The 144,179-nt window shown below is 43.7% G+C and overlaps 3 protein-coding genes across 3 annotated transcripts; all 3 read right to left on the bottom strand.

The window, feature by feature from the left end:
* Positions 1 to 45,830: 45,830 nt before the first annotated feature.
* On the bottom strand, positions 45,831 to 50,192 carry RPS15A (ribosomal protein S15a). The gene is made up of 5 exons (XM_036392813.2): positions 50,146 to 50,192; positions 48,925 to 49,062; positions 48,690 to 48,769; positions 47,127 to 47,212; positions 45,831 to 45,966 (listed from the first exon to the last, which is right to left on the bottom strand). Exons 2-5 carry the CDS (start codon positions 49,055 to 49,057, stop codon positions 45,873 to 45,875), a joined length of 393 nt encoding a protein of 130 aa, XP_036248706.1. The 5' UTR covers positions 49,058 to 49,062; positions 50,146 to 50,192; the 3' UTR covers positions 45,831 to 45,872.
* A 541-nt stretch (positions 50,193 to 50,733) lies between these two features.
* Positions 50,734 to 57,227, bottom strand: ARL6IP1 (ADP ribosylation factor like GTPase 6 interacting protein 1). Its single transcript, XM_036392454.1, has 6 exons — positions 57,141 to 57,227; positions 55,460 to 55,593; positions 53,697 to 53,816; positions 52,756 to 52,873; positions 52,029 to 52,113; positions 50,734 to 51,806 (listed from the first exon to the last, which is right to left on the bottom strand). The coding sequence occupies exons 1-6, from the start codon at positions 57,174 to 57,176 to the stop codon at positions 51,688 to 51,690; spliced, it is 612 nt and encodes a 203-aa protein (XP_036248347.1). The 5' UTR covers positions 57,177 to 57,227; the 3' UTR covers positions 50,734 to 51,687.
* Positions 57,228 to 62,354: 5,127 nt separating this feature from the next.
* On the bottom strand, positions 62,355 to 122,230 carry SMG1 (SMG1 nonsense mediated mRNA decay associated PI3K related kinase). Its single transcript, XM_036392142.2, has 63 exons — positions 121,987 to 122,230; positions 112,975 to 113,138; positions 109,857 to 110,012; positions 107,205 to 107,341; positions 104,925 to 104,983; positions 104,019 to 104,232; positions 103,139 to 103,264; positions 102,973 to 103,045; positions 102,189 to 102,286; positions 100,541 to 100,714; positions 99,354 to 99,578; positions 99,141 to 99,242; positions 98,444 to 98,713; positions 97,768 to 97,898; positions 96,922 to 97,083; positions 96,346 to 96,464; positions 95,834 to 95,921; positions 95,650 to 95,751; positions 94,999 to 95,139; positions 94,508 to 94,707; positions 94,069 to 94,265; positions 93,244 to 93,411; positions 92,305 to 92,459; positions 91,693 to 91,838; positions 90,826 to 91,027; positions 89,802 to 89,911; positions 89,258 to 89,405; positions 88,721 to 88,880; positions 88,000 to 88,120; positions 87,118 to 87,366; positions 86,548 to 86,832; positions 85,396 to 85,540; positions 84,985 to 85,123; positions 84,463 to 84,693; positions 84,193 to 84,370; positions 83,410 to 83,571; positions 82,918 to 83,135; positions 82,595 to 82,749; positions 81,463 to 81,685; positions 80,278 to 80,524; positions 79,461 to 79,690; positions 78,659 to 78,907; positions 78,141 to 78,279; positions 77,944 to 78,053; positions 77,133 to 77,351; positions 76,509 to 76,699; positions 75,724 to 75,896; positions 75,100 to 75,379; positions 73,259 to 73,531; positions 72,462 to 72,696; positions 70,769 to 70,995; positions 69,940 to 70,090; positions 69,657 to 69,846; positions 68,958 to 69,427; positions 67,854 to 67,988; positions 66,853 to 67,005; positions 66,342 to 66,521; positions 65,910 to 66,137; positions 65,271 to 65,482; positions 64,961 to 65,067; positions 64,486 to 64,665; positions 64,264 to 64,370; positions 62,355 to 63,598 (listed from the first exon to the last, which is right to left on the bottom strand). The coding sequence occupies exons 1-63, from the start codon at positions 122,073 to 122,075 to the stop codon at positions 63,521 to 63,523; spliced, it is 10,986 nt and encodes a 3,661-aa protein (XP_036248035.1). The 5' UTR covers positions 122,076 to 122,230; the 3' UTR covers positions 62,355 to 63,520.
* Between the last annotated feature and the right edge of the window lie 21,949 nt (positions 122,231 to 144,179).

Below are 144,179 nucleotides of genomic sequence, written 5' to 3'. Positions count from 1 at the left end.
GCTCCCTGGCAGGGCAGGAATGTTTGCAGCTGCCCTTTCTCCCTCCTGCATCTCTGCCCCAGCCACACCTCAGCCCCTCATCCTGGGCACAGCTGAGCCTCACTTGGTGCCAGTGCCACACACAGAGCCAGCCCTGATCCAGCAGTGATTTGTGCCCAGTATTCCCAGCTGTGAGACCACTCAAGGGTGTGACAATACAGTGTCAGCTAAGCAGGATGTCCAGGAGTGCTTGAGCATGGGTTACACAACCCATAGCAAAAGAGAAACACATCCCCTTGCCAGGAAAGCACAAAACATCAATCAAATAGGTCAGTTATGGCCAATGCAGGGGAAAAACAGCTCTCAGTTTGGCCCCACAGGCAGCTGCCTGGTGATTTGACCACATCCTCTGAGATGCCCAGGCACAAATACATCCTCTAAGCACCTTCAGTGCCCTGTTCCCCTCTGCCCTCCCACACCTTTCAGGCTGGCCCCACATCCCTTCAGTCTGGGGACAGTCCTGCTGTCACAGGGTGACCCAGCCCCACCTTCACCCCTAAAGGTGAGGCTTTGTCCTCCCATTTTTTGTCCAAACTGGACAATCACTTTGGCCACTCTGGACAGTCACTTAGGCCACAAAGAGAAAGGAGTTGCATGCAAATTGTTCCTTGCAATTCCTTTTCTTCTAATCCCTTTCTGACTGTTCTGGCCTCCTTCAGACCATTCCCAGGTCCCTGAGTCTGCTCAGACCCTACTCTGGCTGCCACTTCCACAATTTCTTCTCCCACCTCACCTTTACCCCTCTGCATCTCAGAGTGACACACAGCTCACCCAAGGGGTTTGCTGGTTTGGGAGAGAATAACAACAAAAAAAACCCACCCAGCCAGAACTGCAGAGGCAAGGTGGGCATACACAATGAGGAAAAGTGCAGGAAAATGACAGGAATGCTCAAATACTTCTTTAATGCAAAAGCTAAGACATATAAATTCTCACAGCCCAATTTCCAGCAGTGCTCATCACCTATCACTGATGGAACCGCTTCAGGAAGGGCCCAGTCACAGCCAGCAAACACCTGACTTTCAGAGAGAGGCTTTCCATCAGTGGTTTTGCAGACTGTGATTTGGATCCACAGCCTTGTGAAGGCTCAGAGAGCTAAAATCTGCACTGTCAGACAGGTGCAATTAGCCCCATCTGTTCCTGCAACTCATTTACTGGTTTGTGTAATTTCTAGTGCAAAACTGAGCTTGAGGGGGAAAATAAAAAGTTATTTCAGAAAATCATTGTTAGGAGATAGGATTTGCTGTTTCCACAATTTTGAGTGACGGGACAGGGAAATCAAACATCTCTGTGCAGTCAAACCTTACCCAGTGGCAGCTTGGACAGTCCCTACGTGCACTGTTGAACATAAACCTGCCCAAAACCACAAGGCTGAGCCCAAACCCTGCTGCCCACGATGCTGGGGCCAGGCTCACTCTGCATTCTGTCCCCATAGCCCAGGAGCAGCCCCAGACCCTCCCTGACCTCCTGTCTGCTGGCAGCAAGCACTGCACGCTCACCTGTAATTCAGTAATTCAGTGCTGTAAGCTGGGCTAAAGAAAACTGAATTAACAGCAAACTCACGCTTTGTAAATTTGGATTGAATTCAGGCAGCACTTAATCAAAGAAGGAGAACCACTGAAAGCCTGCTGGCCTTACTTTATATTTTCAAGATTCATTACTGATATTGCATTCCACAGAAATTTTGTTCTTTTCTTTTTTGCAGCAAAAGCAAAAGGCTTAGATCATTTGAAAATAAAATTACTTATTCATTGCAAGCTGAATAAAACATCTGGGTTGGAATGATGTTGGGTTTCCTTTTACCTTCATTTCCCCCAGAATTAATTTTTTAAATGTTGTCCTTGTAAGAGGCAATAGCATGGTTATGGCACCCACTGTCTTTCAAGGAACCTCAGGCTGGTGTGTTCAGGGTTTGAAGCCAGGAACCAAAATCTTTTTTACATTTACAAATGGATGCACAAAAGGCTGTTTGTGTACCACAGAAAATGACAGCTACCTCTGCTCTGCTGCTGTGAGCAGTGAAAGGGGACCTGCAGATCCATGTACAGCTTAGATCTACAAATATCCCAATTTGTTTTGGGAACCAAGCCATTTCCACAGATCCTTTCATCAACCTGCAGAGAATGGATCCCACCACATCATCTTACTGGCATTAAAAACAATGGGCTGTATTTCCATTATGACAAAAAATGTTCCCAGCAAGTATCACAGCTGCTATAGGAAGGTTTTTATTCTCCTGCACCAAAGCACATTATTTGAATTGTTATGATTTAGCCTGTCTGGACACAGGTGCCCACACCTTTCTAAGATGGTGGAGTGACTGCAATGTTATAAAGATGAATGGATGATAAAAGCCATCTCTATGATACACAATATTTTTTTGAGGAATTGTGCATAAAAAGTACAACCAATCCCTTCTTTGCAGGCGTATGAAGACACAAAGGAGTGGAGAGGGAGCAGTGCAGGATGGGCGTGGGGAGTGGAAAGCACAGAGACACCTCACACCTCCATTGTAACACCACACAGCTGATTTCTGGGTGGCCCAGGAATGGGACAAGTTCACACACCTTCCTAGCACTGATTCACATCAATTTTAGTGTTAAAAGGGACTAGAATGGTCACTGGTTTCTCCACCCTGCCTGTGACAGGATTTCCCCCAGCAAGTCCTTCACCAGACACCGTCTCAGCAATGATCTTATTTTCAGAAAAAGCACCCAGTTTTTAGGACTACACATGACAATGAATCCAGCACAACCCAATGTAAATTATTCAAATAACTAATTCCCCTGGCAACAAAAACATTCACGCATTTCTAGGCCTGGTACATCCATTCCCTCTTCACTGCTCTCCAGTACCCAGGAGATGCTTGCACACCCAGTTCTGTGGCCTGGCCAGGAGCAGAGACAAACACAAACAATGGGAGGATGCTCAGAGGGCTGGACAACCTCAGACCGTGCCAGAGCACAAACCCAGCCTGTGGTTCTAGATGTGCAAACACAAATGTGCAAACACAAATGCTGCAGGCCAGGAGCCTGAGCCTCTCTCTCCCTGCAGGACCCAGAGGGCAGAGCTCAGCCTGCAGCCTTGCCCTGCTGAGCATGAAAGCTCAAAACTTTTCCATCTTGACAACAGCAGTGATTTACAGCAGCACAAAAGCTCCGTAGAGCAACTTAAAGCAAGGCTCCATTAGTTACCAGACAGAAGATAGGAGTAATCAATTTTGCTCAGTCTGGACTGAAGTTCTGGAACTTTCCTCGGGTTCAGAAGAAGCACAAAGGTGTTTGAGCACCATTTTTTAACCTATTGAAGAGAAGATGGAAAAAAAAAAAACCTCATAGGAAAAAATCCCACAGCTTGCCCTTCTGCTTGGCTCTTCAGCACGTATAAACAAAACTTAAACAAATAGCGGTTGAGATAAGTGAGGATTGAGTTAAGAGTTTTGTGTTTCTCCTGGGGCTACTCTTTGCTATGCTTCCTGCCATTAAGTAGGACCTTGCTCCTAAAACAGTTCATGGTGAACAGCAAGATTATTCAGAGAAAAAACTCTTTGTAGAGGAGGCTACATCAGACTAAAGGAAAAGTCAGGATTTGAATAAGAGGGGGCTTTAGGCACCTGGACTTCAGCTGTGCTGAACTATATCCTTGGACTGCTCAGTGTGTCAGCTGCATATTGTCTCATTTTATCTTCAGTAGGTGAGCCAGAAGCCATGGGAAGAAGCAGAATAAAGAAAACAATGAGTGATGATGAGGGCTTTGAACAGGAAGAGGTTTGTTGTGGTTCTTTAAATCAAATACTTTCACAGAAAGGTTTAACAAAATTTACCTATGTTGTAATACCCTGCTAGATTAAAGGCTTAAGCACATTTGCAAAATGAAAATGAATCCTGTGTTTAATCATTCTATTATAAAATTCATTAATATTGCAACAGCTTTGAATTACACAATTACACAAATATTTTGCATTCTATGATTTGATTCAGTAATCTCATTTATTTTAGATTTTATTAGCTATTTGTTTCAAAATGTTCAGTGAGATGCTCATTTGCTGTGCTTCAGAATGGGAAGGATGATTTCTGCACCCTAATGGGAAGATCAGAACCAGCCCTCATATCTCAGGGCTGCTCTGGAGACCAAGTCTCTTCTCCCTGGAGCATTGTTCCTCTCAGGGAAACAAGCTAATCTCCCACCTTTTCCTAATTTTCTTGAAGTAGAGGAAATGGAATAAACAACTGGTGCTTTTTGCTTGTGGAGCTCTTCCCAGCCCCTCAAGGGCGCTGCCGCTCCTTTCCCTCACTGCTGTGGGACCATTGCTGTCCTGCAGGTGACAATCCCTGTCCCTGGGCATCTCCCCCACTTTTTATGATTTCCCCTCTCCTCCCTGCACAGCACAGATGAGGAGCAGGGGGCTGATGCTGGGATCTGCTCTGGGAGCACAAAGGGGCACAGAACTGCTTGGGCTGCTCTGCTGCTGGTGTGCGGGGTGAGGGAGGACGATGCCTTCAAGTTGGGGGTTTCTCCAAAGCCTCACGAGACTTTGGATTAACTGTGCAAAACTTCAAGACCATTTCCTCCCCATCCTCCCCCACTACACAGGGATTAAACATTTTAGCTGATGATTTTTGGTTAACAGAACAGGTGAACAAAAAATACCAAAATGAAAATCCCCATGGGCAGACCCCCACAAACACAAGTAATCCTCCTGATCTGCAAAGCAATTTGTTTTAACAATCAATTATGTGGAAAATATACCATTTTGAGTGTATTTGCAAAAGCAATGGTTCCATTTCCTCATCTACTGCTGAGGCATCTCCACTTTAGAGATGACTTAAACATTTGGAGCCAAGATCACTGGGTATAATCCTTCCCTGGCCTCAGTGAATCTGTAAACAGATAAGAAATGATCTCTCCAGCAGGTCAGCCTACACAGACATGCACACACACACACTCTCTTCCTCTGTTCTAAAGGTTCAGAGTATTTTGTTAGCTGCAGGTAGGATTAAGGAAGAATTAAGTCCCCCAAAGCCTTTCCCTAAATGTGAACATGTGATAAGACTTTGAGTTGAATCGTCAAAAGCAGTGAAAGTTGGGACTGAGAACAATAACAAAATCAGTACTGCAGATCCACATGAGCAATGATTCACATGATCAGCTCTTTCTAGGGGTTAAAAAATGGATCTAGCAGGATTATTGCAGCCAGCCTTAGGCTTTGAAGGCCCACACAGACACATTTCCAAGGTAGAGGGCTTCATTCCAACTTGAAAGGCAGAGGGAGGAAAGAAGAAAATAACAGGTGTGATGTTCTAGTGCATTGAGAACTGAAAATCTGCTTTCCACATTCATTACAGAAGAATAAACCTGGAGTCACAACATGATATACCCACATAAAATTAATAAGATCTGCAGTTTATACAAGAGCTTAAACCAAATTTTCAAGCTCCTGTAGGTATTTCTAATTCATAGTACTGATATATTTCCTTAAAACAGTTGGGATATATACCTCATCCTCTCTCACACACACAGGTAAGGGGGCATAGATGTTAACCAGAGTGTAAATCTCCCTGTAAACTGCTCTGTCCTGTGAGAGGGGTGAGGGCTGACCCTGTTCTGAGCACCTGCATCACCTGCCTGCTGCAAAGCAACTTCAGGAGCTGCTGGGGGCCAGGGCACCCAAACTGGGCTCCCTTGTTTGCAGACACAGCACCCTGCAGAAAAACCAGCAGCAAATGGACTCAGCCTAATCCCCCTCCTAAGGGAAATGAAAATCTCAGGGAAGGCTTGGAAAGACAGCAGTGCCTGTCAGTGATGTCTCAGTTGTTATTAGTGGAAGGCCAAAGCACTGTGGAATTTTCACCTCCCTTTTTCCTCTTGAGGGTGGTATCCAAACCTGCTCCCAGCACAGGCCTGTGGTGCTACAAAGATGTAGTTCAGACACCAGCAAAGGGCTTGAGAGTTTCCTCACACTGAGAAAGCTGCAGCTGCCTTTGGGGCAGTTCTGTCCATCCCCAGGAAGGAGGCTCACTTGCCCAGCTTGGCAGGCCACAAGAGCCTCTCTCAGGTTCAGAGTGAGGCATTGATGGGAAGAAGAAATTCCCAGTTCCAGATGTTCCCTACTGCTGCCCATCCATGCTGGTGGCCTCCAGGCTAAGGGCAGCACAGGCAGGGTGTGGACACCTCTGCTGCTTAAAATGCCCACTGCCCTTGGGAGGTTCTTCACTCCTCCCTGGGTCTCAGAACTGCAGGAGGGATCAGGTGTGCTGCTTCAAGTGTCATCCCCTGTGAGCAAGCCCTGTCCCTTCAAAGGACAATAATTTATAAATATGTAAGAGTGCAGCATTTATCTGGAACACTGGCAAACACAAACAATTGCTACAAGGTCACTCAGACAAGAATTTATAATACTTCACATCACCTCTTCTCACTGGGTATCAGTAAAGAATGGCTCTTACTGCCTTTGCAGACCACTTTTAAATGGTTCAATTCCACAGTGTTTGTACACAGAGCATTGCATTTTGACTTATAACTTACACCAAGATCTGTAAGCCTCTATTTCTTGAAGTTTCATTTTTTCACCTGAAAAAACACAAAGTCACTTCAAGGCAGGGAACATCTTCATATTGTGTATATGGGAACCCCAGTCCCTGCTTTGAGGGAGGGAACAAGACCCAAATACATCCATGGGCAGCATCTCTGCCATGATGCAGGGCCTTAAGATGGGTCTCTAAATGCACAAGAAGCGGTGGCTGTGGCTGAATCAGAATCAGGCAAAATTTTTGTCACTGAAGCAAAGCTGCAAAGTTGATGATGAATTGAAGTAGATTTGGTATCACTGCCTTGTATCCCCAGCACACATCTGCTGGGTGTTTCCTCTGTCCAAACCCCTTTCCTGGCCCTGCAGCCACAGTGCCTGGAGAGGAGGTGCAGAAAGATTGGTTTGTTCAGAGTCCTGCAGGACAGGTTTGAGCTCCAGACTGCTCCATCAGCCTGGGCAATCCCCCTTCACTGAGCTGGGCTTTATTTAGCACCATCCAGCCATTCTCAGCCTCACAAAGACTCAGAGCCAGGCATGCATGGCAAGGAAATGACTGTGCAGTGCAGGCAGGGGGCTGGCACTAACAGACATTTGAACTACAAAACCAAAACTAAATTAAAATTAAATCTCCCTTATTAAACTTCTAATTGTCGTGTGATGCTGTGTAATCACTTTTAAACCACTGGCACCTTGTTTTTTTTATGTGATGAAAGTAGAGGAAAATATGGGTTGAATCCAAACCTTTGCTTGGCTTTATTATGTCCAATTCCTTTTTTAGCATTCTGAGCATTTAACCTTGAAAAATAGTGTTGTTTTGCTGCTGTGTTTTCTGATTGTTAGTCTCAAGGCATCTCGGTGGCATCTTTATAAATCTGCTGTAGCTGGTAAATATTTCTTGTGGTCCAGAGTGAGGACTGAAAAACCCAGATCACTTTTAGCTGTCAGGCAATTAATGTAATCCAAAGGAAATGAAAGGTATGTGCAAGTGGGACTGCTTTTAATAATACAGGGTTCCTGACTCATGCTTCTAGGGGAACAAGGAAAAACATCAATAAAAGAAAGCATAGACAGGGTGCTGGAAAAGATCCTGAGACTCTGAATGCCATTTCATTGCAGATGATGTGACAATATTGAGAGAGAAAACACTATAAATGTATTTATGGGTATCCTGTTTCAAACAACAGCCATACTAGAGTTACACAGGGCTGCATCACCTCACACCATCCATTTCTAACTCTTCTTCTTTTGGGTCATTCCTTTTTTTTTAAGTAAAGCCAAGCACAGGAAAGAAGTATTTATGTTTAGAGATGCAAAGCCAGTACTGCTGGCTGTTCTTAGCCAAAAGACAAGGGGGCAGAGGGAGCTGAGGTGGTGAGGTACAAAGGTAGCAAGGCACAGGATCAACACAGTTTGTATATGAGCCAGGATCTGAAACAAGCTGCAGGCTCCTTGTGGGCACGGAGCTGCTGCTGCAGCTTCAATCCAGACTGCAGGGGCAGAGGTTTCAGCCTTCACCCAGGTGATGGTGCCATCAACAACCTCCCAGCAGGCACCAAGGGAGGAGGCAAGTGCTTGGCACTTCAAAAGTCAAACCAAAGTTTAGGGATATGGCAATCCAACAGCAATTCAGGGCTTTGGCAATCCAGCAGCCTTTTTATTTGCTCAATAAGCACTGCCAGTGCCACAGAAGACACGCAAAAGGAGTGAGTGCAAAAGCCTGGCTGGGGCAGGGCTGGAGGTGAGTAAAGTCAGGGAGGTTTTTTGAGCTTCTCCAAGGTCCCCTGGCCCAGCTGGGGATGCTCCTGCTTTAGCAAAACAGGGGCAAAACCTGGTGGGACACAGGAGAGAACCTTCTAAGCTCCAGTCCCCCTGAGCAGAGCTGGGACAGCATCAGGGCCTGTGGCTAACAGGACACAGCCCCTCTTCTGGGGATTTTCCATGCCCTTCACCCCCCAGAGCCTGGACAATGTTCCCCTGCCCAGTGCTGCCCTAAGCACTGTACAAGAAACCTCTGGGGCATCTCTGCAAGCCCAGAGCCACAGCATTCCCACCCACATCTCCTGGATAGGTCAGCTTGCATCTAACCCTCCTTTCCTCTCTGGAGTCAGGAGTACTGTCTGTATTAGGGTGGCAGGATCAGGCCCTTTTATGGTACTGCCAATATAGAATAATTAAAGCAAACTAAATGAATAATTCCAGCAGATGAAAATTAACTCAGCCACATAGGCAGATAAAAGCATCTCCTGTTATTTGAAGTGTCTGTGGAGCTGCACCTTTAAACACCATGGCAACCAATACCATTACTGAGTTCTTTTTTAGATCTCATTTAAAATGTAGGAAAATTGATGCTTTATTCACTCTGGGTTTTCTTTTTTTTTTTAATGAAAAAAATATTTGATTTGGGTATGGTCCTGCTTTTAACAGCTAAATCCCTTTTTCTTGTAACAGCTGTCCTCACCCTTCTGCATACAGCTTTTCCTTCTCTAGCTCCCTGCAGGTTGGCCATTTAACCAGCACCAAACATTCCTCCCAAGAACCCCTTATTGATCTGATTTCTGCTCTTACCATATCCTTTCCCAGTTCCAAAGGCTGCACTAAAAGCCAAGTTAGGACATTTTCATCTTGGCACCTGATTCTCTCAACAGCCCACAAATGCTACATGGTTTTAATCAACAAAACAATCCCTCATTAGTCCTGTGTGCTGACTTGGAGCAAGCATTCCCCTGGCTGGGAAAGGAAGTGCTGTGCCCCCTGCTCACCCTGCAGAGTGAGGGGTGCCTTCCTTGGCACAATCCCACACAGCCCATTGGGGGATTTGCTCTGCCTGGTTTGTGTGTGTGAGTTATGGTCAGCCCTTCCCTTTGAAACACCACTGCAGGCAGCAGCAAATGGACAGAAATGAGGATTTTTTTTCCTCCCAGAAGATCTAGCTTTAAGCACAGGAAGGCTGAAAGCAGGAATTGCTGTATGGGATTCACCAGGCCAAGTCAAGCATTTGCTGACCAGTCCCAGACACCTTGGGAAAAGCTGATTATTAACACCCTGTCATGAGAACAAACAAGCTGCCTCTCCATCATACTCTGCTGTCCCTGCCTGCACCATGGCTGCTCTGGAAGGGTGTACAAGGAGTAAAAGGTGCATGAGAGCTGCCAAAAACCAGACCAAGCTTCTGGCTTGCAGAGACCCAGCCACAGGACAGCAGGCAGCTCCAGGACAGGCTGCACAGGACACAGGAGCTCCTGTTCTCATTCCAAAAAAGCTTCACCTGAGCCACCAGTAAAGTTTAATTTACAGCCTGAAGGACAGCATAGGAGGTCCCTTCCATCAGCCTTCAGGATGTTTTTGCTACTGCAATTACAAGTTCAATCCCCTTTTTATTCTTTCTGTGTCTTGGCTGCAGTGCTGCTGCTCCAGAATTTAACCCCACTGTTGCCACTCTGCCTGCTGCCATTATCCAACAGTTCGCATCCTGCTGAAAAGGCCAGAGGGCTGCTGCAGCACTGAAATGTACAGGAGGCACTTTATACCAGAGTAAAATATAAAAAAAGCCCCTTAGGTCCAGCTACAAGCTACAACAGAAGCATCACACTTTTGAGTCAAACTGTTCATTAAATAAATTACTTGTTCAAGAAATTTAGCCCTTCTTCAGCTCATTAACTGTTCCTCCAAAAACAGATTAATTTTTACATGTTTGTTCATTACTAACAGCTGCTTAATATATTCAAGAGTGCAGACAACTCCCAAGGTGGATTTAAAGAGAACCTGAACTGTTGGTGTGTTTGCTGCTCTGAGTTTACCTCTGTGTGCCAGGTGGCTATTGGGGGTCAATTCTCCCAGCTGAATTGAACATTTCTGATTCATCCTAAAATTATTTTTGGTTGTTCTTTATACATATTCTGTTTTGTCAGACCCACAGAAAGAGTTTGTCTGTCCTTGAAAAATTACCTAAATTAAACTCTGGCAATAGAGGTGTCCATGAACAGTAAAATGGAAGATGAACAAGCAAATAAGTTACAGCAGAGCTTATACAGATCTATTTTCTCCTCAAGAAAGTTAAAAAACTGCTGCATACTCTGTTATTTGCACTTTTCTACTCCCTTAACATAAAAGTAATGACATTTTCTACTCAATTCTGCACACTCTGAGTTAAAGCAGCAATGCCAGCTCTGAGCTTTCAGCTCAGGAGAGTAAAGCCACTCTTTGCCACCCCAGACAGAGGGACAGAAGTGTTCAGGGGTGCAGTTTGCACTTGCTGGGTTGCCTGTCCTGCTAGCAGAGAATGCACCACTCTCCCCCAGCTGGGAGTGCTGACACAGGTGGCACTGCCAAGCTCAGGTACTTAGAGAATATTTTCCCACCACTGCAAATATTTTCCAGAAAACACCACACTGGTGCAGTGAATACTTGATCAGCCAGGATCAGAATATTGGGAAGAAAATTCAAATCAACACCACTTAGGAATTTCTCTTGCCTTCAGCTTCCAGGAAATCTGGTTCTACTGCATGGCTGGAAGAGGAGCCCAGCACTTCACACAGCTCCATTGTAAGATCAGGAAAGAGCTGGGTGAGAGCTAAGGGTTTGCTTTGAGCGGTTGAGTTTTTGACATTTCTCACCAGTTACCAACAGGCTGTTGGATTGGTGTGGCTATGCTAAACACAGGGGCAGGAAAAACAACTTTATCTTTGCTGTTGGAGCAGACGCGGCCGGTCAGGCTGGGCTCACCTCAGAGCCACCTCCCTGCTGACGGCGCTGCTGGCACGGAGCTGAACCAACACCCCCAGCTGCCAAAACTCCCCTCCACAGCACCAGTAACATTTTCCACTAACAGCCTGTTTACCAAATGAGCTGTTGCACCCATCTACCAGCAACACTTTACATTTGTTCTTAGCAATATTTTTTTAATGTCGCTTGACTGAGTGACCTAAAACACGACCACAAAATGTGCACATGGATGCATTGTTAGAAAAGATTCTAAAGAATTGAGGAAAATGAAATATTGTGCTATAAGCCAAAATGCAATCTTCACAGAGCTTCTTATTAAAATCTGAGAAGCAGCCTTTTTAGTACTCTTCCTTTTACTGATATATGGAGAAGTGCCCAGGATAGCAAATTAACTCCCCTTGGTTGTTTTTATCAAACAAGACACACGACATTTCTATCTGTGATGTTGTGTGCACTTATGAACACTTGGCCAAATTTAGCCCTGAAATAAATGTGTCATTACAACTAAAAATCATCAATCCTACCTGTCCAGAAAGGAATTTGTCCTTTTGTCCTTAAGGATACATTTTGTTAGAAGGTCACATGCCTTCATGGAGCTGTGCTTGATCCCTACATGGGGGAAATAGGAAAAAACCCCAACTCTTGCTGACTACTGCATACAGCTGGCCAAACACTGAGATGTCTGATAAATCAATACCTGTTTATATTGAAACAAACCATGATATCCCCTAGATTTTTCTTCTTGAAGAGAAAATAATTTTTGACTAAAATATTTTTTCCCCATATTTATTTTTATTTTGTGGAATCAGGAGCAAGGAGTTGCTTGGGCATTTTTAATTTCCAGTCTACAGGAAAGTTCTACCAAATGAATTCCCATTACGAAAGCAGCACAAATGAATAAATAAAAGTCACAAAACATAGTAAGAGAGCCCTCACTTAGCTGATCCAGTGTAGCTTCCTATAAAACCCACATACTATCTTGCATAGGTGAAAGAGATCAGCTTCAGTAAAATCAGCCTCATTACAACTTGCTGACAGCTCTAATGTGCTGTACATATGTTTTGTAGCACAGAAACTCAAACATTGCTGATGCGTCCACACTTCCATGTGCCATAGCGACACACAAGTCAATCATCCAGAGTCACTTCTGCCATCACAAACAAATCAGATGAAGTTTCATGACAAAGATATTTCTATGATAAATAATTGACACCCACAGAACACAAAATATTCCATCCTTTGTGTACAGACTTGAACTCTGCAGGTGCCCTTGATGAATTTCACAACTGCACTTAAACTGAGCAGAAAAGTTCTCATAACCAATGAAGATTTGCATGCCCACAAAATAAATATCAAGTGAGGTAAGACAGTGCTGAGATTTTACAGGGGCACAGTGGGACACATAAAAGGTTCTCTGCTTTCCCCTAGTCCCTGCTAATATCTACTTCCACAGTAACTCCTTAATCTCAATGTTTCACAAAATAAATATGGTTTAAGGAATTTTCAACATATAAATTGTAAGAGGAAGTCTTGGACATGCCATTAAGGTACTGTTTGGCCCTGCTGGCTCCATTATTTCTCCAGAAGAAGCAGATTTATTGATAAAAGACTTCACTATTGCCAAGATGTCTCACCCTTTCTAGGATGCTGGTGGTACAATTACACAGAATGTGACTTGATGGCATCAGCAACAACAGAAAAAAGACATTTACTAATTTCATTTTGGGCTCCAAAACAAGCAGGTCTGGCTGTCAGAAATGCTGCATTTGGCAGCTCCCAGCCTCACAGTCACACACCCAGAGGATGCAAGGAGGCAGAGGGAGGCTTGCAGCTGTAACTGTGAATGAAACAAGACCCCAGCACCTCCCAGGCTGGGCAGAGAAGGAAGGGGCCAGCTCGTGGGGAACCTCTGGAGACAAATCAGCTCCTGTGAGGAGCAGGATGAGGGGCTGAGACACCTTATTCACCTCCTGGAGGGGATAACCTGGTCTGATCTGCCCAGCTCTGCAGCTGTTCCACCGGGGGTTCCAGTGCCCTGGTGCCAGCAGCATGTCAGGTAATTTACCTGCCTGTTTCTTACATTTCCCCATCTTCTGTTCTTTTTTTTTTTCCCCCTTTTAAATCATTCTCTCAGCTTTCTGCTGCACCATCCTCACAAACAGCCCTGAGGAAAAGATCTCTTTGCAATGGGATTTTCTGCCCTGAGAGCTCACTATAAAGTTCCTCATCAGCCTGGCTCCATCGTGCCTGTGCCACTTCACATCACAGCTTAAACAATAGGAATAAATCAAGTAAATGAAAATATGCATCCTGAAGGCCTAATGCAAGTGATTTCATCCATTTTAAGAGTCACCAGCTATGATTTACCTTAGAACCTTGCTTCTGCCTTGAGGGTGCCTCTGAAGTACCCTGTGACTAATGCCCCTATTTTTAGTTTTGTAGCAGAAGCCAAGGAGAAATTAAAGAAATAAAATGGAAAAAATAATGAGAGCTCATTTCAGCTTATAATGGTATTTTCTCAGGTGACTAAACATTCATTTGACTTTTGGTAGTGTTGAATTTGTTCTCCATTAGGGCAAATATGATTTGGAGGCTAGCTTGACCTCTGAAGTGTAGAGCTTTCCTTTATCTTTATTGCTGGCTCCAGTTATTTATCAGGTCAGTGTGCCTGCCCAGGTTCCAGGAAAACAGAGCAAAGAAATGAAATTAGCACCAAAGACAAACACAGTTGGAGAAGCTGGCTGTTGACTCAGATGAGCAATTCCTTTCAGACTGTCACTAGCCTCAATACAAGATGAGATGCCTGTCAGAGTCCAGAATCTGTCATCTAAAGATTCATTTCACTGAATGATGGGAATAAGAAAAAGCTTTTTTTCTTTTTTATAAAAGAATCTAATCTGGAAGCATTTACAATATGCTTCACATATACTTGCTCCTTTTTGCATGGTCCTGCAGCATTCAACTTCCATAGAAGTCTTCATAAAAATCTAACAAATCCTAGGATACATATTTTTAGGAACTAAGACTGCTGTGAAAACCACATTTATTAATAAATTTCATGTAGAAGAAACAAATGTTCTTGAAATGCAAAGTCAACTCATACTCTGAAGGTGGACAGCTTATTCTGTCTGTTCATCTGTGAAAGAGAAAAAGAGGGACCTGTTTCAGATTCTCTGTGAGAAAATGACAGATTTTTCTGATTCAGATCAAAATATTTCTGTATGTGCCCAGCAGGTCTGAGGCCACACGTTGGGCATTGGCTGCATTAAGGTTTAAACACAGCTTTTCTCCCAGCCCTGCTGCAGGCTCCCAGAAGTCTGAACCAGCCATGGGGCAGAAGAGATTTTGCTAAGCAGAGCATTGCTAACTTATTTAGCAAAAAGTCATCCAGGACAAAGACCTTGCTCAAGCCTGTTTTGCTCAGAGTTTGTGCTATGAGGGGAGAGACTGGAGTGGGTTGGAAAGCTATTGGCAATCCTGCCTTGTCCCCTGAGAAACACCAAGCCAGATTCAACAGGACTAAGACGCTCTGTGATACAAACAAAAATGGTTTCCAGTTGTAAGGAAAAGAAAAAAAAAAAAAAAAGGAGCAGAGCCCAAGCTGGCTCTGTCAGTGGGAAGTGCTCCATTTAGCAAATTCAGTTCTTAGAAATGCAAAATGCAAACTATAATGCTCCCTGTTGGATAAACAGCACAACTGAAATTTTTTCCTAGGAATATTTCTTGTAAAATTAAGGATTTTTGGTGGTTGTTTTTTCACAGATCACAACAGGAATTTCTGCACTAGTGAAAGGTGCCAAAAGCAGCTGCGGATAGTCAAATCCAATTTATTCCTCAGCATGAGCAGAGCAGCAGCAATGCAAGCCTCTGCAAACATGCTTTGAAAACGTCCTTGAAAGAGCCATTCCCAGAGGTGGCCAGGGGGTTGCAAGTCCCAGCTCCACAAACATCTGCCTCTCACAGGGCTTTGCCCACAAGAGTGTCAAACACAGCCTCTGCAGGGCACAGATGGGAGGGGATTCCTCACCAGGGAACAGGGAGAGGGTACAGCAGATTTCACCTGAAGGGAAACAAAGAAAAGGTGTTTTTCAGGCTCTATCCATCCAAATCTGCATGAGAAGGTCTCATGCAAGCCAGGCACTGCTGGTGGACCAAGGATCTGAGCTGCCACCAGGGTGACAAGCTGTTCCTCACTCACCTCATGGGGAGGAAGAAAAGAGGGGGCTTTGAGTGTGAAAGGTAGAAAATGAAGAACCATCTCCATTAACTGAGAATAGACTGTGTAAGGAATGATTTCTGGGTAGCCATGCCTCTCTCAGAACACATTATTTACCTGCTGGCCCTGCTGTTCAGCTTAGTGCTTCAATTAGATATAGTGTTTTCCTCAATTTTTTTTTTTGAGACGATTCTTCCCTGTCAAACTTCTAACTCCACTCTGCTCCATCCTCAGCAAATCCCAGATCTGTCCTTTCCTCCAGCCCCACGAGCAGCAAAGGAAGGATGACAGTGACTCTGTGTAGTGTCCCTGTGCCCCAAACAGCCCCAGCTGTGCTGTGATCAATGGCAACACAGCTCCTTGGGCAAAGGGCTGCACAGGGGCACAGGGGGTTGTAATTAATGCTGAAAGGATAAGGGGGATCAGCCTGACTGCTGCACCAAGGGCCAACACATGACAGAGCTCTGCTTGAGGTTCCCAATTAGATAGAAGAGAAATTAATTTTCTCAGAAACATCCTCTTTGGGATGACAGGAATGACCATAATGGCTATTTCAGCCTCTCCAAGCAGCACAGCAGGCCACAGAGCAGTAAATGAGAAGCAGAGGGTAAGATACCCTGCTCCAAGGGCAGACTGCAAGAGATCAGGACCTCAGCAAATCCTGCAACAGCAGTATTCACTTTTTTAATCCCTTTCACAGAACTGAGGATTCCTCCCATCAAGAATTCTTTTCTATGAAAACATTAATTTCTTGTCTTTAAAAAAAAAAAATTAGTCTGTGAAGGCAGCTATCCTGCTTTGGGTAGGATTTCAGCTTTTGATAGCTGCTCCTTCCGCTTATTTAACAATGTAAATTATAGTCACAGTGCCATGTCTTCATTCCACCAGTCAAAGGATTTTGCCTCCCACAATGAATTAGAAAATGCACATTAGGAAAAAGCTGGCAGACAGATTATTGTGATTATCTTAACAGCAGGTATTTAAAGCTCATTGTCACTGAAGCTCCTTGCCAATGCCCAGATTCTTTGCCACAGTGAAAGGTCTGGGATGCTGCCCTGACAGACATCACCTCCACTGGAGCTGCTCCTTGTTTGGGCTCAGTGAGGGCAGCTCAGCAGGGCTGAAGCAGTGCCACGGTGACATGGGCTGCTCACAGGGGGAGATGTGGCCTGCCATCTGCTCATCCTGCACTTTATGGTCTTGAAATTGCACTGTAAGAATTTCCTGGCTGTCATCCTGGAAGGAGATGCAAGCAGTGTGAGTTCAGCCAGCCAGCAAGGCAGAGGTGAGCAGAGCTTTCAGGCATTAAAGAGGAGAATTATTCAAGCATCAGGTGCTGGAAAGATTCTCTCATCTTACACATGGATAAAATGAGAGGAAAGGAAATATTTTCTGGCCTCCAGCTTCCTCCTCAACATTTGTTCACTTTGTACCACGTGAGGTGTTTCTGAAGAGGACACTCAGTGGACAGGGACTGGTCTGGATCCAGCCCAGGAAAAGCACAATGACAGAGTGAAATGACTTGAAAAGGGTTGAAATAAACAGGTTCCCATCACTCAAATATCTGGGGCTTTAAAACTCTGAAGCTGTAAAGCATATAACAAAGTACAAGGTGGTTAAGGACCAGCTTTGATCACAGGAATATCACTTTGCACCTGAGGTTTTGAATAAGAAAGCTGCACCCCAGCACATCTCCAGGGCAGGTGGGACACAGAGGGCCCTCGGGTTGGGCAGGGTGAGCTGGACAATGGCTGAGGCTGCTGAACACAAACACCAGGTCAGAAAGGCAGTGGGAAGGGCAGGACATGCAGGACTAATGCAAAGCAAGAGGCAGAGTTTGACTCCACACTGCACTGGCTGCAGACAGGAGGAGCTCCCAGCAGTGTTTAGCATTCCCAAGGGAGGGGGAATATGTCTGAAAGAGAAAACAGTGCTCAAAGACTGAGCACAGACAGACCAGGTTATGATTTTTGCCTTCTCTATTATTTTTCCTTATTGAACAGATTAACAGCAATTAGGAAAGCTCAAATGCTAAGGGTCAAAATTTTAAAAAGAGGCAAGAATAAAAAATTAGCCAACTTCCAGGGAAACACAGTGTTATTAACAGTACAGACAAAGCAAACATAGGATGCTGGCACAGAGAGTCAGATCATTTGGGTTTCCTTTAGGTTTTGTAATTTCCTCTCTTCTCCAGCAGCAGGCAGGGCTCAGCCTGAGCTTCCTTGGGGGCTGCAGCACCTCACACCAGCCCTGTGCTGTGCTGGGAGGGAGCCAGGTGACAGCAAAGTTGGGTTCTAGGAGGGAGGAAGGGAAGGTGAGAGCTATAAGCCACTGGTGTGCAGTTCTGGGGCTGGATGTCCCCAAGTGCCACCACCCCCTCCTGCAGGTCCCCCAGCCAAGCAGCCACAATGGCAAATGCTGGCACCTGGTTCACTCCTGCCAAGGGAGACTCTCATTGCAGTCAAATTAAGAGAAAAGCACAGGGAGAGCTCCCAGGTTATTGCAGCTGGGACAGCTCTTTACCTTTCCTTGCAGAAATGTCAACACAAACAGGGTGAGCTATGAACTCAGGAGAGTTGCTGGTATTTGCTAGCTGGCTCCATCAAACTTCATGAGATGTGATAACAGACATGCCACACTGCCTCCCATCAGCCAGCTCCTCTCAGCCTCATCACAAGCAAAAATTATTGCTGTTTTTAAAAATTTATGTATTTATCTATTTGTTTCTTCCTTTTTGGGAATCTGTCCAAAGAAACTGAAAGCAATTCTCCCTTTTCCCAAGCCCCAGATTAAGAGAGATCAGAAGCAATTAAGAATGCAGTATGAGAGGGACTCAGACACTACAGCACAGGAATCACTTGTCTTGAGTGTGATACACATTAAAAGTGTGAGGTGAAGGGAGAGTGCCCTGTGAGAGAGACAAGTTAGTCTGTTCTGTGAGATGCAGCAGTGAGAGAGGGTGATCTGCAGTACAGAACCCAGGGCAGCCCTTTTTCAGTCTCCTCAGGGCTGACCACCTCTGGCAGGCTCCAGGCATCAGGCCATACCCTAAGGGACATGCTGCTTTGTTCCAGGTCACCCTCCCCTGCAGTCCTTGTCAGGACAGTTGAGTGTGCTCCCACGTCAATGGCCAAGCAGCTTGTGACAGAACCTATGGTTTGAAATAACCCATTATTCCTGCATTCATTAATTTGGACACTTTAGCAGTAAAGTAAATTTACAGTGGGATGTAGCACAATATGTTTGTGCTTATATTTACAGAACATGCCATGGTGCATTTTTGTCTACCCAATAAATCACACAAACTGCTGCTGTGTCTCATGTACTCCAATATTTTAAATGCAATAGTCTCTTTTATATTCTTCAGCACAGAGGAAGATCTCACACTGGCTATGGAGATTGCTCCTAATGTCATTGAAAGTCAGCAGCCAAAAATCCCTGAAGTGCTGAATGTCACTGGCAATATTATGGTACATGGACAGATGAACATGATGTCAAGCTCCATGTCTGCTCCAGAAGCTGGAAGAAAAGCACTGTGCTGAGAACAGAAGCCTGAGCAGGATGGTGGCTGTGCTGCAGAGGGATTCCTGGAGCTGCTCTCATGATAACTCTTACACCACAAATCCTCATTTCACAGCACTGCTAGATAGCCTCATTTCCTAAGGGATGATTCCTAGAAAACTATCTTATCAGCAGTGCAAAACTGGCTGCTCTGGAAAGCCACATTGCAGTTCTGAAGTCCTGGAGAGCCACAGCCAGTCAGACATGCCAGGCTCACCAAGGAAAGCCAGTGCAGCCCCCCATGGCACAGAGCCTCTGTGCTGGTCCCCTGGAGAGCCACTGCCACCCAGGGCATGCCAGGCTCACCCAGGAAAGCCAGTGCAGCCCCCCATGGCACAGAGCCTCTGTGCTGGTCCCCTGCCCCTTGGAAACACCTGGTGACCGCCAGAGAAACCAGAACTGGAACATCAGCTCTCCCCTCCCAGAGCCCATCAGGGCACTTCCATCATAGGGATGGGGACACCCTTCACTGCCTGGGGAGGTGTCTGGAGCCAGCAGCCCAGGGATGGGGCACTCCTTCGCTCCCTGGGGAGGTGTCCGGGGCCAGCAGCAGCAGCCCCAGCGCTGGGCAGAGGGGACAGCGCTGCGGGACTGGAGCCTTTCCCACGGGATCCCTGTCAAACACGGGCCACGCTGCCCCAGCCTGACCACGGGGCCCTGGCAGCAGAGATTAAGGTGACAAAAGGTCCCCCTGCCATTGACAGCAGATCTGGCCAGGAGAGATGCAAAGGCCGAGCACGGAGCCCTTCCCGGCTGTGCCACACCGCAGGTGTGACAGTGCCACCTGCTGACCCTGCCCCGGGCAGAGGGACGCTGCTCCCCAATTCCAGAGCTTCCCAGCACAGACAGGGCGATGCTCCTCCCTGCACCCAGCCAGGGACAGCTCGGGAGCAGCAATCTTTGGGATTCACTAATTGTTACTCCAGATGCAGCACAAATCAGTCAGCAAGGCTCAGCTGTGGGGACAGGCTGACAGACACAGATATGTCCCCATGCCTTTAAAAGCCACTATAACATGCAATAGTCTTAGCTTATTTAAATGAACAGAGGCAGAATGAACTAATTGTTGATGCCAGTGCAGGTGGCCTGGGAGCTGCACTAACCTAGGACAGGCAAGGCTTTACAAAGCGAGCGCTGTGACACATGCCACCGAGCTGGTCTGAAGGTTTAGACAAAGTGAGCACTGTGACACGTGCCACCGAGCTGGTCTGAAGGTTTAGACAAAGTGAGCGCTGTGACACATGCCACTGAGCTGGTCTGAAGGTTTAGACAAAGTGAGCGCTGTGACACATGCCACTGAGCTGGTCTGAAGGTTTAGACAAAGTGAGCACTGTGACACGTGCCACCGAGCTGGTTTGGATGGGGACAGGGGCAGGAGAGCAGTAAAGCAGCAGCAGCAGTGTGAATGCCAGCACTCCCATCCTCACCAGCAGTGCTGCCTCTGTGTGAACAGCCCATCCTGAGCCCAGCAGGCTGCAGTGGGGCCACATGCAGCTCCTTGTGAGAGGAAGAGTGCTGTGAAACTAAATTTAGAGTACAGCAGAGAAAATGGTCACACCAGCCTTCATACCAAGTTAGGCAACAGAACCTCCACAGGCAGAAAGCAGCACAGTGCAATAAAGGAAAAAGTGGTGTCTCCTCTTTAACATCCTGTGGTGTTTGCAAACCCCAGAGGTGAAGGAATGCAGATGGTGCTCTCTGACAGCTGCCTGCAAGGAGCATGGAGGAGCTGAGGCTGCAGCAGGGGCAGAAAGGGCTGCCAGCATCACAGCTCTGAGCCCAGCCCTTTTCAGCTGCTGGCACAGCTGGTGACATTTGCTGTTAGGCTCCCATTAATTTTTTCAGCTCCTCTAACATTCACTAGCTGGACAGGCTGGGGGGTGTTGGAGTGCTCTGCCACAGCAGCACCACCAGACACAGGCTACGTGGCCAGGCTGTCCTGGCTGCCCATCCTGAGGCTGCCTCTTCCTCAGCTCCCAGCCACACAGCACTTCCCATTTGCTCTTTTCCCCTCCTCCACAAAAGAATAAATGTCCATGTTTTTTTCTCTCCTCTTCTAATACTTTGGAGTTTTAAAATTATCTCTTGCCAGAGGCTAATCCCACCCTGCTAAAACCCCAGTGCATGGGCTCTTTTCACAGGCAGCCACCTGCCCTCTGCAAATACCCACCTGAAGGCAGGTTCTAAACACCACACCCCTCTATTCTTTGGGCTGAGTCCCTCAAGTTAATCAAAACTCAGGTCACAACCCAACATCTCAGTTTTAAAGCACAGATTAAAAGCAAGTTTTGAGTCCTATCCTGTGCTACCTGCACTTCACACTGACTGGGGAACCTTAGTCCATGTATTAGCAACTCAAGAAATTAAGAAATTATGAATTCCACTTGCACATAATGAACTGTTTGTTCTGGTCAGACTGGGAATTACTTAGAGAAGAAACTCGCAATTTGCTGCAATGAATTTTTCGAGAATTTAGCAATCTGCTCACAGGCCATTTTCAGACAGAACAAAGGAGGAACACATCCAACTTAATAATTGCAAATTAATTTCTCATGTGTAACAGAAGGACTTTCCACTGAGCTGTACCTCCTTTGCAGAAGTTTCAGAACACTGCACACAGCAATGCAGAAGCACAACTACACTGTCAGAAAGGAGAATCTTGCTCTGCTATACAAACTGAAAACAATGAACCAAAGCTAGGCACTAAAAGTAGCTAAAATACCCAAAGAAAACAGAAACTGAAAATTGTGACTTTCAGATAATGAGAGCTCAAAAGTTTTGTGGGGGAAACATTTCTCATCCTGCAAGGGAAAAAAAAAAAGAAAAAAGGACAAAAAAAAAAGACATTACCCCTTCCATAGTTAATCAAAAAAGTCAGGTCAAGACTCCAACATTTTCACAGACAAACAAACAACACCAAGAAGCTTTGAGGAGTGTCATCAACTATCCTGAATGCTCTATTGCAGAATCAAACAGATTTGCCAAACATATTTTATTAAGAAATTTTTGAATCCCATTTCTGCAGTTTCAGACAGTCCCCAGCAAAATCTGGTTTGGGAAACTCGCAGGAACCAGTACTTCCCTGTGACCTCCCTTTCTGAAAAACACTAGAGTGCTTTTCACTCTAATGTAAAACATCAGAGCTCCTACTTTAATTCCAGAGAATTAGAACAATCAGAAGCGCCCAGCTAATAAAACTGAGCTGGATGCACAGGGTGAGCATGGCCAGAGCTCTCTGACCCTCTTGGGACAGGGGGGGGACAGCAGCACAGGGGGCCCTGAGGAGCAGAAGAAGCCCAGGTGTGCTCAGAGAGCGGCCAGCCCAGCCCTCCCTGCAGAAGGTGCCCGGCAGGCTCAGGTCACCATGGCCAGGACAGCCCTGCACAGGCAGCACCCAGCCCAAGGCCTCTCAGCTGAGCAGTGAACCCCAGGAAAGGCTTTGCTTTCTGCAGGACACTGAGGTTAAAGAGGAGTAGCTGTGTCTGTGTTCCTGGGCCAGCCCAGGCTGATGGCTGCATGTCCCTGAGATCCAGAGCTCTGTGTCAGAGTGCAGGTGACAGCAGCTGCTGCTTACAGCCACCAACAACAGCCTTACAACTCCAGCAAAGGCTCACACAAAGTGAGGCCTTGGAGCTACAGCTGAATCCCCTTTCCAAGAGATGCAGGTACAGTAACAGCTGTGCTCCCCACTACTGAAACCTGATTTCTCAGCTCTGTGCTGAGCACTCTGCCACTGGCAGTGACACAAACCTGACTCAGTGCATTTTGGTTCCTAGCTTTGATGGACACTTGGATGTGTCTGTTGTCCCTCCTGGAGGAAAGAGGTTTGTTTTCCTCTGTGTCACCAAGGTCTCCTCACCTTCCAGTGTGAGAATGCCAAGGTGGTGCTGAGAGGCTTCACACAGAGAGGTGACAGCACAAGGACACAGCCAGAGGGGTTCCACCCCTTTGAAGTAACACCACCAGACAGCTCAGCTTCACTCAGGCAGCTGGGAGCAGTAGGGCCCAAAATGTGTATCAGTATCCTCTGCTCACACCAGTCAAAATCTGAGACCTCTGGTGTCAGGCATAAAATAGAGCTTGCATGGTAATGTACTGATCTAAAACACACCCTTATATTTAACTTAGCTTTCAAAAATGCTCAGCTAGAATATCCTGTCAAAGGATAAAGCAAAGTTGGAATTTCAGAAGAGGCTGTTCAGTTGTTTTAATCATCTACTCCAGTTCTAAGTTCCTATTGTATAAATAACATGTATTTTAATCATGTCACATAAATTAACTCCACATACAAAAGTGAAATCAAATACTTAATTAAGGTTTGTGTGATAGAAATATCCTCATCTAAATGAGCTCAAAGGAAAGCACTCTCAAGACTCAAAAATCATTTTCATTCTTTATCTCAGCACAGAGAGAACAGATTTGAATTGAGGGAGGTTGGGGATGTGCTGCTCCAGCAGTTCAGGGTGTCCCCAGTGCTTTGCACAGAAGCACTGAACCTTCTGGCCCTGGCTGCCCTCAGTTCCTCTCCTGCTCCTTCTCCAGCCTTCCCCCACGCCCTGCTGTGCTGAAACTGCTGCACCAGGCTCTCCTCCCACCACTGATGATGCCCCAAGCCCTGCTGGAGAACAACTGAGAAACACCTTTAATGTCCCTTATCTCCTTGCTGGGGTCAGGCATGCCAGGGCCCTGCTCACTGAGGTCTGGGCTGTGTCCCCTGGGACACCCTGCACCTTTCCCCACAGCTGCAGCTGCCTGGATCCACACCCAGCTCTGCTCCCCTCCCTGCCACAGGTGTCAGAGACCCCAAAGCACTTGGTGATTAATAACACAGCATTTAATAACACAGCATTTAGTCCTTGTCCCAGCAAAAATCCCACACCATCTGCAGCCCTGAAAATACCTTGCAAAAGCTTTATCATCATCACCTCAGTATTCCCAGCTCAGTGAGAAACCCAGTGTTCTTCCAAAAAGCCAGCACAGGATTTTCTTGGAACAAAAGAACAGGTGACATCAGTAGCTCAAGAACTTCCACAGATTTTTTTTAAAAACCCTCAGATTTCAGAACAGTTCTGGCTCTCAAAACATCTGCCTTACAAAGGTGATTTTTGTGGCTACTTAAAAGCAGAGCAAACGCCAATTGTCACACAATCAGCACAGCCAATTGAATTAGAGAAGCATATTTATGCACCTAACAAGTTGAATCTGAATCTGCACCTAACAAGTTTGAACCTGCTGGGAGCAATTTGAAAAGACTAATGAGACTTTTCCCATCAGCAGATGGGTATATTCTCCTTTAAAGGTTTATGAGCATGTCATTTCATTTCACTACAGCTTTTGCAAAATCATTAATGAACTTGTGAAAACAATTAGAGAGATAAAAGGCCAAGAAATTTATGTGTTAGCCTGAAACCTCTGATAATTCAGAGTAGGCTAGGCAGAGGAGAATGCACTGCTTTGAAAGCATCAGACAGAAGATCCTGGTGCCTTATGCCTTTTAAAATTATCATTCCTAGTTTTGCTCTTGATAATATTTAAGTGGGAAAATATCTTTTTAGAAATTGATCTTGGAGACTCTGTTGCTTATTAGAACAAGAGGGACAGCAGAACAATCTCATTAGGGTGAGCAGAAAGACATGACTGTCAGGCCATATAAAACACACCTCATTAATATCTGCATGAACTGAATGGCAGAGCCATGAATGCTATAAAGACTGCATCTGCCTTTGATCTTTTGAAGCTACCTTTGAATAAGTCCCAACCAACTACAGATTGCAGAAGAAAAGCAAATGTTCAAAGGGAGAAAGGACCCAGAATCACAGACTCAATGCCACAGCAGTCTTTTCTCACTCTGGGCATGCATGGATTACTTTAGCAAATGAGCCCACCAAATGCTGTAACCAGTGAATACACTGAGTACTTTCCCTTGCAAAGGCATTTTCTCTTCTTTGCCAGGCCTACAGGAGCAGACGTGGAGAAAGCCCCATTCTGCTTTAGAACACCACATTCTCCCTGTGAGCCACTCCAGCTCCCCAGCAGCACAAATACCCCCAGGGATGTCTGTGTCTGCCAGGGCTCTGGGCACCAGCACACCTGGGCCAGGGCTAGGGCTGGACAGCCCAGGGTGTGTCACCAGAGCAGCACATGTCACAGCTGAGATGGCCACAATACACAGGACAGAACCATGCAATTTCAGAAGGTTTTAGTATTCCCCCAAACACAGAAACACCTTACCTCATCAGAAGGCCTCAGGCATCTGCCCACACAGAGTAACATCCCTTCAGAAGGCTGCAAGCATCTGCCCTTCCTGTCCTTCAGCCCAACCTTTTATACCCTCCTGTTGATGCCCTGTGCCTGTGTGCCCCTCGTGGCTCATGCCCTGCACCTGTGTGCCCCTCGTGGTTCATGCCCTGCACCTGTGTGCCCCTTATGGCTCATGCCCTGCACCTGTGTGCCCCTCATGGCTCATGCCCTGCACCTGTGTGCCCCTTATGGTTCATGCCCTGCACCTGTGTGCCCCTCCTGTTGATGCCCTGCACCTGTGTGCCCCTCATGGCTCATGCCCTGCACCTGTGTGCCCCTCATGGCTCATGCCCTGCACCTGTGTGCCCTCTGCTCCCTTTGCCCAGTGATTACACACCTGGGCACTCCATGGCTCGTTGCTGCCAATGCTGATCCCCTGCTTCTCACAGCTGTGCCCATTGGGGATGAGGTTTAGCGACAGCCCCACTCCCAACTACTTCAAACTGTGTGCCTGCAGCCACCAGGGCAGGACTGAGCTGCAGACCGGTGTCCCACCTCCCTCCAGCTGTCAAACTGCTCCCCTGCTTCCCCAGTGACCTCCTGGGCAGCCCTCAGCCCATCTGCTGCAGCACAGACAGGACCTGCTCTTCAGCTCGGTGCCCGTGCTCCCCTGATAGCAGAAACCTCTTCTCTGTCTCCATTTGTAAGGAATAACCAATAAATTGTAGAGAGACTGCTCTGGGGACCAAAAAGAAAGCGATGACCAGCTTCCTAAAGTGACAAGCAAGCTACAATTTTTCTCTTCTGTACATAAAGACTGTTGTATTCTCAGCCCTGTGCAACTGAGGCTGTGCCTTGGCATTCACCATCATTCCTGCAAGTGGTTTCTCTTCTTCACTGGCTCCTCTCAGGCATACAATTGCTAATTCAGAAAATGGAGACTGCAAGCTTCACTTCTTCCCCTTTCCCTTGGAATCACCACAAGTTTGGCCAGCTATGTGGCAGAAAATATACCTAAATACAGGTCAAAAACCAACATTGATTCTGGGTGATTTACTGGTTAAGCTTGAAGACAAGCTCCAGTAGAAACTCGCTGTCTCTGGCAAAGTCTGAAAATTTAATCCCTTCCCCTGTGCTCATTAATGACCTGGAACTGGCACATGGGATCCCAGCAGTCTGTCCCATCCCAGCCTCAGGGCTTAGGTAATGTCTGAAAAGCATCTGCTCCACAGGAAGGGGAGTGTTCCCAGTGTGGTTTCAGTGCTTAGGTGACTATGTCACTTGCAGAAATGGAGCTTGGCTGCCTCTGTGATGCCATCATTTATAAGTGGTTTAACCTACGTGCTGGGCTCTCTTTCCCAGTAGCTGTGGACAATTCTAGCCTGGGTCCAGAGTCCCAAAGCTCTGGACAAGCACACTGAGCTCCTGGCTGGGAGTCAATCATCTTGGAGCAAGAGAACGAGTACAAATGGCTCAGAGTCAACACACAGGGATAGAAAAAAGTAGGACATTTTACCATCCCCTACACTCACACAAACTGGACTGCACTAAGCAGGATTGGTCCACAGCCCAGAAAAGTACTGGAAATATTGGCAATGACTCCAGTGATTTTAAATCACTTTGGTGGTGAGTGAGAAACTCTAGCTGGGATCTCCAGCCCCGAGGATCCACCTCTAGGAAGAGCTGCATTATATCTTCTGCTGCATCCTGCACAGACCACCCTTGTGCACACAGCTGACACTGCAGTCCCTGCTGCCATTCTGTAAATCTGCAGGCTCCAATGCTTGCTCCACATATCAGAATCTGGCCCAGCCTCTGTGTCTGGCAGGGAAATTTGCATTCAAAGGTTCTCCACACTAGTCATTTCTTCCTTTCTCAACATGCTCCAGTCTTCTAATTGCCTTGTTTGGATTCTCCTCTCATGCCTCAAATCTTCCTGATGGGAATAAAATACACAGTAGATGACAATTTTCAAGTAATTTTCATGTCATGTCTGATAGTTGTGGTAGGAAGGTTATTGATACTGTTATTAATTCTTTCATTTCAATTTCCCCTATACATTTCTGCCCCCAGCAAACCCTCAGTATAAAATGATTTCCTGAACTGTTTCCAGCCTGTTCCTGATGTTGCTCTCAGAATGATCTGGAGACAGATAATACAGCTGTCATTTCTCAAGGCTCCACTGCCATGCTTTGATAAAACCCAAATTGTGGTTTTGATGGTGCCAGACTTTACTTTTATTAAGCTGTCTCTGCCAAGGATGGTTTTCCCTTTACAAATTCTGGGCTGACACAGGGTTTCCATGCTCTCCACAACATTTAACGTCCCATCTCTGCCCAATTCTCTGCCTTTTTTTTATTATTTTTTCTTAATCTGACTGCCATTATAGCAGCAGACGCAAATGAGAAAATCAGCACAGCCACAAGGAGCAATCACTTTGTTTGTCCTCAAGCAGGGTGTCAAGGACAAATATTTACATTTAAACAGGAAAATATAAGCTTTGTAAAAAAAGAAGATGCCCTGCCTTCTGGTTTGGATTTCTGTACCTTTTCTTCCTGCTGAAAGATCTCACATTCCCTCCTAAATCTCACAAGTCCCTCCTAAATCTGAGAAATCAGAAGCAATGCATATGGCCAAGAACTGCATTGAAATCCCAGCAGCTTTAGTGAGACTCAGACACTGCAGACAGTGGAGGTGTAGAACAGGTGGGAGGAACAAGACCTACATTTCATCCCAGCTCTGTTTGATAACTTCAGACATTTACTATTCTCATCTGCCAACTGGGTCTTGCAGGACATACCTGGCCTTCTCCAGGCCCCCTGGATTTTGCTCATGTGGACTACACTGGAAAGGGGGCAGACACATCAATTTAACCTTTACTTAAACATCAGCTCCTGGGTATGCTACCCACCTGCTGAGAGTTTCCAAGAGGCTCACCAACTCTTGCCATAGGTTGCCAAATAAAAGAGAGTTTTTAGCAAAGGAAAATTATTCACCAAAAGCACAGGTGGCTCCCCTGATCCCAGCACAGCCTGCCCACAGCAGATTTGCTTTGAGCCACACTCTGCAGCTCTTCCCTGGAGGTGCCTGTAAAACCTCTCACACCCAAACCCAACCCCAGCTGTGCCCTCGTGCTCCATGGTGGGTCTCAGACACAGCTTCTCCTCCTCACTCCCATCCCACCTTTCCCCCAAAGCCCGGCCAAAGGACAGAGAGAAGCTCCTGTTCCCCCTTTGCTGAAACCTCTCCAAGCACTAATGAGTGAAGCACGTGACAGATTGCAGGTCCCTCCAGCCATGCCAGCACTCTCTCCTTCCTTGGGACTCTCTCAGTAGGTGCACTCTCTGGAAGTGGCTGTGGTCCCAGGGATGATGGGCTTTGCTGTCTTTCCTCATAAAAGGGTCATCTCCCAAAGGTCATATTCCAGCCAAAAGCCCCCCAGAATGACAGCCCAGCACAGAGAGGCGATGTCCCCTGCCAGCAGCACACAGCCTGTGAGCTGAGCACACCTGCAAGTCTGCCCCAGCTCTGCACTGAAAGCAAAAGGCTGGGACTCTGCCCTGGCACAAGGGAGGACAGACAGACACAGCCATCTGTGCCATGTGTTGCTAGACCACTTAGATCATCCCCAAAATGTGCCTGCATCATGGAACTGGCTCATTTTCCCAAACACTGAGGCAGTGTCTGCACTGGGAAGTGCTTCCCAAGTGCACTGCTAGGGCACCCAGCACAAGTGTGTACTCCAAATAGCAAGACCAGAGTTGCCTTCGATGCAAGGGTCAGGCAACACAGTTCACTTCAAATTCTTCCCTTCCAAGCTCTTTAGACACCTGAAAGAGCCAGAAAAAAGGGGGGACAATATTGCTTGTTCAACTGTTTTTCCATGCATTCCACATACTTAGATCCACGAGACTGCCCCAACTAGATAAGCAGCTGAGCCACATTTACACTTTCTCCTAAATCACTGATTTCCCATTAACTGCTTTAGGATGGCAAGAACATCAGGTTAAGAAGCAGTAATTTTCCATCATGAAGAGATGAGGTCATATCTGCCTATTCTGCTTTAGATTTTCCAGTGCAGGAGTGAGCTGTTGCTTTTTATGCATTGCCTTTCAAGCATACTGTAAGTTGTTTTCTAACGAGCTGGAACATCCTGCTTGATGACATCTCTGTTTAAATTGTTATTTTCCTCCAGCTGGGTCAGGGCTTTCTGACTGACACAATGAGAAAAGCACACACATTTTCCATTATTTATACATTGCAAAGGCTCGAGTGTCCACGCTGGCAGATGCAGCACTCTGGCATCCACCCTTCTTCCAACCAGTTGCTTCCCCTTCCCACCCAACAAGGGGATAGTCCCCTTTCTCCCTTCAGCTTCAGGAGGGCAGAACCAGTCGTGGTCCTTGCACATGATGATGTGGGTCATTTTCCTGTGTGGCCCACTATTGTATTTGCTGGGAAATGCCCTGACAAAGGCAGGAATGATGAATCTGACTCCATGTTTTCAGAAGGCTAATTTATTACTTTATAATGTTATATTATATTAAAGAATACTATACTATATTATACTAAATACAGTATACTATACTATATTTATATAATATAATAGAATAAAGAATTTCTAATTCTAATTCTATTATAAAGAATACAGAAAGGATACTTACTAAAATGCTAAAAAGATAATAATTAAACCTCGTGAGTCTTTCCAGAGTCTTGACACAGCTGGGCCCTGATTGGCCAGAGAGTCAAAACAACTCATACCAGAATCCAATGAAACAATCACCTGTGGGTAAACAATCTCCAAACACATTCCACATGAGCAAAACACAGCAGAAGCAAATGAGATAAGAATTGTTTTCTTTTTCCCTGAGGCTTCTCATCCTCCCAGGAGAAAAATCCTGGGTGAAGGGATTTTTCAGAGAATGTGAATGCCACAGCCCAGCACACAGTGTGACAAAGCAGCCCAGCCTGGCCCTGGGCAGCAGCAGCAGCACGTGCAGCAGGTACCCTGCACAAAAGCGTCTGTGCCAAGCAGCCACCAGCGTGTGACACAGCCAGGCTGCTGCCAGCTGAGCTCACCTGTCACAGCTCTCAGATCCTCAGCCAGCCCTTGGCCAATTTGCAGTTATTTGCTTTCACAGTGTCTCTTGCTTGACAACAAACCTACCCCTGCTGCAGGGTTTCACAAACAGCCATGCAGGGCTTTTACCTTCAAAGGAAATTCCCACTGAGGCCACTGCTTCCACTCCACTGCTCTTCCTCCACTGGCACCAGGTGTCCACCCTCCCCAGCAGGCACAGAGCAGCAGATGTGTGCCAGAGCACATTGCACAATTTGTTAGATCAAGGCTAGAAAAAGCAGTAATAAGCCTGTCTCACGGATAAGCAGACCTGTTTAATTACAGGTGTGCTCTGACAGGGAGGATTTGCCATTCAAGCCCTTCATGGCACACTCCCAAAAATAGATGAGGACCCCAAAAACGTCAACAAATATATCCTCACATCACCCCTGCTGGGTGAAGCAAAATCCATTTTCCAGAGAGGAGCATGAAAAGGGGTGTGTGTGCCTACAGAAATCCATGGCACACAGAATCCACCATCTCTGATGTCACAGCAGCAGAGCCCCTTGTTTGGAAGTGAGGCCTCCCATCGCAGCTGGGCAGCACATTTAACCCATGGGCAACATTCTACCTAAAATGTCACACTGTTTTATTAAGGTGTTGCTGTTGTCATTGATTTATCAGGAGAAAAAACAGAATAGAGGTGATTCCTGCCTTCTTTCCACCCTCCTGGCCTGCCCTCAGATTATTCAGTAGTTTGATGGCAGAATGCAAAATCCTTTCTCAGCCACTCTCCTCAGAGAGACTGGTTCTTGCTTTACACTGGTTATACCAAAGATGGCAAAAAATATCAACTGCATGGTAAAGATGTCTCTGTCAAATTGCACCAAGGGAATTTTAAGGTTCAACATTAGAAAAAATCTCTTCACTGAAAGAGTTGTCAAGCATTGGAACAGGATGCCCACGAAAATGGCGCAGTCACCATCCTGGAGTTATTTAAAAGATGTGTGGGAGATATGGTTTAATGGCAGTGCTGGGTTAATGGCTGGACTCAATTATCTTAAAGATTCTGTCCAATTATCTAGAAGATTCTATTACTCTAAAATTCTGTCCCATCAAACTGCAGGGAAGTTCTGACTTTCAAACCCAGAGACCTGTGAGAAGGCAGTGGAGCCACCATCACTCAAGCAATGCAGATTTTATCTGCTCTGCAATTCCCACTGTCCATCCCAGGCACAGCAGAGCAAAATGTCATCTAGAAATGGGATATCTTGGAAAAGGGATAACAGCACAATTACATTAAACACCCAAAAAATCCTACAGGGAATGTGGAGCCTGAACAGGAGCAAGTACTCCAAGGCTCTGAAGGGTGCACACGGAACAGCAAGGCACAGGTCAGCAAGAATTTGATCTCCTCTCACCCTGACTTTGATGAGGTGCTCAAAAAAATGGCAAAATTGGAATTTGGGTCTAGTTGAAAGTCAAAGGACAGCTATAAGGTAGAGCAGTACTTCAGCTGGTATTTAGGGGCTGGATTGTGCTCCCTCTCTTAAATCAGAGAGCAAAGAGCTCAACAAATGCACTCCTGGACACCCTGCTCATGGCCAGACATTATTTGGTGGCCACTGCCACCTCGTGGCACTGTCACCTGCAGAGGGGCCCGAGTAAAGGCTCCTCCACCCTGTCACTCAGCCATGAACAACACAGCAAAAACAAAGGAGTTCTCTGGACTGCACAGTGGCATAGAAGCAAGAAGAGACCAGACTGTGTAGTTTTCCCCAGCTGGAACATCCTTGCAAAACATCCTCTGCCTAATCCAGGCCAGTTTATTCAGGCCAGGACCTTGATGCCTGCCCCTGTCAAGACATTTTTACCAGTACAACAGAACAAAGCAGGTTCTGCTGCCTTAAAAGCACAATTGTAACTAAGATTTTTTTACATGTGGTACAGTTGCCCTTTAAAAAAGGGAAATCTAACATTTACAAGAAGAATAAGGCCTGGAGAGACACGAAAATTTCAGTCCTGATGCATGCTGAGAAAATGCAACACCTGTACTACTAGAGAACTTGTTCAGGGTGTATTGGGCAGCATCTCCTGCAGATAAGGTGCTGTTGGCATTGTCCCAGCTGTCTCAGAAGCTCACTCAGCACATATCTGGTAGGAGCTGATGCAGAGCACTGTTTTCATGGTCTACACACAGTCCTTTGGGCAAGAGTCACCACAGGTCAATCCAGGCAGCACAACAACACAAAACATTTCCTCTAGGGGCAAATAAAACCTTTTCCAACCTTCCCCTCCACAGCCCAACAACACAGCAAAGTTTTTGTAAAAATGGAGATGAAACATGCAAGTTATATCCTTGAAGATGCAGCAGCCACCCTCGGATGCCCAGCAGAAGCCAGGCTGACCATGTCTTGCTTTTCCCTGCCAGGTTACGTGGGAAGGCACACACACAGAGCAGGCACCCCTGCAATTACCACTCTCATCTGCCCAGCCCCAGCTCCTGGGGAAATGGCAGCAGAAAACCTCCTCTTCCTCCTGCTGCTGTGTGACCCCTGCCCACTGCCTGCAGTGACATTCACTCCTGTGGTCTCCCTCTCACTGTAGGCTGACTCCCAAAGTCTTTTCACTTTGGAATGTGTCAAGTAAATGGAAACACTGACAGGGAGAGTAATTTAAGCATCCAGAATTCAAACTACCATTAAAACACTGGCACACACAGGAGCACATACTGATATCCTAAGGAACTTTAGCCAATCTGGAGAACAATAGGCAATTTTCCTCTGTCTCCTGCTCTTTTTATGGCTCATACTACCTGTCATAAGTAGCTACTAAGAAGCCCATACCACAGCATGGCAGAGAGGAGGGGGAAACCCAAAGCATTCTACAAAACATTCTCCCTCAAATCCTGCCCATCAAAGGGAATTTAATCTCCAGCTGTCTAACATTTTAAAAATATCAAGTAAAATTGTGAGAGTAGACTGCAAAATGCTGGGTTTGCCATTATGCTCACTGCTGAGGGAAACATTTTTGATGTGGTGACCTTTGCATGGAGCTGTGTTCCAACTGAAACACATTCTGCAGACCATGAAAAAAAGCTGCTCCTTTTGACAGCTGAACTCAGTACATAAGAACTATTTAAGAGAAGCTGCTTTACAAGCAGTGGGTGGCAGATGACAATTAGGTTTTTTCTTCTGTTATGGTACTGGGGGGTATGGGAAATTATCACCATTAGTCACAGTGTGCTTGATGCAACAACAAAGAAGGACCAGGCTCTCTCTGTCTCCTTTCCCATGTTTTATTTTCCCTGTGTATCTGCACACATTGCCTTTATTCCTCCCTACATGCACACACACACTCATTATTCAGTCTGCTCCCAATTTTGTCCCCCTTTGCTTTAATTCAATCCTAAATATGTTACATATTTAAATATTTAAATATGCTAAATGCAAATCTGACCAGCTTCCTGAGCTGTTGGAAGCTGTTTTGCTTTGGTCCTTGAAGATCAGGATAAAAAAGTTGAATCCAAGAAAGACAGGGATTAAAAGAGGAGGAGGGGAAAAGAGAAGAGCAGGGAAGAAAGGGGGCACAGCACAGATCCTCCAGCAGCACTCAGTCACAGGGACAGCAGGAATGGGACAGAGAATGGGGAGATGGGAGAGTGGGAATAGGGGAGATGGGACAGAGGGAATGGGGGAGCTCCAGCTGGGCAGGGCTGGGGGGTCCTGCCTACAGCATCTTAAACCTTGTGTGGGCCAGGAGCTGTGCTGGGCCATCAGCCCATCCTCCTCAGGGGCACTGAGGCCTTCCAGAGGTGCCTGGCCCATCTGAGCCCCCAGGCTGGGCTCAGCACCAGGAGAGCAGCCTGGAAAGGCAAAGACCCCAAAATCCCTGGGACAGGGGCCCAGTGTCCCCTCAGCCACAGGCAGAAGTGGCCCAGGAGGGAACAGCAAACCCAGGTGCTTCTTGGCCACAGAAAGGCCATTCTCAAGGTTTTGGAAGCACCATCCCCTGTGGGGATCCTCAGAGCATCACCTGCCTCTGTGAAGAGCTGCCCATGGCTCTCCTGTGCCCCACAGCTGAGCCTGAAAGCACCAGCAAAGCCAGGCTGGGCTCAGGAACACCAGTGAACACCAGTGAACACCAGCAAAGCCAGACTGGGCTCAGGAACACCAGTGAACACCAGTGAACACCAGCAAAGCCAGACTGGGCTCAGGAACACCAGTGAACACCAGTGAACACCAGTAAAGCCAGACTGGGCTCAGGAGCACCAGTGAACACCAGCAAAGCCAGGCTGGGCTCAGGAACACCAGTGAACACCAGTGAACACCAGCAAAGCCAGACTGGGCTCAGGAACACCAGTGAACACCAGTGAACACCAGCAAAGCCAGGCTGGGCTCAGGAACACCAGTGAACACCAGTGAACACCAGCAAAGCCAGGCTGGGCTCAGGAACACCAGTGAACATCAGTAAGGCCCAGCTGGTCTCAGGAACACCAGTGAACACCAGTGAACACCAGTGAACACCAGTAAGGCCCAGCTGAGTCTCCCATCACTCCCTTCACTCCCAGTGACCCCAGCAGCACGGGCCCTGCTCTGAGCTGCAGTTCTCACCAGGAGAAGCTGCAGCCCTCCCTTGCTGTGTTCCCTGTTTGTATCAGCACTCCATGGTGTCCTGCACTGGATTTGGGGACACTTCCTGAGCACCAGACAATGGCCTGGGCTAGGTGGCACCTTTTTGCTTAGAAAAGGACAAATTTCAGCAGACTGTGTGCAGTACAGTGACTTTTTTCCTCAGCTTGGCACACAGCACGTCGGGCTGAGGGGGCAGAGGCCACGAGGGCTGCAGGCCCGAGTTCAGCACAGGCCTGAGGGTGCTGTGGGAGACACACACAAAGACATTTATTGAGCACAATCCCACCAGGCAAGAGAGTACACAAAAGGGCAAGAAAAACTAATAAAAAAATCCCATCAAAAAGTTATTTGGCCATAAATGAACATCAGGGTGGCAGCATCAGATATGATGGCTCTCAAATGCTTTCCTTTCCCCTGAAGGTCAGGCAGCCCTTTAATAAAATTTGAGAATCACAGCTGTAAAGTCTGCTCCTGCCTCTGTTCTTTGCCTGCAGAGAGAATATATATGCATGAGTCTGTATTTCTGATAGCTGGGGCTAAGGAAAACTCAAAAGATCTTCAAAAAAGGATAAAAACATCCTTTGTCATACAGCAGCTCCCAAGCCATGATTTTGGTAGAAAATAGGCAGAGTTGTATGAAAAGCTACACAGAGCATACAAAAGGCAACAAACAAAAGTATGTGAATTCAGGACACGGCTGAATCATTTTAATATCAGCTGAAGCTTTGAAAATGTGATTAGCATATAGTTAGGAGACACATCTCCTTTGCATCTAAAAATACCATGCCAGCTCTGGAAGAGAGCAGCCACCAGCAGAGCAGGAGTTGCATAATCCTCCCTCAGCCATTGTCTGCAGGGAGCAAAAGGGCCCCAGGTGCTTCCTTGGTGTTGTGGAAATAGCAGCTAGTTAATTTAGCAGTTTGATTTTTATGACACTTAGCATAACAAACACATCAAGGTCAGCCTGAAATAGTCAAAAGACATCCATATTCACACCAGACACTGGCATCCTTTGATAAAAGGCTGTGCATCTCCTGTAGCACTTAAAAATGAAGGAGGAAACAGCATGAGGAGCCCAGTTTTGTGGCTCTGATTTGCATAGGTCCCACCTTGCAGGGACAATAAGGAGGCCATGGCTGCTCTGAGGTCAGCCCAGCTGGCAGTGCTGCCTCTCTGGGCCAGCAGAAACCTTCCCTTCCACTGCTGGAGCCCTGGGTGGGGTCTGGCTTGCACAGCCCTAAATGCGGGGGATTTGCTGAGGAAGGGCAGCTCAGCTCAGGGCAGAGCCCCAGGCAGGAGCCAGGATCAGCCCTTGTTCTTCAGACAGAAGAAATGCCTTTATCCTTCACACTGGGAGCCAAAGGCAAGCACCTGGATGTGTCCCAGGCTGCAAGGGAACCCTGGGATCACGATCTTTGTCTGTCCCCCCTCTGTGCCCTCCCAGCTGAGCCTGGCACAGCCCCAGCCCCTGCTGCTCCCCACACCCCCTGTGCCTCCCACAGGATCCAGGGTGCAGCTCTGGGCAGCCAGCTGGTTTCACTCAAGGCAGTTCCATGCTTTCATTGTGTTTTTAATTTTCATTTCACCAAGATTCACTCCCACAACCATGTTTTCTGGCTTCTTCCAGTTTCTGTCCTTTATTTTTACTGCTGGAGTCAGAGATGATTATCTCCAAGAAAGAGATTTCAGCTGTGCTATATTGATGGTAAGTGCTGTTTTTCCTGCTCTGATTTTCCATGCAAGATGCTTTTGGTGTAGCTTTAGCTGCTGCAGATTGTTTGCCACGTCTGGGAGTTTCCCTTTCCCTGCTGTGCAAGGTGCCAGCATTCCTGCAGGGAGGGACTGCAGCCTCTGGAGCCCCAGAGGAGCAATCTGCTCACTTGGAGAGGGGTACAGGAACAAATGCAGGCTGCTCTGAGCAATCTGCTCACTTGGAGAGGAGCACAGAACCCCACAAATGCAGCTGCTCTGGGGCACCGTGCCCTCCCCAGGTGGTTTCCTGGTGTCCCCAGGCACCTCTGTGTGTGCCCCAGGCAGGAGGGACCTTCCTGTGCCAGGCACAGGACAGCCAGGGGATTCCAGCCCCAGCAGGAGCCTGTCCCAGTGCTGGGCTACAGGCTGGGACACCTGCAATCTAATACAAAATACAAATCCTACAGCATTTACATCCAGCTTAGAAGAATCATTACATTACTATATTGTGTTACATTTTAAACCCTAAAAACTACTCTTTAAACCCCTTCTGCTAAGCTAATAAGGTCTGCCCTGATCTTTGGACCTCTCTGCAAGCTGAAGGTATTGTTTCACCAAAAAGAGATTACTTTCAGCTGGCCATGCCATTGTTTTCCAGTTGTTCAGTAGCTAAAGTATCTCAAAGCTTGCTTTCATTTCAATCTCACTTATAGTTTCTATATTCTCAAAATCTTATGCCAAGCAACCATATTTATAAGGCTTTCCTGTTTCATCTTCCCCAACACTCCACCCTACTGGGAAAATGCCCAGGCAGCAAGGACACCCTGCTGAAGGCCAGGACTGAAGGCACTGATGCCACCCAAAGTCACCATGAGCTGGACCTGGCCAAGGCCATCCTCCTAGAGCATCATTTTCTCCACCCCAGGGGGTTTATTGAGCTGCCCCGTGGATCTCCAACTCTGACTAAGCATCTTCCTCTCCTTTCAGACAGAGATGGCCTCCCCACCTCTCCAGCAGCACTCTGTGTTAGCCTTGCCCACCCTTCTTTCCCAGCACCACTGTTGGGTGCTCGTGCTCCAGGGCACTCAGCTGCTCCCCAGGCACCTTTCACAGGTTACAGCTGCTCCCCAGGCACCTTTCAGAGCCCCCAGAGCGTGGAAGTCCCTCCCTGCTCTGTCCCAGCCCTTGCACAGAGCCTGGCAGTGCCAGGAGCTCTCTCACATCCCTGCACTGGCACTCATGGCTTCCCCTGTAAGGGAAGCACGAGCAGGAAAGCAGTGTCCCCACCTTGTCACAGGTCACCAGCAGCCACCAAAGGTCCAGCAAGGCTCCCTCAGCTGTCACAGTGCCCGTGCTCTGCAGGGGACACTCGTGTGACTCCAGCCAAGGCAGCACTGCAACCTTTCCCTCCCTACCAAAGCCAAAGCCAGCAGGACTGTGCCCAGAGCATCCCCCAGGCTTGGGGAATAATCTCTGTCAGGGCAGTGCAACAGACAAAGTGCTACTGAAAGTTGCTGCTGCCTCAGCATTTTTATTTTCAATCAAAGCAGCATTTTTTATTTTTTTGTAATAGTTTTTCCCCCTTTGGCATTTTCAATAAAAGACCAACAGGAAAAAAAATCCTCAACAATCCCAGAGTGGAAGTTATAAGCAGCCTGACACCTGGTAATGTGATATTTCAAGCTCTGGTCTGGCACTTTTATGGTATTTCTGAACCAAGCACTCAATCAAGTGGGCTTAAAACAGAAAGTTTGTTACTCCCAGGTTTTTCATCTCACATTTCAGCAATGGAAGAATACAGTACAATGAGGCAGGGAAACACCTAGCAAGTAAATACTTTTACCACAGTATAATTATTCCCCTCCACAAAAAGGCTTGTGAGATGCTCCTGAGACAGTGCTCAGCACTCACAGCCCCCCTGAGAACACCTTGCCTTCTTCTTTGAAATACCTCATGGCTTTTCTTAAGGAAAGAGGGCTCTAGCAGTCCCTTTGTCTGTCCACCCCGCTGTCTTCCCTTCCCCAAGCAGCTGTGCAGCCCACCAGACACCTTCACTCCAGGCTGGAGCAGGACAGTAGAGGTCCAAGACTGTCCATATCCACACATTCTGACATCAAAATGCAGAAGAGAGGAGAAATTTCTGTTTCAAAGCAACAACACAAAGATGATGCCCACTGAACCACTCACATGCCAGATTTGCCTGGAAGCTCTTGCCAGGAGCTCCAAGAGCTCTTGCAAGCTCTTCCCTGTGCTGGCTGGCAGTGTCTGCCCAGCACAGACTCCCAGCAAAGCTTTCCCTCCCTCCTTGCTCCAGGACCTTGGGGAGGGAGGATATGGCAGCAACAGTGCTGATGTCCTCACTGAACTGCTCAGTGCTTTCCCAATCACTGCAGGGGTCAGAAATGCCAAACCTGTGAAGGAGGAGGGCAGGGCTGCCAGACCTGGCACAGCCAGACCGTGGCACAGGCACCAGGAGCAGAGCAGCAGGACAAGGCTGAGGTGGGCAGGCTCCCAGGAGCAGGAGGGAGAGCAACCTGCACATCCCAGCAGCCAACCTATCCCCACCTGGCTCCTCAGGAGACAAGAAAGCCTTCACCCAGTCACCCTCACACCTGGGGCTGATTCCTGCGAGATAATCAGAATGTTTCCCCTCCCAACGCAGGCACAGTTCCAGCTCAGCCTGCTGGCTGTGCGCAGGAGCCCTGCAGCACCCAAAGGAGAGCAGAGCCACCAGGGGCAGGCACTGAGGGGGGACAGGAGCCAGCTGTGCTGCTCTGCTTTCTGTCCTGGGTCACCACATTTCACAGAGAAAAGCAAGGCACAGTTCTTCCCAAGAATATTTCTGGGTTTCACATTCTCTGAACCTCAGAGAAAGGAAAAACAATTCTTATCATTTGCTGTGCCTGTGTTTGTGCCAAAGTAGAATGCAGTATGGAGACTGTTACCCACAGTGATGGGGTTTTGTTCCTTGGCCTGTCAGGGCCTATCAGTGTGTGTGTGTGTGTCGGGACTGTCACTGACAGTCACGAGATTCTGTGCAGGGTGTGCAGAGTTGAGTGCTTGGCAGATTCAGTTTAGTTGTAATGTAATATAGTACAGAATAATAAAGTATAATAAAGTAATTAATTAGCCTTCTGATAAGATGGAGTCACATGCATCATTTCTCTCCCCCTCATCAGGGCAAAAATATCCACAATGGTCCTGCCTGCCACAGCAAGGGAGGGTTTGCCCAAAGCACAGAAAGGAAAGGTTTGCCCAAAGCTCAGCCATGCCTGGGCCCCTCTCTCAGTGCCACAGCAGCTGGCACCACCCAAACACCAGAGCTAATTGCAGAGACAGCAGAATCATCTGCATTCTGCCCAAAACAAGCCATTGTTATTTTTATGCACGCACACACAGACACAAGTAAAGAACCCTTCTTGTTTCAAGCTGTGCTATTATGCTAACTACAGAGAAATAAATATGCCACACTGTAGCTAATAAGTGTCATTCACATCAGTATTTATTCCAAACATGTTTCCCCCATCACGTCTGTTCTGCCTGGAACTGCTCATCACTAAGGAGGAGACCTTTATTTCTAGTGATTTAAGCAGACAGGAGAGAGTTAGCAATTAAAGCACACTTTTGTACAGTTTAATTCTTTTTATTTCAGCTATCAGGGAGCGTTATGTGCTACCTCTGTATCTATTTCTGGAGCCACCACCTACCAGCACTGGCTTTGTAATTCAGCAGTTTGCAAGATGGGCTCTCTGGCCTGGGGCTGACTCCTGATGTGCCACAGGCTTGTGGCTCTCAGCCCCACATCCTGCTCCATAGGACAGGGTCTCTCTCAGGAAAATGGGCTCAGAATCATTTTTGTTCATGCTCAGATGCCTTCCTGCACTCCAGCACTTCTCTCTCAGCCCATGCCTGGTTAGGTGGTGGCTGTCCCAGGAGCTGTCCCAGGAGCTGTCCCAGCCCTCCCTTCCCACACTGAGCTGCCAGCAGCCCCGCTGATCCAGGCACCTCTGGCTCTTCCCTTCAGGGATTATTTCTCTGCTCGTCAAAGGCTGGCAAGGACTGAATGTCATTCAATAAAAGTATTTCAGAGCTAAAAATAGTCTCCTGATTTTTGCTTCCTTCCCAGAGCAAACACCTGCCTGCAGATGAATCGGTGGTGCTATGCACACCTCTCCTCTTTCCCCTGATGTAACACACACTGCACAAGGCTTCACATAAAACCCCACCTCCTGCTACCTGGCCTGGACTATAAACTGGAAACAGAACCAGAAATCACCACCAGTCATGGAAAACAAGCAAGGCTTTGGCTTCTGCCCAAGAGGGACAGACCCATGAGCCCATCCTGGACAGGACACAGGTCCCAGCAGGAACACCACGAGGTGTGCAGTCAGCTCTGACACCCATAGCCTCCCCAGTGAGGTGAAAATGGCTTCAAATTTGAGGAGGGCAGGTGCTTAACTGAGGGGCTAATGTTGCTGCCCTAAGGAAGGAACCCAGGGACTGAAGGAGGGCCAGAGCTGATTACCTGCCCACACAGACAAGGGGATCACGTGCTCAGGATCCTGTTATGCAAGAATACAGCTGGGCATGCTACTGCAAGTGAGGAGACAAGCACCCATGTTAATTGCAGAGGGGTAGGGAGAAAAGGAAAAAAATAACCTTCAATTTCTCCCATTTTTTTTTCATTATTATGGTTAAAGGCCTGATTTGTAAAGATACTGAAAACCTAAAGCTGTCATTGATGTTCCTGGACTTTGCTTTTTAAACTGGCACAAACAGTAGTGGACCAAACACAAACTGAGCTCCATCCATGGAGCTAATGAGACTCAGACAGTGCCCAGATGTGGGCTGCAGCTGCAGCTTTTCTCTAACCTCATCCATCACCTACTTTTCCCCTAGTCCCAGATACAACCTTGCCCCTTCCTGCCTACAGCCTGGTCCAGCTGAAAGCAGAGTTAACTTGCATCAGGGGAGCACAACAGGAATGGCTGTGCCATGTTTCTTCCCCACAAATGAAGGGGCCAATCCCACTCCAATCTAATGGGGAGGTGAAGATGGAGGAGTGCTGCACATACACACTTCTATCCAGGATCACATACCAAGTATTTCAGTACTTTCGTCTTTTTCTTATTTTCTTACATTAAGGCAAGAGAGACATCTAGGGATGGCAGGTAGGGGATTGCAAGCTCCTGGAGAAAGAGTTTTCTGGAGAATGTGTAGCATGGTTTGTTCACAGAGTGGGAACAATAAATCAAGTGAATTAAATATGAAAAAAATCAACCCCTAGTCATAAATTATAAAAGTCCCAGAGGAAATAGCAATGGATTACAGAGTGGCAGGAATGGTGTCCATTTCCATGGGCCTCACACAGAATTATCCCCAATCTGTTAAAAAAAGCAGTCTGAAAGCTGGAGAGGGAGGGGGTCACATACCCTGCTAGAGCACCTTGTCCAAAAGCAGGCAATGCCACAGGAATGCACACACAAGGATTAAGTGCAGCACCAGCAGATAAAAGCCTCAGTAAAACGTAACTAAACTAGACTAGGAACTTGAATCCTGTCCCAGCACAAATGTACCAACAGCACCACTGCTCCCAGCTCCATCACATGCCTGATCAGATGGGCTGTCCTGAGGATGAGGATAATTACAGCCCATTACTGCATTAATGATACAAGAGCAGCACCTGAGCAGAGAAAACATCAGAGGCATGAACAAGAATGGAGGCCACCAGCCTCTGCACCCCCCCGACTTCACTAGAACAGTTCTCCAGACTAAACTGTGGTTAAATCCACCCAGATATTTACTGAGAGCTGGATACTTACATTAATAGGCAGTAAGACATAGCTTTGTCTTAAATCTAAATTAGCTAAATAACATTAGACAAAAGGATGAGGAGGAAAAGGTGCATTTCCAGTCACACACCAGGTTCCTGAGCCTGCTGAAGTATTTTGCAGATCCACGCTTATTCTCACCTCCAATATTACCTTAAAGTAGGCTCAAAGCATCAAGGACAGAGAAAACTCTCATTGAGGACCAGGGCACAGGAAGCAGGATCCTCCCCTCCATCTCCAGTGACTGAGGTCGGCTGCTGCCCTCTGCTGACACCTTCTCAGGCACCAGTAAATCGCTGTTTGGACCCACGGCAGGCAGCAGTTTCAGCATCCTTCATCCTCTTCTTTAGCCACGGCATGAGGAGCATCCCAAAATACTGATCTGAGACCGGGTGTGCCTCACAGGGGCATCACCAACCCTCTCCCAGCTGTATCCAATTTACTCATTTTCACAACCAACCAAAGTTCTGACCCCATTGTGCCCCTGGGGCTGGACTGTGATGCTGACACGTGGCTGTGAGCAGGGGGGCAGCAGGAAGGGGCTGCAGGCAGGGCAGCTCCAGCACGGGCTCAGGGTGAGCTCTGGGCTGCTCCAGGCATGGACAGAGGGCTCAGATGGGTGTGCAGGCACAGAGGTGACACCACCACCTTCAGTGCTAGACCACAGGGGACCCAGGACAGCCCCAGGGCAAAGCTGGTAACTCAGGGAACTCCTCAGGGATTCCCACCCTGCCCTGTCAGCTGCTCTGTCCCTCAGCTCCTCCATCCATCACTGATGTTCCCTCTGCCCCACAGGTACCAAACCCCTTCTCCGAACTCTCACCTGCCCCTGATCACCTGTTGTAATCCACACTGCACCTTCAGCTTTGTGCCATTTCCCCTCCCATCTCTATCAATCCTTCTCTTACCCAAAATGCTTTTACCTACAGACTGCTTGCCCAAGGCATATAAATGCCCTCAGCCCACGAAACATCACTGAGGTTAAAACAATGACACCACTTTCAGATTTTAAGCATATCAAAACAATGACACCACTTTCAGATTTTAAGCATATCTGGGAGTAAGAATTCCTGCATTCAAGCAACCATTTAAAGCTTGTGTTGTCGTGATCTCTCCTGTCAGCTCCCAAGGCCACCTTCCAAAGTTCATGGCTCTCAGCCAGCAGCAAAGCTCTCACCAGTGAGGTGCAAGCTCAAAGATCATCTCAGGAACCCAAATCAGCCACATCAGCTTCCACGTGTGGTAAGCCTGGATGCAGTCATTTTTGTAGATATCCTGTAGAAAAGGTGCTTCTGCTGCTGCTTCCTTACCTTCAAGTCATTCTTGTTACATCAGAGCTCTAATTTCCATTTAATAAGTCTATAAAAGTTCCTGGGCTGGCTTGTGGAATAAATTTTCAGTTCATTCCCAACTGATCTGTCAACTGAGAACATCAGAAATTGTTACCTCAGGAGTCTCTGTGGGAGTAAAGGACACACAGCTAAGCTAGGTCAGGAAAACTGCCATGTATGTCCTGTGTAAAACTGATTTAAAACAAATGTCAAACTAGCAGGAAACTTGCCATAGTTAATTCATCTAAAGGAAGCTTTGAAACTGTCATTGGCCTTCTTCCACCAGGTATGAGAAACGTGTTCTATTCTAGACTTGATAAAAATCAAGATTTTATAAAAAAGAATAGTGAATCTTGATAAAATCTTCAGGGTTAGTCTGAGCAAGAAGTACAAGATCTCAGCTGTCAGTGCCTGGTACTGCAGAATGAAACCCATTAAGGATAGGAAAAACCCCACCTGTCACTAAATATCTCCATTTGACAAGAAAATGAGGGCTGAAACAGACTTTGTAACTACTCTAATTCAGTGTACAGACCTGCAGCTAAGCAGATTTGTTTCCAGCCAAACTGAGAACCAGTAATGCCATTTTAATGTTTTCTGTCTCCAGTCCATCAGAGCTGTGACCCAGCAGGCAAACCAGCTTTATCCTGTGCCCCTGCTCTTCTCAGCCAGGCCCAGGTCAGGGTGCTGCTGCCACCACATCCCCTGGGAGCACTCTCAGAGCTCTGCTGGCTCTCACCTTCCTCGGGGAGCACCAACCACATCAGGGACACTGCAGTGTCTGCCCAGAGTAAAGACCTTCTGCTTAACAGTATCACCTTCTCCTTTTCTCCATAAAGAGTAACAGACTGCACCAAGAGAGGTTACAGAGTTATTGAGCTCAGACTCGGTGCCTGAAGAGCCCCTTCCACGCTAAGGTTTGTGGTAAGTATCACCTTCAAGGCAGGACACTTCCAGCCCAAGCAACTGTACACGGTGGGCGTGGGGATGTATCACCAAGCAGGAAAACTTGGGTTCCAACTGTTTCTATCAGAATCACAAATTTCACCAGCTGGTTTAGAGTGTGTTGAAACACTTGCTACATCTCCAAAAGTTTCTTCCTGGTAGGACTGACTCCAAATGAAGTGAAGCAAGGCAGGGCAGTTCCAGCTGTTGTTGGACAATGCCATCAGCCCAGCTTGCTGCCCATCCTCTATCAAGCTGTACAGCTCCATGTACTGCCTAGAAACACATCTGATTTCTCTGCATCAAGGACACTGTGCTGTCATGTGCCTGAAGAAAACCAACTCATTCAATACTAAATATTCCCTACCTGTAGGTTCAGACAACCTTATTTCCCCACTCTGAAAATGCAAAGAAATCCCAAACAGTTGTTTCTTTGTGCCAACACACAAAACAGATGCACAGCAACTACTCTACCCAAAATCCTGGAGTTTCAAAACACTTTCAAAGGAGAAATTTGAAGGAAAAGAATAATTCACCTCCTAACCTCAGTAACTCCTTTCACCATATGATGTGAAACAAGTTTTTGATCTGAAATCAAAACTTCAACCATTTTAATTATTCCAGAATCCCAAATCCCAACTTTTTAAACCATAAACAGGAAATACCTTCTGGCAAGGCATCTTCTATTATAGAGGCAAAAGGTGAAACTCTAGAATCACACAGAGGTAACTGCAAACACATGTACTGAACACCTGTGAGGTGAGCCCTAGCAGGACAGCTGGGATGAGCATTGGTTTAGAATTAGAGCTCCCCTGCTGAGGCTCTCCTGTACAGTGACCCCAAAATGCCACTCCAGTGGTAACTTTTAGAAGTACATTATATCATTAAAAGAAATAGAATTGTGACCAGGGATGGTGTGGAACCCAAACATCATCTGAAGTGAAGCTGGACCTCCAGCACTACTGAAGAGCTGTTACAAGCACTGTCACAGGCAGTGTTCAAAGCCATTAAAATACCCACTGGAAACACCTGAGTCCATTTGGACAATTTATTAGTATCCTCTTTTTTTACAAGTTTTAGAAAAAGAATCCCAGGATTTTGCCTCCTGTGTGTTTTCGTCTCGCCTCCTCATGGTCCATGATGCCAGCTGAGGTTGTCAGGACAATGTACCTGCCAAGAGAGAGCAAATGTTCAGGTTATCTCCCTGCTGCAGGCTGCTGCAGAGCTGACAGAACCACCTTCATCTGTGACACAAACAGCAGGGCCTGTTCTGTAACAGGCCCAACACAGTGAGACTGATTATCACCAGTGCAAAGCAGCTCCTCTCAGGAGCACAGCCCTGCAGCACACTCAGGACACTGACAGACTTTGCTCCCCAGCTCTTTGCCTCTTTCCCTGCCTATTCCCACTGGGCACTCCCTGTCCAGCTGCTGGACAGGTTTCTAGCTCAAGTCCACTTCTATCCTCCACAGATGCTGCTCCCAAGTGCAGGCAGAGGTGCCACAGTGCCAGAGCTCCTCAGCTGGGATCTCTGTCTGGTGCAGAGCAGCATCTGCACCTGCAGCAGCTGCCACTGCTAAAGCCAACATCTGCCTTACCAACACAGCTCACCCACACAGCCCCAGGTCTGAGAACCTCCTGTCCCACCACTCTATACTCTTAAAACTCCCAATGACAACACAGAATAGCTACACAGGGCCAGCTGAAGCAGGAGCTACTGCTGGAGCTCTAAGAACAGAAATAACACAGAACTAATAATCAATCCTTCCTTTGATGGGACACACTGGCTGAGGCCCTGGAGACTCTTCCAGCTCTGCCATCCTGGTGCACAGGGAATTACAGCTCTCAATTCCACACACTTTGTGAAGAAAAGGTACATTGCATAATGTAAGATTTCCTGTGTTGTGGAGGTTTGTTTAACAGAGCCTCCAAGTTACTCATCACTTCATATCCAATTAACTTGCACAAAGGACATGTGAATTTAAGTAGCACAATTTACTTTCACTGACCTGGTAACTTACATAACTCCTTCCCCATTTAAGAGCAGCCATTCATAAAACCAAAACAAGTATGAGAAAAGTCCTACTTTCCATTAAACTGTGAAATGGTCAAACAAGGATTTCACCAAAGCCAAACAGAAACAGATCCTTGCTTAGCAGTGCCCCTGTAAAACTGGTTTAAAAAGGGCATTTATATGGAGGATGGATTTTTACACTGGAATTTAACTCCAGGCTGATCAGAGGAAAAGATGCCAGGTGAGTCTAACCCAGGCAGTTTGTGAGTGTAACATTTTTACACAGAACACACATTTGACCCTTCCTCATACTCACCCAAACTGACGGGAAGGCAGCAGGTTGTTCTGCCACTTTTCCAAATCCTTCAGCTGCACATCAAATCTGGGACTGATTACACCACACTGTAAGTAAAAGAGGATTCCATTACAAACTGAAGAACTTTATGGATTTGCAGATGTGTGATCCCAGCTCCCTGCCTGCAGGACCTCACCAAGTGCTGTCACACACACTCCCTTACACCAGGACCTCACACAGCAGCTCCAGCTCCTGCCTCAGCCTCACTCCTCCTCACCTGCACAGCCCTAAACTGCTGCTGAAGCCACACCACCACCCACGTGATGCCCACACCTGGGGGAAGCACTAAAGCATGCTGTAACATCAGCAACATTCCTGGGATTGCTCAGGGATACTCCACCTCTAAACATCATACACAGTTAGCAAAAAAAAAAAAAAAAAAAAAAAAAAAAAAAAAAAAAAAAAACCAAAAAACCAAACTCACACAGATTTTAACTAGGAAGAAATTAACATGTTACTGGAGTTTTCAAGGTAATTGTATCACTGACCAAGACCACCAGCACCATCCACAGTTATCTCACTGGCTCCAATCATCCTAACAACTATCCAGCCCCAAACCAGAAGCACACGTTCCTGCACTATTCACATTTTCTGAACTAAACAACTGTTCCCTTACTGCAATGGTTGAGAGAAACATTATGTCCATTAGCCTGGAGGATCCTTATCATCCTGGAAGAGTTCAAGGAACACTACCCTCAAACCTGACCTACGTCACTTTTATTACAGACACAGCACTGTGTCTATTGTAATTACTGTAACTACTGCAGTAATTTGGGGGTGTCAGCATTATCTGCCTTATACACTCTGCAATTTTCAGATGACATCTTCCTCATGAGGACAGTCTCCAACATATTCTGACCAAGAAATATTTTTTATTTCTTTACTGAAGAGCCAACTCTCACTGGAAGAGCTTAGCTGTAAACAGTGATGCACAGCAAGTCACACAGAACTACACGGCTCAGTAGTTTGAGACATAAGCATTTAAGAATTTCCAAAACACACACAAATGCTTCATATGCCCCAGGAGCTTCACAGGCATCAATTAACGTAACATTCAACTTCTCCTCACTGCAAGCAAAGCCCACCTGGCAGCAGGAGAAAGGTCTGTCTTCACGTCTGCAGCTAGCAAACATCAACTGGAAACCAACTCAGCCCCTATCTCTTAAGACAAGTCTTCCAGACAGCTTAAATATCAAAGAAACTGAGAAAGCACTAGGTAGCCAGAAAGCCTTTGAACAGAGAGAAATACACAGCACTTGCAAGCAGACTTCCCTGAAAGTGTATCTTACATAGTCAGAGTTTAAAAGAAATATAATTAGTGACCCACACCACTTTGAATCCAGGCAAATTAACCACCCTTTTAACTGATAACATCCATGCCACTCTTATTTACACAGATTCAACAAATACCACCTCCTTTACAAGCAGTTCTTTTAGAAATGGAGCAGACAAACATAAAATAAAAGAAAAAAGTCTCATTTAAACACCTCTTTAGAGAACTGAATTCAGGAAGACAAATCCTACCTTGTTGAGTCTGCCTGTGAGGTTGACAACAATCTTCCCAGCTCTGTGATCATCAATTATCTCGAATTCACCAATGTAACCTGCAGGAGACCAGCAGACAGAGACACACACAACACTTAGCTACAATAACACAACTAATTAACTATGTTGCACCAAACTACTTCAAGCACCGGGATTTACATCTTTTACCCCAGCAGCACCCGCAGACACCCGGGGGAGCAGGGCCGGCACTCACCGTGCTTCATCATGACGGTGAGGAAGCGGACGATCACCTTGGAGCACGGCCGGATGAGCACCTGGCGCTTGCCGCGCTTCTCTGCGTTGTTGATGCTTTTGAGAGCATCGGCCAGAACGTTCATCCGCACCATGGTGCCTGCAGGGAGGGCAGCAGTTACTGCACCGGCTCCTCGGCACGGAAACGCCGAGCAGCGCTGCTGTCACGGCTAATTCTACATCGAAAACATCCAACACTGACAGAAAGTTGTACTGAAGCTTGAAAAGCACTTCAAGCCAAAGAAGAGAAGCGATCACACGCTCAGCTGTGATCAAGAAGAGTCACCACTACCATAGCACGTCAGGAAGCCTGACACGGTTAAATTTGGCTCTATCAAAGCACACACACGATTTCAAAAGCACCATCCAGACAGCTGTCAGCAGTGTGACAGCTCCTCAGGTAAATCAGTTTGCCCTTAAAACGCAATTAACACCCAAGTGCACAGTACCAATCCTGTGCAATAACTAGATCCTACGTGGTATTAAATCAACAGATGCTGCTCGGCTCACTGATCTGCAAAAACCCTGCAGGATGCACAAACACAACGCTTCGCAAAGGAAACCCAGCAGCAGCTCTCAGAGGCTCGCCAAAAGGAGCCTTGAGCAGCCCCAGGCCGGCGGGGATGACTTGGCACGACCACCGCTCCGACAGAGCCGGGGCGCTGCCAGCACCGTGCCCAGAGCTGTCCCTGCCCGGGCACCGGGGCAGCTCCTGTGGCACACGAGGACTTTCACCACCGGGACACCAGCACCGCGCAGCCAACTCCCGCCCCCGGCGAGAGCCGCCAGCCCCCCGCGCCAGGGCCGCCTCCTCCCGGGGCCCGACCGCGCCCGCTCCCCGCGCTCCGCTCCCTCTGCCCCGGCCCCTCAGCGCACCGGCTCCGCGGCTGCCCCTCGCCCGGCCCGGCCCAGCTCCCCACAGCTCCGGCCCGGGCCCGGCCGCCGCTGCCGCTTCCCGCCGCGCATCGCTGAAGAGCGCGGGGCCATGGGCGGGAGGAGCCACCCCCCGCCCCGCGCTCCGCGGGCTCTGGACGGCGCCAGCGCCGGTGCCGGCGGCTCAAAGCGGGCCGGGCGGGTGGCGCGGTGCCCGCTGCCCGCGGCGGCGCGGGCGGGGCCGGCGCGGGGCGCGGATGGCGGCGGGACGGGGCGGATGCTGCGCGCCCGCAGCTCCGACCCCACTCACCGAAAACGCGATGGCGGAAAAGGAAGAGCCCGGGCCGCGCGGGCTGATGGGAGGGCCAGCAGCGGGCGGAGATATCGCGAGACTTCGCCTCTCAGACCTGGCCTTCCCCATTGGCCGAAGCCGCGCGCCGCACTTCCGGAGCGACGCCGCCGCCCGGCTGCCATGGGAACGGGGACGCTTCACTCGCGTACGGCGGGGCGCGAGGGACAAAAAGCTGCGCTCCGCCGGGCAGAGTGCGCAGCTGAGCCCCCGGGCCGGGACAGCGCAGCGGGGACACCGCGACAACGGGGACACGGGGCTGCGGTGAGTACAGCCCCCGCCGATGGATGGGCTGTGTCTGTACGGAGGTCGCACTCCGAAGGGGCACTCTGTGACAGCAGACGGGCACCACCCAAGCCGGTGTCAGTACATTCCTCACTCTCGAACACAGCTGGGGACACGGCGCCCTGTCACCACTCGGCTGCACACACCCAGGATCTCCCCCATCCACAGGCTGTGCCCTTCAGCACTCCTCAACCCTTCCCAGACCTCCTGCTACACTGAAAAATGCACTGACACCCTTCTCTGGACATGGACGAGGAGCAAGTGTTCAAGTAGTTTCTCTTTAGTCTGTATTTACCTATTCAACAGTTACAATAGACACTGAAGAGAGTTCATTTAAAACAGTAAACTTTTAAAACATTAACACAGGTTTTAGCTTTTTAAAGAAAAACAGTTCAGTTTTAAAAAAGGAGGGAGAGATCATAGAAAAGCACAAACAATTCAGGCTTATTTACAGAGTCAAACTCAGCATATTCAGAGTGATTTTGTATACAGACAAACATTCATAAAATCAAACGTGCTACAAGGCTCCATGACAACAGCAGTTTCCAGAACAATCAGCTCTTAAGGTTACACACACCCTCACTCATTTTCTACAGTCTCAGTGCAATGAGTTTTCACTACAGTTTACACTAAATAACTGAAGTACAAATTTATATATTCCAGACCCCTACTTCACACATTCTCAGGTACACACAGCCAAACAGGTTCAGTGAGACAATGGAACTTTCTGCCCCCATTTTGGATGTGCACCCTCAGCCATGGCCATTCTCACTCTGCTAATTGTCCTCCTGCCACAAGGATCAGTAGTAACAAGTCTCCAAGGAGCATCAGCCTTCAGAACTGCCTCTCACACTTGCTGTAACCACAATTAATGATCAGCAAATCTAACACAGTCACAGAAATACTATCAGGCATTACAGCTCTGCTGCTGGGGTAGTTATGCCCAGGGTCTGTTGGATGAAGACACTTAACAAGCTCCATACATCAAAGAAGAGGATGTCTCAGACAGATCAGCTCCAGGCTGCAGAGCCCTACTCATACTCAGCACAGCAAGAGACAAACCCACAGCAGCTGCTGGAATGACTTTTTCACCTCATCAGGGAGCCAATTAAAAAAAAAAGTCAGTGAGCAATACAACTTCTATTGTCTTAATTATACATTAATTCTCAAAACTGTTCCCAAGAAAACCTTCTACTAGAGTGAACAGCACTTAAGCCTTCATTCATTTTTCTTTTCCTTGTGCTTGAGAAGTTTGTTGATCTCCCTTTTTGCCATTCCAATGTACTTTGTGATGATCCCATGCTGGTTTAGTCCAGGAAACAGCAACAAGAAGCTTACTAAAGAGGAGAAGGAGAAAAAAAACAATTAATACTCCCTTAACAAGCTTCTGTCACTCTGCAATTCTTTGCTTAAGCCCCATTAATTGCCTGAAAAGAGAAAAACATAACCCTGCAACAAAAACACCCCACCACACTTAACCAAAAATTACTTCTACCAGTCTCAATCCATTTCAGGCAGCTAACAAGAGAGTTCCTTGCGTTTTGCATGCCCACACTTACCAATAAGATAGGTCAGAAAGAGATTGTGAACTTGCTGTCCAATCCAGGCAACCACAGCAAGAGTGAAGACCATGGTCATGAAGTACTGAAAGTGAAAAGCGAGGAGTTACCACAGACCTGTTGGGGATTCTGCCTTCCCTTCAGTATTTGGCACAACTTCAACATTTCAAACTAACATGAAGCTCTCTGGCTCTTCCACCCATGATACCTATGCACAGGCATGTTAAAACTGAGATTACAGGATCTGTAGTTGTCCATTCTCACTTATTTTCAGACCATCAGCTGGACAGGGTACATGTTCTTTTTTGCCCAGGTATTCCTTAGTGCCAGACTGTGCCATCCCCAATGCTGCACCCAGAGCTGGTTTTGGGACAGTGGCTCAGTAGCTCATGTACCAGCTGACACACTACTAAAGATCCAGGTTTTTGGAGTTTGTGCACACTGGAAACAGCTTGTTTCCAAAAATTTACCTATCCAGAGAAATCCAGTCTTCCTTTATCTAATTATCAAGGGTATGCTCCTAAACTACACAGAACTGCAAGTTTTTAAGCTTTGTACCTTACCACTCCAGGTCTGAATAATTGTGTGACCAGTACCCAGTCACAGCCAGAAGTGCCAGCTGCTGGTTTGGAACACCAGTTCATTCAGACCTTGCCAAAATACTTCAGACAAAGCTAAATCACACAAAATCTTAAGACAACACAGATTAATTCCTAGAACTCAGTACCATTTTAGGCTTTTCCTCCTTCAGAGTGAAGAGGCGCTTCCACCAGCCAACGATCCGGCGGCGACATTTCACCAAATTGCCACAAATCTCGTGAAACCTTTGCTGCTGTTCCGTGGTCCTTTTATTAAAGGGAGGGGGAAAAAGCCAGAAATAAGAACTCAAGATTTAATTTTAAATTTTAAAAATCCCCCATGGCATTTTCCCAGCAGTAAAGAAGTACCCAGTGCTTATCCAGGCCTTTGCCTTGCTTGATACCTTATTGAGCACTGCAAGGAAGTGCCCGTGTCATTTTCCTGTATGCTGACTGTTAATTAAACTGACTCCCTGACCTTCATCTGATACCAGTGTGATACACACAAATAATGCTTATCTACGTAAGAACATTTATCCATTAGTCATCCCAAAGCAGATCCACTAAAATTCACATTTAACTCAAAATGTTGTTCAAATTAGGCTCTTCAAGTTACTGCTTTTATACAAGACTTGCTTTTTTCAAATCTGTTTCAATCACAATCACATTCATACTCTCTGCATTGCTCTCTTTCTTTATCACATTTACTACTGCTTTTTTCCAAACATACCATCAGTACTCTTCCACATAATTTTACTTTTCAGTATATATTATCCATTAATTACTAAAAACTAGTCTAGCAGAACTAATTAGCATGCTTAATGGAGAGCAAAGAATGTGCCTCCTTCTTAAAAAAAATCTGATTTTTCCAGATGAAAAAGAACAATAAAGGTATGTAGTAGTAGTAGTTAACCTCAGAAAAAGAATAAAGAACATGTTGCTACTGTCCTCACTTCATGGATTATAGAGATTGCTGATTTCTCTCTACAATGACTCTACAAAGTAACTATTTGATATCCACAAATCAGATATCCATTTTGATAAAGATCATAATTACACTCAATAAACTTTCAATTGAAGCTTTCCTCACCACTTATTAGAGCCAAAGATTCGAGGAGCAAGAGCAGGAACCAGGTAATCAGCCAAACAGAGGAACATGACCAAACAGGAGACACCTGAGAGAACTGATGGGTCCAAATAGTAGATCATCCTGCAGAAAGAAGAGAAATTATTTCTGAGTGCTCCAACTGCTCAGTACTAGACATGCTTGGTCACTTCTTCAGACTGGCTCAGAGCTTCCAACAGCAGAGCTCTCTCTTCCCTAACCTCAAACAAAATTACAAAAAATGCCTTTTTCTCTTAATATACTAGTTAAGAATATACTACAAGCAAATAAGTTATGAAGTTCAGTAGAAGTAAAATTTCATCATTATTATTCTCTCAGAAATTGACCAACAGTGAACTTAACACTGAATGAGGGATGATGATGACTGAACAAATGAAATAACCAGGCAGAGTAAAAGCTCTAATTTTGTTGCTCAAGTCACAGAATTCAAATCCACTAGAGGCTGTCATTTGCTCTGTTTCTCCTGGGAGAGCCAGCCAAACCTGTTCTGGCCATCAATCTCCACTTAAAGCAGTGCTGCACTCTCCATATTCAGTCTGCCATCACTCAAACACAGCAGAAGGGCAACTGGATAACAACCAGCTATCTCCTCAGTATCTGATAACGCCCAGCTGGGCCCTCTGCTATCGAACTGTACTTCACAGAAAACTGAAATAGTAGAAGCAAAGAAATGACCCAGTCCATGGTGGGGCTGTTCTGTACATCTGCAGAGTGCTACTGCAGGGCCATGTGCTCTGTACATCTGCACAGTGACACTGTGCTGAGTGTTCAAGGTCATTGTGGTGAGTTCAGGACCTGAAGTAGTTCTGCATTTCCATAAAGTATTACTCAGCACAAGATCTTCCCTGCTATAATCACAGAATTTATAACAGAATACCCTCAACTTCACACAATTACTTCTTTGAAAAGTTACTTTTCGGTTTCCATTTGATTTCCACCATCATCTCCCCAAAAAGCAAAAAAAATTATATTAGTCAAAAGACCAATTATTCCTGTCTCACCTGGCTGAACATTTATTTTTGTAATTTCTCTCCTTACTGCAGGAACAGATAGAGCTGGCAAACTGCAGAGCTGGCACAAACAGCTGTCTGAGCAAGGCAGTCAGGTCATCTTTACTACCATGTTACATAAAGGCACATCCAAGTACCTCCAGCACCTCCTATCAGACAGGCAACATCTTCCCACCCTGCTGACTGCAGCTACCTGCAGTCTTCCCTTTTCTCCTTTCTCAAAAGACATGACAGAGAATATTTAAAAACCCTAGCTGTGCAAAAAACACTCTGAACTTATCCTGAACCCGCAGCAAAGAGGCAGAGTAGGAACATTGTGCCCTATGGAAACAAGCTTTCTGTAAGGACTCTGCTGCTGCTGTGGGGGGAACCAAAGGAGATCATGAGATCTGACCAAGAAGCAGGGGACAAAGAATGAGGGCAGAACATGAATGCAGCACTGAAGAACATTCAGCTGAGCACAGGAAAAACCCCAGCATCTACTGCTGGCAAACAGCTTTTGCAGAAACCATTCTGAGCAGGATGTGAATCATGTGACTTCCTGCTTTCATTACTTTTGGGTTTAATTTCCAACAAAGTTCACACGTTTTAAGAAAAAGAACCTAGAGTAAAAGCCTTCCTATTAGACTTCTCCAGGTGTCTTACTAATTTTCCTAATAGGCTTGGTCAGAGCCATGAAGATGCAATGATGCTGCAGGCTCCCCAGAAGGTACTCACAGGAAGGAGAAGGAAACAACACTCATCAGTGCCAGAGGAAACCAGGCTCGCTCCCAGCGCAGAACTTTATCTGTCATCAGAATCACTTCTCCCCATCCTTGCAGCTGCTCTTCCAAGCTTGCAGTTTCAGCTGCCTATACAAAAAGAGAAGAAAATTCCTTTAACCAGATTATCAAATTAATTCCCACACTGAAGTAGCTAAAAAAAAATACAGTGTAATAATTAAAGATCCCAGACACAAATCTTTCTGAGTAATTAAATTAGCAATAATATTGTGAGTTTTGTACAAAGTTATGACATTGTAGCTGTGATGCCTTTAAACAGTCAAGATCCTAGCAGCATGGATAGGCCAAACAATACCTCCTCCCAGATTTTGCCAAGGTGTTTTCCCCTAATCTCCCATTTACCATACCCCATCCCCCCCATTAGTAGAACATCAGGTTTTAAAGCCTCTCAAGTTTTCAGTGTCAATGACTGGAAAAGTGCAATATGAGAACTGTTTAAAAATAAATGTATTTTCCAAGACAACTCTACCACATTAAATTGAAGCTTTCTGGCTGCTGTCCAACACCAGTTTATTATAAGGAAGATGGATAAAGACTCAGAATCCACAGTAAAGTTATCCAACTGATCACATCAGGACAGCAAGTTTTCCCACAAGCTGCCCAAAACAGCCTTTCAGCTCCACTTCCTATGTGATTCCGACATTCCTCCCTACACCCCTCCTACAAGGAGGCCCCCACCTGTGCTGCCATCAGCTTGCTAAGCAGTTCACCTGAGGTGTTCCACATTTAACAGAGCTTAACAGTGTCCCCTCAGTGAGTGGGAGATGGCATCTCAAAGATTACAAAACTCAGGTAAACCGTGAACAGAACCGACTGCTGCCCGAGCAGTAAGAGCTGAAAAGCCATGAAGACTCGCACGTCTGCCGTGCAGAGCTAACAGAACAGGTTTCACTCGCAGCTATGTGCTACACTTAATTCCAATGAGAACTCCGACGCCACTAGAATAACAAGCACAACACAGCTCGTGGATTTTCTACAAATTCCGGAGCCTCCCCCCAAGCTCCGAGCTCCCGGAGCTGCTTCCTGTGCCCAGCCTGGGTGTGCAGCACCGCAGCGCTCAAACGCCTCCAGCCTCTGCCCCTTCACGGGTTTTTACTGCCATTTCCCCATTTCCCACGGCAGCCGCTTACCAACTGAGGCATCACTATATATATAGCCTTATGTTTATTTAACTATTCAAGCATATCTTGGCACGTTTAGTTAAGCTGAATCACCCAACGCCTGCCGCTCTCCGGGATCGCTGCGGCGCTCGGTCCCGCAGCGGGAGGCTGCACGCACACAAACAGACACACAGGGACATGGACTGACAGACTGACATAGGCTGTAACCGCCGCAGACCACGTAACGCCAAGTGCTGCTGGGAGCTCCGGCCCGCGAGCAGCAGCGCAGCCGCCGCTCCCGCGCCCCAGGCCCGCAGCCGCAGCGCCCGCCCCACGCGTGGGCCCCGAGCCCACCCCACACCGAACCCCCAGCGCCGAACCGCGTCACACAGCGCGGGGCCGAGCAGCCCCCGCCAGCCACCGCTGCGGGTAGGACAGGACAGAGCAGAGCAGAGCACAGCAGGGCGGGCCTGGCTCCGCCGCCCCCAGCAGGCCCGAGCGGCCGCCCGCCCTCACCAGCTGGTAGACGCTGTTGTTGTCCCCCTCCGCCATCTTGCGCCGCTCCCGCACCACCGGCCACGCCCTCTCTCCGCAGGCCACGCCGCCGCCTTTTATAGCCTCCGCGGGCCGCCTGAGCGCTGTGATTGGCCAGCCCGGGCGCTCCGCCGGCCGCCGGTTGGCTGCTGGGATTCGAACCGCGCGGGGCGTGCGCGCGCCCCCCTGCGCGCCGCAGTGCGGCTGAGGCGGCGCCGGGCCCGCGCGGGGGGCGCTGCTCGGCTCCGGGGAGGGGCGGCACCCCCACTTAAAAAGTCGCGTTGGAAAAGAGTTCTGAGTGCAGCCTGCGAGCGAGCACCGCTTTGTCAACTGCGCCACGGCACTGAGTGATACACATCGGATCTTTCCTTAAAACACCTCTAGGGACGGTGAATCTATCACCTCCCTGTGCCGCCCGTTCCAATATGTAATCACTCTGTGAAGAAATTCTTCCTAATGTCCGACCTAGACCTCCCCTGGCTCAGCTTAAGACTCTGTCCCCTTGTCCTGTCCCTTGTTTCCTGGGAGCAGAGTCCGACGCCGGGCCGCTCCAGCCCCCTTTGACGAGCTCCCTGAGGTCATCCCGAGCCTCCCTGTGTCCCCATGAACACCCTCAGCTCCCTCAGCTGCGCCAGCCCCTTCCCCAGCCCCGTGCCCTGAACTCCCTGTGCCCCCAATGAAGACCCTCAGCTCCCTCATCTGCTCCAGCCCCTTCCCCAGCCCTGAGCTCGCTCCAGCCCCTCAGTGTCCGCTCTGAACTGAGGGACCCTGTACCTGGTCACAGCACCCCAGGTGCGGCCTCAGCAGTGCCCAGCACTGGGCCAATTCTCTTGGTAACATCAAAGCCCAGCAAGGTGTTTTATTTCCTTCAGAACTTGTGGCAGCATAGAAATAAATACAGAGAAAGGCACTGGGATATAAATATTGTTTCTGACTCAGCTCTCTAAATGCTTCAGGCACGTGAGTTAATGAGCGTAATCACCGTGCCCAGGATGCAACGCAAGGCTATAATGAGAGCAAAGAAAACATCTCGGGCACCAAGACTGCTCTGGCACCAGCTTGATGGAGACAAAAAAAAGAGAGGGACTAAGGAAGACAGTGTAAAAGCAAACATATGTCTGTCCTGAATGGTTTGGTCTTTCACAGGGTGCTTCTCACTCACCCTAGAACATATGTAAAGAACAGATGCCATACTGAATAACTTTCAAATTCATTCACATGCCACTAAAAGCTAACAGTATTTTTGTGTAACATTCTACAGCTTAAAAATGGTGGAATTCACTCTCAAAATCTGCAATTTTACCACAGCAAAGCTCACACAAAAGGTGATTTCATAAGTGATGATGCCAGCAATAATTTTATTAGTCTTTTAAAAGAGCATGGAGCCATATAGAGGCATGACCTCATAGTAACCTTCCAGTGTCTGAAGGGGCCTACAAGGAGAGGGATTCTCCATCAGGAACTGTAGTGACAGAACAAGGAATAAAGGGTACAAACTGAAAAAGAGGAAATTTGGGTTAGCTTTTTGGAGGGAATTCTTTACTGAGGATGGTGAGAACAGGTTTGCTCAGGGAGATTCAATGCTGGGAATGTCCCTGCCCATGGCAGGGGTGTTGGGACTAGATGGTGTTTAAGGTCCATTCCCGCCCCTCACCATTGTGTGGGTCTATGATGCATTACAGTTTCCACAGATACTTGCAGTGCCCTGCAGCAACACTGCTCTGGCTATGAGATACCATCAGCCAGCTCCTGGTTTCATCTATTTATGTGATTCTCACTACAAAAACCCAATCACTTACCAATGGAAAAAGGCACTGCCATCATCTCCAGCCAGGCTCTCAAACCCAGCTCCCCAGCCAGCTGCCCTGGCAGCATTTCTCCATCCAGAGGGCCCGTGGAGGCGCCTTTCCCTCCTGTTAGGTGTTGCTGCATACCTCAGAGGGACAGGTGAGCATTGCTGGGTGCCCTCAAGCCCAGAAATGCCAGAGAGGCCATGGAACACAGCACAGGGCAGGCCCTGCCACCTGCCCACCCCTCCCTTGCTGAGCAGCCAGGCCTTGAGAGACACCAGGTCTAATTAAAAAATGTGCCTAAAGTACAGGTATTCACAGATTGCATTGTTAAATCTCAGCCATAGTGCAGGAGGCAGAGATCTGCACCTCCTGCACCCTACCTGAGCTCAGCACCTCCAGCTCAGCACCTCCTGCACCCTACCTGAGCCACACCCAGCTGTTCTGCTTGCCTGGATGCATGGCACAGACCATGCTGCAATGGGACCCATTCTTCCTGCACCAAGATTCTCTCTTAGCAGATGCACAGAAAATTAAATCCCCAAGCTGGCTTCAGAGCACCTTTAAAAGGGACAGTGCAATTGCTCTGTGCACTTAGAACAGGCACACAAAGTTTACATGTCAAGCCTCCACCCTTTCAGCATACCTAATACACATTTATTATGCTATTAATAAAAAATTAGCCTGATGAATGGCAGAATTGCTCTAATCAGTAATGCATTTTGGTACACAGCAGAAGTTTGTAGCTAATATCTGTAATTTCTGTGAAATTCTTTAGCTAAAATGGTTAACAGTATGCTCACAACTTCACTAAAGAAAAAATGCATTTTATAATTTGGGACCACATTAACAAACACACAGATGGCAGACGTCCTCTCAAATATTTTTTCTAGTCAAATTCTTTAATGTATAAAGTGTGTCTGCTAATTTTAGAAAAGCTTGACAAAAAAAAAAGGAAAAAAAAAAAGAAAGCAAAGAAACCATTGAAGTACTTGAGTGTACTAAAACAGAATGGCTAATGTACCAGGCACAGAACAATGATGAATAATTGAAGTAAATTAACCTTAAAGACTACAGCACCTAGAGAAACAGAGCTTCAGCTTGAGGGACTTGAGTCTTTTACAGACATTTGAAAAATTAGACATAACATTATTCTGTTTAAATAGGATAATCCTTGAGGGCAAAAATATTGCTGCAAAACAAAATCAAACCATGAAGTCCCTAAAAAGTACAAAACTAATTTCTGTTAACTGTATAGATCTGCTGCATTTTCCATTTGTTGTATTGACTGTGCCATTATCCTACCAAAATATTCTAGGACACCACTAATAATTCCAGTTTAACACATCCCAGCAACCCATTTGCCAGAGCCATGCTCACATCATGGCTTTCCAAAAGGGGAGAAGGAAGAGAGGCAAAAAACCAACTCCATTTTCAAAGGGCATCTCAACCATGAGCCTACAGAATTGTGAGGGGGTAACAAAACTGCTGAACATATGTGGAATTTGGCTTTGAGAAATCACTTTATAGCATGGTCTCGTGGTTAATATTTACTGCAGGTAAGCAGCAGGCAAAAAATTGCCCTCAGTTGAACTGTTTGACTTCTACAGCTTCATCTGGTTTGTATGTATTTAGAGAGGTGATTCTAGACTTGCATTATTCTAGGTGTGCCTCACTGCAGAGAAAATAAACACCAGTTCTACTGAAAATAAAGGAAGGACCCTTATGTCTTTGTAAGATGCATCTTTTAAGAGACTGGAACTAATGCAGTCTTATTTACTATGCAGGATGTGTGAGCAGAACCTGAATTTTGGGTTTCATAAAGACTGTACCAACCTCCCATACTGTCAACATTTCCAAGAAAAATGTGTCAGCACACATGTGAACAGTGCCAGTCCCACTAACTCCTGCACATCTGAGCTGTCTCCCTTGCATTAGTTATGCAAATTTAAGTCTCTGCAGAATCCTGCTGTAATTTGGGGTTTGGTTTGTTATTTGTTTGTATCAGGCACTTTTATTCTTCCCTGTAATTTTCACAACCACACAGTGTTGCATAGAAGGAAATTAAAAACACGTATTCTTTTTTATTTTTTAAAACTTTATTAAATTAGGCAGTAAGAACCCATCTCCACACAAGTGTTTCATTTCTGGATGGCAGAGGTATAATACATGAGCCACAGGTGAGTGCATTACCCCTCCCTTCCCCCCAGCTTCCAAGAAACAAAACAGCAGGTACAACACACTCCTGTCACTACACTTCTCCAACAGATTGTTCATAAGGTCATTTTGAACTGGAGAAAAATGGAAAGGACCAACAGTGTCAAGTGTCCTGTTGTGCACACGAATGTTCTTCACTGCAACATTCCAACAGCGTCTCCTGCAGCGAGGGTGGCAGAGGGTCAGGAAGCAGCGGCAGTGGAATGCGTTTGCACGGGGACTGTTAGATGCAAAGCCTGTGACTTCCCTAGAGGTAATCAGGCAATCAGAGTGCAAGGAAGGCCATATGACTGTTGAAAACTGTTACACTTCAAAGTGCATGTCCACAAAAAGTTGGCAACAGAGGAGAAAGTGAATTCTACGACCTACTGCGGAGGCAGAGCAGTCAGCATAGTGCAAATACTGAAAGGAACAGAAGTTTGCTGGCATTATCCAAAAATCACCAGCCAAGCTTCCTACTCAGATGAACTGCTGCAAACTGCTTTCAATTAAATTAATTTTATGCCAGTAGTGGGCTTGGCTCAAATATTTTAATACTTGGATTTTGACTGAAAAATGCTGTATTGAAAGTGTGGTTTTACTCTGAAAAGTGACTAAAATGGCATTAAGGATCTTCCCACAATTTTCAGCAACTGTCCATAATGAATTCACCAAGTTTACAAAAGAGAAACTTTTTATACAGAGCTACAATGAATTTATCTGGGTTCAGAATGCCAGGGTGCATTTCTGCTTTAGCTATCAGCACCTTTACAGTTCTGCAGTTGTAGCTGAATTCTGTGGAGTTTGTTTCTCTAAGAAAAGGAAGTTGCCTTTTCCTAAAGGTGTCCTGCTTAAAAAATAAAGCAAGAAGTTTTCAGACAACCAGCAGACAAGCAGGACCTTGATCCAAGGATGATGATGCCATTTTTAGAGAGACTTTTCTGACCATAATCATACTTTGAGAGAACTGATTAAAAAAAACCTTGGTGGAAGATTCCTTATGGATGCATTACTGAACAGCCATCTATAGAAGAAATATGGCAAAGGAAAACTACTTTGCAGAAATCTTTACAGATCTAGTTGAACAAAAATTTAAGAGTCCTTCATTTCTTGGATTATAAGTATACCCCTGTGAAGTGAAGCACTAGAATTTACAAGTGTGAACTAAAAGGATTAGGAAAATGAAGTAAAAAGCATATCACTCTACCTCCACCAGAACATCACTTTATTGTTTATCTGTCATCAACAATGTAAAACTCTACTAGATACTCTATCCTGGTTTTTAAAAAGGTAAAGATTACATTGGATTAGCTACGTCGTACGAAAGAAACTACAGCAATCACAGTAGAATGAGATTGGAGGGACAATTTGAATTACAAAAAAGTGTACACTGCAAGCAGAGGGAAGTGCACATTAAATCAAATGCCTGTAGGAATCATTACTTTTAAATGCACAGTGACAATTTTGAGAAACTGTACATAATAGAATCACAAAAATGACTTTAACCAAAATTACATTTTGCATTTGACCATCCAACTCATAAGTAATCGTTGATGTTCTATATTTTCAGTGCTTTTGGAGAAATTGTTTACCAAACAGAATTTAAGTTGTTAATTTGACTAAACTGTGAAGTAGAAGGATTGAAATAAAAAGTATATTGGAAGTACGCCTAACCTACAAGAATAAGCCAAGAGGGGTGTATGCGAGGAGAGGCTGGGAGGGAGGAGTGAAAGGAAAGAGGAAAGGGAGAAGAGAACAAAGGCTTTTTCTTCTATCTCAGAAGTTCTTCCAATGCAGCGTGTATCTGATGTACAGCTCTTTGCTTTCAGTCCATTTCTGAAGTTTACATTTTGTAGCCTTTTCCCGTACTAACTGGTCAACTCAACCAGCACTGCTGCCACAGAACAAGAGGAACGAGGATCTGAACGCATCAAATCTGCCCTTGCTGTGATTTCTTCATGGCCCCATTTTTCTGTTTTTCTTTGAACAGGGTTCGGTGTTTCCTGAATTGTTCACAGGGTCAGGTGGAATTGAGTTCCAAATCACTCTGCCGTTTGTAGCATCCTGATTTCTTTCTGCAGCTGACCCCCAGACACGTTTGCAGTTCTTCCGTAGCAGAAAGACAAACCGTGTTGCTCAAGCGGTGAGCGTTCACCCTTGACCGTGGGGGTTGCAGACCATTGTGTTTAGCGTATCCCTGAGTGCAGCTATCCTGCAGGATTCACTTCCCAGTGCACCGAGATTTCCTAGGTTTCCTCAGATTAAGCCCCAGTATGCATCACCACCGACTGTGGTGCGGCTACGGATGCCTGAGGCCGAGTTGATTCTGGTGGATGTCTGACCTCGCTGAACCAGACCGAGCTGCTGTCTCCCTACTCATACCCAGGCAGTCCAACCTTCATACAGCTGAGCCAAGTTATCTAGATTAGTTGCTTCCTTAATCACAAAGTCAACCTATTAAAAAGGTCAAACAAGGAATTAAAAATAAGCTGGAATTTTAAAAGTGTTTAAGTGATCTTAGAATTTACTGTCGAATGCCACCTTAAATATTTCACTGAAAAAAATCTGAAGTAACTGTAGACATAACTTTGTGCAGTCCACATAAGAAACAGGAAGCTGTACTGCAAGAATAAAAATCACATTATCATCTCATTCACAGCCCCTATCTTGGCAGTAGCCACACCATTCTCAAATAGACGTGGACAACTGTGTCCCCTGACTCTGTTGCCCAGAGACAGGAGTTGTGTGTTGTGTTAATGAACACAGACAAGTTCTGTCCCTTGGGCAGCTGTACAGATCTCGTGTTCTCCCTGGCTACCAGCAGCTGTGGAATAAATGTTAGCTTAGTGACAGACAAAAGACAATTTTATCTGATTCATGGCTCTACATAAACCTCCCATACAAAAAACAAAAGCATATGACAGTAAAAAAAAAAAAAAAAAAAAAGCAGCAATACAAGGCAGCAGCAACCTTGATTTGCACTGTAATAGCTCCCATCCCCAAAGGAACCCCCATTCACACCAGGATTTCAGCCCTGAAGGCACAATTCAGCATACACACCTGCTAATTAGCATGTATTTAAAGCAAGAACCACTACTGGAACTTTATTTTCAACTCACCTGTTCAGCCACAGACATTCTCCTGTTGGGATCCACATCTCGGCCCTCTAACTTGGCTTTGACCCGCTTCCACACGCTAACTGCGTAGGAATTCCTCTCCTGCACAGCTACAGGTACAAAATAAAGTTAATACAACTTGACACTCCCGCACAGAAACCCTCTGAGCTATTTTTTGTTGTTGTCAGTGCTAGGGCTGTTGGTTTTTTTAAGGTTTGTATTTACCTTTTCCTGTTTTAGGGTCCCTGGCTGTCTTTTTGGGACTACAAGCAACACTTTTGCCAGTTCCTGGGACTGTGTTTGGAGGAGTATCTGCTGATGTTGCAAGATTTTTCTGAATTAGCTTTCTTGCATTCTGTGACATCACCTCTGGCTGAGTTTTCTGCCCTGTATTGCTACGTACAGCTGTAAAGAAAGTTTCAAAGTGCTTAAAGTCTTCAAAATAATAGCATATTACAGATGCAAGAAAAAGCACAATTAAATGCATATCAAATAGACCTATCAATTTTTCAGAAAAAATGCATTTTAAATTTGCATTTTAAATTCTGCACAAATTTTCAATCTTTCCATTTTCTAATTTCTTTAGTTTCATAAACAAGAAGTTTTATTCTACTGCTACGAATTTATTTATATTAAGTAAACTGTCCCTCTCTAATATCAATTCCTGGTGGTTTCATATTTGTACTTGTGCAAGTATTACCTGCAGCAAAGGTTGGCTGATATGTAGCAGCTGAAGTTGGGCTGGAGCATTCATTTGCTGTATCCGTGACTAAGGGTGATGCAAACCCCACCAGGTTATTGTAGACACTGGGAAACATAATGGAGTTGGTAAATACTCATGCAACTACTCGACTTACCGAAAAACAAAGAATTAAATTCATTCAAATTTTACAAGAAGATTTCTGAGTTTTAAGAAAATCATCAAGTATGTGCCCCATGATGTGTTCCTGCTACATGAAAGCAGGTATGCAAAATGCCTTTTGTCACCTGAGAAAAGGTGACTCTCTTACCTTTGGCTCTGTGTTTTCAGTTCTTTCAAGGTGGGAGTTATTTCCTGCAGCATTTCAACATGTTCCTGACTGCGGACTTGACCCATAACCTGAACTAATGTAAACAGAACTGTCTGAATATTATCTTGCCATGATTTATATTCACCCAGGAACTGCCTAACACTGTTCTCATAGGGAACATCTTCACCATCTGCCAGAGCTGCTTCTTCATCCTGTAACCAAGATGTGCAAAAAGGTCAACTGCTACATTTTGGCTAAGAGAATAAAATGGAGATTCCCAAGCCCTTTCAGTCCTTTAGTTTGTCATCTGATTACAAATAACTATAATTTTCAGTAGTTATGTATGAAGAAAAATTTTTAAATTATAAAATTTTTACAGGCTAAGAACCAAAAGGATTTATAAACACAATGTTTCAACTGCCAAGAAAGAGAAAAGGTTCAGTTCAACCAAAGCCTGCTAAGGCTAATGCTAGACAGTTTTATGAATTCTTAAACATGAGCTTTATGTCTTGAACTCCATATGCACAAACATTTTACTGTTTCTAGATACTTTACAAAGCACATAGCTACAACTGTTATATTTCTTAAACTGTACTGACATGGGTTTGAGGAATAAATTTAAGCATGTTTCAGACATACCTTTGCCATAGCTTTCAGTAGATGTTTGACATCTCCAAGCTGTCTGTTATGACCCGTGAGCACAGTTTTAATACTATCCACCAGATTCTGAATTGTTTCACAAACTGTTTCTATTTGCTGTTCTCTTTCTGTTTGTACTGTTCTCTGTGTAGATATCTCCTGGGTCAACTGCTTGTGTGCTGAGTGAAGCCATTCAGAGCTGCCAATAGGATGTTCGAGACCAGTGCCCTAAAAATAACAGAAACATTTCTTTATCTGGGCCCAGAGATGAAACGCACTTGCTGTGTAGCCAGCAGTGCCGAGTGTTTAACTGACAGCATGAACTCTGCAGCCACGCTGCATCTGCAGGTACACATAACCCAGAGAAGGAAGGCAAAGCTGAGAGCTCCCTGCAGTGATTCTGAGAGGTTTCATGCCCTGCCCTGCGCTCACCACCCTCTGCAGCAGGCGGAGCTCCAGGTCGGACACGGAGCTGTTGAACTGGGATGCGAAGGAGCACATCTGCTGACAGCGCTTGAGCAGCTCAAACAGGGCAGCATCCAGGTTCAGGGCTTCCGCTGTTCTGGTACGCAAACTCTCAAAATGAATGATGTTACTGCAAAGGAAAGTGACCTGAAAATCAAAGACACAGGGAGGAAAATTATTTCACTTCAACCGTCTATTAGACAAACACTGTTTTTTTCATGTGCTTTGAAGTGAGGATTTTAAACACACAGAAACTGCTCTGTTACAGTAGCAGTATCATCCCAGGGTCATCCAGCCCTGCAGCAATTCTCACAAAGATTATTCCTATTGCTTTCAAGTGGGATTCCCAGAAGTATTTGATTCTCTATGCTTGCTCTTTAGATGCAGAGCAGAAAAATGTCTTCTACATAAACCTCAAGTAGGAAATGAAGAGTGAATACACTCATGGAATCAAGAGTACTTTACTTATCCATAGTACCTGGCTTGCTCTTTGACTTTCTTTCAGTACAAGGTTTCTTCTTTCAGCAATAGTGGCATCAAAATCTTGCAAGACTGGGGCCAGTGCAGGATTAGCACCTCCTGCCCATTTTAAACGTTGCTCAATACTTGCTTCAAGTGCTGCTAGTTTCTCCTGCATTGGGGAAGAAAAAAGCCCATATAGATAATTCATACTGATATACAGAATTCTAAGCCTGGCTTTAAATAAATTATGCATATAGAACACATGCAGACACTTTCTTACACCATATAAAATACTGTGGCATTCATGATTGACAAATGTTAGTTTATGCTGTTTAAAAGTTTATTTCCAGTTACACATCACAACTGGATTTGATTGTTACATAAAGTCTACCTGTCTAGACTTTAACTCACCAAAAAAAAGCAAAAGTGATTAGATTTCTAGACTAAGAACTATATAACAAAGAGTCACTCCATTATTTTGCAAATAATTCAAGAAATTATTATAAACAGTACCTTCACAACTAAAAAAGGAAATTAAAATTCAGGAAGCTAAGCAGTATTTAACAAACAATTAAACATTTTCTATTACTGGCACCAAAGGAATCTAAAATACTGAGCAAAGCCACAGCATACAAATCTTAACACAGAGAAGAATAAATTTGCCCAATTCTACAAAGGGAACTTCTGACATTTAGCTATGAAAAATGACAGTAAGGATGATCTAAGGCACACAAACTCAAATAAAAGGAGCATTAGTAGCCTTCAGAAAGAAAGGTACTTGCACAGATTTGTATTTTTCTTCAAAGACATTTACTGCTATTCCAAAGAACATTTTGGATGAGACAGCAAAATCAAACAATATAACAGTATCCATCAGAAAGAGATCAATGACTATACCCCCACATTTGTGTGAGACAGCAAGCCAGATAACATAATTTGAATGTAGCAGATGATTTTGCAGTTTGTGTTTGCCAGATTTCAAGGTGCTGATGGACAACCCTCCCCAAGCAGCCATACCTGGACTGTTGCAATGGAAGCTTCAATCTGACTGAGAGTGTGAAGTTTCTTTTTCATGTTGGCCAAAATTGCAGGACGAGGTGGAGTGACAGAAATAGCCTGGGGACGATTGATGAGGAGATCTTCATGCTGCCACTTTAAGAAAGCAACAGCAACACTTGAGTATCAATATTGCTCAGCACAAAATACTTTACATCACAAACAGCAATTCCAGTGCTCTGGTACCCTTTATAAGTAAGGGCACTTAAAAGGGCTGCATGTCAGACAGTACCAGCACAGCTTAAAGTCCTAAATCATTCAGGAGCATTAAATTATACAAGTAGTTGTAAATGATGTTTTGCTGGCTTGGATGCTTATCCCATTAATCAGTCCACTAACTAACTAGATGCGATTTACACACATCTTTTTAATCTAAAGGAAAAGCCATCAATATTCAGAAACAATTCACTTGTGATACCTTAAAACCAAGACAATTTTGCTTACTGGTCTATGAAATGGTTTATTAACTGACCAGGAGAAAGCCTTGTCCCTTATAAAATTAAGATCACAGACAGTACAACACAACTGGATACCTGTGTGAAGGTACATAATAGCATTTTATCTAAAGCCTCAGAAGAGCATTTTTCAGGACTGACACTGCTGCTATTTGTATTTTTAAATGAAGCAAAGAGTGGAGAGGAGACAGTCAGTGAATTAAAACTTTGAAGGAAAGGTACAAAATGACATTCAGCACCTCATATCTTCTGTTCTAAGCCATCTCCTCCCTTAAAATCATAATCTGAGAAAAAGGGGGAGAACGGGACAGCATTGCTGGTAAGAAAGCCAGAGAATGACCTATTTCTAAAAAACCATCTTAATGGCTATTGAAAAAAATTACATGTATTGATTCAAAAAAATGTACATGTTGCAGAATTTGCTTCTTGTAAAGCAGCTAGTTTTCCAGAAAAGCTAGCAGTAACACTGTTCCTTATATATTTACAGCATAATTATAGCCAAAATAACATACAAAGTCCATTAAAAGACCTTAGAACTTGTTCAAGAAAATAGCATGCTGGTTGTAACTCAGGCTCATTTTCCCCAGCCACAGCTGTGCTGGGCTCTCACCTGGAACATGGCAATGTGCAGCTGCACTCTCTGCAGGCTGGTCTTGCACGAGGAGATGCTGGTTTCCAGCCTGCGCACCAGGTCGTGCTTCTTCCAGGCCGTGTCGTAGGAGCTGGCCAGGACTGTGGCCCTGTTCATCACCAGCTGGGAGAACTTGCCAATCTGGATGTTGTGCTCCACGGCTTTCTTGCACAGGTCATCCACAGAAACTTTGCTTTCTGCTCCAAAGTCTTTAGCCTCTACCTGAGCAATGATATCGACACCCAGAGCGCTGATGAAACTGCACAAGGTCAGTCCCAAAGCTTGATTTGGAAGGCCAATTAAAAGCTGCCTCACAAAGTCTGCTGTAAAAGCCTTAATTGGCTTGGCCATTTGATCTTCACTAAAACAAGAGTTCCTGTAAAGGGCTTTCACATTGACAATTTGAACAGGTCCATTTACTGCATTCTGATCTTCAATTGAACTGATTCCTTTTAAAGGGAAAGAAATAGTACTTTTGTTATAAATGAAACATTTGATGCATCCAGAAGAATAACACCCAAATTACAAACACAGCAAAAGCATGGGAATTCATTTTTAGTTTCTGCTTCCTTACCACATATCCAGGTTAAGTTACAGCAAAAGTGGTCACTTTATGTTCTTCTGAACAGGATGAGAAGTGGATAAAGGCATACTGAATATCTGATAACATTTATTTACCTGACAGTGTCTTAGAAAAGGTACCACAGAGCCTGAAAAATTCTTTAATTGTTTGCAGTCTCTTCAGAAAGAAAATCTCCTCCAGGACTTGCCGATTATTGTCATCATCAAAGAAGTTAACCTGGGTGCTGCGGGCTTCCCTAATTATGTCAATCTTACGCCAAGCAAGCGGTATCTCCATCTTGTTTAGCTGAGAAATGTAAAGAAAATTAATTAGTTTGGTTTTTTTTTGAGGTTTCCTAATTCTGACTCAAACAGTACTCCAAAAAGAACAAATCCATACCTTTTCAATCAATAAACCAAATGCAGTTTCCACTTGAGCAAACATTCCATCAAAAGCTACCAAAAGCATCTGACCAGCTGACATTTTGGGAGTTTCATCAACTGAACCATTTCTTGGCTGAATCAGTTCACCATACTGAGCATGAAGTACTCTTAACAGGAAAAAAAGAAAGAAAATTTACCTGGTTTCACTTAGTCCACAATAAACAGAATTTTCTTAAACTGACTGATTCCACAGATTCCCTGTACCACTGATGGACCCACCACAACTGGCTCAAGGGAAACACCACCTGAAGATTTTGAATTGGTTTGTTGTGTACCAAGCACCTACCCAGAAATTTACTGTCCCACATTACAAGATGCACAAGTCTATGTCTGCTTGGTGTTTTGTCTCATTCTGCTTTCTTAATCAAGTCACTGACTCATTAAGCAAAAGCTGCTCATCAAACACTTCTGATGAGGAGTGCCATGGTTACAAGCTCTTCCTTTCACAGGTTCCTCCCACAAACTAATGAACAAGTTCCTATTTTTAGCATCCTTTCACTTCAAATATAAAATCACAGCTACATATTTGGAAGAAGTTGACTACCAAAAGTCAGTTTTAAGCAGATGTAAGTGTAAATTGCCACAGCTCCATATTTCTGTGCAGGCACATGGATAAACACACAAACACAGAGGAGGAAACAAGTGCACAACTTTATCCCCTGCACTCTGCTGAAGGTATTCTTGGGCAAGAAAAGCCTGTACCTCAAACAAAAAATAATTTTAGACAAACTAATGTTCTTCTGTCTTCACTCTCTCACACCTGAACTGAAAAAAAGGTGATTTACCTTGCAACATCAATGTAATGAGTGTGTGTCTCCTCCTCTATACCCATAGCAGCATTTCTTAAGTAGGCTTGAAGAGATTCAACCAGCGTTTGCAAAGGGACTCCATCAGTTGTTTGCTCTATGAGATTATCCAGTTCATGGAGCATGCTTTCTAAAGTGTACTCTCCTTTCATCAAGCACCTCAGTGCTTCAGGGAAAATGATCTGCCGGAAGTTGGAGTTCAATTCCTGTTGGCAAGTAGGTATGAAAAAGTAAGAACTTTTCCCCCTCAAAAAGTATCACATGCAACATCTTTTGTCAGTTTAGTACTACACTACCATGCAGCAGACATTATCTAAAATATAATGCAATGGTGGTCAGCCAAAAGTCTGCTCTTGGATTAACTTTGAAGAAATCAGGATACATTAAACCCTGAACAAAGCCAAAGTGTAGCAATATAGCAACAATCACAGCACCAGCAGCAATACCTGACAGCCATCCTCAGCAGAGGCTGGGGGGCACAGAGTTCATAATTTGTGAATTGGTTTCATCAATGTCAGCTTTTCTTTTCCATTATATAACTATGAGCAAATTAAATTATTTACTGAATTTATGATTTGCTAAACTGATTGGACTGGACAAAGCAAAAGTAGCAGAAACTTGCCAGGTAGTGATAATTTGGCCACAGAAATCAATGTAGGGAAGAAAAACAGCACCTTAAGGGGCACAGAGCAGTTTCCCCAAGCAGAATGCAGCAGAGAGCTAAAGGCAGCTACAGAAAGAACCAACGTGCTCTGTCTCCAAAAGGAGAGGAAACACACCAAAAAGACTGGTTATCTTGACTGCCAAGTGAGCAGGGAGCTCAGTGAGGACATCTTATCTAAGAGCTCACAGGGAGGACAACTATGTGTGGGTGAAAGATCCCCACTGCAATGCAGTGAAACTGCTGCCATGCACATTTCTGAAACAGTTCTGAAATGTTGCAACTTCAAAGAGGGAAAAAAAATAAAGTGATGAAAATCCAAACACACTTATGCAGCTTGAGAGGAAAATATTTCTCAAATCAGTACAATGGAACCAAAAGCCTCAAAAATCTATTTAACCAGCCACAATTTATAAAGCACTTTAGTCTTCAGCAGATATTTCACTCAGACTGCCCTTCATGGGTTTTTTGTGTTTTATTAATGTGGAAACATTGCTGAACCACAAAATTATAAATGCACTTTTCTCCTACCCAAAATTGGAGACAGGGGCCTGTACAACAGGCCCTGTTTCTGAGTTTATTTGAAACTAATTTGATTCAGGTGAAAATAAGTAAAGTTTAGCAGAAGCAGAAAACAGAAAGAACACAGTTTGAAGAGTCTGGAAGTTGATCTGGACTGCCAGCAACAGAACAGAAAAATGAAAAGCAGACGTGAAGCTGGTGTGCCTATAAAGCCTTACCAAGGTCTTCCTCAGGGTTACTTACTTGACAGCAGTTTTTTGCAATTTCTTATGTATAGATCAAAAAGGTTTCTTTTAATCAATAAAAATGTAAATGACAGAAGCAAATGCCTGTTCAGCTCAATCAAATACAGGCAATCAGGAGCAAGACTTATGAAAAAAATCTCAGCAGCATCATAAACAAACACTTAGCCCATTAAGAAAGAATCCATTAAGAATGACTACACTGAAGCCTTGAAGGATGAGGGGAAAAGTAACATAAAAGAATCACCTGAAGTGAGATATATACTCCATTGGCTAAGTGAACAGCTTCTGATGCTTCCATGGGGTTGGGAATGTCTAAGTCCTGGGGTACAAGATGGCACTGCTTCAGCAGCTGCACGAGGCACGTGACATTGCCACTCATGCTGCAAAGCTCCTCCAGGAACCAGGCTCCATCTCTGGATGTCAAATCAACCAGCTGCTCTCCAGCACTGGACGCTGCACCTTCCATCATCAGGTTTCGCCTGGATGAACAGAGACACTTAGGCACGGTGCCTGCTGCCGCTCTCCTCACAGAGTCCATCACTGATCGCTCCTGTGATGTGGCCTCTGTAAGAATCTGTGTCTCTTGAGCTGTTTGAGTCCACCCTGGCTAGCTATGGACCCTGACCCACACGGTCTTACATGGACAAAGCAAAGGACGAGAAACGCTCTTCTCCATGTGGGGACGAGCGTCCCGTTTATGGGCTTGGGAGAAGACACTTCAGGGCTCTGCTGACCTCCCAGGTGGAAAAGAGGGCGTGACCTTCTTGCAGGGGATCTTTATACCCGAGGCAATGGGGGCAGGGGAAGAGGACCTTAGCCAATGAGATACCATTGAGGAGGGGCGAGGGGAGGGGTAACCAGAGCCCAAACCACCAGGGGTACAGCAAAGGGGTGCATGAGGGAAAGACCACGTGATGGGAGAAGAGAAATAATCTACGTGACATAACATACTCAGTACAAATTTCCAACCAGCCAGTGCAAAACAACAACTAAATAAACTATTTAGTGCAATACAACAGGAACTTTCCCGAGGGAGCTCACCTGGTCAGGGCGCACAGAGCGGAGATGATGACGCTGGCCAAGCTGAGCGAGCCCTCCTCGCCGTTCTCGTGCAGGAACACTTTGATGCAGCGCTCGATCTCCTTGAGCTGCTCCTCGCACACGGGCACGGTGACGGCCTCCTGCTTGAGGCGCTCCACCTGCCGGATCAGCCGGCTGTTGATGTCGGCCGCGTAGCGCTGCAGCGTCATCTCCGTGGCCGTGATGAACTGGCACACGCTGGGCGCGGGCTGGGGCGCGTACTGCATCTCGTACCTGTGCAACACAAACACACTGACCACGTTTCCCCTCTCAGGTGGTAACAGATTGCTTTCTGCTCTGCAAGTAGGAAAAACACTCCATGTTCTGTAGCCATGATATTTTCTGAAAAATCCCTTTGTCAGGATTTTTCTCCTGAGAAGCTGAGAGGCCTCAGAGGAAAAGAAAAACAATAATTATCTGCTGCTGCTGTGGACTGCAACAGGTGCATCTTTGATTGGTCTGATGTGGTTGTTTCTAATTGATGGCCAATCACAGTCCAGCTGTCTCGGACTGCCTGGTCACAAGAGTTTCTTATCATTCTATTCCTTTCCTTTCAAGCCTTCTGATGAAATCCTTTCTTCTATTCTTTTAGTATAGTTTTAATACAATAAATATATAATAAAATAATAAATCAGCCTTCTGAAACACAGAGTCAAGATTCTCATCTCTTCCCTTGTCCTGGGACCCCTGTTCCTAAATGACCTACTGTGCCCAGTTCTGGGCCCCTCAGTTTAGGAAGGATGTTGAGATGCTTGAGCACATCAGAGGAGGGCAACAAGGCTGGTGAGGGGCTGGGAACACAAGCTGTATGAGGAACATTTGAAGGAGCTGGGGTTGTTTAGCCTGGAGAAGAGGAGGCTCAGAGGTGACCTTACTGCTCTCTACAACTTCCTGAAGGGAGATGCAGGACAGGTGGGGTTGGTCTCTTCCACCGGGCAGCACTGACAGAACCAGAGGACACAGCCTCAAGCTACGTCAGGGAAGGGACAGGTTGGATATTAGGAAAAAATTTTTCACCGAAAGAATAATAAAGTCCTGGAATGCTCTTCCCAGAGAGGTGGTAGAATCATCATCTCTGGATGTATGTAAAAAAAGACTGGACATGGCACTTGGTGCTATAGTCTAGTTGAGGTGTTAGGGCCTAGGTTGGACTCTGATCTTAGAGGTCTCTTCCAACCTCATTATTCTGTGATTCTGTGATTCTTAACTCTAAATACCACAAGAGGTTGATGACTCTCCTAATAATACTTTTATAAGGTTCTAAAATGCACCATATTCACACCTATTTGCAAGGACATAAGGCAACTGTCCTTGAAGCAAAGAATGAATAGAAGATAAAAAGAAAGGGAAGAGATTTCAGAGGAAATGCTCAAATATAATCTAGATCTCTTAAGCCAAGCCATAATAATGTTGAAACAACTTGATTTAAGAAGAAAAAAAGAACCAGAAACTGCTTGAAAATCTACTAGATTTAAAAAAAACCTTTTCTTATTGATTTTTAAATATTAGAAGTTTCTAAAACTCAAAATATCACTACTCAGAAGCCACAAAGGTGAATGCTCCATTTCATCGTTACAGGACAATGTTACTTGATTTTCTTGTTGAAGTACACAGATTAAATTCTGGAATGGTATTTTTAAAGCAGTTTTTCATATTTACTCCAAATTTCTAGAATTACAACTTAATGTTGGTTTGCTTTATAATTATATAGGTCCTTGTAAAAGTATTTCTTTAAATGATAAAATTAGGGTAGTAGCTTGAAAATTATGTTCTTTGAACAAGCCAATATTCTGTCAACTTACTTCCTAAAGATATCCTGACAACGCTCTATTGTCATGTTACAAATGAGCTCTTCCATCCAGGTTTTCCACTGCTCTATTCGGTGCTTCTGGAACACAGCTTTTGGATACTGCAGAGCTACTGTTGCATAGTTGTGCAATTGTTCCAGGCAGCCACGTAACACAGATCTTCTCTGCTGCAGAAAAGCACCAACCTCTCCTTCCAGCTGCTCACACTGGCTGATTAGATGTGCCTGGCCTGCATTTTGCAGAAATGCTGTTGCTGGGACATAACTTGGAGGACCTTTTAAGAAAGAAGGTTATAAATAAAGATATGTCTGAAAACACATTTTATACCATAAAATATTGAGCATTAACAGCTGTTTCAATTTTTTTTTTAAACTTGTGATAAAGGAAGCATAGAAAATTCTTATTGAGAATTTTGAGCACAAGGTAAGAGAATCTCATGCCCAGGTAGGATAAGACAGACAAGTTAAGTGCTCTCAATCATCCTTTGAAGCCCCTTTCTTTTAACCTACTACATACAGATCATTGCCTTTAAGTTAGAGGATACTCATAATGCCTCCTATATTAAACCCAAGTTATTTTCAAACCACTAAAACCACCCCCAGAAATACTATTTTGTACCTAGGTCCATTTGTGTGCTAATTTCTTGGAGCAGACTTGCAAGTTGTGTTGCCTCTAAATTACTGAAGGCAGTTTGGTAATGGGTTATCCACTGCTCAAACTCATTCAGCTTCACCTGGATGGCTTCCTGGACAGCTCTTTGTTGAGACTGCAACTGTGTATGCTCAGAGTACCTGCATTATTGAAGCCACAGAATCAAGTAAGTACTACAAGAAAGAAAATACTTAACACTATAGAATACAGAACAATATTGAACAATACAACTGTTAACCAGGAAATGAACATGTTCTCATCAATCACATTAAACTAACAGTGTTGCATTATTAATTAATTCTGTTTTCCTACAAAATAATTAATGCCTCTGCCTATTCATGCAATTCTGAAATACTTGACTAATTTCAAATAACCTTCAAAAATAACTTAAAGAATTAGAAACTTAAAAGAAAATATTTTTGTGCTATTAATCAATAGCTCCCTTAAGTGGATTATAATGATGGGACACCACTTTCAGAACATTCCCTCTCTTGCCTTGAGGATCAAGTGTGGAACTTGGACTAGCACAAGTTATATTGATGGAGTATGAGGTGCAGGACATAAACAAGATTATTCAGTAGGAAAAGGTTTCAGAAGTTCTCCTGTACAAGGAGAGACCTGCTTACTGCAATAGTTTTTACCCAGCTATTCACTCATGTACAGATTCTAACATTTAACCCATAAGTACATTGCTAAAACACCATCTGTACTGGACTGTGAGACTTCTGACACAATTCCTGGCTCCTCTGTACCTGTGCTGAAGTGTGTGGGAGGGATGATCCACTCCTTCTGCACCTTCCAGAAATTCGATCTCTTCCAGTAGTTTTCCTTGCAACTTTTCTACATCTGTTAACTGCTCCTGCAGGTTCAGGTACTCTTCTAAACTACTGTCCAGTTTTGGCAGCACAGCAAGCATTTCATCTCTGTTCTTAAACCAGTTAACCTGCAATGAAGACACAGATGTTACTGAACTGCACTAAATCAAACTGGCAGCAGAATGTAAGGACATGGCAGAACTTAACCCTTCAGCAATGCCATTCATCTAGCACTGCTTCCAGTGCTACAGCTGCCAAATCTTAACAGAGATTCTTTATTTAAACTGCCTCTCTAAACCTCTATTGTTATTCTCCTAGCCCAGATTCAGGTAAAGCACTAAAACATGTTTTAGAATTAAGCATGCAGGAATTGAAAATTAAATACTTGGAAGTTCAATGTAAACACCTCCCTTCACATAAACTGAATTTATCACAATAAAATTCATGAACTGTTGCTGATATATGACCCCATCTTCCCCCATTCCCAAAATGCAAATAAACAAAATGAAAGTGCAGAGTCTACTTTGGTTTAAAAATAGAAAATTATTGTAGTAAACTCACCTTTATCTCGGCCACCCTTGAGGAAAAGAGACTCCGTGTAATATCCCTTTCCATTTCCCTTTTGCTCTGTTTGTTTTCAGCCTGCTGGCCACCACCACCATAGACAGCCCCAGCAAATCCTGCCTCTCCTCCAGCTGTCCAGTCCACCAGTGGATCATAAACAAAAGCCTCCAGCAGTGTAAGCAAAGTCTCTCTCCCACGCCGCATTATATGAAGGACCTGCATCGTATTTTAAACAGACTCGTTCTGTGTTATCCTTGCAGAATAGTGGAAACTTAAGAGGCAAAATACTGTACTTGAGTAGGTACAGAAATCCACAATGTATGCCTAACTACTACAGAGACAGGAAGAACACCACAGTGGGAACAAATGCAGCTAAGCCTGTAGGAAGATCTAGCCTTCCACAAACTCTATGCACAAGCCATAGACACTTAAGGAGGAAAAAATCTCCCTTCCTCAGAGCATTTTCTTTTCAAAAACATATCTGTCATGTTTGTACAGGATGAGTCGCAAAGGAAGAGGGCAAGAAAAACATCTCAAAAAAAATTCAGGAAAAACATAACATTTTACTCTACAACTAGGAGTCCCCCTTTCACCCTAAATTTTAGTTGTGCCACTACTTGCATGTGCATTTATCAGACAATCTCATGTTTCTTAAATACCTACCACAGAATATAGCTAAAGTAAGCAAAATTAAAATCACAGCAGAAAGGTGAAGGCTCTATAAACCAGCAGCAGAATGTAAAATAGAAAAGTTCTAAGACAGTATTTGGCCAGTGATGGCCCTCAGTTTTCAAATCTCCAACCATACCTGCTCACAAGAAAGCCTGAACACCCCCTCCACTCCTGTCACTCCCAGGGCTGTTTCAATGTTGTGCGTCATCCGGAACGGAACCTTCTCTGGCACCCTAAGGCTCTTTCCTTTAAGATAAAAAATTAAGTTGCTTCTTTTAATTGCCAAGAAAGAAAACCTTTTATTTGAATAACATAGAGCATTTTTTAAATTACCTTTTTCAAAGCAAACATTATAATCTATGTGGACAACTTCTCCTGTAGTCATATCTATAAGAACATTATCCAGATGTCTGTCTCCAAGACCAATGATGTAGCCAACCATGGACATAACTGCAGTGGATCTTGCATACGACTTAAAAGAGAGTTTCAGGAAAAAATTATTTGTGGGAATCCTCTGCCAACACATTGGACTGACTACCATCTTAAAACATTATTTAAAGTGTAACTGTAAAACAAATCAAGCCCAACTTATTCCAAGCAGTTTTCTATTTGTGTTTGATGGTACCTTACAAGAGTTTTCATTTTTTTGGCTGATAACTCTAGTATATTAACACAGACTTATATGGTCTATACCCATTTTTAAATTCAATGGCACAACTGCCAACATTTCCTCAAACTCATAGCAGCACCAGCTCTCCAAACTCACAAGTACCACACCTCAGGCATTTGGTGCCCCTCATCCCATTAAAACCACAGCCTCTCCTATGTAAAATACAGCTGTTGTAACTCACCTGTGTAACTCTCCACCACTCATCTGGTGTGGTACAGGATGACCAGAGCTCCTTGGCAAGGAGATTCGGGGGAGTTGCTTCCATCAGCTCCTCCAGAACAGCCCTCATGACATTCAAGGGCCAGTCACGACGTGACACGTCGAGACTAAGCCCGACTGCCTTTAAAGCAGGTCCAATTTTACTGTAGTAAAGTTCACTGGGTCTAGGAACTATTCCAGGGTTCTGAGGGGTCTGGTAAGAGTCCTGGGCCTAGAAGAGATGAAAAATGGTAGTTGATGTATTAGCACAGAAAAAAAAAAATCCCAAATTCAGTTTTGGTGAGAATGAAATATGAAATCAATGCTTTAACTGAGCATGACCTCTTCAGCTCAAAGACTGCTTTCAAAATTCAGTAGTTAAGGTCTAAATAGATTGAAAACACATTGTTTTGGCCTAATTCTATTCTCAAAGTAGATCTCATAAATATAACTGCAAAAACTGTATTTAGAATGAAATGAGTAAACAAGATATAGAACTAAAATGATTTCAATCAAGGTTAATTCTATTTGTAAAAAACAGTTCTCTTGAACTAGCGTGCCAGAAGAGCATTTTTATGTTACATACTGTAATTATATCTAAATAACAGACATGCAATTTTATTGACTTCAGCTGAAGTCTCAAGATACATGAATACACAGAACCCTCCTGCATTATTATGAACAAAACAATCCTTGTAAGACCATGTGACTTAGAATCACAAAGCAAATCAAAACAAGCATTTCTCCTCTGCCTTGTTCCACTTGGCACAGAACAGAGCTGTTACCTTTTGTGCCTGCAGAGCAGCTTCCCGCTGCTGCCAGCGCTTGTACAGCCCAAACAGAGGTGTGGCTCCATCCACCCACTGGATGAGGCCTGACCTTGTCCCCAGGGGTGTCACCGAGTAGTGCCTCGCGTGGAACCGCGGCGTCTCTTGCCGGTTGATCGTGGCAAACATGGTGTTCACAATGGATAAGAACTGCATGATCCTCTCATCTAGGTGCAAGTCTTCCAAACCTACAAGAAATTTGTTTAAAAATTAGCTTCTAGATAAAATAAATTCTCCTAAAGCCCAAAATTTAGTATTTTTTTAAACCTACTACATGTCAGACTATGAATGTCTTTATAATATGTAGATTAAGGATGAGTTGTTTGGCCTAAAGCAAAGTGTTTACATGGTATTTACCTACCAGTTTATGCCAGCTTGCTGTGTGAGCAGTACACACAATCCTTACAACATAACAAATAGGCCATTCCCTTGAAGGCAAAACAAGAAGTCTCTAAAGTTGTCTTTTAGGGGCTACGTTAAGCTTCTGGAAAATTGCATCTAGCTAATCCTATCAACATCCAAGCAGAGCATTGCTTCTGATGAAAGACTTGTAAAGAAGGGATTTGACTTACAGTTTCACATGGCAAAATTCCTTGAAAAATATCTGGTGACATGAGAGGTAGGGAAGAGAGAGAGCAAATGCTTCAAACCCCTCTTTCTCTCTACCATTCAGGCAAATAAAACTAGAGTTGCACCACACAATCTTCCTAATTTTAATACAGTCTAATTTATAACAAGAGACAGTACCTGGTATGAGAAAAATTCTATTACTTACCTTTGAACAGGTAGGGATAGTTCTTCCCATCTGAACCCAGGAAAAGCAGCTTTTTAGGTTTGGTTTTGGTGGGCAGGATGGTGATGGTGCTGCCCACACTGTGGATGGTGACTGTGTCCCTGGTGGACACCTCTCCAGGAAGTGCTATTTCAGTGTTCATCATGGCAGCCAGCCAAGGACTGATTTCTTCAAGCCGTAAGAGGTAACTGGCCCGTTTCTGTGCTCTTTGCTGCAAGCTCAGCATTACCTATTCCAAAGAAAGTTTTTTCTTTTAGGTTGACATTCACCTTAACAGTTAGCAGTAAGAACAAAAACACCATCAAACCAGACTTAATGCTGGTCATCTTCCAGAAAACAAAGGTTTTTCCTAAACTCCTTTGCACCCTTGCCATGCTGTTAATCCAGAGAGTTCAGGATGAAGATTACAAAAATTAAACAACTTCCTCTATGCAGCAAATATACCCTGTGCAGTGACAAGAAGCAAAATCACAACAAATCATGCTCTTCAAGATGTTTGCTCCTGTATTTACAAATATCTGAGCTGTGGTTAAAGGCAGCAGCATTCAGCAACCTCCTGTTTATATATGTGAACGCTTGTCTGTATTACAAAGCTGAAGAGGAAGTACAAGTAAAAAAAGGTCTATTTGCATGTAAAACCTCTGTTCTGGTTTTAAAAACACCAGGCTGGCTCTGGAGAGACAAGTGAATATTTAGTTTCTCTTAAAACCCATAAACTAGGAGAAGATGACATAACTGACAAAGGACCTCTGGGAAGGGTCGATCATTTGGAAGTTGCTGCACAGCCCAATGACTATGCTTAGATAAACAGAATTAACTTGTTAAAAGTTAAAATCAACTAAACTCAAATACCAGAGTTTCAGAAAGACACTATTTAAAAGAAAGAAAGCCCTCTGCTTCCAAAGCTGACAGCATCCCACACAGAAGAAGCTGTAAGATTTGAAAAATGTGATTTCAATGGGTAGAAATGTGATAACAGACAATCAATAGGACTGGCTAGAGGCAAAAATTATGGTGTTTTAGTGCCCAGCTTGCCTCTGCTGACTGCTAAGACAAAATTTTAGGCTGCAATTTTGATATGCTAAGAGAACAGCAAGAGAAGGAGAGGGTCAAGCACATGGTGCAGCAAGTGTCTCTACATGGTACTCTTCCTCTTGCATGTAATACCTCTTTAAATGGGAGCCAGCTGCTTCCAGGTTTAGCAGGATTCAAAGGATTCTTAAGCTTCTCTAGTGCATTTTCAATTGCATCTCCATAGTTATCCTGAAACCATTTCTCATGAGGAGTTTCTGCAGGAGCTGCAGTGATGCTCCTCACGTGCTCCAGAGCAAACACAATGGGCTTCATCAGAGCTGTGTGCTTCTCACGCATGATTGCTATTTTCTCCTCTCTGTTATAAAAAACACACAAAACCCTCTTCTTAATGCCATAAAACCAAGTTCTCATAAGGACAGCATTAAACAATAACAGACATTGAAGAACTCACAAAAATAATTACTTCTCTAAAATGAGGTCTTCAGTTATGATCATATTAAAATGAAGAGTATTTCATTCCACATTGAGTAAGTGTTCCTCTGAACCACACTTAAAAAAAAAAACATTTGAAATGCATTGTTCACCACCAGAAACCCTGATTAGAAGCTCTGATCAGAAATCACTTTAAGCAACTGATTTCCTTTATTAAAGGACCTTTTTACTACTACTTGTTGAGGATGCACCACACTATAAAGAAGAGACATTCAGATCATTCTGCTCTCCCATTCCATGTCAGTCCTGACTACAGAAAATGAGAGGCATTCTTAAGCTTAGCCAGGTGCTCAGTGAATGGATCTACTCTTCCACTATTCTGTTCACAGGAGAACCCAGGTGAGGGAGAAGACAGACTTGCTCAACACTGAAAACTAAAATCTGATTAAGACATTCTTGTTTACTCCAAACATCTACATTTACAGTGATGTCTAAATAGATTAAGCATGTTGAACGGTGTATACTCATTTCATCTGACTTGGAAATGGAGAACTAAAGGATCTCATCATCCACAATACAATATACATTGGGTTCTAACATGGTATTACGAAAGAAATCACAACATGGATTCACAGCTAGACTGTTTCTCCCATTTGACTGGAGAAGTAGCTGTAGCATAAACTGTTCCTGAAATAAGGCCCCAGGCTTACAAAGCAGCTGCTGGGATAGTATGGATTCAGGAACAACACCACTGCTGATTCATTTGACTGTTTAGTTCCCCAGAAATAAACATTTGTTATGATTATCCCCTGTGTTACTGAAACAGACGTACTTCCGTAGAGTGTTGTTATTTTGGACCCTCTTGACTTCATCTTCCAGCTGCTGAATCCGTCTGAGGACGTACATGTGCTGCTGCAGGAGAACTCCCAGCCACAGCTCATCCCAGAGAACTGTAACCCTGCGCAGCTCAGCCACAAGCATCTGAACCTGGAGAAAGCAAGAGTCACTTTTCGAAAGAACTAAAATTCAGATTTGTTTCAGTACATGAACAAGTTGGAAAAAAGACAGAGACACAGAAAACTTTCAGTAGGCCAAGACACAAAATTACGTATTTGTGGTTCAAGCACTGAAGCAACATACATTTGAATTATTTACCTGCAATACCATTGTTGGATTTGCAGCAGAGAGTTTCTCCACAATTTTGCTGTAGCAGTCTTGCATCATTGCTTGGTCTTCATTTAATCCAGCTTTTGTATCATCTTTACTACTTTCCTGGGAAGCTGGAGTGCTCCCTCCATCACATTCGCCACCCAACAGTTCTTCTCCTTGTATATTACCAAGCAAAGTAGGGATGGCAGAAGGCAGCTTGTTTCCTGAATTAAAACCAGATGATAAAATATTAGCTACACTAAGATGTGTCACTCCATAGTTTATTTAGCATCAGGTCCCCACTAAGTATTGGTGAAGTATAAGAAAAATTTGCAAAATCTGGTAAATCAGATTAAGGATATCAGTGAGTTCCCATACCACAAATATTCTTAAGATCAAAACTGAGAAAACAAAAACACCACCTCAGCATCATCCTACCCAGTATATAAAAATATAGTAGCTTAAGTTTATTTGAAGGCTTTTTCCTTTTCTCCATACCTGAAGTCTGGGATTCACTGCTAAGTGAAATGGTTCCCACTATTGCAGGATAGAGGATGAGATGAGGAGAATCCTGAGCAACTCGACAGAGCAAGTTGCAAATGCTCTGACGTACGTACACCTCTGGGTGATTCAGGCGAGAGAAAAGCTGGGGAATAATTCCTGCAGAAAGAGGAAAAGCAAATGTGCTGATTCACTTCATTCCTCTTCAAATGAGATAGAATTTTATTTTTAAAAGCATGCCATTATTTTTGCATAGGGAGAATGTAAATCAAAGAAGTACAAATTTACCAATTTACAAAAAAGTCCAAAACAAAGAGCAATTTTACAATAGGTGGCCTCCTCCTCTTTGCCTCCCACACTAACACTATAACCTTTGAGGGGAAGTCCCTGAACAACCAGAACCTGCAGTGTAGTGACAAACAACTAATTCTGAAACTTGTAGCTTTAGTCACACATCTTTCTCAACTATAACTAGAAAAAACCCACCTCATTTGTTTTTTAGAGTGGTCATATGATGTAATACTTCACAAACCACATCCCCTTTCTCCTTTCTATGTCTTCAAGTGGGGTAAGGAGGGGATCAAAATCTGTGCTACTTATCTACTTCACAATCAGAGTGTGGGGCAGACTTTAACATCTTCAGTGACATCATTTAGTAAAAGACAGGGTCTCCTTTCCTCACACTTAAATAAAAATTTTACCAAAGTGCAATAAACAGCTTTCTGCATTTAGAGAAAATGTCTCAAAATCAATTTTAACAGCTAGATAATATATGCTTACCTCTCCAAGGAGCAGTAGGTGTAGTTTCTAGCCCATGCTCTAGATACTGTCTAAGCTCTCCAGCATGCTTCACAAGCAAGCGCAACAGTCTCAGAGTTGCCATGACAATTACATCATCTGTGCTTTGCTCAGAGGTGTTTCTTAAGTGCAGTCTGGGATCTTCTTCATCAAGTGGAACCTTGAAACATAGAAATACTCCTCTAAATTAAGTATACAGCTCATATCCTCATTTAAAAAACTTTGTAACTCGGTTTCCACATCAACACTAACCTGCCCAGCATTGAGTTTGAGGAAAGTAAAGTATGCACTGCAGGACAGTTTATAGAGACTGAAGATTCTGTCTACAACTTTCCTCCAGACTTTAATTAATCCTTCTGTTGCATTTTCATCAAGATCTGAAAGCCAGGGACAACTTGTTAATAACTGACGCCATATCACATCCACCATATCATCTTCTTCATTGTCCTCATTTTCAGTGATTTGTAGAGTCATATCTTCATCCTAAATGCAAATAAAGGGAAAGCAGGTTTGATTAAGTCCTCCAATAATTCCTACAGGCAATCTTAGCTCCTAAGTCAGTTTTTGCCTAGCAGCTCATGCAACTGCATTACTTGACCAGACTACCATAGTTCATCCAACAGGTGGATTACCACATAGCTAACAGATGGTTTCTTGTACTGTCTGAATTTTAACTTTAAGACATTTACAAGAGTTAACATGAACTGCAAGAAGAAGGAAATAAGGTTCATGCTGAAGCTGAACATTTTTTCACACAAACAAATCTACACTTACTTGAATGCCAGCTGGCCGACACACTGCCTGCCCAAGAATGCCATAGATTTTCTCTTTGTCCTCCTCTGCGATGTTGTCTGGGAGCAAGTTCTGAACCTCGGATTTCTCCCGGGGCAGCAGCCGAACACCTTCTCCCTGACTGTAACAGTTAATGAATTATTGATCCCCATTACATGAGTATTTGTGGAGCTACTGCAAGTCTATCTATAAAACTTTTTGAAGGAAGAAATCATCTTTATCTCAGAATTAAGTTAGCTTTGTTTTACAAAGGCAACTAACCAGGAGAAAATTCATTTCTCCGCTCACGGCAAACTTCAGACCACATACAACAGCAATCATAAATACACAGATAAGGTTTATCTTAAGAAAACCAATTGTACTGTACAAATTCAAGCACTAGGCTGTATTTACCTGGCATTATCAACTACTTTGCGGCCCCATCTATAAGCCCAGCTAGCCAGGGCTGCCCAGGACTTGGCTACTTCAGGTGCCTGTACTGAAGACAAGTGATAGAGCTGGCCCAAGATGAAGTCTGGTTCTCCAACTCCAATGTTTACTGTGATGGGAGAAATAGAGTAATATGTGTTACAGTGTAAAACCTACTTAGGCCTTCCTTAGCACAGAAAATAACACCAAAAATTAGGGGTATACAGTATTTTTTTAGTAAAATTAATACCCAACAGTGCAAAATTTTCCAAAATGCAATTATTTTTCAGTTCTGACACAGCTTCAGAACTAAAATTAAGCCTAGTTTCCATTTGCCAACAAGCACTGCTGACACTCTACAATTCCTTCCTCTCTCACAGAGAGGTGGAACTGAGGGAAGGAACTCATGGCCTCCAAAGGAGCACAGTGCTCCAGGGAGAAGATTTCTGTGAAGTACCCAGGGCACTGTGGTTGTGTTTATTTGTGTATATATTTATGTTCTTCGTCATCAAGTCAGAAAGCACCTACTGTTTAACATCCACCAACAGCTCTACAATAATTCTGACTCTGCATGAGAGGAATGAAATTATTTATGAAATCTAAGTTTAACGAAACACAGAATTTATCTTAACATTTAAAGAAAAGTCTGCTGGAAATTAGGAATGAGAACACATTCTGCAGCAACAGCAGAAGTGTTCAGATTAATTACAGATTAAAGATAATGAAAAATCCTAAAGTATTTTTCACACTTATGGGGGCCTTCATAACATAAATCCTCTCCATGCTTAAACCTGAAAGATCTAACTCAAACTTTAGCAAATACACAAGCTGAAAGCAAACACACACAGGGCAATAACTGATATCCTCAATACAAAACAAACATATCCCAGTTTCTTTCTCAGGCCACCATTACTTGAATGGGAAAAATGTGACAGAAATCTGAAATATGTTAAGGTGTTTGGGTTTTTTAACTGTGTATAGTTACCTTTTGCACAAAATACACACCCCTCACACATGTATTAGGAAAACAAATACATGAGTGATGGAGCACTTAGTCTTCATCAATATAACTGATCTTATCCCTCACTATATTTATCAGTAGCTAATTTGAAAAAAGAACAATGAGAACAAACGTACCTGTAGATTCACTTTCAATCCTGGGATATTCATCTTCCAGTGTATTAACAGCTGGCAGCTCAATCAAATTATATATGTTTTTAGACAAGGTAGACAGGCCACTGTGATTCTGCTGCTGTTGAGCTCTATATACTTGTTTCAACTGTCCTGAGATCTCTTTCCATTCTGCTTGAATCCATTTAGCCAGTGTGAGAATAGATTTAGCAACTGCATATTCAGCTTTGGCAGATTTGCAGAAAGATATGGCACAAGAACTCAGCATTTCCATGGCATGTGTTGACTGACCTGCATATCATGGAAAGCAGGTTTTCAGTACACTGCTATTATTTAAAACAATTCTGAAATTCAGCACACTCATATACAACTTGTAGCAATATATTTTTACACAGAAAATTCTCTTTTGAAGAATGACAAGCATGAAAAAAACTTGTGAAAACACTTTCAGACAGACAACAGCTAATGGGATGAAATCAGTTCCTAGTGATAGTGCCCTACTGTCACTTCTTCAAGGTGAGGAGAATTAGCCTGGTTATAAGGAAAAAAGTCAAGTCACTATAATGTAACACTCACCTGCTGTGTATAACAACTTTGTTTTCTCAATATCAAGTTCAGGACCCCATTTTTCATCTATCTGACCTGGTGCAGACAATTTTTTGAAGTGCTGGACTAGGTCCTGTGCAGTGGTGGTTTTCCCCAGCTGCACCTCGCTGCACTGGGCCAGCAGCCGTGTAGCCAGGGCGATGTTTCCTCGCTTCCGCGCAAACTTGGCTGCTGTTAAGCCCAGTTCCATTAGATGGCTTTTAATTGGGACTGTTGGTTCTGAAGAGGAGAGCAAGACATTGTAAACCAAAGTATTCAACCACTGACACACAGAGAACTTCTGCCCAATATATAGTGTACATGGGCATCAGTAAAAATTGCTTCAGAGATTTAGATGACTTCATTTCTGCCTAGAATATTTATACACCCCATGTCAAACAAATTATATCCATAGATTATTGGCTGGGCAAAAGATTTTTTCCCACTATAACCATTCTTCTCAGCTAATAAGTCTACTTTTCCCCTGACAGAACTTTTTTTCTCCCATTACTTCTTATCAAACTGCACATTTAAATGGCTTTCATGACTGTGTGTGAAGACTCATTATTCATAATGTTGAAATGTTCAAAAGTGAAAGCAGTTAAAACATGAAATGATGAGCAAGTAAGGGGTTATTAGGAGAGGAGTATACAACTATTAAACACTTCAGAATGTTGTTTTTCTTTTTGAAACTGTCTACATCACAGGACTAATCAAGACAATGACTAGTAACACAAGACACTTGAAGGAAAAAAAAATTGCTTTTAAAAAGTACTTCATCTAAAATACTAGAAAAAGACAGGTGCTGCTTTCAGCAGACAAGTTCAAATTCTGCATTTGCTTTTCACAACACCATCGTGAGAGCTTACACACCTTTGAGCTTTTCCATCAGTTGATTCTGGTACACTGTGTACCTCAGGGCATGCATCCATGGCCTTACATCGTGCTGCTTGCATGACCTCAACGCTTCATTGAAGAGAGGTATAAGACAGTCCTGCAAGAGGCACAGTTGTCTTGAGAGACAACTTTACTACCATGCATTTCCATTAATTAAAAACAAAGACCATTTTTAGAGCAAACAAACATTCTTATTTCTATTGGTAACCACACTTTATCGCTAAGAGAAATATGTTTTATGTTTGATTTAGAGAGGACAACACTGTTGTGTTCTGAACAATGGGATTAGAAATTACATCTAGAACATTCATAGTGGTTGAAGTCTGACATTCAGTTCTTAATTGCTGAAGTGATTTTTTATTAGAGTATTTTTAAGTTGTTTTGAAAGTAAATTAAGTGCATGTTACAATGTATTCAGAGAAGAAATACCAACACTCTAAAAGGCAACTATAAATAACAGTTCAAAAATACTGTAAGTGTAATTGAAAGAGAGGCATATTTATAACTATAGAGAGAAGTCCAATTGAGATGTAAACTTATAAAAACTTGGGTCAAGGCACATTAGAAACCTAAATGAGGTCTTTTGACAGTACGATTAACAGTCAAAACAATTAATGCATGTTTTACATTCAATACTCCACAGTATGACATGGCAAAAGACATTATCCCAATTTAGGTTTTAAACACACAGAATTACCTCTGATGTCAGCCTGTTGCATGCAGTGTTTTCCAAAGCAGAAGAACAGTACAACTGAAGAGTGCTCAACACTGGCAAAGACTGAGACACTGTGAGCGTGGAAAGCCTCAAAGGCCCAATGGCAATGCGGGAGGTTTGCTTTAGGTACTTGATAAGATTTCTGAAATTAAAGGATCAGGACAGTCATTTTCTTAGCTAGACTGTAAGAGTAAATAATGATATCAAAATTACTGAAGAAAAAACAAAATCAGTAACAAAATCAGTATCTTTAAAAGGATGGTGAGAAAGTGGTGCAATATCATACAAGTTACATTACAGTACTTTATTATTAAGCTGACACAGAAGTACTTTACCAACTCAAGTACTTTATAAACTATATGAATTCCATGTTAAACAATCTTATTTTTCCTCAGTAAGCTTATAACTCACAACAGCTAGAACTGCCATGGATGCTGGAGCTTTACACAAAGTTATGTTTAACAAACTAGAACAGGTTTTCACAGTTTTCACATTAATTCATAGCACATTTCAACTTACTCAGATATTGACTGCCACTTTTGCTCCTGTTCTATGTGGTTTACAGCTGTTGCCAGACATACTGAACTTCTCAAAAGCTGTACTTCAACTGCTTTTTGAAGTTCTCTTGGATCAGGACTTAGCATATTAGGAAGGAGCTTCTTCATGTCTACATGGAGATTAAACAATTGAAACCAACTAGAACTGCCAAATTGTATCATGTTTCACCATCTGATAATGCATTTTTCACAGTAAGGAAGTTAGGAAAAAAACCCCTCTCTTTTAAAAATATATTTTATATGTGTATGCATTCATAATATTCTATTATGAATATTCATCACAGATTACTTATAAACAGTCACAATAACTCCAGAAAACACACTTGCATCAATGTTTAGGATGCCCACTGCCAATCATTTTGAAGTTTGATTCATAAGGGTTATGGTCAGTCCACTGAACACAGCAAACTGCATTCAGAAGTTTCAGTCTGTCATTTATACAAGCAGATACACAAAGAAATATTTACTTTTGCATTTGAAGTAAATGTTAATTTATGCATTTATACCTATTTTTTCTTTGGATCCCCCTGCAAGCAGGTTGATATTTTCTCCTGGTAATAATTCTAGTTGTTCAATGCATTCAGTAAGTTGTCCAGACTCAAAGCTGCTCAAAGATCTGCAATTCAACATTTATAGTTTTATTTTCATAGTTCTTACTTCACTCCAGCTGCCAATTATATTACACAGCAAAAAGAAAAGACTCAAGAGTAACTCCAAATCCTACAGAGCGCTTATGATTAATTCTAACCAAAATCTCAATTATCACATACATCAATAAAAGGCACTAGTTCTGCACCAAATGAATGAATGCAGTACCAAAGGGAAAGAAGAGCCTCTTTCTCTGACAGAAGCTGTCACCTTTTCAGACCTGCAGATTTTATTTCACTGGTCCCTTTCTGTGCTTTTATTTTTAAGTCAAGAAATTTCAGCCAAAAGGATTTTACTATGTTGACCACAATCATGCAGGAGTGGAAAGCAATCAAGTTGTCAAATAAAAAGAAACTATCAAACTTTGAAGATCTATTCAATGTCACAAGTGTTTTTCATGAACTAGAAAAATATCAAAGTTCAGGAAATAAATGCACAAGCTACAATTCTAAATTTCATTTAAAAAAAGAAACAAAACTAAGAAACTCAGCAGCCAAGACCACTTCCTTTCCTACACTTTTTCCATTAAGATATTTTTAAGAACATGAGATACCTTTTATTTAAGTTGTGCAAAAGGATTCATCTTCTGCTGAGTAAAGCAGAATAAATTTGCTATCTTTTTTTCTTCAATGAAAGATATTTTTCTTGAATACTAAGCAGCCTCAGCAGCCAGAAAGCTGCAGTAGCTATTTAGAATGATGTTATCTCTTCATCTGTAAATGCCATGGCCAAGTTTTCACCCTCCCAAGAACACACCTCTCTCTTCTTTGTATGCCTCTATTAGAAACTGACATCCAATTTTAAATCCATTAAAACTTTAATATTTCAGTTGTAAAACAATGAACTCTTAGGTACTGTTGAAAAAATGAATTATACCCTTACTTTATGTAGTTAAAATCTGCTTTCAGGTTGATTGAGGTATTACTATTGCTTTTCTTCAGTTCATGGACCATGTTTTGCCACTCCTGAACAGCAGACCAGTCAGCAATGGAAATGTAACATTCACATGCTTTGTTACCCAGGTAGTTTATCACTTCAGGTGAAGACTCACTTGGCTTAGTCAGAACAGTTTTTCTAGTTTCTCCTATGGAATGAAAAAATTTTACAGAAACACGCACTTAAATATCTATTTTCAAACAGCAGTTCTATTACTCAAACATTATTTCTATATCTTTTGTCAAGAAAAACTATTATTTAAAAAAAAAATCAAAGTTACACAACTTTAACAGGATTCTTCCACTGACACTTCTTCTAAGGGAAAAGAGAACCTTTTCAGATGAGGTTTTGAAAAAATTTAGTTTATATCTGTAAAGGAGCATCAAAACAGAAACACAGAACAACTAAATTGGGAACAAGGGAGGTTCATTTTCAAAGATGAAACAGAATACTGCAACCAAGTCTTAGAAGTTAAAAATCTCTGAGTAACTGGTGCACTTATGATACAATTATGTCATAAACACTAAGGTTTAAGTTATGATGATCTAAAATAAACTAGATTTAAATTAGTAAGTTACAAAATATTTTACCTATTACCTTTAGTTTCATTCAGCTAGACCTCAGTACTGCAAACCCTCCTATCTACACATAATAGTGGTTTCAAGGGCATTAAGTGGTTCAGTTTAACTGCAGACAGAAACAGGTTTTCAGATTTCAGAGTCAGACATTACCATGGCTGTATCACTGAATGTTCTTATTTTATGCACACATTTACACAGATGTATTTCTCTTAAAAAGAAAACAAATACTGACCATTCAAGGAATGCTTTGGGCTGGCATTGTTCACACTGTTGGAATTGGCCAACTTCAGAACAGTCTTGTCAAAACCTGTTATACAGCAATCCACCCCAGTCATGGAGCAGAGGTGCTCCTGGTACTCTGCAGTTGCTTTTTCAAACCTAAAACAGTTCAATATTTTAGTCAGCATCTTAAAGAACCAGGTTGGGTTTTTGGTTTTTTTGTAAATAAACTAGATTTTGAGCATTATTTTACTCCAATACTCATATCACCTTCAGCAAAAGAAAGGGATTAAGATAGGATATGAGGTTGCTAGCTGAATTTCCAGGTTATAGCATTTGATAAAAGCTTGTCCATAAAAGTTTTAATGTAAACTTCAAATCAAGTAGAGAAAGAAAGAAAGAAATGAGTTTTATACTTGACTGTCACAATTTTAATCTGAATGAGTAGAGCTGAATACTGATTAAATACCTACTACATCTCTGAAAAGATTCACTGAGTATAATTGACATGGAAATTCATCAGCAGCCTTGACTCATGCCACAGTTTAAAAGACTCACAAGCAGAACTTTCCCTAGAAGGAAAAAACTTCAAGTTTGTAGCATCCAATAATTTATGAAAACTTACCGTCCTTCTGCTTGCTGAGCTACAGAATTGATCCAGGAGAGGCTCTTCCCAACTACAGCAGAAGACCAGACAGCAATACCCTGAATAGCTTCAGGACAGTGAAGCTCACATAATGCTTCTACCAGCATCATAATTGTCACTTCCAATTCATTTCCCTAAATGCAAACCAAAAGCATTATTTAACAAAAGTCATCTAATGCAAGAGCCCCCTGTCTGTGGGTGAATACTCAGAAACAGTGAAGCAGTATTTCCCTATACACATCTACAAGTGCTCTGATATCCATCCACTGCACTGCTTTTGGAAGAGCAGGGGAGCCAAGGGAAGAGTTTGTGCTGTGAACTCACAGCCTGAACACCAATGGTGAGCAATCACTGTGTGGTGGCTTTGTACCTATATGATCATTTCTAAGGGAGCACAAAGTAACAAAGAGCTATCAAACCACCTTTGGTAAAACATTTAAGCAAATCAAGTCAAGTACTGAAGAAACTATTCAACCCTTTCAAGAAGGCTTTAACTACTTTATCTTTCCATCCCACCCTTGAACTTAGCTGCTGCTAGTTAGAGGAAGGGTACTCCCATGACACAACCCTCAGGTAAGCAAACCATCACACTACCACAAGCATGGGATGGCCTCACACTAATGCAGCACCAGTTTCACAAGGTTTGTACTAAATTAGAAATTGCTCAATTAAAAATGTGAATTAACTGTAGCATTCGTTCCTGTGTAGTATTTGACTACAGGTGCTCAGAACATCCTAAATTCCAATCCACAGTATCACAACCACAACAAAAACACACAAATTAAAAATGTGGCTTTAAAGAACTCATTCTTTTACATACCACTGGGTTTAGTAACTACTGGTTGCCTTAGCTTACTTCTTTTAGAATATCATAGTGAACATTTCTGCAGTAGTCCACAGAGTTTGAAAAGAGAGTACCTGAGTGATACTATTATTAGTTTTCATTTCTGTGAGTAAATCAAATCCATGCCTGACTGTCACAGCAGGCTGGCCAGCCAGCAATCCAACTCTCATGATGGACAGTCTAATCCGTGTCAGCCAGTCCTGGCACGTCTGGCGATTGGTGTAAAAGAACGTCCTGATAACCTTCAGAGACAGGAAAGGAGTCTCACAACAACATTCCTCTGCACAAACCCAAACAGCTAAGTACTTAAGATTGATATCAAAGGCAGGAAGATTTATTTTCTCCAGTCTTCAATTAATCATTCATTTTATTAATGCAAATGGTCTGAAATCACATGTAGCATGCAACTGGCCAGGCACACTGGCAGGCCAGAAGTTTTAATATGAACTAACTATAAATCATCTATTAGTGTCACATCAAAATCTGGTAACTAAGCAGTCTATTTCAACAGTGAAGAATGTTTTGCACTTAGAAATACACAATGGGGTATGTTGCTTATAAATAATTACTACACTCCCCAAAAAGCAATTAGAGCTTTAAATAACTGTGTTACTTTATAATAGGGCTGCTGACAATCTACAAATAAGTAACTGCTACAAATCAGAGGTACTACAGTCTTGCTGGATTTGTACCACTATGCAAGCTGATACTCCAGAAACAAAGCCTGGTCTAACCTGTTCTGTAGGATTATGCCAAAGTTAAAGCCAGAGTTTTTTAAGAGTCTCAAACTTTGAGAAGTTTTTTTTTGGAATTCCATTGCTAAGAACTGAACAATCCTGAAAACACTGTTCATTCACCAGACTGTTCCAAGCAACATCAGCACTGCAAGACAGACAAACCTTGGGTGGAGAGGTAAGGGCATTGGCACATCCTTCATATGCATTATACATCAACTTTTCCAAGTTCTCCAAATACTGCAGAAGAAGAACAAGCCTGAGCTGATTGCTACTGTGTCCTTCATCATTGTCTGCAGTAGTCCACTGGCTGACATCTTGATCAGGGTTTAATGTGTGGGCTGCAAGGCTCCTAATAATACCTGCACATTTTACCAAAACATGGGAAAAAAGAGTTACCACATGGTATTGTATTTAAATGTGCAAAGGATAGCAATGCTAGCTCTCAAAATCGACCACAAGTTAACAGTAATTATGCAGCATCTTTAAAATCTATAAGCACTGAAAAATAAATCCATTGTGCCTCTTGCCTTAGACATGAACACCTTTGCCTCACAACCTTACCAAAAAATCTCATCAAAATAAAGTGTATTTTTTACTTTACCTTCAATTGTTTGAAATGTATCTTGGGCTCTCCCCAGAGGAGTTCGTAGCTTTGAGAGAACAGTGAACTGAGCTGCTTCCCAGACAGCCCATTGCCACAGCACAGCATCAGTCTTCAATAGGTTCCTAGGGATGGCTGGCTGATCTCTCTTATCTAGCCTTTGACAGCTGTAGAATAACCTTTCCAACCAATTATCCTTCCTGAAAGAAAACATCAGTGCATTGACAAGTTTATACTGTACACATTTCATCTCCCTCTTGTTCACAAACAGATCTCACACAAAATTAACTTCCAAGCAGCAATGTATATAGGAAAATATGCCAAAAGATGTGTATGTAAGATGTTTATAAATACTTAAAAGTATAAAAAAAGTTTGAAATTAAAGCAACATAGTTTATAATGGTAATTACAAATCGTAAACTAAATGTAACTCGGACTTGTTTCCTATAAATTCAACATTGATAGATTTCAGTTCCACAAGGAGTTCTTACCCAGTTCGGTGGAGGTTTCCATACAAAATAAAACTGATGACATCAGAGAAATCCTGTGGGTGGAATGTGTTACTTGGAGCTTTGCTCATGTGACTTCTTATGGCCAAAGAAATTTCTTGTATTTCAGTGTGGGTACGGTTACTGCAGGAAGAGAGGGAAAACAACCCATGCTGTAATGTACTTGACTAGACCAAAACAAGGTTTGTAAGAGTTACACACACACTATATCTATACAGGATGACTAGAAGTAATTACATGCTTTGGTATTAATAGCAAGTGCTTTCAGAGTTCAGGTCTTCAAGGCAAATTATAGGACATAATATTGCTGAAGCTCTGGACAACAGGGACCTCACAGATACTCAGTGTTTGCTTCAAGAAGTGATGCACAGCTTAGCAAATTTATTAATTACTTTGTGTACTACATACTGTTCTTAGACCAGTAAAAGCATAGGAGAGATAGCAAGACACTTAGAACCACAGAGGGTGGGATGAGACCTTTAAGATCATCAAGCCCAACCATCAACCCAGAACTACTATTGTAAGCTCATGCTTTTTGATTTTGAACTAAGTCCACTGGCATTATTTTTCAGGTTAAGTGTCTCTGAAGAAGCTAATCCATTATTTACACTGAAGCTGGTCTGAGCAACTCACCTCAACACAACATCCAAACGAATTGACTTGAGCAGTTTTCCAAAAGCTTGTCTCACACGAGCACCACTATGGACAAGCTGAACACGACACACATCAACACACCTGCAACACCAAAAAGGAAAGAGCTGTTGATATCCCCATCATCAGCAGAATTCTAATAACAGACAGAACTCTGTGCAAGTACCTCTGTAAAAGGTCATCTGGAAGGGAGGAAGACAGGGCATGGAGGCTACTACATGCTTGAAGACAAATGTTCACATCTTCCAGAAGTGCTAAATTAAGGAGTTGAAAGGAGAAAAACAAGTTATTCTTGCTGGAATTAGGTAACTTCTGCACTACTCTGCATTTGTTCCCATCTTATTTACAGATTTTGGAATTGAATACATCACAGAACTGTTCCAGTGCTTTTGAGAAATGATTTGTGACTGGGAAATTGGTCTACCAAAAATGTCAGTGATGTGTCAAATCTCTTAAGATTGCAATTTATTTTAAGAAAATCAATTGTTTAAGTAACAGGCAGGGATCCACTTTAAAAAAAAATCATAAAAAGAGTCTAAGTTCTTGCACAATACTACCTTGAAGCATTCTTAAAGCAAATGAAACAAGTACAATTGGTACTATCAGTGGGACAAGGCTACTTAAGTACTTCATTTTGAAATGTAAAAGACAGTTAAGTAAAAATATGCAATATCTTACTGTTTGCTAAAAGTCCTTTGCAAAACTTATGAAAAGATGGGAGAGAAAATAACGGTGTGTATGTTTCTGACTTCTTCATCAGAAGAGCCACTTCCAAAGCCCATGTTGTAAGTAGTTTCCTTCAAAAACCAAAAGTTTAGTCACTCTACAGTTACAGAAAGGTACTTTCAAACTACTTCACCTTGTACATCAGTATCACACCACAGCTCACACTTTCTAGACAAGTTATTCTTAACTTTAAAGATGTCCCCAGCTTTCACAGCATTTTGGTAATACGGGATGGCAACTATTGCAAAAGGATAATTTCAGTGAGCAAACCTTTTCTTTCAGTGAAGTTTGAAAGCTCTGTTTCTACTGGATAGATCTTAGGATGGTTTAAACTTCTCTAGTTTTCATACAATAAAAACAAGCAGCATTTTTTTTTCCCACAATTTCACTAATAGTGTATAAAAAACCCAACATTTGACAGGTTAAATTTACCCCAAGTTTTACAAATTCAAATTATTGTGGTTTCTGAATTAATGTATTCTACCGGACAGAAAAAAATTTCCCAATTTCTAAGAATATTTTCCTTACCTGGTATCTTGAGTAAGGTTATCCTTCTTAAGCAGTAGCCCCAAAAGGTTCAGTATGATTGAGAAATGTTTTTTTGTTGCTGTAGTTACAGTACTTATAACTGCTCCATCAAACAGAGAGGGAGAGGAAGAGCTGAGGCTACTGGATATGAAATGGTCGTGCCTGAAAAGGCAAGGAAAAACAAACTGTAAAGCTACCCCAAGATTAGAGATACTTCCCTGAAGTTCACAGGAGGAGAGAAAACATCAACAATTAGCAACAAAAGTTAAATGAACACATAGACACACAAACCACACTTTGTCAAAACCCAAATATTTTGATCCCTAGCCTAGAAGAACAAAGCTACAATTTCCTATCAGTCCATGCAGGTCAGTAAGCTGTTCTCAACTGCATCTGGTATCCAATGCTTAGTGAAAAATCACCACAGCCAAGAATGTAAAGAGTAACAGTTAAAATTATTCCCTTTAACAACAGTTTGTATTAATAAACTCTAAAATGTATTTACATCTGTTGTTTACATCTCATTACCTCTCCCAGATCTCTCATTAAGCAAAATAGTAAATAATCTTTCCTAATTTACTTTTAGCAGAGTTCTCCCTCAGTTATCTCTATTCAAACAAGATTTCTAATCTGCCTTTGAATAAAAGGCCAACTTTAAGCCAGGATATGCCTTCCTGGCCGAGATACAGCTTCCCTGCAATTAATGAAAGTAAAAATTAATTAAGGAAGTTTGGGCAAACATTTGATTGTAACAGCCTATTTCATTTCATCCCTCCAACAATATATTCTATTCACATCAGTCCATCCTAGTGCTCTTAAAATATGCTGAATTATCAAACCCCATACCTGGAGCAGTGTGAGTACAACGTGTAGAGCACTGCATACTGGACAGCAGGGAAGTGAACTGCTATGTCACCATGAACAATCATCAGGTTTTTACTCAGCAGTGCAAACACAGTTGGTGAAAGGGCCCACATCTATAAAACAATCACAGAAACATAAAAACTAGGACCTACTTTTAACTGTAATTTTCACACCATCAATTAATGTCTTTCCCTTTTTACTGACAGGAGATAATTTAACTCCATTGTTTTCTGACTGTAACTATTTTCTTTCCCATTTTTTAGAAGTTGGCTAAAAGTAGTTAATGTTTTTACATGCAAAGATCTGGAAAGTGTTTTCATATGGCTAATATACTACCAAAGGACATTTTACAGCTGCTCTTATCTGTCTTGAGTTTCAAAAGCAATTACTATGATGATCTTAGCATTAAACCCTTAATAACCCTGATAAGATGCTCTTTCCTATAAACTGCTTTTCATTATGCAACAACTAGAGATACAATCCACCCACTGTTTCCCCTAAGTTTTAGCACTGGAAGTGCTAGAAGCTTAGGAAGTTCAGTGACAAATATGATCATTTTAGTTATACATATGCACCCTACTGGTGTAATACATTAATTTTAAGTAACCAAGTATTTTTTACACTTATTGCATGAACTGTCTGTTGAGTTTTTACTCACCCCAATTAATGAGTTTTTAGCATTTCCAATAGTACTTAGAGCACTGAGATCAAATATAACAACAAACTTGGCATTATCCACATTGGATATAAGCTTCTTGAAAGAGTCATGCTGGATTTCAGAACAGGCCTCAGGAAGATGTAAACTATGGAGTAGACTATTTAAAGCACAGGTCATTTCTCCTAGAATCAACCTGTAAGCAGTCTCCAGAACAGGAATGTTCTTCAGGCTCAATACAGCTTGGTATACAGCAAGAGCTGCTGCAACGACCTTGAGAACATAATTACAGCAATAACTGATTAGAACAAATCATAAAATACACTAATCAGCAACAAAGACTTTAAAATCACTCTTCTTCATCTATGAATAGCTTAGTCTGATACAGATATCTATCTTCAGTTTTCTACACCTCTTACTTACAGACTCTAGATCATCCACCTAACACACTGAGTATCAAAGCCAGATGAACTAAGGACTTCTCTACCTGGAATGATGGCAAACTTTCCAATTTCTTATCAAATCTAAATGCTAAAGCAAAGAAGTAGCTATATCTGTCTTTTCAGAAATTTCAGATATTCAGTTAGACTAAAAAAACGTATTTAAGTTGAGCTTTACAGCTTAAGTTTTACAGCTTAATATATTCTAGGAAGTGCATGAAGGCTGTTGGAATATACCTGTAGAAGTTACTTCCTCTTACCTCTTTCTCCTTATGATAACGAAGAACAAGTAGTTTAGACTCTGGTATAAATAATTTCTCTACAAATGATGATGGTAGTTTTGTATTTATTTGTTCAACAATCTGGGGATAAAAACCAAAATAAGTAACTTCATCTGAATTTTTACTCATTATTAAAGATTAATCAAAATACTGTTTTTCTAGTCCCTCACAAGAATAAAAACATGTACAAACCAGTGTCAACAGATTCAGGACCGAAATGACATAGTCAGTGCCACAAGTCTGACAATTTTCCATTTGATCTAATCCATAGGTGATGACCATGTCACAGTGTATGGTCATACTGGGATCCAGGCTGCCAAGTAAAACCCCAACACACTCATTGGCAGCTGTAAGCACAGCTTCAGAAAAGAACACTTGGTTTGCTGCAGTCACACATCTCATTACTCTGTACAGAACCTGCAAAATTAAAAACACAACTGAGTTAAACTCCATTAAAGAAAGATGCTAATTAATTGTCTTCACACCCATTTGATATCCTGTCCCATCACCTGCTCTGCAGCTTGTTCAATTCTATTCTGAAAAATGTAATCTTGACATTACACTTCAGAAGTGTAAGAAAAAACAAACTTTCAACTGCTTGGTTTCCAAGTCAGTTAGAGATCTACAAAACCTAAATTCATGATTCACAGTTCTATTCAGTTCCAACTAACATCACCAGAAATCCCCTTGAAAAAGACAGAGGAGTTTTCTTGAGATTTTGTCATAAGAATCCCGTGCAGATTAATGCAGAAGTTACATAACTGTCTTGTCTTCAACTGGGAAATCCATACACTTATTTACCCAAGAAGCTGTGTCTCTCACAAAATTCTGCAAGGGCATAAATTCCAGCTGGGCAGGTCATCCAGCAGCCACAAGAGTTTGAGTGCAAGCATTTTTATCTTATCTCCTCACCCATCACAGAACTCTATCAGCTACTTAGCATATTATATAATATTTATTCTGAGTTTACACCATCCTATACTATAGAGCTAGAAAAGTTTGCTATCAGATTTAATAGATGAAATTTCAACTTCGAAAGAAAAATCATCACATTTTATAAAATCAAACTCATAAGTAGAATTCAAGTTTCTACAGCGGCATAGTTATCTGAATAAACAATAACAGTTTCAAGATAAAACTAAGGTTAAAATGTCTAAAAAATTAATTTCTGATACAATTTCCATGTGCCACTATTACCATCTATACTTCAATAAAATTATTGTAGCGTATTTCTTGGAAAAAAGTAAGATTTACTCAAAGCTGAGAATATACACATTCATGTGACATTCATAAAACCTAAATCAGCTCAGTCAATGGCATTGCTGTATGGTGACAAAACATTTGAGCAACCAATAAAGCCAAAGCAGTGGAGCTCTTACATCAGTTACATAAGCTTCTGTAATGGGTGGTCCCCTGATGGGGCTGAAGCGCTCGCCGATGCTCCTCACCACGGTGCTGAACACCCTCAGCAGGGCAGCCAGCTTGGGCAGCGACACCGACGGGGGAGGAATGTCCTCATCTACTGATTCCCCTGAAGCCACGTGGCTGAGGTCCTGCAGCACACAAGGTTTGTGTATCAGCACACATCATTAACTTACACATGGGTAAAATATCAGAATGTGAGATTGAAAATACTTCATCTCATTTCCAGACATTAAACTGTACAGTCTAATTAAAGATGTGTTTATCCAGTATCTCTTAACTACACACACAAAGGTGGAATCTAGGCACACAGTGACAACGAGAAGTCACAGAGTAGCAATGAGTTTAGCCACTGAAACAAAGTACTCAGACTATATCTTGTAAATTAAACCTGAGGCTTATGAAGTTCCTGGTCTCTGGAACATGATCATCTGTATTGCTGCACTGTTACAACAGTTGTCAGCACACTTTTACCACTCTTCCAAAAATTCCCAACCCCAAACTGGAGTGGAGATGTTTGACTGGCCAATCCTATCATACATGTGAACTACGTTGATCTGGAGACCAAGAGTTCACTAACAGCCTACTCCATGCCAGCTGGCACCAGTGCCTGGGAACATTCCCAGAAGTGCTGATCTCATTAGTAGAGCTGTAGCCTTGCTCTGCCCCACTGTGAGATAAACACACTGGCTGGAAGCACCTCCTCCATGTTAGCACACGTTATCTTAAAACTCTTCCGTGACTAAGAATACACACATTGACCAGAGCAGCAGCCAGCCTGATAAGCAGTGATTTACTGCTCTGCCCTGAGAATCCTAAAGCTGCCCCAGCAAAGGCCCTGCTGTACAGAGAATGACACTGACCAAATTATTGATTCTGCTTTGAGTGACACAATTATGCTCCAAGTACAATTTTACCTACAGGACCTGCATATTAACACACACAATGTAGTATAATTGACCTGTAAGTACATTATCATGTAAGCACCTACACCTTAAAAGACAGCACTCCTCCCCCCAGCCCCAAAGCACTTCCTTTAATGACAGCATCAGATCAACTCTATGCCCTGTTAACTAAGCAAAGGTTACAAAGTCAAAATGAAGTATAATAAATGAATATAATCTCATTTTCCATCAGTTCCTGCTCCATTATTTCCTGCACAATGTAATCTGCTGCTTTATTTTAAAAAGACAGATTTATCATTAGTCTTTTGAAACATTAAGATTTCCTCTCTCCCCCCAACAGTTACGAGTTCTGAAACACTCTGAGGTTGGACAATTAAATAAAGCATCAAGGAAAAATCATGAGCTGTCTTCACATCAGCTCTTAAAAAATAAAAGCATTCCTGTTTGGTCAATTGTTTATAGTGTTACTACAACACTATATTCTCAACAATGGCTGAGGGCCTGGTTGTGATACTAATTAAATAGTTCATGAGTATTTGTGCAGTTGGTCATTGTACATGACTGAATTATACTCCATAATTTGGTCCTCTTTTCCCCAGGAAAGCCTACAAAAGTAATACAGGCATGAAAATCACAGTTGTGGGTTTATTAAGAAAACTGTAACAGTTAACTCTGGTATATACCATAAAGTCTTGTTTACCTCAGCATAAGCTTCCATATCTTCCAAAAACTGACCCAAAAGTGTGGTAGAAAAGGTTAGATCAGCCACCCAAAAGGGCTCCAAGCTCTGCAGCCATCCTGTACAAAAATACCAAGCCAATTAATACAGGGTGACATACAATCTTTAAATTTTAGTTGCATATTTCTGAGGGAAAAGTTGCTGAGCTAAGAGGTCATCTACATGAAAATACTAACGCTAGATGTTTTTAAAAGAAATACAAATTGTATCTCCCTCTTCTGTCCTTTTGTAAATATAATTTTAAGGTTCAGTTCTGCCCCACAGCAGTAAACACCAAGGATAGAATCTAGGACTATGACACAAGAAGCATAATAAACTTGCTGAGAGTAACTCCCAAGAAAACTGACAAAGCTACTGGAAAAACTCTCCTCATCTTTTAAATGCCAGTACAGGATCTTTATGAGAAAGATTCTCTAAAAGTACATAGGGAAAAAACATATCCTTTCACAGAGGATATACTAAGACCTATAAATTTATTAAAGATTGTTATAAAATTGCACACAACAATTGGTGTTTAAATGTACCCTGAATAAAGCATCCCATTTTTCCAGAATTAGCAAAAAATGGAAAATGCAAATTTACTAAAAAGCTAGGAACAAAGTATCTTGTTATGTAGCCAGAAACTTAATTTGGTTTTATGTCAGCTTGCATGTCAGAAGAACAAAACTGGTGTAAATAAACCCCAAACATCCGCAAGCCGGAGCAGGCTGTGAGACCCTCCATAAGCTCCTGTGGCCAAACTTACCAGAGACCTGTTGTGTCAAAGAAGGTTTCTGAGTATGATCTATGTGCCACCCAACCAGGATGTCCACTGTGTCCTGGAAAGCAATTGTGAAAACAGAGTCATTTTCCAATTTAATGCACCAACATTTCCATTACAGAAAGAAAACACAAAGCACAAAGAAGCTTACCCTAAAATTGGTGCTGAAAATGTGTGGGTAGCATCGAGACACCAAAAGGATGCACTTGACACACTTGCACAGTAACTCTGGTGTATCAACATTTTCTAGGATGGACTGCAGGCTGGTCATTACAAGCTGAAAAGTAAAGCAAAGCCACCAGATATTTCACATTAACATGAGAGAGAACACATTGCAACAAACTACTTTGATTCAGTCAACAAAACTCTACTCCTTCTGCAGGGAACAAAATGTAAAAGGCATCACATTCACTGCATGAAAATAATCACTTCAAAGGGGCATTTGCTTGATATATGGCAGAGCCAGGGAACACTTTTCTTTAGCTCTTTAGCCACAGAACAACTGTGTAATTTTAAGTCCTATTTCTCCTGCTGAAGCTTTCTGGCTCTGTAAAGTAACTATTAAATTGGAGCACAGACCTGGCCATAGCTGTTCTACACCCAAAATAAGAAACCCTAAAACTTGTACAAGGGGACATCATCTTGTCTGCACACATCCTACTCCTTCTCAGACCTACCCACCATTCCAGTTAGAAATTGTAAACAGGAGGTGGCACAAAACAATCAAAAGGTCGGGTTTTGTGTACCATTCCACATAAGTTTATCTTTTTGTCTCAACAAGATTCTTCTTGGATTTGCCATAAATACTAGAAAGTTGCATCAAAATATGTATGATCCTACAAAGACATGTCATTCTTTTCTAATTTAACCAGAACCAAATAATCCCATTCAAAAAGTTCCCTCCCAGTTGTAGTGATAATTACTGATTATGTCAATATAGCATTACTTACTGTTCATTCCAGTTTAAAAAGTTCATTCAAGCATTGCACTGAGAAAATCATTAATAATCATGTTTTAACTTGTAGTCTTACCTGCATTAAGGATGAAAATGCTTTCTTTTCTCCTACAGTCTCTAGTGCTTTGTAGGTTGCACACAAATAAAGAAGTTTAACTTCATCTTTTGTGGATGAACTGAATTTGCTAAAAATCCATTTAAAGATCTTCTCAGCCTCGTAGCTCAGAGAAGCACAAAGAAGGCCAAGACAGCAAGCTCCTTCCTGTCTCAATTCCTGAAGCAATTTGCTACTGCATTTTTGGAGAGAAAAAAAGAAACTTGGGATCTCCAGCCATGACAGCAAACAGAAGCATGAACAAAATTATAAAGCAAAAGAAAATATATGCAGAAATGAAGCTGCTTCTCTCCTACTTAATGGCAGCAGTGGCAAAGCTAAGATAAAATTCTAAGAAACATTATTTCTGTGGAGTAAATCAACTTGAATAAAAGTATGCAAATGTGCTGTTTCACTAGCAACACACCACCCAATAGAAATAGTTCTTAATATGCAGCTGACTCTGGGAAATAACACTGACCTAAGCACCTAAAAGCCCACACAAACCTCAGCATCCTCTACATACATTCTTCATTGGATGTAAATGACTCAGCTTGTAAAAAAACTCATTTTGTTTTGGAAACTACACCACCACAGCATTGCACAGCTCCACCAGCTGAGTGAACACACCTGAGACAGACTCCACACTACCCACAGCATCAAAGCCACACTTGTGCCTTCACATTCTGGCCAAGGGAGGTGTGCTCTAGACAGCCCAACAGTACTGTTGATATACCTAAGAGCTTTACTCCCCCCTAATTTCATTCTGTTCCTGCAATGGGATACCCATGCAAAACTAGCAAATCAATTTCTCTCAAACTTTTCCCTCTCTATTTCAAACCTAATGCTGACATTATTTTTCCCCTTTAGAGCATTTTTTCAACTTACCTTTCATTGAGCACATCATGAATGGCAGTCAGGATATTATCCAGTTGTTTAACAAGTACCTGGAATATAAGATACATAAAAGGCATAAGCACAGTAATTGCCCAATACTGCCTCCACAATAGGTCCTGCTTACACCCACATTAAACACAACACTCCCAGTTCTCCTTGGCAAGAAAATGCCATTATGCTTTCCATGGCCACTGCAGACTAGCATCAACTATATTAAGCAATACTGCAATATTATCCTAGATGTTATATTTGATATTTATTTACAGTAGCCATGAAAATACTGGCAGCCTGCTATCAAGATCTGTTCCAAGTTTAGTTCTTGCTGATAACATTACATCATCATGGAAGACACATCACGCAGCTCATGAGTAGCATCTACTAAAGACCAAATCTCTAATATTAATAAATAAATTGTATCACTGGAAAATTTAATGGAACACATAAAATAATCTGAAATATTAAAGTTTCTATTTAGGCAATACTGCATTTTAGTAAAATGGAATACAATTTTGGAGATGAAGCATTATTGATGACCCAGTGCTCTTCAGTAAACATAACCAGAAAGACTTGTTTTCCTAACATGCACTGAACCCCTGCACTTAGTGATCTGATTGAAAAATCACACATTAGCTGCAACTGTGTAACGTATTAACAGGAAGTTTTCTTGACAAGTTAATAAAAGGGTTTATTCTGCTTTCTTCAGAAAGACATTCCTCTTTAACACAGTGCATGGTATCCAGTTTTTGTTTAAAGTTTTGAGCAACATCATGCTTTTGAGGGTGGAGGGACAGAGATCCACATGCTTGACCCCTCAGAACTTATAAGGGCATTTTGAAAATGTGTCTGGTACCTGCAAGACAGGCTAAAAAGGAAAAGACATCTCTATAATTTAGAAGCTAAAGCAGGACTCCATTAGATGACAAGAGACCACTGACTTCTACCACTTTACTTTGAACTCATATTTCAGCCCTGAAGATGAAAAGAACTCAGTTAAACTACACTAAATAGTGTCAAGACCTGCAGGAACTACTGCTAGGTTAAACACTGTCCATTATGAAGTTTTGGCCTTGATATCACTTGACATCTGATCTTATTCTCATTAGTGAGCTCAGAGAAGCTTCTAGGTGACAAACTTCTAATATTCTGACCACTAACAAAGTTTGTAATCACTGACTTATACAATAGAATGACAATTTCAGTACATTCTGAGATAGCAATAAACCTAAATAAAATGCAGTTACAAAATAAAATTTTAAAATGAGGAAAATCTCATGGAGAACAATGGAAATAACTAAAAATAACCACAGAATAACTGGGAAAGCATTTGCTTCCTAAACCCTTGTAGTAACAAGAGGAAAGTTGAAGTGTTGACTAGGCTTGCACAAGGGCTGCTTACACCTAGGTGCACAGACCAGAATACTCCCCACATTCAAGTCTCATGTCCTCTGGAAAAGAGCACAATTATCACTGGTTAATTAACATATAATGAGAAAATGAACCAATTTCTTGTAAGTAAGGACAGACACAGATCCCACAGCTAAAGTATCAGAGCACTGCTTGCAAATGAGTGGCAGGATATTAAACCATCACTTCCTGCTTCTTCAGTACTTGGAGAACTCTTAAGCTTTCCAAAACAGTGGGGGAGATGTGTCAGACAATATGCTCTTTAATATTTCGTTTCAAAATATGTAATATTAAAAATTTATACCCACAGTGGGATACTTCCCTTCCCATCCCCATATCCTTAAAAAACACTGAGGACATTAGAGACTTCAGCAAACCACCAGAACTCCTAAAGATGTAATGAAAACAAAGATTAACTTAGTTCTCTTCCCACATACAGAGATGTTTAGTTAGAAAGCTGAGTAGCTCTAAGAGCTATTCACAAGAATAAATACCTATGTATTTTTAATTTAAAATACAGAAGCAGTTCTTGAACAAGACAACAACACTTCCCCTTCCCTCTGTTTCCTTTTTGAGGGATCCAGAGGCTATTCCTAAGAGCAGTCAAAGAAAGCCACACACATGCCATGTTAATTCCTACAGTTCAGGCATTCAGCAGTTTAGATCTAAGGCCATACATCCTAATAAAACATTTCCTGCATTATGGAAGCAAGACAGACAATCCAGGAATACACTCTCCTTTCTAGTGGAATGAAATTCTCTGTATACAAGATAAACCTGCAGACATATCCCAATACTCAGATTTGAAAAAGACCATTTTATAAAACAAGAACTACCCAATGCTATGGAAAAGGAAGAATTGCTGACCAGTTTGTTTTCTGGTTGCTGAATGAATTCTTTCAGTTGCTTTACAGTAGCCAGTCTTCGGTCTCTGTCGTCTTCCCGAGTAATCCTCCGAAGAAGATTTGACAGTCGAGACTCGTCAGAATAAGACAACGGTCGCTCTGCAAAAAGCAATTCTTTATTTTCTCCTACAGCATTTATCAACTGCACTGTATTGTCCAATATGTCTATGAGTGGAATCAATAAGTCATAATAGTCATTTAAGAAAATAATTTAAAATCAATCCTGATTGGTTTTAAACTTTCATAAAAAGGAAGTTAAATGTAAAATCCAATTTAGTTACCAAAATATTTCATTTCTTCATGTGGACAGCCCAGTACGTGTTGAACTCATTCAGAACTAAGCAGAACTGTCTTACTTTTACACAAAAATCTGGACTTAGTTTCCTTCTACATAAATGGAACAAAAAAAAAAAATGGTGTGGGGTAAGATTAAACCAGACTTCTGGTTGAATAAACAAAAATAATTCAACAAATACTATTTTGAGAAAACCTTGAGGAAAAAACCAAGCTGCTTCCTGAAGCGAAGAACCAGATTTAAGTTCAGGCAACTACAAACAAACAATATTTTCTCTCTGATAGGTAGCAGGGTTCTGCTTCAAACAGGAAAATAGACCTGCTCTTCATTGACTGAGGAACAGAAGCCCCCAGCATGAAGAGGGACCTGGCAGCTCACTTAAGCAGATCATGATGGGGAGAATGAACCTTCCTAAGGCAACACTTCATTAAACCTGGCCAACAGCACAGAGAAGGTCACAATGCAGCTCACCTACCTCAGGGACAAACTCCCTATGAATTCATACAAATAATTAATTGTCCTCATTTGAAAAAAGGAAACAAAATTTCTTTCAATAAGTTTAACATTAGATGTTTCATGGTGGTTCAAATCAGAGGATTCATGGAATATGATGAGGCATCCTGAGTCAACATGACTAATGAGAAAATCCAAGACATCTACAGAGCTTTCTGCTCTTCTCTGCTAGACGTCAGTCATCTGATGTGACTAAAGCAGCTTTGTCTTTGTTCACTTAATAGCTAATCTACATTGGCATTACTCCCCAAGAGTGTCAGCTAATTGTTAAATCACAATTACAACTTTAAGAAAAAAAAAGAAGCAAAAAACACTAACCAAGAACATGAACGAAGCTACACTAATCAAAGCACTAGTTAACAAATACCTGTGCCATCCACTTTGTGGAAATTCAGCAAGGTCTCAGCCACATGCTAACTCACAGAAGACTATTTTTAAAATTGTTTAATGAATATACTAACAAGAAAACATCAAAGAACTTAAAACCCAAAATCTTGTTGCAGCACAATCCCATTGTATTATAAAGAAGATACAAAAAACCAAAATGACTTGCTGAAACCTACAACAAAGACAGCCACATTCTAAAGGACAAACTCTTGAAATCTGACATTTCAAGGAGAGAAAACATGCAAGTCATAGGCAGCAACTTCATTTTAAGTATTAAAGAGATGCTCACATACCCAGAAAACAGTCTGAATTAACTATTATTTAGTACTGGCAGAAAGTTTTTTCATTTGAAGAGTGTTCTATTTCCTCTACATAAACATGAAAACATACTAAAAGGACTACATCATTTTAGACCAAGACACCAGAATGGGATTCTAAAGCCTGAGTTTAACCCATTCCTAAAATCACATTTTTGAAACAGTCATGTCACCACTTACACCTCAGCTCTTCCACTGCAAAGTACACTGAACATTGTTATTTCTCCTCTGAAATATTAATTCTTGAGAAGAAACAGCCTGTCCTCATGTTTATAATGTGCCTGGCATAAAGCAGGCAGATTTTACCAGTGGCTCAACTACTAAGTGATGCAATAAGTGACAGTGCTTAGTCATAAAGTTTCTATTTTCATTCAAAAAATGCTTAGAATAACTTCTTTTTTGTTTTTTTTTTAAACTATGACTCAAACCTCAAATAGTGGGAAGAGTGAAGCCTTCTTCCTCAAAAACACAAGCCCAACATTCCTGCACCCTCTTGAAACTCCAAATTTGTTCTTGCTGCATCTCCCCAGACCTTGCCCACATTCTTAGGATACTTCCAGCTCCTTCCTGGCCTCTGTTCCTCAGCAAGAGGGAGCAGGAGCAGTGGCAGGCTCAGGAGGACACAGTGACAGGACGTGGTCACTGCCTGTCCTGCAGCCCAGGGAGAACAGGAACAGCTGAGCTGCTCCCAACCATTGCTGCTCTTCCCACACTGGGGCTCATTAATTACAACTTTTTACTCAGGCATCCATTTGCAACAATTCCAAAGCAAGTTCTCCTCCTCCTTAGAGATGTCTCTGCCAAATCTGGCTAACCTGAGCAAGGGTTCCAAAGCCATCTAAAGGAAATTGAAAGATTAACAGCCTAAGCCAGGTCATTGAGAGATCTGCCAAACCTATGGAGGAAGCCTCAGCACAAGGAACAGTAAAACAAGACAAAAAAACGAGCAAAACAAGTTTCCATCAACACCATCTAATCATGTATCACAAAAAATAAAATCCATACAGACTGCATAAGCACAGTGAACTTCTTTTCATATTCTGAACACAAGAAATATTGCCAGAAGACATATCCTCTTCCTGAAAATCAGCACTGTCCTTACCCTGTGATTTCCTCATGTCTTTTGTGGCTAAAGCACGATTCCCATGCGGAACACTGGTAAAATCAGGATTGGTCACATTGTTAACTCTCAGCTCTTGCCCCAACGACTTCCGACCATAAGTATTTTCCCCAGATCCTCCATTGACACTGTAGCCACCTGTGGACAAACCAATGTGACATTAAAACAGGCTCTCAGACCACATATTCACCAGGGTGCTGACTTGTGAGTTATTCAATTCATATGCAAATCTGCAGCTCTATCCTCCACCACCTCCTTTAGCTTCCTTCTTCACTTCCACATGCATCAAGGTTTTGTTATATCCTGTAAATTTCCAGGTCACAGATTAAGAATCTTGTCTTTTTTTTTTTTTTTTGGTACATGAAAAAAACCCTCGATTGTCATAAAGTTTAATATCAATTTTGTTGCATTTCATGTTTTCTTATTATTACTTTGACTTGAAAGGCTTTGTAAAATACAAGGTCAAACTGCTAGTACACATGGCTAGATATTTTCACTGACTTGCTCCTTTATGTACATGAAATCTCCATTCTGTTTTTCCTATGAATCCACCACACAAGCTAAGTAAAATGGCCAAAAAAAAGAAAGTTTTTGAAAAGACAAACATGATCTGCTTGCACAGATTGAACAACTCTCCTTAAACATAAAGGTCAACATTTTCACTAATACTGCTATCATCCTCAATTAGGCAGTCTACATTCTACATTCTCCCACTTAAGATACATCTTTGAGCAATAGAAAATGAAAATAAAAGCATCATTTTGAGTAATTCAATTGACCTTACTCCTAGATGCACAAGAATAAACACACTCAAATGCTGAGACTGGAAATTTTCCAGCCTGCCACACCACTTTGAGGGCAGGTTCTTCCCCTCAATACTGTAGAGAAGTGAAACTGTCCCCTGAGCCTGCCCAATCCTTCACTCAATGTATTAGAGCTCACCTCCAAGGAACATTTCTGAAGTGCCTTCCTTCTCCAAGACAGGGAAGAATCAACTAATAAAATTAAACCCAGAACAATAAAAAACTTGCAAGATTTCTTTCAGAAAAGATATTTCCACAAGTCCACCTGCTTCAATGTATAAAAGAAGGTCTGGGGAAAAGGAGAGGTGGCTCCCCATAAGAAGCTGCCTACTGAGACTAAAGAATTGATAAAAAAGTAGAGTTCAAAACATTGAGGTGAACCTAGACCTCAGTAGATTTAACAAATGTTTCTTTAAGGCAAAATATTTGATAAAAAGCAGATATTAACTACCAGTATACATCTGTGCATTCCTGTACCCATGGGGCTACCCTACCATTACAGAAAACCCTGTGCAAAGTCTTACTTGTAATTGGTTAACTACAATTACAGGAAAGACAGTTTTTATCTATTTAGATTTACAACATTATTTTTTACAGCTCAGTTTTTAAACAGAAACTAGCAAGTGTGCCACTTTCACATTATTTTGTCAGAACAAACCACACTGTCCTATGAAGGAAGTAACTTCTAGCAGCAATTAATGCATTTGAGCCTAAACATAAGAGTCACATCCTTGGAGGTTTTCAAACCTGAAAAACTTCCAAAAATTATAAATTCGTAAGTGATTTTTATTATTAACACCAGAAAATGGGGGGAGGCAGGTAGGGGGCGTATGGAAGCCAGGACAGAAAATCTCCAATGAAAATTCCATGCTGGCAGACTCCAAGAGATGAACTGAAAAATCTTAGTAAACAAAGAAACTATTCTGCATCTTTAAGCTTACAAATTTCTCCATTAATAAAAACTAACTAGATACACCTGGAACTTGGTTTTATAGTGAGAATATCCTAATCACTTCTTCTCAAGTCACACCTGAACAAAACAGCACGAAGTGCTGAGCTAGCAGAGACATGCCCTGCAAGATACAGCAGTGGAGGGAGAACCAGGTACGTTTTTCTTCTCAAATGGCACTTTCCCAGCAACTTCACAAACTACCTTTCTGAATTTCTCCAAAACTTACTATTTCACTGCACTGCCAGTACATTCTTCAAATACCAGCACCCTTCAAATTAGAAGAACAACCTCCTCTGCCAGTCTGTGTTAAACACAGTACAACATTCCACATTAGCAGACAGACAAATACACTCACCTCCTAGGCAGTTTCTCTACTGAAGTAAAACAAATCTTAAGGTTCTCAAACTATGCAGATAAACATGCTTCATGCTTCTCCCACCTACTAACACTACCTTCTACTTATAAAAAAATTAATTTGCATCCAGCTGTAATTTCCCCTAAGATACAGCAATTATTCAGTCAGTTACAGGCCAGAGAATTGGGGGGAGTTCAAATACTTTTTAGGGTCCTGAACAAAAACTCCCACACTACTACTCCTGTGAGATTTTCTCTTGAGTCTGGCCTGCCTGAGGATTTACATAGCCAAAAAGTGACTCTGCAAGTAAGAAATCCTCCAATTTGATATCTGTATTTGGCAATTAAAGAAAGAAAAAAAATCAGAATACAGACTTTTCATAATTACAGAAAAGATGTGATTCTGACTGTTTAGTTATTTCCTAGAGATAGTATTCACATCCTAAGGATAAAAAAAAACCAAAGCCAGTAAAAATGTATGAATCACACATCACATGATTTACATGAAGTCAGACTGAGGTACATGAAAGTAGAAACTGACATTAATTATAAGAATATAGAACTGATTGCTGAATAAAGATTCCAGTTTGGTGAAGAAAAGCTACAACAGGCAATAGATCAGCCTTGTAGCCCATTTAATCCAATACCAGAAGTACTGGAGACTATTCAGGAAGAAATTACAGCCTGAAGACCAGACACATCCAGAATATCATTCTTCAGGAAAAAGTACTAATTCTGTTAACACATCAAGCCTTCTCTTGCATTCTTCTCCTAACACAACTGCGTCAGTCACAACCACAGTATTTCTTTGATCCCTGACAAATCTCCCAAAACACTGATACTGTGGCAATGAGACAAATCAGTTCACTGCCTTTTTTGGAGGGAGGGAAAAAAACAAAACAAGACAAGACAAGACTTTCTCCACCATTTCAGTTTCCTGCCTTTCCCTGCTCGTCCCCTCACAATCACACATGAAACACAATCTGTGTACCTTTTTCTTCATTCTGTATGTCAGTGTGGACTCTGATATCATCGTGTCTTTGCCGAGACACCACAGCTGAATTTGAGGGTTGTAATCCATAGGAGGCAGAACTGCCCCGATCTCTGGATGAAGAATATTTTAAATTGTCCTGGTCAGCTGATGCACTGTCAGTTCTACAAAGAGAAAAATATTTTTTTTATGTAGGGATATAACAGGAGTGGGATTCACATTCACTTATAAATGCAACATATTTAAATGACAATCCCAAATGTATTTCACTATGTCAAAAAAGTTGTTTGTCTAACCTGTTGCTTAAAAAGTGACCTTAAATTCACATTGGGACAGGAATTGACTAATGATCACAGCAACATGCAAAGGAAATCCATTCTAGTGTGCCAGTGCCTTTTCTTATGACCTTCTCAAGTCTCTTTCCAGTTCCATGTCTACACAAGGAAAACATTACTTCCCAGAGGTGACAAATAAAACACAACTAGGTCCAGGTATGTATCACAGCTGGATGATACAGCGCCTACCATTTGTGAAAGTCATCACTAATCTACAGATGAACATTTCTGTAATATGCCATGGGCCTTACTCAGCAACATAAACCCTCTTATTAGATGGAAGAATGTGACTGATGATCAGGACAAAAATCACAGCTGAAGTTTTTACAAAATAAAAAAGGAAAGAAGCCGACTTTACTGTGAAAAACTGAAAGGTAAATTAAGAGCTGTGATCCTTAAGTGTAAATGTCTGCAGATAAAAGGCAACTTAAAAAAAAAAATCTGCATTAGGTTTGAACCACTCTCATATCAGAAAACTGATATAGACCAGACTAAACTTTTAAGGGAAAATATTAAAATTATGAAATCAACTCTTCTCCCTGGACACACTAAGTGGTTTAATTTTTAAACATACAGGACTTTAATAATAAACATGTGTGCATGAGACTTCAGAACATAAACTCAACCAATCACTTTAAATGCACTCTTAGAAGCAATGATAGGAGGATGATATTAAAACAAATAAAGCAATATCCATCCAAAGGGAGAGTCAGCAGAATTTCACTCAACTCCAGTGTATTTAGAATCAGACTATTCAGATTATTTACAGCAAGCTTTCCCTACCCTAAAGATCTACTATTTTTACTTAAAGTTTTGGATAGTTCATTTGATTATTTAACAAAAAAGCAGGACAGATCACTCATGTAAATTAACTACAATTTGTGTAAGGATAAACACCACATGTCCTTAAAGAAAATTTCTTTCATTTTTCCTTTTCAAGACAACACTGTGATTAGAACTGGTAGACAAATCAGGAAAAAGGGAAATACATCTCAAGGCCAAAAGGGAAAAACAGAGGTAAACTTTTTGATAAGCACTTGTTACTTAAATGGTACTAAAGGTTTGCTACTGTCCAACAGAGCTCAGCCTCAGAACAACTGCAAGAGGAATACCATGAGCACTGACACTTGCAAAACCAACTGGAATTAAAGACACACATTTTATTCTCCTGAGAATGTTAAAAGACATTATATTATCAGTTTGGAACAATAAGAAAACTGTGCTTTTTCCATGTTGTCACAGTGCAAGTTGATATTATATTTGCTTGGCAGGTATTATTCCCTTTTGCACTGTAAGCAAGCTCATTTTTAGACATACACAGTAAGACACTTTTTCTCACTCAGTATTCACTGTGCCATCACATCTGCTGCTTTGTTGGGCACTTGCTTGGACTATTTGAAAAATAGGCTCTATTGCCTCTACTCTAGAGGCAAAGCCTTAGTAAAAGTCTTTATTCATGACAGTTAACTAGGATTGTAAAAATCTTTATTCAATTGTTCCATCATCATTCACCCAAGCTATGCTGAACAGGAAAGTTCTGCACTTCACAGGTTATGAACTTTAATTGTGACCAAAAATCATGTGCAAATTTCCAGACATACAGAGACCCCAGATCTTCTCCCTGCCCTAAAACCTCCCAGTTCACTTTGAGCAATTACATTAGCTTTTTAATGAAACAGCCTGACAAATTTTCAGCTGGCAAATTTAAGTACTGATGGCTTCTTACATTTACCTTCCCAAAGGGCATCGCTTTTTTTAAGGCAATGTGCTGTAAACTGAATCATCTCTAATTGTCAACCATTAACACTGAAATTCCTACGTCTGTAGAAAAGCTGATTAAATGTACAATTTTTAACACTGTTCTATGCATCCTTATCAACTGAAGGACTACACATGTTCTCAGCTAACCCCACTTCCCACAGGACAGCCTTTGAACGCTTTGTAAAATTTTCCATTGTGGTAAAAAACATGAGCCTATTGTTTCCCCAGGAAAACCCACACACTCACTTCATTCTGGCTTCTGGAACAGCCAACTGCAAGCCAACCTGCTCACACTTTATCACCAACTAAAAGGTGAGTCCAATTTTAGTAAAAAATATGTAATTGTTCTCCTATATATCAATTTAAGAGACAATAATGCCCACCTGACAACACTGTTCCCACTACAGTAAATGTGTAGCTTCAATAGGATAGAAACTCCTGGCTATCTTTATGAGGCAGAGACAAAAATCATCCTAGAAAGATGCTGGTGTTCTGTGACCCAACCGACTGCCATGGCCTGTATTGCCTGGAAAGAGGATTTCCAATGGGAAGGAGCTTGCAAGGAGAGGCAGAGCAGAGGACTGATGGACCTGTGCATTTGCAGCTGCCCAGGCACTCACCACTCCTCAGTGGGAAGGCAACTCCAGAGCTGTTCTGTGGGCTCCTGCAACACCACTCTGGGAACGTGTGGCAAGGGCTCATCAAGAGCTGGGGCTGTGACCCAGCACCTGTCACCTGCCCCTGTGCTCCAGACACCTGGGTGACACAGGGCACTGCTGTGCACACCCACTGCATGCACAGGCAGACACACTCCATTTCCAAATCCATTGCTCAAAGATACCATTTTTCATGTCAGGAATGTGGTTACTATTTTGAAAGACAGCCCCTCACAACTCAGGCAGGCAGTCTGTGTTCAGGTACTTGCCAAAGTCTTAAAAATAATTACTTTTTCTGCCTCCCTCCAGCCATTCCACCAGGCAATGGGCAGGACTGTACTGCTGGTCACCTCAGCCCATGCCTGCACTTCAGGAGGGCCCAGTTCTGCTCACATGGTGATATTTACACTGAAATTGCACCAAGCAGATGGCAGCCTACACGACAGACCTAATGCTCAGCATTATCCTATGTAACAACAAATTTAAGTTAAATACATTGACATTGCCACACACCAAACAAACATCATATATTGACAGAGTCTCAATGTACAATGTTAGCAACAGATAAGCAAAAGTAAAAATACAAATGCTATATTAGATGAAATCAAAATGGGAAACTGCAAGGATGAACATGACTATGATTACCATATACTGTAGCTTCCAAAGTTTATTTGGCACTTTATGAGAGACTACACTGCATTACTTCTACCTGAAAAGCTCACTGATGGAGAGTAAACAAGGTACTTCAAGAGCTCACATGAGAGTTTTCATCTGTTTCTGGTTCTGGTGGAAGATCACCCATCACAACCAAGTGCCTGCAGACGCTGTTTTAGCAATATCTTTAAACAGAAGATACTGCATTCAATTTCTGCAGGGTGATTTTAAACCTGCCTTTGTCCAACAGGAAAAGAAAATAGTTCACCCACATAAATAAGCAGAAATAGCCACTAGTGTGTCCTCCCTCTCCAAAAGGGCTGCTTATTTTTTTCCACTGGCATATGAAAGGAAACAGACTTTAAGTCTACTATCTCATTTCATCAGAAGTATAAATATGATTTGACTTACCAATTTGTCTGACTGAAGAGAGCACAGCTAAGAGCAGTTTAACTTATCCAGAAAAAAAAGAAAAATAGATCAAAAATGTGTTATTTTTGTTATATGGGCGCCTTAAGAATTTTGTCCAAGAAACTTGCTACAATCTAGTGTATACTGTTCACTATGTGTCGCTTTTTCAGAACAACCCTGCCATATGGACATTATTTTGAGACAAAAATCACTTAATTATTCTATTAGATTTTATTTCCAAGTACAGAACCTACATGAAAGATTTACTCCAAGGCAATTCTACTGAGTGAGCTCTATTATTACCCAAGTCAGTGGATTTTACTTGCTTACTTGCTCTATTTGCCAAGTTTATTTGAAGTAATGTCGATAAATTCTTCATTACTGAAATTCTTTATCAGTAAGATATTTAAAACTTTAAAGAGTCACTGTATTCACCCAAATTAACAGCTTCCCACCAAATTTCTGACTGTTCTGCCACTGGCATGCAGAGCTTCCTTCTGCCATGATCTTCACTTGGTCCACCCTGCCAAGCCAGAGCCTGGCTGAGCTCACCCCAAAGCCTACTTCTGCTTCTTCTCCTGTGCTGAGAAAATACAAGTGGCTGTGTTTTCTATTCATGAAATAACTAATTAACTATCTTCCTACTGCAATTCTGCCATCTCCATTGCTGGACATCTACCTGCCATCACAGTAGCATTTCAAATCACCTCTGATTCTGGGTCACTCCCTTCTTAGACAGTAATTTCTCACCAATTTCATTCTGTTCCACACTGGGCATTATGAGAAGGGAATGTCAGGGAAAGGTAACACATATACATATCCTCTTCTTTGTCTACAGGTGTATTCCAACAGACATTTTGAGGTGCAGGATGTTGAACTAGCTAAACCCTTGGTCTGATTTAGTATGGCTGTTCTTGAATAGAAAACAATCCACACTCCAAGTTTCTTCTGCTTCCCACTGACACACTTTCATCTTCTTTAATCTTTCTCACATCTCATTCTCCTCTGTCTTCACATTAAAAACAAAGGTTCTTACATTACAAATTTCAGCTCCTCCATTTTACCAAAACCCAAAAATGGCTTGGGAAGGTGTGAGATCAAAGAGTTACCATAATACTTAACACAAATGTAAAAGGAGATCAACGGCAACTCCAGAACTGAACCCATTCCTGTTCAGCATCTCCACATGCAGTCCACTGAATCTCTTCCCAAGGCTTCCATTGATGTTTCACAATGGCACCTTACATCTGATCCTGCATCTCATTCTTTCAGCTGCCTTAACATCACTGACTACTTTTCTCTCTCCCTTCCTATCTCAATCTTTGCTCTCCTCTCTCTCAGCTACCCCTGAAGGGACAGAAGTCACATCCACTTTCACCCTACATGACTCTACACCCATTCTTAGGTAATCACAGCAACATCCTCAAACACCTCTATGTTGCCAACTTTCAGGTCTCTCACCTATGCAAACTACAGTTTCAGCCTATTTCTAACAAAGTTTTACAGGTATTTTGTTGTACATGCAAGCACAGAGAAACAGTCTCTGTCTCAACTTTCCTTCTACACAGCACCTGCTACCATCACCTGCCTGTCATTCACTGCCTGGATGCAGCACTATGATCAGACAATTTCCACAGTGAGTGCTTGCTTTTTGTAAAGGACATGCCTCTGCCCCTCACAGCCATGTGAAAAGCACTGCTCTGAGCAGCACTTTCCTGGGCCATTTGGTCTAATGAGTTTCTTTGCTCCCTGCCAGTATCTCCCAACCTGTCTGAATTAAATACAGGGTACTTACTTGTCCTCAGTTACAAACTTCCAGCCAATATGCTGGAAGGGCTGCTTAGGCCACAATCTACCTGCAAGGAGACCATATTTTACTGTCTTGTCTTGTTGGGTGTAAACCCATGAGGACCAGGCAGTAACTCGATTTGGCAAGCAGGATGCTAACAGAAATTAGTAACTTGTAACACTGACTTATGCTGTAGGAGAAGGACACCTGCCATTTTCATTATTTCAGTACTAAAACCTAATAGGACACTTCTAGAAGTTTGCTCAGATGTGACAGATGTTGTTTTACACTTTTCCACATCCTCCCCTGCTAACCTACATTTATGGTAGGTGAGGGAGAGAGAGAGGTCCTGTTAATTAAAATCTTATCTTCCTTTTCACACTTTCACCTAAGAATGGCATGGTGCACCCTGCACTTGCTAACCTGCACTCACACTCCTGCATTTTCTCCCAAAGAGCAGTACTGCTTGTTTCAGTACATAATTAGCCCTCAGCACTTTAACAACCGAATTCTGTTCACACACAAGGCCTGCACACTGAAATTATTTTTTTTTTTCCCCAAGAGTTGTAACAGGGAAAATGCAGTGAGATCTGCTGAACAAAGAGAAAAGAAAGAAAGAAGCAAAGGTCTAGACAGCTGCAAAGATTAGGAGAAGGGGGAACAAGATCTTATCAATCCTTCTCAAGAAGTCCTTCACTGTTCTCTGTCACATCCATCCAACATCTGTCTACAAAGTTTTTGTGTTGCTATTAACTGAGTCTGGTACACAGCAGTGCACAAAGCAATATGCCCCTATACATCAGGACAACTTCTTCCTCTGTAACACACAGGCAGCTCTATCTGCACACAAACTGTTGGAAAACCAGTCCATGTGCTTCTGATGTATGACTGCATCCACACACACATACAAACAAAATCTCATTTTCATTAAAAACTACTTCTCCTTTAAAAAAGCTCTGCGCTCCAACTTTCAGTTTCACACTCTTTTCACCACAAGCCCCAGTGCTGATCAGCATTACTAAAAACTGAGAGGAAAGCTGGACCTACTAATGAAAATCAATCTAGTCACTTTTACGCACACAAAAAAGTGCATTTGAAAACAATCCATCTGATGATACACCCATGTATGAGCAGTTCCTTTTTTTGCCCTTAGGAACTTGAAACAACTACAATTATTACAGCTTTCAGTACTTGGGCTGCTTCCTTCACCTCTTCCACACCCTGCAAGAAAGCATTTACCAGCAGTATCACCTGAAGTAAATGAAACAAACAGCCAGCAGAAAGGGGAAGGAAAGAATATGTGGGTATATTTGTGTTGTGGAGTTTGTCCAAGATCATATTTCAAATTATGAAAGCAACACAGACTGTCAGTTTTATATAACAGATCTCCTTTCAACCATGCATGTGAATCACTTTTAAAAATTAGTTAACACCAAAAAGACAGACTGATTTAATCTCTGCACTGTCCTTAAATTCATAGTGTAGACTCAGGTTTCCCATCACTAATCTTTCTGAGATGTAAAAAAAAGGAATGCTGCATGTAGATGAAAATGTGCTGTGTTCGGGATTGTGTGAACGTTTCTGATTCCTGGTATCCCCAACCAGAATTAAAAAAAAAAAGATAATATTTAAAGGAAATGATACAGTTAAATTCTGAGAAGTGTCAGCACCAGCGTAGAGGTGTTGGCTATTTCTTAGCAGAAGCTCTTGATCACACAGTGTGATGGAAACACAACAAGGCCCTATCCATGCTGAGGCTCCCTGAGGCTGCCACACTTGCCCTGGTGCTCTCACTTTTCCCAGCTTTGGCTCTGCTGTGGCTTTGTGGCAATTTGTGACAATTATTTTAGCAGCCCAGGTCACACAGCTGTACTTGAGAGCTAAGGAGGCACCAAACTACAGGGAACACACCAAAGCCACACATGGAGGTAACTTCTTAAACCAGCCTTTTCACCAGGCAAAGCATTTCTGTAACTACACTCTTACTGTCACCCTTAACTCTACTGAACCCTCTGTAGGCAATACTACATTGGATAACATCAGCTTCCTAACCCTCAGAAGATGTATTTTTTAGATAAAAAGATAGAACTCGTGACAAGTTCATATATCCGACCAAAATGCATTTATAGAAATCATCCACTGCAAAGACACATCAATATCTTCCAGGTGGAAAGGTCACAAGTTAGGGTCCAGAATTACAGAGTGCAGCCAAGAAAACTGAAGAAGTAGGTAAGGAGTAAGAGATCAGTCTTCTTAATTCTCTCCCAAAAAAAATCTAAATGCTCTAAAAAAATGTCACCAATAAGGTTCGTACGTTCTTAAGTGAAGAAAAAATAGTAAATTATGCGACCAAGTATTTCAATCACAGAAGAAATTAGAATTTAAATAACCACGTCCCATACACCATTAAGAATTGAACAGCCTCTAGCACTGGCCCTAGAGGCTGGGCTGTTAGCTGTTCAAGCAAAAGGAAAGCTTCTTTCACAGTAAATGCTGAAGTGACCTTCCCATTCACCCAATTTTTCTAGTCCAAACTACATGAGACTGGGACCATCACGTGTCAATATATTCCCAAGCATGTGCAACTCTGTTCTCTACTGGAAAGTTTGTAAGTAGGGTCCCATGTTGTGTTAAACTTTCAAAAACTCTTAAAAAAGCCTCAAATCCACATATTTTTTAAAAAACCTAAGAAACACCAAATTTATTTAGGATTTCTATATGACAATTTTGACACTGAAAACAGCAATCCTGAGCACTAGAGCAAATACATTGGCATGAGATAGATTAGAAATAATTAAGACCTGAAATACACTCTCTACATCTAACTAAATCAGTGAACAGATTTTGAATTTTACTATAACGTGCCAGGTGTAAAACACACCTAAAGCCTTACAACACATTTTAAGTAGGCTGGGTTGAGAGCTTATATAGATCAACTATTCTCCCCTAATTGTTTAAAAAAAAAATCCAAAATAAACCTATGTAGTACCACGTTAACCCTCAAAAAACTACGAGTACTCCTGCAGCCTCAGCTCTTCCCTGGCTGTGTTCCAGCTGAAAAACAGGCTGAAAATACGGGACCCGAGCCCACCCCCGCTCCCCCGCCCCGCGGCCGCCAGGGAGGGACGCGCTGCCCGCAGGCACACACCGGCCACCGGCCGCACACGTTACAGGCCGCGGGAGCTCCCACCCCGCCGAGCGCTGACACCCCGGCCCCGTCCCGCCTCCGGCAGACGCGGCCCCGTCCCGCCGCCTGGGCCCGCCCGCCCTCCCGCGCTAGGCCCGGCCGCCAGGAAGTGGCTCCGCCGCCGCCCCGCTCCCCCAGGCCCGGCGGTGGGGCCCGGCCGAGCCGCCCGCCCCGCTCTCGCAGCCCCGAGCCCGCGCCCCCGGCCCCAGCCCTGCCCACCTGGGTTGCCAGTCATTCCAGCCCCGCGGGTGGTAGTGCTGCCTGCTGCCGGTGCCGCTCAGCCGAGACCCCGGGGCTCTGCGGCTCATTACCTTGCCCGAGACGGCATGGCCGGCCGGGCAGCGGCGCGGGACAGGGCGGAGGAGCAGCAGGAGCAGGAGGACGCGGGGGGAGAGGCGCGGGCGGCGGCTCCTCACTCGCGCTCCGCGGGCGGTGCTGCTGTCTCACAGCGCAGGGAGGGGACGCGGCCGCCGCGGCTGCTCCGGCTGCTGCCCGGGCGCGCAGCACGCCGGGATGGCGGACATGAGCCGCCCGCCCCTCCGCGGGGCACGCCGGGAGGGCGGGCACGGGGCGCGGGGGCGGCGGCTCCGCCTCCGGCAGCCGCGGGACGGGATCCCCACCCGGGGGGTCCCCGCTGCTCTCCGCCCGCGCCTCCCCCGGGAGCGGCTGGCCGGCGGCGGCACCGCCCCGGGCGGCCACAGGGGTGTCAGCCCCCGGCCCTGCGGAGAGTCGGTGACAGCCCGTGCGGAAGGGCAGCCAGGGCGTCCCAACGCCAGCGGCGTGAAGGGATCGCGGAATCCCTGGGGTTGGAAAAGACCTCTGAGATCATCGAGTTCAACCTCTCTGCGAACATCACCACGTCAACTGTACCATGACACCGAGTGCCACGTCCAGTCTTTCCTTAAACACCGCCGGGGACGGTGACTCCACCACCTCCCTGTGCCGCCCATTGTCTAATCCTTCTTGTGAACTTCTTCCTAATATCCAACCTAACCCTTCCCTGGGCGCAGCTTAAGGCGATGTCCTGCTGTCCTGAGGATCAGGGTACCCCGAGCCCCGAGGGCGCCCGGGACACGGCGGGAGGCCGCGGCTCCCAGTCCCCAGCTGTGAGGGGAGCCAGGGGATCCCAAACCCCGAGTCCCGAGGGGAGCCAGGGGATCCAAACCCCGAGTCCCGAGGGGAACCAGGAGATCCCAGACCCCGAGTCCCGAGGGGAGCCAGGGGATCCAAACCCCGAGTCCCGAGGGGAACCAGGGGATCCCAGACCCCGAGTCCTGAGGGGAGCCAGGGGATCCAAACCCCGAGTCCCGAGGGAAGCCAGGGGATCCCAGACCCCGAGTCCTGAGGGAAGCCAGGGGATCCCAGACCCCGAGTCCTGAGGGGAGCCAGGGGATCCAAACCCCGAGTCCCGAGGGAAGCCAGGGGATCCCAGACCCCGAGTCCTGAGGGGAGCCTCGGCCCCCGGCGCTCCGAGGTTTCCAAGGCGTGAGGGAGGCCTGGGGCCCTTGAGCCCCCGAGCAGCCGGGGCTGACAGGACCGGAGCGGGGCTGGAGGGCGGACGCTGCCCTGCTGCCATCCCCCGTTCCCTCTGCACGGGTCTGTCTGTGCTGCCCCACGCCCCGCTGGAGTCTGCGGGGAGCTGTGTCCCTCTGGATGGAGCAGATCCCCATCCCCACGCTTCTCCCATCAGGGCACGCTGCCTGTCCATGAGTGGCAGGGGGTCTGATGTTCAGCAGCCATCAGCAGAAAGCTGACCAGGCCCACATTGAACACTAACCGAACCCCTAAGGTTTCCCCATCTTCCTCACAGGAACCTTCTAAAATGCATTTCAAAAGCAAAATAGTGTCCTTCTAAGCCCAGATACATTTCCGTGTATCTCCATGGCTATCGTGCTGTCCTCCACAGCTATCTTCACAGCTGCTGGAAGGGCATTTGGTGCCCACTGTTGGCAAAGCCCGTCTGTTACCGGGGAGGCAGACAATTCTGGGGAGACAAAAAAGGTCACCTCCATTTGGTGGATATTCTAAGGACATTTCCCCAAAAAAGTGTGTACACTGTCTCTGGCATATTTTTATTTTTCCTGCAAGGTCTGGAAACTTACATTAGATGATTCATTAAGTCCAATTCCTGACAGACTATTCCTTATTTATGAAAAATCATAATAGTTTGGTCAGATATTCAGCAAAGAGACATGAGTAGACAAAATCTTTTTTTTAATTGCAATATCTGAGGCTTGAGACCACTGCAAGACCTGAGGAGACTTCTGAAATTCTCCTGTGCCTATTTCCATATTAGAAATCCTCGTACTATGCCAGGGTTCTGTTGGAGTCTTCCCTCAGACAGATGGCATCCTGCCGCCTCCCTTGGACTCTGCTGGGCAGCCCTCATCCTGCTGATACACTCCTATTGCCTTGTGCTCACTTAGCAATGCCTGCAAGACGTAGCAATTTCAAGATCAATTTCAGGACAAAAAGAAAAAAAATGCATCACAAGACTTCATCACAATAAAATGCCACTTCTGTGCAATGACCCCCGGCCATCAGTCTGACTTTCAACTGATGTACATTCGTGTATCTTAAGTGAATTAGTTTTGCAAAACCAATCAATTCCGTGAGCCATGACAGATTTTTTCCCCATCCTTTATAATTGAGATGGACATCCAAAATTACATAATACACCACAAAATTATTTTCTGTAAGTATAACAACAGTACCTGCTCCAAATTTCCTGACCCTTCCCAATTAAGTCAAGAGGATTCTCTGCCCCAGTGATGCAGCAAGTGATTCTTTTCGCTTCATTACTGAGTAGCATCCCAGTGGTAACAAACATGAATCACTTAAGGGAAAAGGTAATAGTAGCAATGTATTTTTAACTACACTTCCAATTAATTTACCCAGGGGAGGCAAGAAAGCAACCTGGATACTATGACAAACAACTGCCTGTGTCCACCAAGAGTTTAACCACTGATTTAGTGTTCAGTAGAGTAAATTTTGTATCAGAAATCCTGTATTCTAGTGGTGAATTTGCTGCAGTCTGTGTGGTCTAATGCAGATCCCTCTCAGAGTGCAGTTGTCTCCATTTGTAAAATGGATCAGCGATGTTCAGCTTTCTAAACTGCTTTTGTGCACAGCCTTAACACTGTAAGATATTATATAGCTACCAAAATAAAAGATATTCTAGATTTGTTTCTACAAAGATCATTATATTGTGAAATTTGAATGGTATTAAAGATATTAGTCAAAAAGCTAATCAAGATTTGTGAGATAGAGTAATAATTTTTCCTACAGCATTTTCTCAGCAGATTTCAATCAGCCAAAGATGGATAAGGCCATTCAGATATCACACTAGGAATTAAGAAACCCAGGGAAGCTGAGGCCAGGATTTTCAAAACTTCCTTCTAAATTTCAGTCCTCAAGTTTGGAACTTGGATACTGAGTAGCCAGCACAGACATCAGTTGGAGCTGTACATTCTGGAGTCTTGCTAAAAATTAAAGTGTTTAAATATGGACTCTCTCAAAATAGAAATATATGTACTTAAAAGACCTGCCTTAAATTCCAGAAGGAGTCGATGACACTTGTGGAGATACGTGCCCTGTCTCACTCCTGGGTGTATGCTCAGTCCGCTCCATCAAACTGCCCACATCCATCCTAATGCACAGCTCTGGAGTGACAGACACCATGAACCACACTTTTCCTGCTTTGTAATTCATGCTAATGATTTCTCTATTTAATATATCAAAGAAAGCTGCATTAATCTGAGTGTTATTTTTAGTGGGAATGAAGTGCAGATTGTATATATTTAATGTGCTGAAATTGGGTGGTAAGCACCATATTGCGTCTTTTACCCCTCGCTAATTTATTTCCTTACTAAGCAGTATGTCTGGAGAAACCAGCATGTGCTGAGGATTGCAAGTCACTGCTGGCCCTTGGCTCCCTCTGATTCATAATAAAGCTACAGACTGAGAGAAAAACAATCACCAGCCATGAGAGGGAAAGAGATGCTATTTCCTCTTGTAGAAATAGGACAGAAGCCAAGGAGCAAGCAGTATTTAACCAGAGCAGAGAAGTACCAGTCGCCAAGATCCTATAGTCTGTGTATTTCAAATAGATGCCTCTTAAAAATTAGAAAGTGTTCTTAGAGGAGTTACTCCCTATACCTGCCAATTCTACTGTTTTGATGGCAGAATCCAGTTTCTATCAACAACCAACCAAATTTTCAGTTGACTGGCCCCACAGACTATTTCTGGGCATAGCAGTCTCAGAGCACATGTGATGTGTGGCCAATCTGTGCAGGCACTGAGAGCACAGGGTGTCCAGAACACGTTGTACTGGTGGCTCAGGCACAGCCCCCAGGCGTGCACAGGAGCTCCCCCAGGAATCCCACTGTGCTTTCATTAAAAACCTGTGTAGCTGCAGGGATCCACAGAGATCTCTGCCCAGCAGGGACATTGTTTGTCCAGCAGCAACAAATGTTGCAGCCCCTATTGAGGCCTACTTTGTCTCATCCCAAACTGGAATTTTTCCTTATGAGGTGTATTGATATGGAAATCCAACATACAAATAATTCTAATAGCAATGCATATTGAACCATTAGTTCACCACCAGTTTGGAGTTGAAAATAATTTTAGTGCAAAAAAGTCAATCTTTTGGTTTGGAATTCCAATTTGAATGTCAACAAAAAATCAACTTTTAGCTTCTTTTACTTGTATAAAAGACTAGGGACATATTGTTTTATTTTTTCTGAGTATTTATAAAGCCACTTTGAATTTAAGTGGGATAGCACATACAACCATCTGCTCCATTTCCTCAAGGTCTTTTAGAGGATATCTTTTCCTGAACAGTATTCCTCTACAACAGAGAAACAAATATAAGACATTAAATTTCTTAGAACTTGCTTTCCTGAATTTCCTTTTCATTATTACATCTTTAAGGCATTTTACATCTCCTAGGTGAGATATCTATCTTCTAGCATTATGTACCATATGTATCTGAGTTCCTGTCACTGACATCATCCTATCATAGATTTATTACATTGTGAGCTACATTAGTCCTTGTTTGTGTGTATAAGCTGTTTCTTCATATTCTGTTTATTAACAGTATGCTTTTCTGTTTATTAAGAGTATACTTCCCTAAATGTCCTAGATATTATTACATGTTACCAGCAACAATCATACATAACATATGAACTGAGCACTTCTATTTAAGTGACAGGTTTCTAAACAAGTAGTTGTTGCAGTAATTTTGACCTGATAAATACATAACTTAAACCAGTTTCAGGTCTTTAAAACTTTAGGTCCTGAAAGTCCAAGGAAAAATAGAAGAAGAGTAATTTTTTTGTGATACAAGCAGTCATATTATATGTATTAAATTTCAACCAGGGTAAAAATGATGAGATAACCCAAAGCAGTAGTGACCATGCTGGTTTCAGGAGAGTGGGAACTGCAACAATCCTTTTCTGAGTTTTGGAATCCACACAGAGCTCCTTAGAGGAAAGTCATAGTCTGCCTGCAGTGTGTTACGTAGTTAAATTGACAGCATTGTAACAATTCAGTTACAAAAATTTTTCAACGTCTCTGAAAATCAAACTTCGTGGAACAGCTGAATGTCTGATGTGTAGACAGTGCTGGCTGAGAATCAAGTGTGCTTTTACTCACAGCAACTGCAAGGTGCTCCGCGAGCAGCAGCTCCCTCTCCTCAGCTCAGTGAGACAGTGCTGTCCTGCCCGAGATTTCTGTTCCTGAGAGCCAAGCCTGGCTGCGGACAGGTCATGGTGCTGCAAGAGCTGGCTGCTCAGGCAGCTGTGGGGAGCTTTGTGCTGCTTGCATGGCTCCTGAGAGCCTGGGCAGAAGCCTGAGAAGCACTGCATGCTGCAAGAGGGAAAAGCTGAATCGGGGCTCACGAGCAATTGCACATGATGAAATGCTGCACAGTGGTGGAGCAGAGCTGGCGTGCTCTGTGCTGCACTGCAGAGAAAGGCAGAGTTGCAGCAAGAAGCAGTTAGCTCTCGCTGTGGATGCCAATAGTAAAAGATTATTATACTGTGAAGCCCTTTTGAAAAATTAATGGGGTACTTGATGCTTCACCTTTCTGGTGAATCTGAGAATTTCCACCTGTTAAAATAACTGCTCTCACACATAAATTTTCATGCTCTGCAGACCCAAGTTTATGTCATGTTTGTTGAAAGGGTAATTTGAAAGAGGCTGGCAGGAAAGTATCAAGCCTTTAGGTGTAATAAGCCCAGGGAAATTTGTTTGAATGGTGTAATGAATCCAACTTGTTAATTTAGATCAGTTTGGTGCTTATGTTGATAGTGGAGTGCTATGAAAATGAAAAGAAAAATTGGTCTAAAAGGTGCAGTAGAAATAGAAGTGAAACATACAGTAAACTCCCCCAATGCATCTATCCTTTAATCTTCTCTAACTTTAATTGCTTTTTCTAGGCTTATTTTCCTACCTGTTTTTTTAATGTATTCCAGATCTCAACATTACCAAGTCCTTATCTCTCCATCTTTCCTTGAAGCCTTCGGAAAAGACTTTGATGAGATCAGTAGAGATGTCACTTGAGTCATACTTCGTGAGACAGCTCGATAACCAGCCTTTATGAGAAAAACCACAGTATCAGAGCATGAAAGAGAGGAGCCGTGAGTCCAGAAAGAGAGATTTAAGCAGCAGGTCCTTATCTCTCAGAGTTCAGTGCTCTGACCCAGACAGTTCTGTAGGACTAATTTTCTGTGATGTACAACCAAATTTTCTGTCAGTTTTGCACACATTTCTCAAGCACCACTCAGGTTTTCTCACAACCTTTCTAGGGCATTTTTGTGGAAACTCACAAGTTGAGGCATCCAACCACAAAGCTGGCAATGGAACCAAAGGTAATTCCTAGAGGGCCCATGGCTCAGCTGCTGGCCAAGGGACCATGTGAACTCTGCTTTCATACAAAAACAGCTAAAAAGACAAAATCTTTCACATCTCTGGATGTTTGCATGATAACATGCTAACAGGGTGGGAAAACACTCAGCAGCAGAAAACAAACTGAGTTGGATAGACTTGTGGCATGTGGATAAAATTTGTGTAAACACAGGGAACAACAGCAGTTTCTCTGGTTCTTCTGCAAGCAGGGCGCTGCAGAGGACGGGCATCCCTGTGACAGCAGTCACTGGCACTATCTAGAGCAAACCCAGGAGGGGTCAAAGTCTCCACAAGGGGAATTGAGGCCCCAGGCACTGCTTGGTTGGAATCTCACCTGCAAGGTTGTTATTGCATGTTACTTTTGTGAGAAAGGCTGTGTCCATGGCTGAATAATGACACAATTCAATCTGAATCAAAGGAGGATAAATTGCCTTTTACTGCCTGATACATGCAGTGCAAGGACTCAGAATTCCTCTGAGCCTATGAAAAGCTTGGTGTGGGAGAGCTGTCTAGCATTATGTAAAAGGGAATCTGATTTCCCAAATAACGTACACGCATTGTAACCACCAAATCATCTTCCCATAGTGCCTTGTATAAATCACTACAATTTGCAGCTTCTCTAACAACAGTCTTACAAACCACAGCTTCCTTCAAAAGCAACTTTGACTCATCTCCAGGCCAGGGTGAAAAAATAGCATATGGCTTTGTACATGAAAAGCACACATTATTCCCAGTCAACCTCATTTCTGACTTTTTCTCTGATTTTCAAGCTTTGTTTCTTTCAGCCTTTGTAAAGTTCTTTTAATTCAATTTCTGCATGTTTATAGAGAAAACTGCAAGGATTTACTCAGAAATAAGCAAAAGGAAGACAGTAGATCTCATCAAGCCCTATTGACATGTTCTTTCAAATTTTTATTTTGTCATACTCCTTAGTCCTCAGTACTTGTGATTGCTCACATAAAAATATGTTGTTCCATAAACTGCTGTATATCTTAAAGCTTTCTAGGCAGAAATTACATTTTTTTAATGTTTAGAATAGTCAGACCTTGATCAGGTTGGCATCTTGAAGCACAACATAACATAATACTGTCTAATATTCTGCTATAAAAGAGATCTTCATCATCTGAAGCAGAATGAGGCCTTAAACAGAGCACATCTCCCTCTTTCTCATTGTTTTCCTAGACCACATTTATGCTACACTTTTTCCCACTTCCCTGTAGCACCATCATCCTTCTTACCCACAGCTTGTGCAGCCAATGCACACAGAGCATTACAGCCCTGTTAACAAACACAGCCTTTCATTCAGCTAGAAATGTTACGTCTACTTACTGTTTTCTTTCACATAAGTTCCTTTAAATTCTTATTTGAGATATTAATTAGGTTGTTTCAACATATGGTTGGCAATTATTTGGTTCTTTCAGTTTCTTGAACTTGTTGTTCCACAGTCTTACAGATATGGTGATCCTTCAGAATGAATAAAATTAACTTTGCAATAATCACTAATGCACAAAGATAGTGCTTCATCATGGTTCTTTTTCTTGTTATTTCTGTTCACAGAATATAAAAACAGTCGATGTTTTGTTCTCTCAGCTCATTCATTCAGATGTTTTTGTAAAACACTGACACTAGAAGCTGCCCTGCATTTATTCCATGTCTGATGTGCCATTAGTTAAACACCTACTCTCCAGATAAATGGAATTTAGCTCCAAGCATGCAGACCCAATCCACCAACCCCTTAATGACATGTTTGCAAATCCATAAATCCTGGCTGTAAGCTTTCACCAACACACAGCTGAAGAGCAAACCAAGCCTTTAAACACCCAGAAGAAAACCCATGATGAGACAAAAAAGTGCCTCTGAGAAATGTAGCCGTATGAACCAGAGCTGCACATGGAATTGCTGCTTGGGCATAGCTACCCCCCTGAAATGCAATTCCATGTGTAGTGTCTACATTTATACATTTCTATGGATACTAACTGGATCAACATAATTTACTTCCTTCAAATCTGGGATCCAAGTTGAAAACAACAAATCTAAGCTTGAGTGAAATATATCCTTTACCTTTTGAACCTCACAAGATTAAAAATGGCACTGAAGCAAATTACAAAGCAGCCCATCACTGCTGAGACATGCTGAAATGAACTGCACAGGGTAGATTTCTAATGCATTTCCCTCCTCTTTTCCACCTGCACTGCCTGTGAGTGTGCTGGCTCTGTAATGCAGAGGGGGATTTTGGGGTGCACATCCCACACCAGCCCATCTCTGGGTTGTGCTGAGCCAGCCTCAGTGCAGCACAGGGGAACAGCCCAATACACATCAGGGAGATGCACATCAGCATTTTAAAGCAATTTCATGTGCAGCCAACTGATGCTATAAATCAGTGAACAGAGAGTGATTTACATAAGTGACAGGGTATATGTGAATCCTTTGGGTTTCCCAAACCCTTCTTCATTAGAAATCCCATGCCTTAGTAAAATATGTAAATTTGTACATTTTTGTTAAATGACTGAATTGATTAATTACTTCATTTAATTTATTTATTTATATTCTATTAGCTGAGTTCAGCTGTTCCTAGTACCTGTTGAATATTTATGGCCCTGTGTAGCACAAAGGGGGAGATTTGTAGGCTCTCTGGCTACTTACAGACCTCTGGGTACAGATGGAAGCTGACTTACCCAGGGAAGGTAACGGAGTCACTGTCCCTGTCTCAGCCCTGCCATGGCCTCCCTGCCCCAGCAGCCAAATTAGAGTCTGTGTGCTCCTGAGGTACTGCAGGGCATGGACTGACACATTAATGCAAGCTGGAATTGAGGATTATGCTAATATGTCAGATTTTGCACTGGAGTGGGGAAACAGGGCAGGGAGCTGGGAACCACAGCCTCAGCTGCCATCTCAGTGTCTCACCACAGAGCTGTAATTCCCACCTTGAACATAGGACTTGACTATTTTATGGGCTGCCCCATTTATTTTCAGCTGCTTACTTGCATCAGCTTTGGAGGGGATCTTTCCATGGTATTAAGTCCCTGTGGGACCATTTTGCCAGGACCCTTCTCCCTTGTGTCTCAGAAGGAAGATACTCTGCAGTGCTCAAACCCTCTGCTGCAGGCCCCTCAGCCAGCAGTGACTGCTTTCCTGTGCAGCAGCTGCTGTAAATCCCAAGTGATAACTTCTCCCATGTCTTGCTTTTCTCATTACAGCCTACACTTCTGTGCTGGCCAAAGTGGTTTGAGTGCACCCACCTGGGCTCCTCCAGGCTGCTGGTGCCACTTGTACTGCTGGGCTGCTGCTGTCTGCAGTGCAGCTGTGCCCCAGCTCCCTGGGAGCCCAAGTGCCACCGTGTGACTGTCACCAACTCCGGGGCTGCCCCGAGGGGGTGCAGCCCATCTGCAGCAGCAGGAGGCTGGCAAAACCAGCCATGGATCCTCCCTCTCCCTGCTCCCCTGCCCCTGCTAGCCCTTCTGCACTGCTCCCTCCCTCCTGCCCTGCCTCAGAGCCCAGCAGAGCGGTTCTGTTTACCTCTCCTTTGCACTATTAGAGTGAGGCATTTTGCTTGGTTTCACCTCTGTTCAGAACCCAGCAGAATGCCAGCTGGACACCTGCAGAATGAGAGGGGTTCGGTCTTGGAGAGCCATGCTGAGTAGCCAGGGCAAGAATTTGGCTGCCTCCCACGCACAAGGCTTGTCTCAGCTTCCAAGCTGTCCCCACTGAAGGCACCTTTGTGTAGCCCTGCCCTTAGAGCCACGCTGTGTCAGCTCATGAGGGCTCAGCACAAACAGTCCCTGGCACAGCCAGGCTGGACATGCAGGTGAGCAGCCAAAACTTGAACAGCACTCCTTGTTCTGAGGAGTGAGTTATGAAATACATATTCCTCGTGGGGCACTGGGGAGTTGCTAAATGAGTTTGTGATAGTCTCCATAGCAATGGAAAAGCATACTAAGAGGAGAAACCACAGAGAAGATGTATGCCAGAGATATGTCTCCTTGACAACAACCCAGGCATGGGACTGAGAGAGCTGCCTGGAGGAGCTAAAGCTGGATCCTCATGTCCTTCTCTCTGAAGTGACTCAGGACATCAGAAGGAGCTGCTCTTAATAAAAGCAACAAGCACCAAGACAAGAATAAATTAAACCACTAACACTGATTTACATGAGTTAGAAATATATGTCTGGGTATATGAGTTCCTTTACATACCTATTTGAATCATATATGAATTTTATACATTCATATGCTGTGAAGTCAAGTATTCAAAAATTATCAATCAAGGCCTGTCTCCAGTTCTCCTGTCTCTTTGCCTTTCAAGATATTCTTTAACAATGTGATCAAGGAGACTTTTCTTGTAGGACCCATGCCTTGTTCAGCACAGTGGGCAGATGATGCTCACTGAATTGTTGAGTCAATATTTTGTCTTTTCCTTGTTCTTCAATAGCTTGCCTCAGGCCTTCTTTATTTCATGCAGTGCAAACATACTCACAAAGACAGAATAAATTCCCTCATGACAGCTTCTGCAGCAGTTATTATAGCAACCAAGTTAAATGCTACCAAACTGGAATAATGCTAAAAATATCAGCAAAAACCCAAAACCCTGCAACTAAAAAAGGCAAAAAAACAGGAGACAGCAAGCCCAAACTTCTCCAGCTGTGCCACTCACTGGCTCTCCTGCAGCCAACAAATCCAGCTGTTACTTTTGCTCTCATGTCTTTCTACTTGTCCAGATTTTGATATGTTGCTCCAGCTTGGGATTACTGGAAGACTCCGCTCATATCTTGCTGAGTGCTGAGCCCCTTCAGGGAGAGCCTGAGATGGCTGTGTGTTCTGTGGAGGAATTACAATACTTGGGGGATCTAAAAAATATTCTTAATAAGTAATACCCAAACAAGCAGGTCATCATTCAGTTTAGGGCTGGGTTCTCCCAGTGAACTTTGGCTCTCATAACAGATATTGCTGCATAGACTTGGAAATGTAATTTTAAAACAAAGTGTAGGGCCCTGTTTTCTTTTTCAATCAGGTGCTGAATATTAAGCAAAGTCCATACCACGGTTTATTGACTGAATGGTGAAGATAAAGCATGGTATTTTCAGGCAGAGTATTGCAACACAGGAAGTTTCTGTCACTTTAAATTAAATTAAAATAATAGCTGAGTTGGTAGAGGTATTATTGAAATTAAATCCTATTGTTTCCCTCATCTTGCTTATAATTAAATGAAGTAATTGCTCTTGGATTGTTTAGGTGATTTAAAATTAATTCCATTGTTATCCTACTGCATTTATTAGCTGACAGATGCAAATCTCCCAGGACCATTGAATAGCTCTGTTCCTCCTCCCTCCTTGCTGACTCTTCCCTTCCTTGGGGTTTGCAATATTCCCTGCAAACCAGGAAAAGCCCATGAATTCTCCTGCAGCAATGTCAGCAGAGAGGACTTTACAATTTGCTGCCAGCAGTCAGCTTTAATAAAAGGAAAGAAAGAAAAAGAAGGAAAAGGGAAACTGCAGTGAGTACCTGGGGCTCGGCAGGTGCCAGGTTCCCCAGGCAGGAGCTTGCTGAGGAGCCCTCCCCTCCTGTGGTCAGGGCTGCTCAGTCCTGCCAGGTCCTGCTGGACCACAGTTTGTCCTGTGAGAGGGAAAGGACCACCAAGGCAAAAGGATGACTTTGCTGAGATCTGGGTTCATCCTACACACGTAGCTGCTGGGACAGAATTAAGTACAAGCACATTGACTTTGGGCTCACCCAGCACACTTTCTGCTAGCAGTCAGTGTTATTACTCCCTGTGGTCTTTCTGAGCATGTTTTTCATTTTCTACACAAAATAGGGGATTTTTTATTGTACTTAGCCCAAAGCTTCACACACTGCCCTACTCCCTGAGGAAGTTTTTCTTCCAGAGACCATGATGTCATCAGTGACTTGGACCTGGCTACTCTGGACACTGTGTGCAGACACTTGTGTGCCAAATGAAAGAGAACAATGGCAAAATAACTCCAAGGCTGCCAACAAGACAGACCATGGTGCAAGGTGCCTGCCTGGGAAGCCAATTAAATCCACAGTGCTTGAAGACAGCTCAGAACACTTGGTGTGAGAGCACAGCCCCACACAGAAAACACAACATATCTTAAAAACAGGGGATATTTCCTTAATGGATCCTTAATGCCTTTTATCCGTGTGGGCAAAGCTGACAGTCTTCAGATGTCCAGACCTGCTGTGGGGTGCCAGGGATGAGCTTCTGAGAGCTCCCTCTGATGGGAGGAGGATCAGACACTCAGATATTGTCAGAGCTCACCTCAGTGCCCTCCTTTGGACACACTGCAAAATCACATGCCCTTGCAGAGCTGTTTTTGTACAGCACAGTACCAACTTTCCCACCTCCTTTTAATCTAGACCTTTCCCACCCTGTGTGTTTTTTCATCTCTCCTTGTTTCTCCTCACACCTCTCCTTTTCCTCTCTCACCCAGGTATCGTACCCAGGTGTGGTCCATGACCCTGTAGGTCACAGACATCAGGCAGATGCATTCCTACAAACACCTCCAGCCACTGAAAGACACAAACTTCCCCAGCAGCCTGGGACAGCTTGCCACAGGCCAGCAGGGTCAGCTGCTGGCTGCCACCCACAGATATTATTACAGACCAAGATGGTGATCTCCAACCTGGATTTAGGTTTCTTCAGATGTCAGGAAGCCCAGATGAGGCTGTCAGCCCCCTCACATCATGTGGGGCAGACCTCAGCACCTCTCAGGGTGTTGGGGTCCCTTGGTCCCCCCTCCTGGCTACAGCTTCTGCAGGAGCCAGTGAGAAGGGGCTCCCTCCTGCCATGCCCGTGCAATTCTTGCTGTCAGCAGCAGATGGCCAAGTATTACCACACATACATAACATTTACATCCAAAAGGGCACATAATTGGGTAGAAATCGCCTTTCCTTGCCAGCATTTATTTATAAAATGGCATATGTACACTTGGCATTTACCTTTCTATATGCAACATTACTAATTGTGTGACAAATGGTGACACTCATTTCCTTTCCCACTCCTGACATGCTTGCCAAAGCAAAGAGCCTTAAGCAAACAAGTAGTAGGATAAAGCTTTGTCCTAAACCACGTAAACCTTATTTCTTTCAAATTTATTTTACAGGATAGAGAAAGCCCCCAAGGCCTGGACCCAGCTGCAGCAAAGCCCAGGTCAGCAGCAGGTGGCAGAGCCTGAGGCATCTGGAATTTGGATGCAGAAAGTGTTTCATTAAACACATCAAAAGGCCCAGTGAGGGCTTGGGTTGGCAAATACACCGGTTCATGGTTTCAGCTGGGTTGAAGGAGAGCACACAAAGCTTCTCTCAGTGTCTCACAGGGGCAGAGGGAGGGGCTTTACCTGCACTCTTCAGCATTGCACAATGTCTGAAAACAACCGAGAGGGGCACAAGCACTAATGTGACAAACAGAGCCAAAAGGCAAGGAATCACCTCTCCAGCACCACCCCAGCACGTCTGTGCAGACAGTCAGGCACACACTGGGTTGGTTCAGCCAGGACACGTGCCAGACACTGAAACAAGGCTGCACTTGCAGGGGATTGGGAGCACAGACACCTCAGCACTGGATTGTCCATCATCTCCTGGGGACAATGGCAAAAACACACACCTGCCTTTGGCTGCCTTGGACAGGACTCTCCACCCTTTGGTGCTGCTGTCTGCCAGATCCATCTTCCCAAGGGTTGTTTGGAAAACCTGCCTAGTAACTGGCTCCACATCCTTTACTGCACATCAGTTAAAGAGGACAAAGTGAGAGGGAAATGTTCCATCACTGGAGCATGCTTTAAGGCAATGATTTTCCTGAAATGCTGAGTTTCCAGTAGCTCAGAAATTGCCTTTTAATCTTAAAGTGATTAAAGATTACTGCAGGGTGCCAATCATAACCAAACCACCTCTTTGTGTACTACTTGTGTAGCACTGGATTTTATGTTTCCTCAGAGCTTTGAGCTCTGTACTAGATTGCCAGCAAGCTGGGTAGAAGCACGAGCTACTGGAAAGGTCCTTGGTGCCACCATCAACTGCAGAAAATGCATGACTGCCCCATTCTCACACCCTACTTAATTTTTGGCTGACATTTACCAACAGTGGCAGCCTATAACTCTCGAGAAGAAAGAATGTAGGATGGCTTTCTAAAAATGCATAATCTGGGGACCAAGCTGGTAAATAAGGCTGGATTGATATTTGATTTCTGCCTTTTTATGCTAAATCAATAGGACTGCAGGTATGCACAGAGGGCTTTCATGTTGAAGGACAGCACTCACACCTCTTACCCCTCCCCACAGCAGCACACCCTACTCCAGACTAAAGAGGGTGTGATATTCAGTGATCATTTCCCTTGAGCAGAAATCCAGTCTCTGGTTTGGATGCTGTTGGACTCCTCCTGGCAGCCTCTGACACACAGCAGAAACCCTCTCCTGCCTCCAGTGTTCCAGCCCCAGTGCCTGACAGGGACCTTCTGTCTCACAAGTAGCATCCTCCTGAAATAGCATCTGTCCTTGCAATAACCATCCCTCCCTGATAACCAGGCAGTGGCTTATCAAAGAGCTTCTAGACCTCCAGTCTCTCCCTCAGCTCTCCAGATCAAAGAGTTTCCCACTCCAACAGCCCTCTCTGCACACCCTTGCTGCCTTCCTCTTCCCTGAGCCTCCTTTGCCTGTGCCCAAAGCCCTGGGGCTCTGCATCACCACTCTCCAGCTTGGACACACTCCTCACATGTCTGGTCACTCATGGTGAGGGGATGCAAGTGCAGGAGCAGGAGCTGCAGCATCTCCTGGAGGGTCTTGGGCAGACAGGAATAGGATGTGCCCCAAAATGCACAGACAGCCTCAGCCTAATTTTTCAGGCCTATCAAATTATGGGACATGCTTACAATTGTGCATCAGCTTGGGCTCCTGCCATTTTGGAAAGCAGCCCCTAAAAGCCCCCAGTGTGTGTTGTATTTGTACCTGCAGTGACTAATTTCAGGATTTTCTTGTTTTAAAAGGAGCCTGTCAGGGCATGGAGACATAAAACAAATCTTTCTTCAGTTTAATGTATTTACAGACTTATCTGTAGCTCAGCAATCTGATTTGATCAATTGGAGCAGATGTAGTTTAAGTACCAGAGTTTTGAATTTGAGAAAATAACTGCTTTTGTCTTCTGAGAGCCGTAATTCTAACTGGGGGTACCACCGCCTTTACAACAAACATAATTCCCCTCTCAGACACCAGCAGTCCTGGTAGGCAGCTTTAGACACATGCAATTCTACATTACGTCAGTGAAAACAGATCATCTGAAAGTAAAACAGCTCAGCAAAGAGTAAACAAAGCATCCTGCCAGGGTTTATTGCACCGCGTTTCCCTGGCTGCGCATTCGGGACTTCCACAGGGGCGTGTTTGGAGCCCAAGCCCCTTTTCCTGATGTCTGTTCCCAAAGAGAGCAAACCCAGAGGGAAGGCTCTGCTTGCCGGGGGTGAGTGCAGGGCAGGGGATGCAGGAGCCGCCAGGGGCTGTCACTGCAGGGGACACCAGCACCGGGGACCGACCCGCAGCTCTGGGCTTGCTGTGGCCGGAGGAGCCCGCACGGAAACCTCTGCACGTGTGCCTTCATCATCATCATCATCATCCCATCATCATCATCATCACCGCATCCCCGCACGGCAGCGCGGGGCTGCTAAGCAACTACAGCCGGCGAGGAGGCACTTGTGAGATAAGGCTAAAAATAGTCCCCAGCAGGCGAGACAGCCGAGCTGCCGCGGCCGCTGACGTCAAGCTCCCATCGCTGCCCTCTGTGCCAGTGCCACAAACTCCTCTGGTGGCCGAGAGCTGCCCCGGGCTCCCCAGGGACCGGCACCGGGCAGGGACAGCGCTGCTGGCAGCCCCTGGCACACGGTGCCCAGTGCCCAGCCCGTGCCCCGAGCCGGGCTCTTCCCTGCCCGTGTCTCTTACCTAACACAGGCAGGACTGGAAAGAAGCCCCTGGGCAAATCCAGCGTTAGAAGGAGCAATTTGATTAAACTGACAAAATCGTGCACGCCGTTGGAAATGACAAGTGACACCTACAAACACGAGGCAGAGCACACAGCTCCCTCTGTCTCCTCGGTCTGTTGTTCCTAGCAGCTGAAATCACTTTGTACCTCATCTGTACCAAACCCAGCTTGCCTCTCTCCTCATGCAGGGATGGCAGAGAACATAAACCAAGCACAGGAAAAGGCATCCATATACTCTGTGCAGCAGTGTTTGAAGCTCTAGGTCTGGAAGAGGGAGAAATGGCAGGAAGGAGCCCTGTGCTTTACCTGTTTGGTAAAAGCACACTGCCCTCATCACAAGGGGAGAGCCTTCTCTCCACCAGCTTGGCACCAGCCCTGCCCAAAATGAGCCACTACACCTTCTTTGGGGAGGCACAGTGCAAAACCAGTCCAGGAACTGATCCAGTGCAAAAATCACCCACTTTGTCCACTTCTCCTCTCTTTTGGCAGCAGGATATTTCTTGGGCACAGCCTTCCTCCATGACTGCAGCCCCTCTCCAAGCCCCTTTACCACATCAGGGAAATTGTCAGTGTGGAAAGAACCCCCCAGCTCCCTTTCCCCGGGAGTATTTTGGCCCAGGTGTGCTCTCTCAGAGCAGCATGCTGGGCAGCCCGGGTTCCAGCAGGGCTGAGATGGGATGGAGGGAGGGAGTGTGCTCCTGGCAAGAGCTGTGGCAGGAAGGGTTGGTTAGTCACAGGCATTGAGCAACAGCCTCTTTCACCTCCTTGCATCACCAGCTGCAGGAACAGGAAAGTCCAGGCAGGTGCTACCCCACATTTAAGGATTACTTTGAATAATGCATCCCAGAGATGTGTTTAACTCCTTGAAATACCACTTTCCTTTAAAGGAGTGGCTCAAGGTCCTGGGTAAGTTGTATCCAAAATTGCATGAGTACAAAATCAGCAGCAAGAGCCCCCTGCTTCAAACCACCAAAGGAGCACACCAGCAATGAGCCTGGTGACACCCACACAGGGATGCCCCTGGAAACTGGGACATGCTTAACTCAGTGTTCTTGGTAACCCAGGCAAGTTCCTTAACCACACATTCCCCTGCCTCGTGTCTTTTTCTAAAAAAGCAGCCCAAAGCTCTAGGCACCAGCCTTGCAAACTGACCCCACTTCACTTGCCCTGGAGGTACCTGGGATGGTGTTTCTTCGTCCCCCTAAGGTGCTTTTATGACCCCAGGGTGCAGCTCTTATGGCAGGTGATGTTTGCAGCTGCAGCCAGCACACATGGTGTGCATCATCAGCTCCCTTGGTCACCCAGGAGAAGGCAGCAAGGTCTGATGAGCAGCAGGTGGCTCCCAGCTGGCACTGAACTGTTTGCTCTGTCCAGGACCTTCCTCCCAGCACACAAAAACATACCCAAATGGAGAAAGGGCAGAGCTAGAAACCAAATTTTGATGTTCTCTGCAGCTGGGGCATAAATTTCCCTGTGAGTGTAAAGGAGCCATGGGTGCACGTGTCTTCCAAATACCAATGTCATTTTCAGTGGGAGTAAAACCTAATTGATCTTTAACATGCAGCAGTTAATTTCAATGCCTTTTGTACATCAACACTACTAGTGAAACAAACACCAGATTTTACTAAAATGAGTTCATGTCAACATATTGGTGAGTCACACACAGCCAGTTGCAGACTCTGAATTACCCAGAAGCTTTCTTCTTCAGCACTTTTTATCCAGTAATGATAGAAACATCCCAGCTGGAAATCCTGGTGCATCCCCAGTCTTTCCTGTTCTTGCCCTGAAGCTGAGGTTTGGAAAGAGATTTCCAAGTGGGAACTACCATATGTGTCAGCCACACATATGCAGCACTGGAAACATCAAGGCAGCAGCTGCCACTAAACCTTTCCACAAACCCGAATGGAGAGGGTTCAGCCAAAACAGGGGGCCTGTAAACATTTTGGAGCTGGCTTGCTGTGACCCTTCCTGACCATCCCTGCCACCCAAGCACACTGAGCACTTGCTGGAACACTGGATCTGCCTGGGACCTTGGGATGCCCAGCCCATGGTTGCAGACTGCCACAGCTTCACTTATATTTGCTGCTCTCTTTACAGCTTACTTTGAATGAATCATCACAAAAAAGCTGAGGGTTTGATACCTCACAGCTGTGAAGTATAAAGAAAGACCTTTAGAGATATCTTGCACCATAAATGTATTTGTCTGTGCTGGTCTATATCTAGATGATAAATGAAGACACTTGAAAGAGCTTCTTAATCTTTGAAAAGCAAACCAAAGCCAATAATCCTTTCTAGTTTTATTATACCATCCATCCAATTTCCTTTGCTCTGCTTCCAAGAGCATTGGTGGCAGATGGGCAGCCTGGCTGGGTTTGCTGGTGGGGTTCATTGCAGGGCAAAGGCACTGGAACCACTGAGCAATTATCCCCACGGTGCTGGCCTCAGTCTTCACCAGGGCTGCAAGCCTTCTTCCTCAAGGCCAACTTCTGACAAAATCTCATATCAAACCAGAAAATCCAGACTGACTTTAATGTATATAAATACCTCAAAGGCAGGTACCAAGAAGATGGTGCCAGATCCTTCAGTGGTGCGCAGTAAGAGGACAAGGAACAGTGGCCATAAATTAAAACACAAGAAGTTTCACTTCAATGTGAGGAAGAACTTCCTTACATTGAGGATGGCAGAGCCCCAGAACAGGCTGCCCAGAGAGGTTGTGGAGTTTCCCTCTACAGAGACCTTCAACACCCCTCTGGATGCATTCCTGTGTGACCTGCTCCAGTGACCCTGCCTTGACAGGACCTTTGGACTGGATGATCTCCAGAGATCCCTTCCAACCCTAACTATTCCATGATTCTACTAGATACAGCTCCACAAGCCACCCCTCATCTCTGGGAAAAGCATGCAGAGCTCTGGTGACTCTCACAAGTGCCAGCCATCCACGCCAGTCTACAGCCACCCACAGCTCTCTGAGGACCCAAACCAGCTGACAAAAAAGATCTACCACCATCACAACCCCACAGTGAGGTGGGAGGATGTTACAGAATGCAGAGAGAACCTGTTGCTATGCTTCATTTTCCCCCTGGGCTCCACCATGAAGACTCTTCAGTAATGGCTTTATGGCTCCATCAATCTTATTTAAACTTCAGTACAAATAAATTGCAGCACATTCAGAGTTCCATCACAGTGCTCTGACTCACCCAGTCCCAGCAGACATTGTATATTAAATTAGTTTTGGAATGTATTAAAAAGCAATTCTTTCAGCTTCTCCAGCTAACTCCCCATGCTGTATGTTAGGGGAAGGTAGAGCAGGATGTCCACCCCAGCCCCCCTGGGCTGGGTTATGGGGTTTGACATGGCACTGAATTCCTGTCCTTGATCCCAGCTGCAGCAAGGGGTTCCTGCTGCAATCCTGTCTGGGACAATTTCCATCGTGGTTCCCATGGGGTGCAGGGACACAGCCTGTCTCACCATGCACCCAGCATGTGCAGGAACCTCTGCTGTGGCACCCAAACACCTCCTTCTCCTTTCTGGGGAGCACTCTTCACACTCTTTCCTTGCTCCAGCATCAAGTCCCTCCCACAGGAGATCGTTCTCCATGAACTTCTCCAGTGTGAGCCCCCCACAGGCTGCAGTCCTTCAGGAACTGCCTGCTCCAGTGTGGGTTCCCTGCAGGGTCACAGGTCCTGTCAGGAGCCTGCTCCAGCCTGGGCTCCTCTCTGCACAGGTCCTGTCAGGAGCCTGCTCCAGCCTGGGCTTCCCATGGGGTCACAGCCTCCTTTGGGCACCCTCTGCCAGACCCAAAGAGAGAGGCTGGGAGTTGTGGTCATTATCTATCACAGTGTCTCCTTCAGAAAACCAAAGGTGTATTCTTAAAATAATTCGATATTATCCAAAACGTGGTCCTTTATGAGTGAAAGAAGTTAAGGACTGAATTCCTTTCTAAAGGGTCCCATCCTTGAGGTGTAATTCAGGGGCCTGTTGGAAGACAGCAACAACAACAAAATCAAAAATCCAGCACCCGCCCCCTCCCAAAGTAAACCCCTCCCAAACTGCAGAACACCCAACCAACCAAAACACCCCAAACCCTGATGCTTCCTCCTCCTTTGCTTGCCTGCAGCAGCAAGGAGCAAGGCTGCACGCAGTGCTCCCCCAGGAGCTGGGGGTGGCTGTGTCCCTGTGTCCTTGTGTTCCCGTGTCCCACAGAGCTCGGGGAATCCATGAACTGAAACCCGGGCAGCATCACAACAGCACGTGGAGATGCAGAAGTGCCAAGGATGCTTGCAAGGAGGAAAAAAAAAAAAAAAGTGCCGAAACTGAATTACTTTTTCACTCACTGGCTGGCAAGATAATGATCTGACACAGCTAATTACCAAATTCCTGAGGCTGTTGTAACCCTCAGACCAGCAGCACACCAAACTCTTTGTTAATTCAGCTGCTTAGTCTCCTCTGCCCCCTCTCATTGTGTACCCTTATCTCCTTTGAGAAACCAACGGGAAACACCTCCCTGTTAACTGCCTGTGCTCTGGAGTGCTTTCCAATCAGTGGGCATCAGCTTCAGCTTTAGATGCAGAAATCCAATTAATCTAATCTGCCTGCCTGTAGATTGATATCCTGAGGCTGGTGTTCAAGGCAGGGCAGTCAGTCAGGCTGGTGTGTTGATAGCAGCAGCGATTCTGCAGGCTCAGGCTCTCCCAGCCCCTGGCTCTGTGCGCTGCAGCAGCCCCGGCTGGGAGGAAGCAGCAGCTCTCAGCTCTGCTCCTTTAACTGCAGCCACATTCCCATTCCAAAGCAGGAGGCAGAGCGTCTGTGGTCATAAGGACTTCCAAGGCAAAAGGGCATCCATCTCTCCTGACCTTGAAAAGCCACTGAAATATTCACCTCTGTAGCAAACTGAGCCTGCCCTTCCCAGGTCCTGCCAGCAGGTCTCAGAATTTTCTGGTTTTGCTGGTGTTAGGGGCCACACCTGTACCTGCGAGGACCTTGGGTCAGCTCCAGCCATGGACTGAGCTTTTCCTAAGCTGTCCTGGTCAAACCTGGAAAATGACAAGTACTGAGGCTTTTCTGCTGCCTTTCTAAATCCTATCAAGCTGCTCAGCAAAAGCTGCTCTGTGACATCGATGTCCTGCAGCTTTCCTGGATTAACCCAGGTATTCCCCAGTCACTGGCCATGTGTGTGTTCAGATGTGCAAGAGAGGGCTTGCACAGTGCCTGCAGCCCTGGCACTGCCCCACCCCATCCTGCCAAGCACTGGTTTGGCCCTCCTGCCAGGAGGTTTTGGGGTGGGCAGTGGTGGTGCCTCCCACCTACAGGGCCATGGGGAGCCCTGAGCACTCATCATGGAATCAGAGAATAATCTAGGTTAGAAAAGGCCTTTAAGATTATTTAAGCCCACTGTTAGCCCAGCCCTGCCAAGTCCACTACTGAACCCTGTCCCTGAGTGCCACATCTACAAGCCCTTACAATATCTCCACGGATGGGGAGGGGTATGACCCCACCAGCCTTGACCAGCTCTGTGCAAGGGGGTGCATGCAG

This window comes from Molothrus ater, chromosome 16, assembly GCF_012460135.2.
Source record: "Molothrus ater isolate BHLD 08-10-18 breed brown headed cowbird chromosome 16, BPBGC_Mater_1.1, whole genome shotgun sequence".
In the NCBI taxonomy this organism is placed as follows: domain Eukaryota; kingdom Metazoa; phylum Chordata; class Aves; order Passeriformes; family Icteridae; genus Molothrus; species Molothrus ater.
Note: the sequence above shows the minus strand (reverse complement) of the source record. Positions and strands in the feature narration are given on the sequence as shown.

What these genes read in the sequence shown, in the direction of transcription:
- RPS15A (XM_036392813.2), bottom strand. Translation starts at nt 49,057, where the DNA reads ATGGTGCGGATGAACGTTCTGGCCGATGCTCTCAAAAGCATCAACAAC. An exon ending in CACCGTCATGATGAAGCACG is followed by an intron (nt 48,770 to 48,924) that starts GTGAGTGCCGGC and finishes GGTCTCCTGCAG; the next exon opens with GTTACATTGGTGAATTCGAG. An exon ending in TCACAGGCAGACTCAACAAG is followed by an intron (nt 47,213 to 48,689) that starts GTAGGATTTGTC and finishes TTTTACTTACAG; the next exon opens with TGTGGTGTAATCAGTCCCAG.
- ARL6IP1 (XM_036392454.1), bottom strand. Translation starts at nt 57,176, where the DNA reads ATGGCGGAGGGGGACAACAACAGCGTCTACCAGCTG. An exon ending in GTTGTTTCCTTCTCCTTCCT is followed by an intron (nt 53,817 to 55,459) that starts GTGAGTACCTTC and finishes TTCTTTCTGCAG; the next exon opens with GATGATCTACTATTTGGACC. An exon ending in AGGAGGAAAAGCCTAAAATG is followed by an intron (nt 52,114 to 52,755) that starts GTACTGAGTTCT and finishes TTTCACTTTCAG; the next exon opens with TACTTCATGACCATGGTCTT.
- SMG1 (XM_036392142.2), bottom strand. Translation starts at nt 122,075, where the DNA reads ATGAGCCGCAGAGCCCCGGGGTCTCGGCTGAGCGGCACCGGCAGCAGG. An exon ending in ATCCAACAATGGTATTGCAG is followed by an intron (nt 82,750 to 82,917) that starts GTAAATAATTCA and finishes TGCTTTCTCCAG; the next exon opens with GTTCAGATGCTTGTGGCTGA. An exon ending in TGCACATTGCCATGTTCCAG is followed by an intron (nt 67,989 to 68,957) that starts GTGAGAGCCCAG and finishes GCTTTCTTAAAG; the next exon opens with TGGCAGCATGAAGATCTCCT.